Here is a 144,179-nt window from a genome sequence, read left to right on the forward strand (position 1 = left end):
TTAAAACAATGTAAGTAAAATTCACAAAACTTAATGATGGACTAAGGGCTGAAGAAAAAAAAAGAATGAGAATAATCTTTTTGTTTGTTGAATTTTAACACTGATTGTCTTTTACTGCAATGTGGAAAAGTGAAAGAGTAGAATGTGGGTGAGAAATCAGGGACTTAATTCTGAATACCTTATGGTCACATAACCATTGGTTTTGTCAAGTTGAGAGTGAGAAAGAAGATTCCAAATTTCAAAAGAAAAAAACAGGAACTACAAATCTGAAAATTTTTGGTATATAGATAACAGAAAATAATAAAATATTGCAAAAATTTCTGGAATACTAAAGCATTGTGCTAAGTACTTTACATGTGTTTTCTAAATTAATATTCAAAACACAGTTTTACCTAAATATTATCAACTCCATTTTACTGATGATAAATCTGAGACTCAGGAAAGTTAAGCAGCTTGCCAACTAGAGTCCATAAAGCCTGTGACTGTCAGAATTCAAAACCTTAAATTCTGCCTAAAGGCTGCACTAGATTGTACCCATGATGGACCATGAGAGGGGAAAATTATAGCAAAAGTCTTGATGCTAAGTAACTTGGCACCTAGAAGATAGGTAAATGAAAATAATGAGTAAAGACAATGAAGAATTCCTGAAGAGAACTGGAAACAGAACCCCAGACTAATACATCATGTAAATAAAGAAAAAGAAGCTTCAGGATGGAGGAAATTATTAACCTGTTTCAAGTAGTGCTGAGGTGTGGTAAGATTAGGAATGAAAATGAACATGGGACCTGTAATATCAAAGAAATTTATAATATCTGTAATGTCTTTAGTAAGAAGAGTTTTGCTGTGCATACAAAAGCCAGAATGAAATGGACATATGTTCACATGCTACACGTCTCTTGTGCTCCAAACAGTAGCAGCAGTAATAACAATTGAACCAAAAAGGCATATTTTCATGCTCAGTAACAGGAACAGAACAAAAATGCAAACTTCAAAGCTAATGCTGTGAGCCTTCTGATCTCTGAGCCTAGGAGACCTGTGATAAAGAAAAAGTAGGAGCAAGACCTGTAACCAAGGGGTGAAGTGTGCCACTTGACTGTCCACCTACTTGGTTTCAAAGAGAGAGGACACATTCTTCTATCCGACCTGGATAGAAGGTATGAAAGGTTTTAGAAAGTGAGCATAGGACCAAGAGCTAAAGATTTTAGAAAGTGAACCTAAGAAAAAGAATAGTCTCCTCACCAGGAACTCGGTGGAGCTCCCAGCTGGATCTATGACTGGCTCTGCCTGGCATGCCTCCTGAAGACATGGTTAGAGCGGGACCTTGCACACCAGGTGGTGAAGGCTGTGCCAACACAGCTTGGAAGAGATATGTGTGGGGTGGGGTAACCAAAAGTGAGAGAAAAAATTAAAGACATTTTTATTTCTATTCATTCATTCATTCATTGTCTTTAGTTAACATACAGTGTAGACTTGGCTTTAGGAGTAGAATCCCATGATTTATCACTTATATACAACACTCAGTGTTTATTCCAACAAGTGCCCTCCTCAATGATGATCACCCACTTTTCCCACCACTCCTAACCCTCCACCCCCATCAACCCTTGGTGTGTTCTATATTTAAAAGTCTTGGGGTGACTGGGTGGCTCAGTCAGTTGAGCATCCATATTGGCTCAGGTCATGATCTCACAGTTCACGCATTCAAGCCCCACGTTGGGCTCTGTGCTGACAGCGCAGAACCTGGAACCTGCTTCAGATTCTGTGTCTCACTCTCTCTCTGCTCCTCCTCTGTTCTCTCTCTCTCCCTCAAGAATAAAATAAACATTAAAAATTAAAAAAAAATAAAAGAGTCTCTTTTGGTTTGCCATATACATACATACACACACACATATATACATTCCACATCTTCTTTTTCTATTTATCAGTTGATGAACACTTTGGATCTTTCCATAATTTTGTTATTATTGATAGTGCTGTTATAAACATTGGAGTACATGTGCCCCTTCAAGTCAGCACTCCTGTATCCTTTGGATAAATTCTTAGTAGTGCCATTGCTGAGTCATAGGGTAATTCTATTCTTAATATTTTGAGGAACTTCCACACTGTTTTCCAGAGTGGCTGCACCAATTTGAATTCCCCCCAACAGTGCAAGAGGGTTCTCCTTCCTCACATCCTTGCCAACATCTGTTGTTTCCTGAGTTGTTAATTTTAGCCTCTTACCAGTGTGTGGTGGTATCTCAGCGTAGTTTTGATTTGTATTTCCATGAAGATGAGTGACATTCAGCATCTTTTCATGGGTCTGTTTGCCATCTGGACGTCTTCTTTGGAAAAGTGTCTATTCATGTGTTCTGCTCATTTCTTCCCTGGATTATTTGTTTTTTTGGGTATTGAGTTTGGTAAGCTTTTTATAGATATTGACTGACACTTTATCCAATATGTCATTTGCAAGTATCTTCTTGTCTTTTAGTTTTGTTGATTGTTTCCTTTGCTTTGCAGAAGGTTTTTATCTTGATAAGGTCATTTTTGTTTTTATTTCCCTTGCCTTCAAAGACATGTCAAGTTGCTATGGCTGAGGTCAAAAGGTTGCTGCCTGTTTTCTCCTATAGGATTTTGATGATTTCTGGTCACATATTTAGGTCTTTCATTCATTTTGAATTTATTTTAGTGTATAGTGTAAAAAGTGGTCCAGTTTCATTCTTATGCATGCTGCTGTCCAGCTCTTCAAGCATCACTTCCCACTTTATTAAAGATTAGTTGGCCATATATTTGTGGGTCCATTTGTAGGACTGGGTTCTCTGTTCTATTTCATTAGTCTATGGGTCCGTTTTTGTGCCAGTACCATATTATCTTAATGATTACAGCTTTGCAATACAGGCTAAAGTCCAAGACTGTGATGCCTCCTGTTTTTGTTTTTGTTTTTTTTTTAAGATTACATTGGCTATTCAAGTTCTTTTGTGGTTCTATACAAATTTTAGGATCCTTTGTTCTAGCTCTATGAACAATGTTGGTGCTATTTTGATTGGGATTGTGTTGAATGTGTAGATTGCTTTGGGTAGTATTGACATTTTAACAATACTTATTCTTCCAATCCATGAATATGGAATGCATTTCCATTTCTTTGTGTCTTTTTCAATTTCTTTCATAAGCTCTCTATAGTTTTCAGTGTAAAGATTTTTCACCTCTTTGATACAGTTTATTCCCAGGTATTTTATGGTTCTCAGTGCAATTGTAAACGGGATCAATTTCTTGGTCTCTCTGTTGCTTCATTATTGGAGTATAGAAATGCAACTTATTTCTGTACATTGATTTTATATCCTGAGACTTTGCTGAACTCATGTATCAGTTCTAGCAGTAGCATTTTTTGGGTGGAGGCTTTCAGGTTTTCCATGTATACTATCATGTCATCTGCATAGAGTGAAAGCTTGACTTCTTCTTTGCCAATTTGGATGCCTTTTATTTCATTTGTTGTCTGATTGCTGAGGCTAGGATTTCCAACACTATGTTAATCAACAGTGGTGAGAGTGGACATCCCTGTCACATCCCTGATCTCAGGGGAAAGCTCTCAATTTTTCCCTGTTAAGGATATTAGATGTGGGCCTTTTATATATGTCTTTTATGATGTTAAGTATGTTCCTTCTATCTTGACTTTCTTGAAGGTTTTTATTAAGAAAGGATATTGTATTTTGTCAAATGGTTCTTCTGCATCGGTTGACAGGATCATATGGTTCTTCTCCTTTCTTCTATTAATGTAATGTATCACATTGATTGATTTGCAAACATTGAACAAGCCCTGCAGCCCAGAAATGAATCCCACTTGATCATGGTGAATAATTCCTTAAATATAATGTTGAATTCAATTCTCTGGATTCTTATAGAGAATTATTGCATCTATGTTCATCAGGGATATTGGCCTATAATTCTCCTTTTTAGTAGGGTCTTTGTCTGGTTTGGGAATCAAGGTAGTGCTGGCTTTATAGAATGAGTTTGGAAGCTCTCCTTTCATTTCTATTTTTTTCTGTTTGTTGTTTGTTGTTTTTTGGTTTTGTTTTTGTGAACAGCTTGAGAAGAATAAGTATTAACTCTGCTTAAATGTCTAATAGAATTCCTCTGGGAAACCGTCTGCTCCAGGGCTCTTACATGTTGGGATATTTTTGATAACTGATTCAATTTTTTTGCTAGTTATGGATATATTCAAATGTTTTATTTCTTCCTTTTTGAGTTTTGGTAGTGTGTGGGTGTCTAGGAACTTGTCTATTTCTTCCAGATTGTCCAGTTTATTGACACATAATTTTTATAGCATTCTCTAATAATATTTTCTATTTCTTTTTGTTGGTTGTGATCTCTCCTCTTTCACTCATAATTTTATCTATTTTGGTCCTCTCTCTTTTCTTTTTGACAAGTCTGGCTAGACGTTTATCAATTTTATTTATTCTTTCAAAAAACCACCTCATAATTTTATTGATCTGTTCTACTGTTTTGTTTTGTTTGATTGTATATGGTTTATTTCTGCTCTATTATTTCTCTTCTTCTACTGGCTTTGGGCTTTCTTTGCTGCTGTCTTTCTATTTCCTTTTGATGTGAGGTTAAGTTATGTATTTGGAAACTCTCTTGCTTCTTGAGATAGGCCTGAACTGCATTGTATTTTCCTCTTAGGACTGCTTTTGCTGCACCTAAAAGGATTCAGATGGTCATGTTTTCATTTTCATTTGTTTCCACATATTTTTAAAGTTCTTTTTTAATTTTATAGTTGACCCATTCATTCTTTAGTGGGATGCTTTTCAACCTCCATGTATTTGGGGGTCTTTTCAAATTTTTTCTTGTGGTTAATTTCAAGTTTCATAGTGTTGTGATCTGAAAATATACATGGTATGATCTCAATCCTTTTATATTTGTTATGTGCTATTTTGTGACCCAGTATGTGATCTATTTTGGAGAATACTCCATGTGCACTGGAGAAGAATGTGTATTCTGCTGCTTTTGGATGAAAAGTTATGAATATACCTGTTAAGTTTGTCTGATCCAGCATATCATTCAGAGCTGTTGTTTCTTTATTGAATTTGCCTACATCTGTCCATTCCTGTAAGTGGAGTATTAAACCCCTCCATAATCACGGTATTATGAGCTATACATTTATTTATGTTTGTGATTAATTGATTAATATATTTGGATTCTTTCATGTGGGGGCATAAACATTGAGAATTGTTAGCTTTTCTTTATGAATAGACTCCTTAAATATGATAGAAAGACCTTCATCTCTTGTTACAGTGTTTGTTTTAAAATCTAGTTTGTCTGATATAAGTATGGTTACCCTGGCTTTCTTTTGATGTCCATTAGTATGATAGACAGTTCTCCATCCCTTTGCTTGCAATCTGCAGGTGTCCTCAGGTCTAAAATGTCCTGTAGACAGCATAAAGATTAATTTTTTTCCATTCTGATACTCTGTGTCTTTTGATTGGGGCATTTAATCAATTTACATTTAGAATGATTATTGAAGATATGATTTAGTGTCAATGTGGTATATGTAGATTTTGTGCTTGTGGTGATGTCTCCAGCCCTTTGTAGCCTTTGTTGCTTTAACTCAGAGAGTCCCCCTTAGGATCGCCTGCAGGGCTAGTTTAGTGGTCAGGAAGTCTTTTAGTTTTTGTTTGTCTGGGAAAGCCTTTATCTCTCCTTCCATTCTGAATGACACTCTTGCTGGATAAAGGATTCTTGGCTGCATATTTTTCCTAATTCAGCACATTGACTATTTCCTGCCACTCCCTTCTGGCCTAAGTTTCAGTGGACAGGGCTGCTACTACCCTTATTTGTCAACCTTTGTACGTTAAGAGCTGTTTGTCTTTAGCTGCTTTCAGAATTCTCTATCTTTGTATTTTGTCAGTTTCACCATGTCATGATGTTGACCTCTTTTTGTTGATTTTGAAGAGAATTCTCTTGGACTTGGATGACTGTTTCTGTCCCCGGATTAGGAAAGTTCTCAGCTATAATTTGTTCAAATAAATCTGTCCCTTTCTCTCTCATATTCTTCTTGAATTCCTATGATATGTATATTATTTCATTTCATTGAATTGTTTAGGTCTCTATTTCTACCCTTGTGGTTGAGTAATTTCCTTTCCCTCTTTATTTCCATTTCACTATTTTCCATAATTTTATCTTCCATTTTACCTATTCTCTCCTCTGCTTCTTCCATAATTGCCATCACTGCATCGAGTTTATTTTGCATCTTATTTATAGCATTTCTTTTTTAAGTATTTTAACGTTTTTATGATTGAACGACAGAGAGAGACAGAGCATGAGGCTGGTAAGGGCAGAAAGAGGGGGAGACTTAGAATCTGAAGATAGCTCCAGGTTCTGAGCTGTCAGCACAGAGCCCAACACAGGATTTGAACTCACAAACTGTGAGATCATGACTTGAGCTGAAGTCTGACACTTAAATGACTGAGCCACCCAGGCACCCCTCATTTACAGCATTTCTGAATTCATCACAACTATTTCTTTGGTCTTTGATCTCTGCAGCAATAGATTCTCTGCTGTCTTCTTTACTTTTTTCAAGCCCAGCTATTAGTCGAGCTATATTGTTTATACCTGTTTTGAGCAATTCTCTGGTTGCGATTTCTTCCTGGAGTTTCTTTTGAGGAAAATTCTTCTGTTTCCTCAGTTTGGCTAGGTTTCTGTCTTTAACATGTTTTAATAGCTTGTCCTGTGTCCTGCACCTGCAAGTACTACTATATTACAAAGGGCCATACACTGTCCAGGGCCTGGCACCTCAGGAAGAGTTTTTGGGGTATATTGTGTGCACTCTGTTGTTGCATATTTGGCTGCTCTATCCCACTGCTCATAGTGGTGGGTTGTTTGGACCTTCCACTAGATGTGTTTTGGTTTGTTTGCTGAAGTCACTTTGGATAAAAAGGAAATTTGGAGGAAACTTATCCCATATAAAAAGAAAAATGAAAGATGAAAACAAAAAAAGACTAGGCAGAGAATCTATAAGGCTTAATCCAGAGAGAAAGAGAGAGAGAAAGAGAGAGAGAGAGAGGGAAAGAGAGAGTGAGAGAAATAAGGAAGAAGGGGATACTGAAAAGGTGTAAAAAGAATAGAGTAAAAATGCTTGATTAAACAAACAATCAGAACAGAGAAAGAAAGAATAAAAAGAGATGTATATGTACAGCAAGAATTGACCAAAAATCAATAAAAAACTATGAGCCTGATTCCAAAGAAAAAAAGAAAAAGGGAAAGTAGAAAGAAAAATAAGGGAAAAGAAAAGAGAAGGAAAGAAAAGAAAAATGAATTTAAAAAAAAAACAGACTAACAGACAACATTGCAGGACAGTTGCCTGTTGGTGCCTGGGACTGGTGGCTGTGACCATCTGGAGGAGAGGCCATCTGGTTCTTTGTTCAGTCAATGTTAATCTTACTCTGGTTCAAAATCAGTTACCAAGCATGGAGGGTCTGGGTGTGGTGGGTTCCACCCCCACTGGGAGCCATTGTCCTGTTTCCTGAAGCCCCACCATGTTGATGAGGAGCAGAAAAATGATGACACCCCAGTCTCTCCTCCCAGGACCAGATGTCCCACGTTGTTCAGTCAGCCCTCACAGAGCAGCCCTGGTAGCTAGCTTGTCCTGCCCCATAGTCTCCCAGGTCTCCAAGGATCTCAGCCGGGATTCAAACCTCATGTCTTAAGGGATCCCACACCTTTAAACACAGACTTGGTTTTGTAGCAGCAGCACTCTGCCCAGCTGACAAAGCTTCTGGATGGTACCCTAAGAGTCTTTTGTCCTTGGAGTGGCAATATACCCTCTTTCCCACAGCCCTGGGGCTGGCCTCTCCTCCTCCCCAGGTGCGAGCACATGGGCAGGGCTCCAATCGAAGAAGTCATCCACTTTTCAAAGTTCCAATCTTCAGCACCTAAGGCAGTTTGCAAAGTAGAAACTGACACTCTGTATTTCTTGTTCCCCAGTCCCTGGTCTGGAGAAGTTTTTCTCTTGTCCTAACGCAATACCGCAATTCCACAGCCTCTCTTTCTCTCCCTTTTGTCTCGCCACAGGTTGGGTTTCTCCACTCCATGCCTACACCACCGTTTTATCTCTCCCAAATTCACACACATGCACCTCAATGCTGCCAAGCTGTCTCCATCCATCTGTGGAGAATTTTCTGTCACTCTGCAGGGTGATTTTGTCGGTGTTCTAAGTGTTCTGACCTTAATACACCTGTGTTTGAGGGACAAGGGAAATCCCAGTCCCCCTATTTCTCCACCATCTTAACTCCTCCCTAAAGCCATTTTTAAAGGACACTCAAAATAAGTCTGTACACCACAGCAACAAAAAGTTTGATGCATTCTAATGCTAAGAAAGGAAACCAACAGTTCAAATGTATCATTGAAACATGATTCATTTCACATGAAAATAATTTTATGAATACTATGACTTTAGAATAGGTATATCCTGAATGAGATAAGGGAAGGTATAATGTCCATTATGACAACACATATTTGTAGGGGTGCCTGGGTGGCTCAGTCAGTTAAGTGTCCAACTTCAGCTCAGGACATGATCTCTGGGTTCCGTTCATGAGTTCGAGCAGCACGTTGGGCTGTCTGGTGTCAGCAAAGAGCCCACTTCTGATCCTTTGCCTCTCTCTGTGTGTCTCTCCTCAAGTTGTGCTCTCCCTTTCTCTCAGATATAAAGAATCTTAAAAAAAAGACAATGCAAATTTGTAAATCAAAAATAGACATAAGTGAAACTACATCAAGTTAATAAACAGAAAACTTGTTAGGTTCTTTACGGTATGTATAGAATATATAATATTAATATATAAAGTATACAGTATAGACTTACTCTTTTCCAGATAAAGAACACTTTATGATTTAATTTATTTTATCTTCTTAACAATCCATAAGGCAGCTACTTTTTATCATTTCCATATAAAAGACCAGGACACAGAGGAATGAGTATGGTCAATGACTTGCCCAAGGTTACTCAGCTGGTGATAAGGTGGCATTTGTTACCCAAACAGTCTGACTGCATAAGCCATGCTCTTTATAGTCACTGTTTTCTCTTTTCTCCTGCTTCTCTGTGCTTTCCTTCTGATTTTCACCATGTGTTCTTTCCTCCTATTTATTAATTATATTATTCATTCATGTTTGCTTGTATATCATTGCCTATTTAATTTGTCAAGTAATAAAAGTAAAGTTAGGGAATTTCAACCACATATATTTTTCCCTTAATTTTTTTGTATATTTCACTTTTCAACTTACCCATTTTGTAATGTTACTTTTGTGCATCATTATTCATGATTTTGTAGAAGTTAAAAATATGAAAAAGCATATGGAGAAAAATGGAAAGATACTCTCTAAATACCCCAAAATTATTTCTTTCATTAATCAATCACCATTGGGAAGTTTTGGGTTTTACCTCCAAATTTTTTTTTACTATTTATTTCTTCATTATATATTTACATATATAAAAGATTTATATGCCTACAATATAAATGTATTTATTTTTCTGTAACATTTTCTAATTAAGAGTATATATAGGAATTTTTTCATGTTATCCCTGCTGAATATGTCACTCATTTAAACTGTTGTATCCCCAGTATTAAATACCAAAACTTGACAGTTTTCCTATTGATATTTATAAAGGTTATTCAAATTTTTCATGCTAACAATGAATCTTGAAAGAAATTTCCAATTCTTGCCTCTTCTCAACTATCTGTATATCATATTATTTCTATAAATTAGAAACCAAGAAGTAGAAGTCTTATTATTAAGACGATAAAGCATTTATTCATGTAAATATTGCCGCTTATACATCTAATTCTATGGATTTGCAGTTTAGTTTTATACCAACAACGTGGCTTCTTTTTTTTTCTGTCATACTGACCCAGAAGCTTTTAATATATTTTGAATGTTAACCTTGTCTAAAATAAGCTGCAAACAATTTCTTTTATTCTGTAACAACCTTTTGATTGGTCAATGTATCTTTTTCCTATCAAAATATTAATTTTTTTATGACTTCGAAGCTATGTCGTGTTTAAAATAAGCATTTCATTCCCGAGGCTGAATCCATATTATCCCGCATTTTCTTATAATATTGAATCATTTCCTCTTTGTTATGCTTACTGAGGTGTTGGGACACCCAGGTTGTTATTCACTTCTTACCCTCACTGCACCTTATTTTTGTTGGTTGCTTATTTCTCAACTTTGACTTATATCTGATTCATTAAGGTTCTCATCAAATCTGCAGTTATTCTTTGCTGAGTTTGAATAAGCAATTGTACCATTGTATCACACACTAGCTACCGCTGTGACTCCAATGGTGATTTTATCTGCCATTTTTGTGCCACATATCCGTATCTGGAAGATCTGGATTTAGGTCTAGTTTCCCCAGGTTACTCTTCCCAGTACTGCAGCTTTATTAATCTGAATGAGATCTGTGTGTGGTATTCTCTGAATCTTAATCTATATATTAAGGGATGGTGTGAAATTTGCCTTTACTCCCTTACCACAGATGCCCATCTCCTCAGGAGGAGAATTTTGCCGGCCACAGTCTCATGGCCACCTTCTTTTTCTGTGATGGTGGCATTGTATTCCTCAAAAGTTTATCAAAATGGTTGATGATAAGCCTCCCTAGTTACTAGAGATAATAAGAGTTCTTTTCCTTTATGCTCTATGAAAATAGTAATTGGTTCTTTTAATCTGCAACATCTACCCTTACACTGTTACTTACTTCAAAAATTTTGACTGTAATTTATATTTAATATAGATGATAACCATCATACAAATATACCTTTTGTCTTTTGTGGCATATTTATGCATAAGTTAATCTCAATATTTCACTAGTGCATTTACCCTGGTGAACATCAATGCAATCATTAACACATTTAATTGTTTGACCACTCATTTCATTTCTCTATAAAGTGGGAAGTTGGACTACACGTAAGAATGACAGTATAATATTAAAACATTAATCCATCAACAAAAAAAGGATATGGAAATATTCTCTTTTAAGTCAGCTCCAGTAGCCATCAATTTCTTAATGTGGCAAAGGAAACAGTAACAGGAAGTATTGTTGAAAAATAGACATTGCTGGAGGTTTTACTTAACTCTGTTGTGTGTTTGTTTGATTATTTGTTGTTTTTAATTCCAGTTGTCTTTCAAATGGTGTACCAAATGTTAGAAAACAGCTTTAGATAAATAAGGATCCAGGCACACAGCTGATGATGTGATAAAGTGAAAAAGAAAGGACTAGAAGTGCAATACTAGCTAAATGAGCAAACAAGAAGCTGAGAGCACATGTTCTAACATGTTGGAAGTCAGGCAGATGAAACAGCCTCTGAAAAATAGACTCAGGGAGCACGGGGGTGGCTCAGTGGGTTAAACATCTGACTCTTGATTTCAGCTCAGGTCGCGATCTCATGGTTCCTAATATCAAACCCCATGTAGGGCTCTGCGCTGAGAGTGCAGAGCCTGCTTGGGATTCTCTCTCTCTCTCTCTCTCTCTCTCTCTCTCTCTCTCTCTCTCTCTCTCTCTCTCTCCCTCACCCTCTCTGTCCCTCGTCTTCTCTCTTTCTCTCTCTCTCTCAAAATAAGTAAATAAACTTTAGAAAAAAATAGATTTGGTACTTGGAAAGTCTGAGAAGTGATGGATATGTAAAATATTGGGATTTTCCTTGCTTGCTTTATAATTCCCACATGGACTGTGGAATTTAACACGCTACTGAAGTTTTAATGACTAGATAGTATTTTTATTCTTTATGCATCCTTCTGTAATTTGGTTCTAAGATGGCACTAACAAGAGACATGTGTGATTTTCAATATAGTGGATATTCCCAGTTGTAGAGTGTTTATCTATGCCAAGATGTGAAGGTCGATCTTATATAAGTCACCTGGAGTCATGGCAGTGCATTATTACCGTAAGAGCCTCGTCTGGCTTCAAATGTTCACATTTGTTATTTTTCTACACCTGCTACATAAGTTGATTTCTCTTCAGTATTTAATAGTAGAGTCACACTGATTCTTCCCCTACATCACTTAGTTGAGGAAAGTCAAATAATTAGGGAAAAATAAGATTCCCTATGAGGGAATCAAATAAAAATTAAGGAGATAATGTCATGCAAAATAGCTTACCTATATAAAATGGGTAGTAGAACCCACAAAATTGACTTTAAAAATGCCTACTGGGAGAAGGACAAAATGAATTGCTCTTAGCTGGTATCCAGGAGTGTTGTTGTTAGTGGTAATATAAAATTAGTTATTTTTAAATCATTGAATATGTATGTGGAATCAATAAGAGGTGTTTTAATATCATTAGGAACAAAAAATTTTTAAAGGGAAGAGAATAGAGATTAAAAATATAAATTCAAAGATATTAAGTAAATTTCTGGGAATTTTACATTTGAATCAAAATATTGATATAAAAACTCAAATTTATTTTTTCCAAAATAATACATTTATCTAGTTCAAGGTCCTGAAAAGACCCAGAAGATATGACAAACCTGTAAAAATAAACACACTTAATACTTAAGTGTGGTCTGCAAATACCAACCCTAGCAAAAAGAAATCTTGAGGACATCTGGCTGGCTCAGTCAGAAAAGCATGCAGCTCTTGATCTCGAGGCTGTGAGTTCAAGCCCTGCTGTTGGGTGTAGAGATTACATACATACATACATACATACATACATACATACATACATACATAAGTAAATAAATAGATAAATACATAAACTTTAAAAGTAAATAAATGAAAAAGATACCATGGGGTGATGTAAGCCTTATAGTGGTGACCTCAGTCATTTCTTCTTTCTCTTCCCTGTGATTAACTGAAAAACATTGCCTTTGCACAGCATATCAGGTCATCCAAGATAACCATAAATCTATGTAACCAAAAGTGAGTGAATTGGACCATGGAAGAGGCAGTGGTGTCAGCAAAGATGACAGGTCCATCAGTGGATCAGTGGGACCTTTCTGGAAGAGGAGGAAGAGGGGGAAGGCAATGAATGGGAGTTTTCCCAGATTTGCAGTCTGCACATAGTGAGACACCTTGCTGTCTGAGCAGAGACCAGAGTGACTGAGGGAAGGAAAAGGAAAAGAAAGTTGGCAAACAAAGAGGTTTGGAAGAAAGTGTCCCCAAGTGTTAAGTGTACAACTACCTCTTCTTTGTTAACATTCTATTATTCTTATTGTTTTTGCTTGTTTTAAAGTTGCTGGGTTTTTTTTTTTTTTTTTTTTTTTTGAGAGAGAGAGAGAAAGAGAGAAAGAGAGAAGAGAAAGAGAGCATGCAGGTGCACGTGTGCATGCACACGTCGGGAAGCGGGAGAGACAGAGAGAAAATCCCAAGCAGGCTCCAACCTATAAGCAAGCAGCCCAGGGCTCAGTGGGTGGGCTTGAGTCCCGAACCCTGAGATCATGTCCTGAGCCAAAACCAAGAGTCGGATGCTTAACTGACTGAGCCTCCTAGGCTTCCCTGTTTGTTTCTTGACACACTCCAGCTCCCAACCTTAGCTTCCAGTCACCCTGGTGAGAAATGCCAAAAACTTTAACTATAAAACCACATTCTAGAAAACAAAAAAAAAAAGGTTTCTAATCATCAACTTATTAAACTGTTAGAATCAAAATAAGCAAAGCCTTGACTAAGAAAGAAGGGTGCTGCTACTTCAAATGTGATGGCTGAGGCACTTTTCATCAAATGCCATGAAAAATCATGGCAATATGTTATCACAGAATGAAAACAATTACTTTTTAGCAACCAAACCCAAGGATATGGAATATTGTGATCTGATAAAGAATTCAAAATAGCTCTCCTGAAGAAATTCAACAAACTACAAGAAAAATCAGAAAGGCAATGCAGTGACTTCAGGATCCAAATTAATGAACAGAAGTAGTATTTTACTTAGTAGATTAAATTCTAAAAAAGAACCAAGTAAAAATTCTGGAACTGAAGGACTCCATAAATGATAAAGAATGAAATGGCATGCGTTAGAAATATAGCAATTCAGATGGAAGAATTAGTGAGCTGGAAGATAGGATTCTAGAAATGATTTAGGTGGAAAAGTAGAGAAAATTAAGATTTAGAAGAAGTGAAGAAACCTTACGAGAGCTATCAGACTCCTTTCAAAAAGCCAGTATAAAAATGAGTATTCAAGAAGAAATGGAGAAGGCACAGTTGAAAGAAATAATAGTTGAGAATGTCCCAAACCTGGAGAAGGAATTGAATATACAAGTCCATGAAGCTAATAGAACACCTTATTATCTCAATGCAAAATGACCTACTCCAAGACATAGTAAAGCTATCAAAAGTCAATGGTACAGAAAGAATTTTAAAGGCAGAGGGGGGAAAAAAGAGGACTAATCTGCTAATAACCCTCATTAGGCTATCAGCAGATTTCTCAGAAAAAACTCTACAAGCCAGGAGAAACTGAAATCACACATCTGAAATATGAAAGATAGACTGCCAGGCAATAATACTCTAACCAGCAAAGTTATCTTTTATATATTAAAAAGAAGTAAAGGCTCTCCCAGACAAACAAAAACTAAAGAAGTTCACCACCATGAGATCTGCCTTATGAGAAATGTTGAAAGAAGTCCCTCAAGCTAACACAAAAAGGTGAAAATGCACAAAACTCTGATTAAGGTGAGAAGTAGTCATAATCAGAAAACTATGACTTATTTTTAGCATAGTATATTAAGCTCTTAATTACAGCATAAAGATTAAAGGAGAAAAGCCTTAAAATAACTATAGTTATACAGTTGGGTAACAAAATCAGCATACAAAGAGATAATTTGTGACATCAAAAGTACAAAAGGAGAAAAATAAAATGATGAAAACTTTATAAACAAATGAAAATAAATTACTATCAGCAGTAAAACGACAATTTTATCTGTGAATTTTATTTTTCACAGGGGGGACTTCATGGTAATGACAAAGCACACACCTCTAGCAGAAACGTGGAACATAAAAACGGGGAGATTGAACATTGAGCAAATCACCATGGAAAAATCACCAAATTACAGAGGTGGATAGAAACGAAGTTAAGACAAACAATGGAGAGACAAAATAAATGAAAGGCAAAAGATAAAAAAGCAACAGTAAGAGGAAAGTTTATAGCAATAAATGCATATATTAAGAAATAGAGGGGCGCCTGGGTGGCTCAGTCAGTTAAGAGTCTGACTTTAGCTCATATCATGATATTGCAGTCTGTGAGTTCAAGCCCCACATCAGGCTCTGTGCTGAAAGTTCAGAGCCCAGAGTCTGCTTCAGATTCTGTGTCTTCCTCTCCCTGCCCCTCCTCCTGCTCATGCTCTGTCTCTCTCACTCTCAAAAATGAATAAATGTTTTAAAAAATAAAAATAAATAAATCTTCTCTTAAAAACAATAGCAACAACAACAACAACAAAAAAAAAAAAAGGAAAGAAAAGAAATAACAGGATTCCTGAAAGCTCAATCTTTAAGCATCTGACTTCAACTCAGTTTATGATCTCACGGTTCTTGAGCTCAAGTTTCACATTGGGTGAGCCTGAGGCTCTCTTTGGGTGAGCTCCAGCCCCACTGTAGGTGAACAATAGCCCTGCATTGGGTGAGCCCCACTTCTCACCCTCTCTGTCTCCCCCCACTCTCTGTCTCTCTTTTTTTATCCCTCTGCCCCTACTGGGAATCTCTCTCTATTTGCCCCTTGTTGACTTGTGCCCTCTCTGTCTCAAAAAATAAATAAATAAATAAATAAATAAATAAATAAATATTTCAAATAAACAACCTAACTTTACATTTCAAAGACCTAGTAAAATTAGTATAAGGAAGAAAATAATATAAATCAGAACAGAAGTAAATAAAAATAGAGGTCATAAAATAATAGAAAGAGGCAACAAAGGGCCCTTACTCCAAAAAGATTCACAAAATTGATAAACCTTTAGGTAAACTAATGAAGAATAAGAGAGAAGTCTCAAATAATAAAATTAGAAGTGACAGAGGAAACATTACAACTGATAACTACATAAATACATAGCATCATAAGAGACTACTATGAATACATTTCTAGAAACATACAACGTACTAAAACTGAATCACAAAGAAATAAAAAAATCTAATAGATAATGAGTAAAGAAGTTTAATCAGTAGTCAAAAAACTCCCAATAGAGAAAATTCTAGGACCAGATATCTTCACTGAAGAATTCTACCTAATGCTTAAACAAGAATTAACACTAATTTTCCTAAAACTCGTTCAAAATAATGAGGAAGAGGCACACTTCTAAACTCATGCTAAAAATCAAGCATTCCTTGGGGCCAAAACTACATAAAAATAAAAATATCACAAGAAAACTATAGAACAATATCTTTAAGAATGTAGATGGAAAAATTCCTAACAAAATATTAGTACATCAAATTCAACAACACATTAAAATTATTATACACCACAACCAAATAAGATTTATCCCTGAGATGCAAGAATGGTTCATTACACACAAGTCAATAAATGTAATGCATCACAATATAATGAAAAAATTAAAATCATATGACCATCTCAATAGTTGTTTCCACATCAAAGGAAACAACTAACAAAATCAAATGGTAGCATACAGAATGGGAGAGAAATTTTGTAAACAATAAATTGAGTAAAAATTAATATCCAAAATATACAAGAACTAATAGTTAACAACAACAGTGACAAAACCAACAATCTGATTTAGAAAAAAAAAGTAGAAGAATTAAATAGACATTTTTGGAAAGAGGATATCAAAATAGCCAACATCACTAATCATCAGGAAATTACAAATTGATTTGCCCACGCAAACAATCCAACATTTTCTCCAGGTCTTAATTTAATCACAGCTACAAATTCCCTTTTGTCTTGTAAACTGACATATTCACAGGGTCCATGCATTAAAATGTGGATATTTTGGGGGCCATTCCTCTATTCTGCCTACTATGATTGTATTGGGCAATTTATAAGAGAAAATGCATGTAAAATGTTTAAAATCATGTCACCACAAACTGATTCCATGTTTTTCTTAATCTCTCCTCCCCCTCCTCTCCCCTTTTATGGCACTATGTATTTTTAATTGATTTTTGCATCTTTCATTTGAGGGTCGAATCTCATTTTTATTTATAGCATTTTTCCTCCCTGTCATATTATTTTCTACCCTCTCCCTTTCAACATTTATTTTAGCATCCTTGAGTTTTACAAAAAGTAATCCTGTTTGACAGTCAATTTCTGCCTGCTATTCCCCCATGGTTGACTATTTATATCTTCTTGCCATATTCTCACATCATCCACATGCTTTCTATTTGCCTTTGCTCTGTCACCTCTTAGGAAGCATCATTTATGAACCATTTTCTTGAGTGTTTTGACAATTATGTTCCCTCTAGATGAGCAGTTTTCCTCTTGAGATACTAAATACGTTGACACTTCACACTTGTGCAAAACTCAAGATACCTCCTTGTTGCTCTGTTTTAAGGGCAATGTTTCATGGTAGGTTTTCACATTCTAAAGTTTTTCTCACACGTTGGAAGATCTATTAATGGGAAAGAACTTCATTACTTTGTATCTTAGTAGTACATCAAAGCGGAACTTTGCCAAATGTGTCGTGAGCGGGATCAAAACAGACAACTAGTATCTATAACCTGGTACACAAAATGACATTAATGTGAAACTGAATTCTAGAGGTACATCACTTAATTTAATATTGTTTTCATGGACAAGGGGTGCCTGAGTGGCTTCGTTGTTCAAGCGTCTGTCCTTTGGTTCTGTCTCAGGTCATGATTTCATGGCCTGTGAGCTCCAGCCCCACAGTAAGCATAGAGCCTGTTTGGGATTCTCTCTCTCCCTCTCCTTCTGCCCCTGTCTCATTCACACACACAAACTCTCTCTCTCTAAAAGCAGACAACAAGCAAACAACAAACAGAAACAACTTTAAATATTGCTTTTGTGGATGAGAAGTGTGAGGGTTCTGTGCAACCAAACTGGCTGTGTTTCATCTAATTATTAACCGTAAATTGTAATAATTGAGACTTGCTGAGATAAATATATTCAAGATAAATGTATTATTGCTAAAAATGCTTAAAATGATTAATAATATAACATTCTGTTGTAATGTGAACAAAATCAAGGTCTAAATAATTCCAAGAATCCAGAAGAAACCAGAAAATGTCCAACACATATTCAACAATTGGTCAAATAAATGTGTGGAACTATCTAGTTCATATGCTATTTTTTAAATTTTATCTCAATATTAATCATTATAGAGATACATTTTACAAAAAAATTAATTGCATTTGTCACTTTATATTTGTCACTTGCTGCCTAGATGATATTCCATCCAGAAAGAATATTATAGTTACCCTATGATAATGCATATTTTCTTGGTAAAGACAAAGGTCATCAGCCCTCCATTCATAATATAGAAAAATCAGCAGTAGTCAAAATTTTATATGTGCTTTGCATAATATTATAAATAAATAAAATTAGATGAGACTGATCTTGTTTGACCAAACTCAAAAGAATCACTGTAACTTTTTGTAAGGCCCTGAGTTATTTTGTAGTGCCCTGGACCAAACACCATTTTAGTATCATGGTACCAAGGTTCAGATTGTTGAAACTTGATTCTCATTAAGTGGACCTTCTTCCCCTTGGTCCAAGTCAAGGTACTCAAGACTTGGCATACAAAATATATTTACAACAGTAATCTTTAGTTCTAATATCTAATGTCAAATATAATGAGAAAGAGAAATTTAAATCTAAGACTGACTTAGATTAGCACATCCAACGTAGGACATATGGTTTGTAAAAATATGAAAAACATATTGGTTTAGGAGATTTTGAGGTCTGATAGGAGGCAATAGAAAATGTGAACAAAATTGGGGTATTCTGAAGTCACCCAAGAGTGACAGGTAAAATGGGGCCAGAGTAAAGAACTGACTCCTTTAGCTAAGGTGAGGTTTGTAGGAAGGATAGATATGAGAATGCCTGGAAGCTGCTTTTCCTGGTGCCTGGACCAAATAGTTGACATCTGAAGGGTTTTGGCAATTTGAAGAGAAACCAGAGAGGATATGTCAACCATACTCATCCCTGGACTTAGATGATGGTGTTCAAGTATCAAGATACTGATGCTTTGGACTAATGGGCAATTACCTTAACACTATCCGGGTTTGAATGCATAACACTGACTCATGAATAGATAATAGACCAAAGCTCTACAGAAAGTGATGATGGGGCTGGTGGCCTCAGTGGCCTCTGAGACCAGGAAGTCAAGTATATATTCCTTTGACCTTGAAGAGACAACAGGTACAGACAACTATTTCAGTGAATCTTGTTGTGAGACTGATTATGGGATGTTATAGATCTGTTTATTCTCTGAGAGCAGTATTGGCTAGTATGTCCTGGACAATTGCATTTGCAAACGTAGTAAGCACTATTCAAAATACATTATATCTTTTGTATGGCGCAAATGACTTGACATTGTCTAATTTAATGAAGCAATCATTCAAAAAGAATACACTTATCTCTACAGATAAGAAAAGTGAGGCATGGAAAGGTCACATCTTTTGTACAAAGTTACTAAACTAAAAGCTAAGTAGGCATTCAAGTCAAATATATCTCATTTCATCACTGTATTGTTAAACATACCAATTCAAAAAACAGTTAGGTTAACCTGAGAGATAAATATACAGCAACACTCTTTATTTTTTTAGGGTTTTTTTTTCGTTATTTATTTTAAGACAAAGAGGGAGTATGAGCAGGTAAGTGGCAGAAGGAGAGGGAGAACCAGATTCGGAAGCAGGCTCCAGGCTCTGAGCTGTAAACACAGAGCCTCATGCGGTGCTTGAACCCACAAACAGTGAGATCATGACCTGAGCCAAAGATGGAAGCTTAACTGACTGAGCCATCCAAGTGCCCCATCTCTTTATTTTTTTAAATGTTTATTTATTTTTGAGTGAGTGAGAGAGAGAGAGAGAGAGAGAGAGAGAGAGAGAGAGAGAGCAAGCAGGGGAGGGACAGAGAAAGGGAGACACAGAATCCGAAGCATGGTCCATGCTCTGAGCTGTCAGTACAGAGCTCAACATGGGGCTCGAACCCATGAGCTGTGAGATCATGACCTCAACTGAAGTCAGCTGCCCAACTGACTGAGCCACCCACATACCCCAGCAATAGCACTTCTTTAAAAAGTCCTCCAGCCTTTGAGAACATATGTCACAATAAATAAATGTATGAGAAATCTTAGTTTCAATATTAACCACATGAAAGTAACAGACTATCATTTTTATCTTTAAACTTTATCTTTAATGTTTTCTAAAGCTCATGTGCAAATGAAGAGACTATAAAGGGTTCTGTTTGTTTCATATCACCTCGGCAAAACTTAATCTACAATAAAATGTAAGATGACATGCTACATCGGTATGAATTTTCACATGAATTCTATTATGTGTGCAAAATCATGCAAAAAAGGACTTGAGTCATAAAGAGGACACCAGCACTAGCTGAAGGCTGAAGAGAGAGACAGTACCTCAGGATCAGAGTATTTTATCCTTTCTCCCTTTGTATGTGAAACTATCCTTCTACTTCTGATTGGACAGGAGTCAATCTTAAAATTTCTTCCATTTTGTCTCCCATTATTCACTTTTCCCCCAATTTCCTTAAATTTGACTTCTCAGTTTTGTGTCCCCTCCCTTCCTTCCTCATGAGAGGGAGGACATAGGAGAATGTATATATTGCAATTCTTTATATTTCCTCTTTAAGTCTTGATGGAAACAAATAGTGATTTATTTGTAGTCCTCATTACCACATGTCCACATGTACTGTTACATAAAACTTTAAAGTAGTGAGACTTATTGCTATAATTTCTTTTTTTCACATTACTCTATTATATAGTCTTAGATGAGAGAATACTGAATGAGAGGCCCACTAAAATATGTAAAAGTTCTAATGTTTGGCAACTTTATATTTTACATAAAGAATCTTTATTGTAGCAAATTTAATTGACTTAATTGTTTTAATTTCATTACAGTAGCAGTCTCAGGAGATCCAAATAAATGTGTTGACTTAAAGGAGTTTTATAAATTAAAGGACAATTGTCAATTGATGTAAAATTGAGGAAGTGGTTAATTTGTGGAAATTAACTATTTAAGCTAATGAACTGTAAAACTGTATTAGTGCTGTCTTGCTCATCATAAATGAATTATTCTGTTATCTGTTCAGCTTCTAAGCTGAAAGCCATTATAAAACTGTTTCCAATCCTATTAAGTAAACCAAGGACACTTTTTTTTTGTAGTCCACTTAATTTGTATGTTTAAGGAAACTATTTATAGGGAGGCTGCAGCGCATTGGGAAGATCAATACTCTCCTAAGGTTGGTATTTTTCAGCATTTTCTTTAGTTGATGATTTATAAGCTGCCAGAAGTACTAATGGAATCTTTAACTCTTTGTCAGGTCTCCATTTTCTCTAATTATCTGTATTTTAATTATGGGCAAATCTCATACAAATTAAGTCGTACTTGTGGAAATTTTATAGGAGTACTGTTAATTGAATTGTGGTGTCAGGGAGTTCATTCCAGACAGCCTAGAATGGAGTAGAGATTATGAAAAAATAATTACTCAAATTAATGGCTATTCACATTTAAATCACTATCTGCATAATATCAGCAGAACTTATTGAAAATATGAAATAAAATTGAATTTCAAATTTGAAATATACTAAACAATGTTAAAGAATTCAAACACAACACTTAAATTAATTGACATATAATTAAGAAAAATGCTAGAACAGTATAAAACCATCATTTATCACATGTGCTCAAGTAAAGTAGTACTAGATAATGTCAATATTTAAACTAAGTATTTCAAACACATTTTTCATGAACTATAACAAGTTATCCTAAAATTTGAACCACAAAAGACCCTAAATAACCAAAAAAAATTTTTTTTAAAAGAATAGCAAAGGTGGAGGCATCACAGTTCAAGATTTCAACCTTTACTACAAAGTTGTAGTAATCAGAACAGTATGGTATTGACACAAAAATATGCATATAGATCAATAGAACAGGATAGAAACCCAGAAACAAACCCCTGATAATATGGTCAATCTTTGACAGAATAGGCAAGAATATGCAATAGGAAAAAAGTCTCTTCAACAAATGGTGATGGCAAAACTGGTCAGCTACATGCAAACAAATTAAACTGGACCACTTTCTTACACCATACACAAGAATAAACTCCAAGTGGATTAAAGACCTAAATGTGAGACCCAAAACCATAAAAATCCCAGAAGAGGACACAAGCAGTAACTTCTTTGACACTGATGATAGCAACTTTTTTTTTTTAGCTAGGTCTCCAGAGGCAAAGAAAATTAAAAGCAAAAATAAACTATCAGGACTACATCAAAATAAAAAGTTTCAGCAGAGTGAAGGAAGCAATCAACAAAACTAAAAGACAACCTATTGAATGGGAGAGATTTGCAAATGACACATCTGATAAAGGGTTATTATCCAAAACATAGAAAGAATGGATAAAACTCAACACCCAAACAACAAATAATCCAATAAAAAATAGGAAGAAGACTTGAACAGATATTTCTCCAAAGAAGATATCCAGATGGTCAATAGGCACATGAAAAGATGCTCAAAATCATTCATCATCAGGGAAATGCAAATCAAAACTACAGTGAGATTTCACCTCACACCTGTCAGAATGACTAAAATGAAACACACAAGAAACAAGTGTGGGCAAGGATGTGGAGAATAAAGAATTCTCATGTATTGTTGACGGGCATGCAAACTTGTTGTGGTCACTGTGGAAGACAAATGGAGGTTCCTCAAAAAGGTAAAAACGGTACTACCCTATGATCCAGTAATCACACTACTGGGCATTTATCCTAAAATACACAAACACTAGTACAAAATGATACATGCAAAAGAGAAATAAACCAAGAAATAGACTCTTAACTATAGAGAATAAACTGATGGGTACCAGAGGGGAGGTGGGTGGATGATGGATGATATAAAGGAAAAGGATCAAGAGTAAACTTATTGTGATGAGCAATAAATAAGGAATAAAATTGCTGAATCATCATATCATACACCTGAGACTAACGTAACACTGTATGTTAATTATACTGAAATTATAATAAAAACCTTAATAAAATTTTTTGAAAAGACAATAAAAAATCAGGTATCTGATATAAAATTATATTAATTAATTAATTAAAATAAAATAAGTAATAGGATACATTATTCAAAAAACAAGCAGTGTCAAAGTGGGCATAATAGTGGGTCAAATTGCACAACTACACAAATAAAATGTGACCTCATACTTACATGTTTTATAATTATTAGGATAAATTCATAGTTAAAATATTCTCATAGGGAATTTGATATCCTAGTAGGTAGTTCTAGTGGTGCTTTGGTTAAATAGAGGAAAGACAAAACCACAGGGATATCTAGCCATGGCTCTGGTCTCAAGTCTGAATATCTCTATTTTATTAGGGAAAACATTAGGAAAAGCTGTATGACATCTTTGTAGAATATCTTCTGATAACTTTCATTCTATGCCTTTATTTTTCCAGTGTGACCAAAAAGTTCCAAAATGGCAATGAGAAATTCTGGATCATAATGGTGATTATGGTAATAACTATATAAAATCGCCTAAACATTGTCCTTAAAGTAGAGGAGACTCAATTTTTAAAATAGTCATATTGGGGGCACCTGGGTGGCTCAGTCAGTTAAGCCCCTGACTCTTGATTTTGGCTCAGGTCATGATCTCATGGTTCATGGGTTCCAGCTCTGTGTTGGGCTCTGTGCTGCTTGGGATTCTTTCTCTCTCTCTCTCTCTCTCTCTCTCTCTCTCTCTCTCTCTCTCTCAGTTTGATTCTTTCTCTCTCAATTTGATTCTTTTTCTCCTTCTTTCTTTGCCTCTTCTCTTCTCTCTCTGTCAAAATAAATAAATAAAATTTTAAAAAATAAAGGATGTCTGGGTGGCTCAGTCAGGTGAGCATCCAACTCTTGATTTTGGCTCAGATCACAATCTCAGGGTTCATGAGTTTGAGCTCCCCATCAGGCTCTGTGCTGTCAGCCTGCTTGAGATTCTCTCTCTTTCTCTCTATCTGTCCCTCTCCCATTCGCATGTGCATGCTCTTTCTCTCTCTCTCAAAATAAATAAGTAAATAAACTTTAAAAAATAAATAAAATAAAAATACAAAAATACTGATATATGATTACAAGATTGGTTATGTCCCCATTTAGCCTATGCATATAGAGTACATATAGGCTCAATAAGGTTAATAATTTATCCAAAGGCACCCTGCCAAGAGGTATAAGAACTTGGTAATGTTCAATCATCAGATGCCAATGCCAATACAAGTGTCATTATCTCAAAGCTGCCTTCAGTTCTAGTTCTGTTTCTATCACTAATTAACTTCCTGATCAATAATCAGCTGGCAAACACACGGAAGCCATTATACTGCCCTGGGTATCAGGTCATATGGTAAGCATGCAACTACCTTGAGAAACTACCAACTCACTTCCACAGAGTCTGTGGCCGTTTTGTATCCCTGCAAGCAATGGACAGGAGTGTTTCCATCTTCACTACCAGTTGATACTGTCATTGCCTTTTGAAAATTTTAACCAGGCTCATAGGCTTGTAGTGTATCACATTATACTTTCATTTGCATTCCTTGAAGAATAATGATGTTGAACATCTTTTAATATACTAAATTTACATTTGTATATCTCTGGGAAATTATTTTTTAGATATTTTGTGCAGTTTAAAAATTGGGTTATTTTAGGGGCTTCCCTAAAGAAAGCTTCCTCTCCCCCAACATCAGGTGAGAATTTGAAAAAACCATGATTAATATGTTAAAGGCCCCAATAGCTAAAGTAGACAGTGTGCATGGACACCTGCGTGGCTCAGTTGGTTAAGCATCTGACTTCAATTCAGGTCATGATCTCACAGTCTGTGAGTTCGAGCCCTGTGAGTTCGGGCTCTGTGCTGACAACTCAGAGCCTGGAGTCTGCTTTGGATTCTGTGTCTCCCTCTCTGCACCTCCCCTGCTCGTACTCTATCTCTTTTTCAAAAATTTTAAAATGTTTTTTTAAAAAAGTAGACAATGTGCAAAAAAAGGATATGTCATGTAAGCAGAATGATGAAAATCCTAAGAAAGACAACAAAGGTACAGTGAAGCAAATGAAAACTGCATTTGATGGGCTTATTAGTATATTATGAGGGCAACTGAGGTAAGATTCTGAACTTGGAGAATATCTCAAAATGAATGATCCAGTGAAGAAATGGACAGAAGACCTGAATAGACACTTCTCCAAAGAGAACATCCAGATGGCCAACAGGCACATGAAACGATGCTCAGTGTCACTCATCATCAGGGAAATTCAAATCAAATCCACACTGAGATACCACCTCACACCAGTCAGAGTCGCTAAAATGAACAAATCAAAAGACTATAGATTCCGGCGAGGGTGTGGAGAGAGGGGCACCCTCCTACACTGTTGGTGGGAATGTCAACTGGTGCGGCCACTCTGGAAAACAGTGTGGAGACTCCTCAAAAAACTATCGATAGAACTACCCTATGACCCAGCAATAGCACTGCTAAAGATTTACACAAGGGAAAAAAAAGTGCTGATGCATAGGAGCACATGTACCCCAATGTTCATAACGGCACTTTCTACAATAGCCAAATCATGGAAAGAGCCTAAATGTCCATCACCAGATGAATGGATCAAGAAAATGCAGTATATATATATATATACAATATATATATACAATAGAGTACTATATGGCAATGAGGAAGAATGAAATATGGCCATTTGTAGGAAAGTGGATGGACCTTGAGGGTGTCATGCTAAGCGAAAGAAGTCAGGCAGAGAAGGATAGATACCATATGTTTGCATTCATAGGTCTAACAGGAGAGACCTGGCAGGGGACCATGGGGAGAGGAAGGGGGAAAGAGAGCGGGAAAGAGTGAGGGACACAGATCAAGGGAGACTACTGAATACTGAAGAGGAACCATGGACTGAAAGGGGAAGGGGAGGGAGGGAGGGGGTGATGGTCATGGTGGGGGGCACTTGTGGGGAGAAGCACTGGGTGTTATATGGAAACCAATTTGACAATAAACTATTATAAAAAATAAAAAATAAAAATAAAATAAAATAAATAAAAGAAACTTCCAAAATAGAAATGGAAAAAAAATAAAGACTGAAGAAAAAAAACTGAACAGAATATCCAAGAACTATGGGACAAATACAGAAAAAGGTTTAACATACAAATAATGGGAACACCAGAAGAAAAAAGAAAAGAAGAAATATCTGAAACAATATTGACTGAGAATTTCTCACAAATTAATATCAGCCCCCAAACCACAGATCTACAAAGCTCAAAAAATACCAAGCAAAATATATGCTCAAAAAGTACACCTCAGCATATCATCTTCAAACAACAGAAAATCAAAGATGAAGAAAAAAATTCTGAAAGAAGTCAGAGGATTAAAACTACCTATAGATGAGCAAAGATGGAGAATTGTTTATGACTTGCCTTAGAAACTATGCAAGTAAGAATAGACAGAAATACTTCAAGTGTTAAGAGATGGGGGAGGAAAACAAAAACAAAAAACCACATCAATTGAGATTTGTGTATCCTCTGAAATAATGGTTAAAAATTGAAGGAAAAATAGACTTTCTCAGACAAAAATTAAGAGAATTTGGGGGTGCTCAGGGGCCAATAAACTGCCTTGACTGCTCTCCCAACCATGAGAGAATTGTTTTCAGTAGAACTGCCTTCCAAGAAATGTTAAAAGAAGTTCTTTGGGGGTTCCTGGATGGCTCAGGCGGTTAAGCGTCCAACTGTTATTTAGGCTCAGGTCACCATCTCACAGTTCCTGACTAAGCCTTGGATTAGGCTCTGTGCTGACAGCTTGAGATTCTCTCTCCCTCTCTCTCTGCCCTTCCCCTTCTTTTTTTTTTAATTTTTTAAAATGTTTTATTTATTTTTGAGAGAGAGAGAGAGAGAGAGAGAGAGAGAGACAGCATAAGCAGGGAGGGTCAGAGAGAGGGAGACACAGAATCTGAAGACAGGCTCCAGGCTCTGAGCTAGTGGTCAGCACAGAGCCCGACGTGGGGCTGGAACCCACAAACCGGGAGATCATGACCTGAGCCGAAGGCTGGATGCTCAATGGACTGAGCCACCCAGGTTCCCCTGCCCTTCTCCTTCTTGCACTGTCTCTATCTCTCTCAAAATAAATAAATAAACATTTTTTTAAAAAAGAAGTTCTTTAGGGAGAAGGAAAATGATATAGGTCAGAAACTCAGATCTACAAAAAGAAAGGGAAAGGAAGGGGACAGAAAGGGAGAGAAAAGAGAAGAGAATGAACAAAATAGCAATGTCAACAGTATATTAGATTGTGTATGCTTATGTATGCATCATATGTATATGAATGCTTTCCTACAACTGAAATGAATAAAAGCAATGACATGAGCAACAAGAAGGAGGAATTAGGATTATTTGTTACGAGTAGGAATTTACATTACCCATTAAACAGTATGATATTATTCAAAAGTGAATTTTGATCCATTTTAAATGTATAATGCAAACTCTAGGGTAATCACTAAAAAAGGGAAAAAAGTATAACTCATATATTAAGAAAAGAGAGAAAATAAAGTCAATATAAAATACTCACTTAAAACCACAAAAGGCAAAAGAAGAATGGAAGACAAAAATAGAAACAATAAGTAAAATAAAAAAGTATAACAGTAACAAATATAGAAGATATTATTCAAACTATATTGATTATCACTTTGAAAGCCAATGGTCTTGGTTTTGCACCAATCAAAAGACAGAGAAGATCAAAATATAAGACCTAACTCTACGATGTCTGTAAGAAACTCACTTTAAATATAAAGGTGCATATAGATTAAAGGTAGATAAATGGAGAAAGTTATACCATGCTAATCAAAAGAAAATAGAAGTAGCTACATTATTTTCAGGTACAGCAGACTTCAAAACAAAGGAAGTTTAAAGGATAAAGAGGAGTATAATGCATAATGCATAATGTACATAATGATAAAATGTCCAATTCTCCAAGAAGACATGCAGTCCTTTATGTGTAAGTATCTAACACAGAGCATCAAAACACATGAAGTAAAATCTGATTCAACTTCTAAGGAGAAATAGATGAATCCATTATTACAGTTGGAGACTTCAATACCCTCCTATCAGAAAATAGACATATCCACTGGGCAGAAAATCAGTAAGAACATAGTTTAACTCCACAGCTCCATCAATCAACTATATATAAGTGACCTCTATAGATAACTTCACCCAGCAAGAGCAGAATATGCATTCTTTCCCTGCTCACATGGAGTATTCCCTAACATAGACCATATTCTGAGCTGTAAACATGTCTTAACTAATTATAAAGGAAAAAAAAAAGGTACTATCCTCCCAAACCCACCCATTCTCTAAATTATTGTGTGTGTTTATAAATATATATACACACATATATACATTAAAATTTTTTAATGTTTATTTATTTTTGAGAGAGAGAGAGAGAGAGAGAGAGAGAGATAATACAAGCAGAGGAAGGCCAGAGAGAAAGGGAGACACAGAATCCCAAGCAGGCTCCAGGCTCTGAGCTGTCGGCATAGAGCCCAATGTGGGCTTGAACAGCAAGATCATGACCTGAGCCAACTTCAGTTGCTTAACTGACTGAGCCACCCAGACACCTCATGCTTTTTTTTTTTTTTTAATCAGTAATCTGACTCCACCACATGGTTCTGCTTCCCATTTTTTGAGAACCTTTACAGACTTTTCCTTCTTAGTGTCAGTGTGGTGAGAGAATCAGATTCAGGTGCATTTATTTTTAAATAGTTTTAAAGTGGGGTAAGGGCAGAGACAGAGGGAAACTGAGGATCTGAAGTAGGCTCCTTACTGACAGTAGAGAGCCTGATGCAGGGCTCAAACTCACAAACTGTGAGACCTGAGCTGACCTTGGATGCTTATCCAACTCAGCCACCCAGGAGCCCCCAGGCACATTTTGAAAGCCAAGTGAAAAGAGTTTCAGGAAAGATGTGTCCGACTGTGTCCACTGGAGACATGACCTTTGGATTTGGCACTGGAGGAGGGGCCTCTCCTCACCTTAGCTGCAGCAGTGCAGCTATGGAGAACCAGCTATGGTTCAAGAGAGAGAATAGGCAAGTGGATTGAAAGCAAGTACATGCAACTCATTCTAGCTCTTTGCAAAGAGAACAGAAGTAACGAGGCTATGTCTGCGGTGGTATTTAGGTGGATGTTTTCATATTAAATGGGGGGTTCAATTTAGATAAGCACTAGCCACCCATTGACACAAGACAAAACTCTAGGAGCTCTATCCTTGATTTCTCTCTTCTTTTCATGATCCGCTTGGTCAACAAGATCTGTTGACCCTCAAAATACATCACTTCTTAATCTCTCCTACAACTCTGAAAGGAATCTGCATACGGCTTTGAAGTCCAAGTGACAAATCCTGGAACATCTCATCCGTGGGTTTTTATCTGCAGATCCCTCTGAGTCCCCCAGCTGAAAGCCACCCCAGTTTCTAGCACCTCATGGAATGGTAGTGCCTGGAGTTGCACTTTACCATGTCTGATTACTTTCTTGCCTGTTTTCTAGCTTATTTTTTCACTGTTGATGTTTTGGTTGTCTTAGAGGAAAACTATCATATAAAAGCAAGAACATTTCCTCTCATTAACAGTGTCCTTGGCTAGGGCACTTGGGTGGCTCAGTTGGTTAAGCATCTGACTTTGGCTTAGGTCATGATCTCATCTTTTGTGGCTTTCAGTCCACACGTCAGGCTCTGTGCTGACAGCTCAAAGCCTGGAGCCTACTTCAGATTCTGTGTCTCCTTGTCTCTCTGCTTTTCCCCTGCTTGCACTCTGTCTCTCTCTGTCTCTTTCTCCCTCAAAAACAAATAAACATTAAAAACAAAACAATGTCCTTGACATGCAGAGGAGTGACTAACACTAAATATGTTTTGGTAGGGGAGAGGGTGCTGTTAATTAGTGAATAAAAACAATATAACTGTGCAAGCATAAGCAATAAACAATATCAGAACTAGAATTTTCACTGGACTAGTCACTTAATTTAAAGATTTATTGGGGGTCGGGGCCCCTGGGTGGCTCAGTTGGTTGAGCATCTGACTCCATCTCAGGTGATGAACTCACAGGTTGTGAGTCTGAGCTCTGAGTCAGGCTCTGTGCTGACAGTTGCAGGTCTGGAGCTGGCTTTGGATTCTGTGTCTCTCTTGCTCTGCCCCTCCCCCACTCACAGTTTGTCTCTCTCTCTCTCTCTCTCTCTCTCAAAATAAGTGACATTTAATAAAAATAAAAGGTTTATCTGGGTAATGTTGACTTTTTGTTATAGCGTTTTCCTATATAGAAAAATAGCTGATCTCATTTTTAAAGATATTCTTATGTGTCCTTCATGTATATGCATAATTTATTGCCAATATTTAATTATTTCTACTTTATCATTTTTATTATTGAGCATTTTAGTCTGCCACTTATTGGCAATGATATATATATGAAATATAATCTAGTAATAGAAATAAATTTTATTGTGTGTTGACCTATTATCCATCCAAGCTGCTAAAGCATTATGATGAGTCTTAGTGTACTTTGCTTATTCACTTTTAGGATTTTTCTTTGTGGAAAAATTATATTATTTTGTGAATAGTTGCCTTATTTCTTAATTTGTAAATATTTATTTATCTATATGAGTAAATATAGTTGAGATAGGTTTTTTTCCACTTAATTTGATTAGCTAATGATTTTTATTTATTTCATGAATTGGTTTCTGTATGATGACATATAAGTAACTGCTGGTGTACATTTATTGTAAATAAATACTATTTACTTTTTACATTTATTTGACTGTTTTTGGTCATATGTAATTGTATTTGTCATTAAGTCTAATGTTAGACTCTCTAATCCAATTCATATAGAAGACAGGTTTGCACATATTGGGGTAAATAGATTCATGGCTTCTCTATACAGAGAAAAGAATATTAAAAAGATGAGCCTTTCAATTACACGTGGAAGGCATAATGAACTGTGCTAATAAAGTGTGGCAGAGCAGAGGACCTAATGGATATTTAATAATGTACAGATAAAAATCTTTCTGAATTAACTCAGCAAATTGATGTTGTTAATGTGACTCAGAAGTCCTTCTCTTAGAATGGTAAATAGTCCCTATAAAATCTTTATACTTAACTTTACTTGGGAAAATTATTTATCCATAAATTGCATAAATAGCACCCTTGTTTTTCAAATGATCTCAAATACTGTATTAAAGAACTCTAAATTAATAAGGCTTTGCTATATTTCAGCTATTTCATAATTAAACTCACAATTTTTATCAGCTTAAAATTAAAGTCTTTAAATCTTGAAAGAACCAAAAATAGCAAACATTAATATAATTTAACTATGTGATGGCATGACTTTCCTGATTTTGTAGGCACCATAATAGAAACTGATCTACAAAGGTTTATATCTTTTTGTTATATGTATAAATTTTTTTATTTTAAGTTGTTCCTCAGCAGGGAAACATTTTCAAATGAATGGGCAAGATAATGAAATAAAGGTGATACTTGAAATCATTTTTTTAAGAGTTTCCAATATTAGATAAATATAAACACTCATCATATAAGGTGGTATGGAATAGTGGAGATGTGTGACCATACATAAAGAGAAAAAGAACCTTAGTTTTTAATAAAATATAAATAAAAATAAACTAAATATTTTTAAAATTACACACACATATTTAATAAACTTTAAGTTTTAAATATGTGTATAATTTTTAAAATATTTATTACTACTAATAATGTTACAATAAAAATAGATATGCTTAAGTATTTGTTTTGTCCATATATATGTCTTATTTTGCTGGTTTGTTTTTATGAAAGTGAGTTTTTGAATAGTTCATTTTCAGACTATTTGACTGGACTTAGATCAGCAAGGTAAAAGAAATTCAAGAATGTTTCTCAATATATGAACACGTAAGGCTTATGTGTATGCATTCACAGTTGGATTCTTCCAATTAGCCAAATAAAAATATGTTTAAAATTTTGATGGAAAAGGAATTTTTCTCAGTCAATTCAAACCAGATTGGGAATTTTTAACCTGGGGTCCATGAAGAGGCCTTATCCTCTGATTCCCTGAAGGTATACTTATATTTTGGGTTGTAAGCATCTCCTTTGTTCATTTCTTTGTTGTTTTTGTTTTTGTTTTTTCTTTTCCTTTTTGTTCTATCTTTTCTTTTTACTTATTTACTTATTTATTTATTATTTACTTATTTATTTTAGAAAGAGATTCAAAGCTTACATCATAAACTGAGTGGCATCTACAACAAGGAAGTGAAAGCACTCCTTCTAGACAAAGGTAAAACTATCCTCACAACCTCTGACCAAGTCTACCTGACTGCAAGGGGAAAATATGTGGAAGTTTTATTCAAACAGAAACAGTAGGCACCAGGCATCTCTCCATATCTTCTCAAACTCTGTGCCATCTTTAAAATTTAACATTCAAGAATATTTTGCTTGCTTTTTCTGTATTTTTGGCAGATTGCAAAAATTGCCCAATGGAGAAAATTAAATCATCTTTACATACTGACAAATGTAACCACAGAAATGATGTGCATCCTTCATTACACAAATATCCATAATGAAAATTCTCTATTAAAAAGCTCTGCATATTTTAAGTGTCTAAATAAAACATTTTTAAATAATCACCATTTTACTTTCTGAATACTCTTGTTTTAAACAGCAAAAATGAAATGGAGGGAGACCTACCATCAATATCATCAGAGCAGGGAATTTGAACTACTAGAAAAAGAACAACTAGATAAGCTAGAGAATATAATTAAACATACATAAAGCAGGTAGAATTAAGATACAGTGAGGATTTATGTAGTTGAGACCCAAGAAGAATATCCAGGGAGATAAAACTTTTTGTGTTTTCATAGGAGAATCTGCTCATTGTAATGGAGGCTCTCATAGAGAAGTAAGAAAGTGAACAGTGTGTTCTAAGGACTCATGGGGCTGAGAAGAAAAACAAATAGGATTCAAAGCCCATTAAGAAGGGAGAGCTGTTCATTTTCGAGGGCAGCACCACAGGAGAGCAGTTTTCAAAGTGTGGTCCATAGACCCTGGATAATTACTCCTCATTTAAGTTCCAGAATAAAGCACAGGGAAACAAGTGATGAAAAATATAGAAAAGATCTAATATACATAAATTGGAGTCTTGGAGCCAGAAGAGTAAGATAGGAGCAGAGGCAATATTTGAAAAGATAGCAAAGGATATTATACCATATATTTAACAAAATAAAAAGAAAAGCACATCTAATGTTGAAAAAACAGTCGAAAGAACACTCTGAAAACAGATGGAGATAAAGATGTGTCATTCACTTCAAAGGAGCAACTAAGACTGACAGCATAACTACTAAGCTGGTTAAGGGAGGAGACAGCATGATGGAAAGGTACTTAAAAATACAAATGAAGACAAGAAAGGAAAGAAATGGGAAGATAGATCAGGTAATAGAATAGCAAACCAATAATAACAGGGTAAATTGAAACCCAAATTCTGAGTAAATATATTGGCCTTAAATGATTTCTGCACTCCAGTTAAAAGCCAAAGATTTGTCAGATGGAAGGCAAAACTGTCAGAAAGCAAAGCTTTAGTTTATAAAAACACACCTAAAATAAAATCATAGAAAAATTAAAAGGACAAAAGAAGATAAATCGAAAGGCATTTAAGGAAAAAAATATTAACAGCAGATGGAAAGAGGAGCAAGAGAACATTATAATGATGACCTTTCAATTTGCTGGAAGACAAGACTGGGACAAGGGGCTGCGAGTGAGATACCTAGACACATCACTTAAAGGAGAACTCACTTCCAGTTACCGATCCTGAACTTGCATGACTTTGAGCATGAGGACATCCTTAAATTTTGTACGCTTGGTACTTCAATTGATTCATCCTACTCCTGGTCCTGTCAGAAGAACCAATTATAAATGCCTATGCATGTAATAACTTAGCCTTAAAACAGTAAAGTAAAACTTGATAACAATACAGGAGAAAATAACATATCTATATTCATAATTGGAAATAATAATATGAATCTTTCTTTAATCAGGTGAACAAGCAAAACTAATCAACAATAAAATAAAACATTTAGAAAAACATGATCCACAAGCTTAACCTAACAGGCATGTATAGAAACCACGAGTGTATATCTAATACACTAATTTATACATATTTATTCAAATATGTGTGGAACATTTAAAAGTTCATGATATACCAAGCTATTAAACAATTCCTAGCACTTTAAAGAATTTAAAACACACAAAGGTTGTTCTCTGACTACACTGTAATAAAGCTAAGAATCATTATCTGGGGGCAGCTGGTTGGTTCAGATGTTTGTCTGACTCTTGGCTCACGTCATGATCTCAATTTGTGGGTCTAAGCCCTGCTTGAGTTTGTCCTTGTTACCAGAGAACCTGCTTGGGGATTCTCTCTCTCCACCTCCCCTGCTCACTCTCTCTCTCAAAACAAACACTTAAACTTAAAAAAAAAAGAGTCAGTATCTAAAATGTTTACTAAAAATCCTCATGTGTTCAAAAATAAAGAATTGTACTACAAAGAGCACATTAGTAAAATAAGAAATCACAAGGGAAATTAGAGAATATTTTGACTCAATGGTCATAAAAGTAGTTCATATTTAAACATGTGGGATGCAACTAAAACAGTGATTAGATGAAATTTTTGAAGCACATTGCAAATGTCAAAAGTGTATTAGAAATTATTGTAGAGTTATTTTGAGGAATCCACCCTAAGGAAACAAATAGTCAAAGATTCAGGTAATAAAATTGTAATAATAGTTCTCTAAGGTAGAGGAATATTTAAAATATTATACTGAATCCATTGTTTTCCATACTATTCAGCCACCAAAAATGTTATTTTTTTCTCAGATCAGAGTGTATGCCTGATCTGATATAAAATTAATCGAAAGAACAGACTGCAAAATTGTGTATGACAGTATAATCTCACTATCTTGTGTGTGTCACCAAATGTTAATCAGGTTTTCTCTCAAATGGGGACCTCCTCCAACTTTACGTTCCAGGAGTACAGAGGCTGTGTCTTATGGAACATGGTGGGCTTTCCTTTGGGGTATCCTCTATCATTCCTGGGTCTTCCCTGGGACATCAGAATTGAGAACTGAGTAAACACATAACTCAGGGTTACCTTTTGCACCGCAAAACCACTGCTTTGGTGTTTCCCAAGTGAGCAATCAGCTTCCAGGATTTGGCAGCCTGAGTACTAAAATCAAAGCAACACGCTGGGCTTTACTGGTCTGTGGCCCTAGAAACTGTTGGTTCCCGTGACCACCTTTTACTGAACACTGACTGACACTGATTTGGTCACTGGGAAACAAAAAGACTGCCTCATGGAGCTTACACTTATTGGGAAAGACAGAGAATCAACAATAAGCATAAAGCAGGTAGATTATACAAATGTTATAGGAGATGAGAGATGTGGGGGAAATCAGTGTAGGAGGGATGGGATGAGCCAGTGGGAGGAAGAGGAGGTGAAACAGAAACCATTCCAATGGGACCATCAGAACAGAAGATGATTAGAACCACTTGACTTTTCAGAGTTCTGAACATGTTAAATGCCTGCTTGATTTAAAGTGCCCTCCCTGATTCTTCCAGAAGGATATAAGAGCTTATCCAAGTCACATTCCCCAAGAACTTGAAATCCCAGATTTGTCTACGCTGTTATCTCTGGATTTTAGTACAGCTGTCAGTGCCTGGCAAGTAAACTCCCTTCATGGGTTCTGTTCTTTGCACGTCATTTGAAACGTGAGTTAGGCCACTCAGAAATATTTCACATTAGTCAAACAAACCACCTTCTTTATTTGCCATCTTTTGACAACTTTGTGTTGACATCTGTAAAAGATTCATGCAAACTGCAATTTCCTCCAGCCCATAGTACCTACCAGAAGCCCTTGAGTATTCCATGCATTGACAAGTCTTCACAAATAAAGTTTCTGGATCTGGAAATAAATTGAGGTGAGTGGAAAATTGCTTATCAGAAAATCTAGCACACATTTTACTCCATCAGGGAAATTGTTCTAAAACTTAACAAAAACAAAATGCTATCAGCTTTTAGCATCTCTAATACGTTCCTTTATTGCAGACAGCTTTTTGAATCACATTAAAACCACAGGATTGGAGTTGCCATGAGTTGCATTTTATCAGCACAAATAAGGGTGCTTTTTTTGCCATACAAATTAGAGCGATTATTTCAACTCAAGCTGTGATAGTTCTGGGGAGAATGATTGCACATATATTATTCAAAAAAAAAAGGAGGAAAAAGAAAGGAAAGGAAAAAAAGAAAAAAAATCGCAGTTGGATTCTGCAATGCAGGGCTTAGTTTTGTTTCTGTGTGTGCTTTTTTTTTTTAAGCCAGCTACTTAGTAGCAATTTATTGCCCTATTACTTCCACACTTTGCTGAATTCAGAAAGTCTATACTTGTCATGTTTACAACTAAAGATACTCATAATCCTTTTTCTGTACTGAAACTTTAAAAATGCCACAATCCAAGCTAGACATCATTTAAAAGCTGCTGATTACAAATTTGGAAGATGAAATGATAAAGAAAGAAACTGTTTTTGAAATTTCCACACAGTCTGGCATCACACATTTAATAAATTCTTCAGTTGGTGCTTGTCAAAAGTGTATAGCTCTGAACCGCCTGGGTGGCTCAATTAGTTGAGTGTCCAACTTCAGCTCAGGTCATGATCTTGGGGTTCATGAGTTAGAGCCCCTTATTTTGCAGAGCCTGCTTTGGATCCTCTGTCTCCCACCCTCACCCCTACCCCTACTCATGCTCTCTTTCTCACTTTCTTTCTCAAAAATAAACATTTAAAGAAAAGTGCATAGATTTATGTTCTGTACCAAGCAGTGTCCAAAAGAAATAGATGCAGAGCTCCTGGTAAAATGCCTTTCCTTACCAACTCCCCTTGAATATTTTTCAATACAAGACCAGATGAAAAGGAAATTCAGGAACACCTGAAGCCTGCATTGAAATATTTGAGTGCAGAACAGAATACATAAAATATAAAGTAAAACATTTCAATATTTATTTATTTATTTATTTATTTATTTTACATTTATTTATTTTTGAGAGACAGAGCACAAATGGGGGAGAAAAGATACACACACACACACACACACACACACACAGAATCCAAAGCAGGCTCCAGGTTCTGGGCTGTCAGCAAAGAGCCCGATGCGGGGCTCAGACTCACAAACTTTGATATCCCGATGTGAGCTGAAGTCAGATGCCCAACCAACTAAGCCACTCACGTGCCCCACATTTCAATATTTTATACACCTCATAATTAGAAACAATTTTGCGTTCAAATTTTTGAAATTTACCTTCTTTATATTAAATTTAAACATTTGAATTTATCTTGAAATGAAAATTATAACCACTTATACTTTTGCTTCAGATCCCGTCACAAAATTGAGGCTGGATCAAACCCAGAAAATGAAAGAATTAGTGCAAAGCCTTGGGTGAGTTCACCAGGGGCTGCTGGCTGGCTCAGTGAACCAAAAAGCTAGATCAAGAAAAACAAGATGGCAGCCTCCAAGGGGAAGGGTTCTACTCCTCTCTTTCTGGTTTCAATCAGCAGCAGAAGCGTGGAAATTTGACAGTTAACTGGGTCAAAGCTGCAAGAGAATTCTTAATTCTTCCCAAAACAATATTTTTGGGTCCCTGCTGGAGGTTTATTTAAGAAGTAAACTCACAGTTTTACGTATCAAGCAGAAAAAATAGGAAGAACACATTCTGTTTGCTGGCGAAATGAATAGAATTTGTATATAAAAGTCATTTAGAAATTATTAATTTAGGCAGATTATCCATTCATTGTTTGATATGTTTGGATAGATTCTTGTTGCCAATTGGTATAACTTAGTGGAAGGTCCATTGTGTATTAACGGCACAATCAGTAGTGATTAGAAAAGAAACATGCAACCAATCAGCATCCCTTGGAAATAATTTCTACAAGGAATTAGTATAAAAGTTGCATGAATAAATTTCCCCAAGTGTGATTCTATTGAAATCCGGAGTCATTTTTCCAGGGCTCATGGTTTTTCATTCGCAGTTTTAAAAGCCACACTGCATATTGCTGCCTTGTGGATGAATTCCTTGAGCCTGGTAGAACTATAAATCAAGTCTAGCAAGCATTAATAATAAAAAAAATTCTTTCAAACTCCTATGAGATTTTCTCACATTTGAGAAGTATGTCAGAGGTATAAATACTAGACATTTTACTTCTCCTTCTCACCTTCCAATTTGCTTCCTTTGATTTGGGTTCATTGATGCTTTTTCAGGAAATAAAAAGGAGACACCCTCAAAAAGAGCAGTAAGAATTAGTGACATTCTAAAGAAGCAGAAAGATATAGCAAAATTATTAAAGATATATCTTGTTGATATCCTTTATATGCTACACCAAACAGATTTTTTTTTTAAAAGTCAGATATTTGAAATCAGACCTTTCTATTTAAGTATCAGGAGGTATTTCAACTCAAAGGCAAAGTAGCATCTAGGTTATTTCACCTGCAGTATGACTATTAGAAGGTGCCCTTCAATCAGCTGCCATAAATTATATCTTGAGGATCAGAAGAAAATTGCAATATGCATATACATAAATCATTAAAAATACAATCTGCTTTTCAAGTTCCATATGAAATGGAATGAGATAAGCTAGGTGGCCGTATTTCAAGACAAGAAGGGAACCCAGGGTAATTTCCACGGGATGAAGGACAGTGACATATTATTATGACACACATTTCCCCAAACCACCATAACTGTCTAGAACAGAGAAAGACAGCAATTATTATTATTAGATTAAATAGCAGAAATAACAATAACTGAATGTGTGGTAGAGAAAGGGTAGATTGAGTATAAGGAACTATATTTAAATTTAAGACAAGCTAAATAATGCAACAGTTGGCAAGGGAAATTCGCTTTCGTTCTGTCAAAATTGGCTTTGGCTCTGGGAGGATGTTCTTTCAGAAAGAATTTTTTAATGATGCTGTTTACTAATTTGATGATTTTTCTGTACCAAACAGTTTCTGAGGGCTCCTCATGTTGTAACAAAAGATATAATCTAATTAAATATGATTTGATTTTTAAATGAGCTAATCTCAAGATTTTTTTTAACTTAGTTTCAAATGTTTAACCATAGCTCTAAAAACCGAGAGTAATGAGGAAAAAATAACTATTTAAAATAATACTTTTGGGGGCATCTGGGTGGCTCAGTCAGTTAAGCGTCCGACTTTGGGTCAGGTCATGATCTCACAATTCATGGGTTTGAGCCCCGTGTCTGGCTCTGTGCTGACAGCTAGCTCAAGAGCCTGGAGCCTGTCATCAGGTTCTGTGCCTCCTCTCTCTCTGACCCTCCCTTGCTCGCTCTCTCTCTCTCTCTCTCTCTCTCTCAAAAATAAATAAAAACATTAAAAAGCTTTTAAATAAAAAATAAATAAAACAATACCTTTGGCTCTTATCCATAGAGAACAAACTGATGGTTACCAGAGGGGAGGTGGCGGAGGGAGGAAGGATGAAAGAGGAGATGGGGGTTAAGGAGTACACTTGTTACGATGAGCACTGGGTGTCGTATGAAAGTGTTTAATCACTGTATTGTACACCTGAGACTAATATTCACTGTATGTTAACTAGCTGGTATCTAAATGAAAACTTTTAAACAATAAAATAACACTTTTGATATAGAGAAAACATATTACACATGTAAGATATTATAGTAGATAGTAGAAAAGTCCATTTCTATTAACCCAAAGCTAATTATGTAAGGACAACATTGCCTACATAGAACGAATTAAGAGATGTGCTCATTTCAATTTATTCCTGAAAAGCAAGATTTCTTTTGTGTAAAAGAGTCATTTGTGGAGGGAATAAAACTATATCTATTCATTAGGTAAATACAGAGATGAAAATAATTACTACCAAAGCAAAGAGTGACTTAAGCGTGTTTTAAACCTATATAAGTTGGGTCATTCCCCACACAGCTTTCAAAGATGTTTTGCCTCAATTTCAATTTTCTTCTATCATTTCAATTTATAATTATAGAGAGCATTGCTTAGTGGTTAGCATAATAGGATATCATGATGCGATAGTTAACAGAGAAATTTGAAGCCTTGAGATGAAAAGGCATCTAAGGCAAATCTCTTAGGAGTAAGTCTCATACTTAGATTGGACTCACACCAGCTTTAAGTTTCAGGGACACAAAATGAAGATATATGACTTCCATCTATTGAATGCTTCTAGGTACCAGGTACTTGCCTAATTGTTGGAAATAAAAGACTAAGATAAACACCATGTCTATTTTTATCAAAAGGATGAGGAGAGCAATAAAATCAAATACTTTATGGATGACAATTAGAATCAGTGCCTCCAAAGAGAAGTATGGGGTGCAGAAAGAGAATGTACCTAAAACATCTGATGTTGGAACCATAATGGCAGGCTTTCATCAGAAAACTGAAAGGTAGAGAAGAAAACTAGGAAAACTAACTGCATGTGTGAAGGCCCTGACTTCAGGGTTCTTAGCACTTGAGAAGAAAACAAAGAGGGTCAGTGTGGTTGGTACATAAAAGTCCACAAAGAAAGATGAAGTTGAAAAGCCAGGCAGGACTTAGATTATTCAAGCTTTTAAGAATTTTTTCAGTTTTAGGAACACCTGGGTGTCTCAGTCAGTTAAGTGGCTAAGCGTCTGATTTTGGCTCAAGTCATGATCTCACAGCTTGTGAGTTTGAGCCTGTGTTGGGCTCATTCTGACAGCTCAGGACCTGGAGCCTGCTTTGGATTCGGTGTGTGTCTCTCCCTCTGCTCCTCCCCTGCTTGCTCGCTCGCTCTCTCTCTCTCTCTCTCTCTCAAAAATAAATAAACATTAAAAAAAAGAATTTTTCAGTTTCTCCTAGATAAGTGCAAAGATTCAAGTGTGAAGCAGGAAAATGACACAAGGATTTCATATGTTAATATCATGAGTTGTTCACTACCAAAGCCACTAGTGAGTTGACAATCTGATTTCCATTGGCAAGAGAGGTAAGACAAAGTCAGACTTAACTTTATTACAAAGTAAATTTCAGGGTGACTTGATCCCACAGATAAGTTATGATGACAAGAATATTTATTTACTTTGGTGATATTCAAAATAAATCTGTAATACACATAGGATCCTGGGCCTTGTTCACTGTATATCAGGACCCAAGTCGGTGAAACGGAAAGTGAAGAACACAATCTGCCAAATCCTGGGTATCAGGGCTTGCAAAGGACAGACTAGATTGGAAAAACCTTGGTCAAAAGGATGAAGGCTTGGACTGAGGTTTGGTGTGGTGCTCTCGGCCTGATAGATAACCAGGCACAGATCAGGGTGGGTAGGTGTGCAGCACTGTTACACACACTTGAGGTATTTCTCCTCCCTTCCTGAAAGAAGCTGTTGACAGTTTGTGTTTGTTAATCTTCTGGTATTATGCTAGATGACTATGTCAGGTTTATATTGCTGCTGTAACAAATTATTACAAATTTTGTGGCTTAAGACCACACAGATGCATTGTCTTACAGTTCTGGAGATCAGAAATCTGAAATGGTTCCAGTGGGTTAAAATCAAGTATTGCAGTCCCTGGAAGTCTCTTGAAGAAAATGCTCACCCTCATCATTTTGGCTTCTAGATGCTACCTGCATTCCTCAGCTCATGGTTTCTTTCTCACATGTGTCCAACCTCTGCTTCTTTGACTCCTTGGTTCACTGGTAAGAACCCTTATAATTTCTCTGGGCCCACCCAGATAATCCAGAATAATTTCCCCTGTCTCGAGATCCTTCACTTGTTCACATCTACAAATTCTCCTGTGTTATGTTTGTGAAAATAAAATAAATAAATAAATATTTAGTCTTTGATCTCAGTTCTTAGCATATAGTTCCTCAAAGCCATGGAATCCTTAGAGTTATAAGATTGTGGTTTACTGCTAATGAGATGACTGGTAGCCAGGGGCCCCTAGAGACAGTCAGGCTGGAGGCTGGTGCCCAGAAAGACCAAGGTATGTGTATATGTCAGAGTTCTCCAGAAACACAGAACCAATAGGATATATAAAGATAAGCAAACAGCTCCTGACTTAAAAATTTTTTCACATTAGGATGATGCAAAACTGATACATATCATGTAGAAACTGTACTCCAAATTCTGAATTTTGACTTTTTCCCAGACTAGCAATTTGTGGTACAATACTCTCTCCTGCTGTTGGGTAGTGGCCGCAAGCCACAGCTCATGGTTAGCCAAACAATCATGAAGGTAAACAACCAATATACTGGCAGACATTCAGTTCTTTACTTGCAGTACAGTGTTTGATAAATTACACAAGATACTCAACACTTTGTTTTAAAATAGGCATGGTATAGATAAACTGCTATATAATGATCGCCACTTCAGATAGCTGTGAAATTAGGTGATTAACTAGTTGTTACTTAACCTTCTAATTTCTGTATAAGTCTAATTACATGAAATAGAAGTTGGGGTTCCGATTTTTTACTTTGCTTATCCATTTGGAGTGTCATTGTAACTACTGTATTGTAAATGATGGAAAATAATTGCATATGTTAAAAAAATAGTGTTATATTCTAAAAAAAATAAAAAATAAAGTTACAAAAAATAAAATAAAATAAAATAGGCATTGTATTGGAGGCTTTGGGCCAACTGTAGGCTAATGTAAGTATTCTGAGCACATTTAAAGTAGGCTAGGGGCACCTGGGTGGCTCAGTTGGTTGAGTGTCTGACTTCAGCTCAGGTCATGATCTCATAGTTCATGGGTTCAAGCCCCACATCGGGCTCTGTGCTGACAGCTCAGTGCCTGGAGTTTGCTTCAGATTCCGTGTCTTCCTCTCTCTCTGACCCTCTCCCACTCACTCTCTCTCTCTCAAAATAAATAAACACTAAGAAAATAAATAAATGTTTAGTGGGTTAAATATGTCAAATTCATTTTTGACTTACTATATTCTCAACTTATGATGAATTATCAGGACATAACCCCATATAAATGAAGTGTTATTATAGGAATTGGCTCACACAGTTACAGAGCTGAAAAGTTCCACAATTTGCAATCTGTACCAGAAAAGCTGACGGGACAATTTAGATTGAGTATAAAGGCATGAAAACCAGGATCTTTAGTGTCCCAGTTCAGTAAAAGATGGATCTTCCAGCTGGATAAAGAGGGAATTCACCCTTCCTTAATCTTTTTGTTGTATTTTGGCTCTCAGTGGATTGGGTGAGCCCCACTCACACTGGCAAGGGTAGATCCATACTCACTACTGAATTAAAAGCTAATCTCTCTCAGAAACACCCAGAAATGTTTTACCAGCTATGTGGGCATTCCATTAAGCAATCAAGCTGACCGTCATGAACCATCATAGCCGGTGAGAAGGTGGAAACTTTTAGCCCCACCCCCAAAACTTCAAGGAGAAATGAAGAGCTGGATATCAGGTTAATCACAAATGGTCAATGATTTAATCACATGTGCCTGTGTAATGGAACCTCCCTTAAACCCCCAAAAAACACAGTTTAGAGAGCTTCCAAATTGAACGTCTTGAGGTCATGAGAGGGTGACATGCCCAGAGAGAGCCTTGGAAATCTGTGTTCCTTCTTGCATATTTTGCATGAAGCATTTCTTTCATTTGGCTGCTCTTGAGTATATTTTATAATAAACTTATAAACATGGATGAAGAGGGTCCCTGAGTCTGATGAGCCATCCTAACAGATTATCAAATCTGAAGAAAAGAGGGGTGTTGTGAGAACCCCTGACACCAGCAACATCAAACAAGAGTTGTACTGGATACTCATGACTGGTGTCTGAAGTGAAGGCCGTCTTGTGAGACTGAGTCCTTAAACTTGTGGGATCTGACATTGAGACCAGGTATCTAGTGTCAGAATTGAATTGAATTGTAGGACACCTGGTTGTTATCTTGAGAGTTTGGGAATTGGTTACTGATGTGGAGAAAACACACAAACACACACGCCTACACACATTTGATGTCAGAAGTGTTGTGAGTAAAAACAATTTGCATGTAGAGTCCAATATTCACAGGTTCTGGAAATCAGAACATAAACGTCTTTGGGAGCTTCTTATTCCGCCTAACATGGTCCTCCCTCTGTTCCTCCCAAATTTATACACATCCCATGTGCGAGATACATTCATCCCATTTCAGCATCCCCAAACATTTCAACCCCATCTCCCTGCTCCTAGTACCATACAGATCTCAACAGCTCAGAAGTCTCCAGTCTCATGACATAAATTGTTTAAATCAAGGATGGGCAAGGCTCTGGGTAAAAATCCATCCTGAGACATATTCTTTGCCATCTAAGACCCTATATAATTCAAAAAATAAGTCGTATGTTCCCAAGACAAATACCTGAGACAAACCTGGGATAACAGTTATAGACATTCTCGTTCAAAAAACAACACTGAAGGGGAAAAAAAAGTATGACCAGTCCCAAGTAATTTTTAAATCCAGCTAGGGAAACAACAGTCATTTTCCAGACCTGGGACGAAGTCTTTATAATCTGTGGTGTCACATGTTTGCAGCTCACTAGTTCCATCATCCCTATTTCTGTCTATGGAGATTGGGGAGCCAGACAGTCCTCTTTCTTTTTATCTTCTCTGCTATCTCTTTCAGACCAAAAGGCAGTGTTTCTACTGGGATAAAATTCTCAAAACCTTGTGGATCTCCTGTGTGTGAAGTGAGGATTCACTTTATTAGATAAGAGGCTCTACCTCAGATCTTTCTAGGTAATCACATCCCTATTTTTGGTTTCTCCAGAGCGACTAAAGAGATCCATGACCACGTGGCTAATCTCTTCAAGGAGCCCTCTGTGACTGAATGCTACAGCACCCTTTTGTTCTTTCTGAGGCATTAGCAGAAGAAAATACACCAGACACACCCTTGGCTTTCTCTCCACGGCATGCTTCCCTGATAGCAAATTTTCCAATTTTAGCATCTTTGGCAATCCAGAGAGGCTGAGAATTTCCAAAATCAAGTCTTGGTTTCTTTTTGCTTAACAGTTGTTCTCTCAGTTTGTCTCTTTCTTCTCAGGTTTTATCATCAGCAGTAAGAAAGAAAATAGGTCATACTTTCAACACTTTGCTTGGAAATCTTCTGAGCTAAATCTCAAAGTTCATGGTTTACAAGTTCTGCTTTCTACATAGCTAGAGAGCACTATTCAACTAAGCTTTCTGCCCCTATATGGCAATGATCCTCTTTCTTCTACTTTCCAATATGATGTTTTTCATTGCTTTCTGACATCTCATCAACAGCACGATACTGAATGTCCATATATCTACCAACAGTCTATTCATGATAATTTAAGTATTCTCTAAGACAATATAGGTTTTCTCCACAATACTCCTTATGAGTCTTTACTAACAGGGGAGTTGTTAGTATTTATAATTCTACCAATAGTCTATTATAGGTAATCTAGGTTCTTTCTATCATGCTGCTCACACTTCTGTCAGCCTCTACCCACCACCTTGTTCCCAAGCTTCTTCACATTTTTAGGTATTTATTGTGCCCATACCCCATTCCTGGTACCAAAATGTATATTGATTTCCAAGTGGGGTTATAAGAGATGATCACAAACTTAGTGGCTTAAAGGAATAAAAATTTAGTATCTTAAAGTTCTGGAGGCCAGAGGTTCAAAACGGGTTTCATCGGACTAAAATAAAGGTAAGACAGGACTGTTTACCTTCAAAAGGCCTAGAATCCATTGTCTTGCCTTGTTCAGCTTCTCCTAGAGGTTGCCTGTAATCCTAGGATTGTGGTCCTCTCCTTTTACTGTCATATCGCTTTTTCTGATTATCATTGTCCTGATTCCCTTTATTTTATGAAGACTTTTGTGACTATGTTAGTCCTAGCAGATAATACAGGATAGTTTGCCTACCTCAAGATCCATAGTCACATCTACAAAATCATGTTTGCCATATCAGGTTCTGGGGATTAGGACATGGACATCTTCAAAGATTATGATTCTGCCTACCACAATAACATAGGCACATTTCTGAGAATAATATTTTCCTAAGCATCTGAAATTCCCCTCCCAGAATCTAACAAATTAAAAACACCTTTGGCAATAATAGAAATCAGGAGTATTTATGGGTTGTACTTTCTTTCAAATAGGACAGAAAATTTGCCATCAGGAAAGTGTGCCTTGGAGAGAAAGCCAAGGGTATGGCTGGTGCTTATTTTGTTTTTTGTTGTTTTTTGCTAGTGCCTCAGAAAGAACAAAAGGGTGTTGTAACTTTCAGTCACATAGGGGGCTCCTTGAAGAGATTAGGCATGTGGTCATGGATCTCTCTAGCCTCACTACAGAAGCCCAAAATAAGGATGTGTTTACCTAGAAAGAGTTGAGATGGAGCCTTGTATCTAATAGGACAGAAAAGAAGGACTGAAAGAGTCAGCTGAGACTTTCTCAGATTTCATCCTCTAGATAAAAAGCATAGATTTATTTTAGGGCATCAATAGAAAAATCTAGGTAGAACACCCCTAATACAGCCTGAATTAGATGAGCAAAGATGGCAGGAAAAGGTTTACCCTCGGAACAAATTCATATGGAATCTCCTGTGCTGTCATAGGTCAACATGTAGGCAGGTGTGCTAGGCTTCCTGAAGGAAACAGTCACACCAATCTAAAGGTTTCTCCCTAATTTACAATCAACCTAATGCACTGAAATTCTTTTTCCACTATTCGTTCATCCATTCATTCATACACTTACTCAACAGATATTTAATGAGTACTCCCACACCTAACACAGGTTCCTGGGATTCAGCAGTGAATAAAACAAAGTCTCTTCTCTCAAAAAACTCACATTCTAGTTAGGAAGGAAAGATAATAGGAAGCATGTAAGCTGTGACAGTATTGGTTAGCACAAAGATTATAAAGGAAAATAATCAAAATAAGGTAGGAGGGAAGGGGAAATGGGAATTAGAGACATTTGAGCAAGAATATTTGAGCAGGGGCCTATAAGAGAAACAAGGAGTTATCTGAATGGATATATTAGGGGGTATAAGAGCAGAATCAAAGCATCTCCATGTTCTAAAGACAGCGAGGAGCCAGTGTGGTTGAAGAGGAGAAAGCAGGGGCCATTTAGAAGGTAATAAGATTAGAAATGCAGTATAGGGTCTGACCAAGTAGGTCAAACCTTTGGATTTTATTCTAAGGCTATTGGAACAGGGGAGTGCAGAGATTTAATTTACATTTTAAAAGGAAGGCAGCAGCTGACCAGCTACCAGGGAGGCATAAGAGCCAGTAAAAGTAACACAGATAGTAGTTTGTTGTTGCGGTGAGGAAGTAGGGCAGCTTTAATTAGAACTCCACTTGTACACTGTAATATGGAAAGGGAAAAGAAGAACGTGATTGTGAGCTGCTGGAGGGAGGGTGGCATTCTTCTCTCACTCTGTCTACAGCTTGGAGAACTCTGTCAGCTTTCCTGAACAAATTCAAAAGCATCCATGATCACACTTACAGAGAATTGGGCTTCTCCATGGCAATAGAGAAGCTATAAGGGGGAGAGGCTCTTCCCCGAAAGAGAGAGAGTTACACTAAAATGCAACTATGTATATAGTAGAAGTGGAAGTATGAGTGGAGGCCAGGTCCCAGAAAATGGCTGGGTAAAGAAAGCTAGTCAAAAAGAAGGTGACCACAGGAAAATACCTGTTTCAAAAAATGCCTAGAGTTAAGATTCCCTTGCTGGAGAGATCTTGACTTACACCTTTCCTCACCTTCCTGGGGAATCTGGATAAACAAATTAGTAAAAGTAACTTGACCCCATCAACAGTCACGCTGGAGCTGTGCCTGGGTGGCTGAGTCAGTTAAGCATCCCATTCTTGATTTCAGCTCAAGTCATATCTCACAGTTGTGAGATGGAGCCCAGCGTCAGGCTCCATGCTGAGCCTGGAACCTGCTTAAAATTCCCTGGCCCTCCCCAGCTCACGTGTGTGCTCTCTTTAAGCAAACAAACAAACTAACAAAAAACAGAGATGTAGGAAAATGCAAAACACTAACAAGTACACAACTGTAATCCGCAGATCCCTTGAGAAGAAAAGGAAAGAACACTGCAAAAGAAATAATGGAACAAATAAGGGCTGAAAACTTGGCAAAAGTAACAGACATTAAACTATAGATCCAAGCTCATAGAACACCAAACAGGGTAGATTGAAAACTCCTACCCACATCACATTGTCATCTCAATAGATGCAGAAAAAGCTAATATCCATTTATTATAAAAACTAGAAGAAAGAAACATGCTGATAATGGGTAACTTTCAACATCTTACAGCTGCCATCAAATTAACTGTAAAAGATCAAATGCTTTCTTCCTGAGATCAGGAGTTAGGCAAAGGTATCTGTTCTTCTCACTGCTACTCAGCATAGTACTGGAGGTTCAAGAAAAGGTAATAAGGCAAAACATAAAAGGTGTACAGAATGGGGAAAAAAGATAAAACTATTCTTTCCCCCCCACATAATGATGGTTAACAAACAAAATTCCAAAGCAGCTAAAAAAATAGTAATAATATAATAAAATTTTTTAAAGACTAGAACAAATCTGCGAATTTAGCAAGCCACAAGATAAAAATCAATATACAAATATCACCTGTATTTCTACATACTATAGATGAAAAGTTGGAAATTGTGATTTGAAAATGTACCACTTATAACATCAATAAAAACATAAAATGCTTAGCTATCACTATTATAAAAGATTTGTACACCTATAGGCTGAAAAATGCAAAATCTTGATTAAAAAAATTCATGGAGATATATACTATCTTCATGGACTGGAAAAGTCAATATTGTTTAGATGTTAATTCATCTAAAACTGCTCCAAATATTCACAAAATTGCAATAAAGGTTCTAGCGGTATTTTTAGAAAATAAAAGAATTTACTTAAAAATTATAAGAAAAGAAAAAGGCATTACTATAGCTGTGAATAAATAATTAAGAAATAAGAACAACATTGGAACACTCACACTATCTGATTTCTAGCCCTATTTAAACTATAGTAGTCAAGACAGTATTGGAATAGACAATTAATAACCGTGTAGATAAATGGAACAGAAGAGAGACCCAGAAATATACCCACATATATATGGTCAATGATTTTCAACAAAAATGCAAAGACAATAAATATTTTGAGGTTTTTATTTAAATTCCAATTGTTAGCATACAGTGTAATATTTGTTTCAGGTATACAATATAATGATTCAACACTTCCATGCAACATCCGTACTCAACACAGCAAGTCCTCTCCCTAATCCCCAGCACCTATTTAACCCGTCCCCCTACCCACCTCCCCTCTGGTAACCATCAGTTAGTTTTCCATAGTTAAGACTCTGTTTCTTGGTTTGCCTCTCTCTCTTTTGACCCGCTCCTTTGTTCATTTCTTTTGTATTTTAAGTTACATATATGAGTGAAATCATACACTATTTCTTTCTCCTGCTGACTTATTTCTCTTAGGATTATACTCTCTAGTTCCATCCACTTCATTGCAAATGAAAGATTTCATTCTTTTGTATGGCTGAGTAGTATTCTGTAATATGTACATATATAGGAATATATATAATGTACACTCATACACACCCCCTTCTTTTCTTTTTTAATGTTTATTTACTTTTGAGAGAGAATGAGAGAGACAAAGTGTGAGCAGAGGAGGGCAGAGAGAAAGGGAGACACTGAATCCCAAGTAAGCTCTGGGCTCTGAGCTGTCAGCAGAGAGCCCCATCCATGCAGGGCTCAAATTCATGAACCATGAGATCATGACCTGAACCAAGGTCAGATGCTCAGCCAACTGGCCACCCCTCCTCATCTTCTTTATCCATTCATCAGCTGATGGACACTTGAGCTCTTTACATAATTTGGCTATTGTAGATAATGTTGCTATAAACATCAGGGTGCATCTAACCCTTTGAATTAGTAGTTTTGTATTCTTTAGGTAAATACCTAGTAGTGCAGTTGCTGGATCATAGAGTAGTTCTCTTTTTTTTTTTTTTTTTTAGGAACCTTCAAACAGTTTTCTACAGTGGCTCCACAGTTTGCATTCCCACCAACAATGCAAGGGGTTCCCTTTCTCCACATTCTTGTCAACACCCATTGTTTCTCGGGTTGTTAATTTTAGTCATTCTCACAGGTGTGAGGTGATATCTCATTGTTTTGATTTGTGTTTTCCTAATAATCAGCAATGTTAAAGATGTTTTCATGTTGGCCATCTGGATTTCTTCTTTGGAAAAATATCTCTTCGTGTTTTATGTCCATTTTTAATTGGATCATTCATTTTATGGGTGTTGAGTTTTGTAAGTTTTATATATTTTTTGGACACTCAATCTCTATTATAAATGCCATTTGCAAATATCTTCTCCCATTCAGTAGGTTGCCTTTACTTATGTTGGCTGTTTACTTCACTGTGCAGAAGGTTTTTATTTTGAGGAGGTCCCAATACTTTATTTTTGCTTTTGTTTCCCTTCACTCAGGAGACATATTTAGAAAGAAGTTACTACTGCTGCCGTCAAAGAGGTTACTCCCTGTGTTCTATTGTAGGATTTCATGGTTTCAGGTCTCACATTTAGGTTTTTAATTCATTTTGAATTTATTTTTGTGAATGGTATGAGAAAGTAGTCCTGTTTCATTCTTTTTCATGTAGCTGTCCAGTTTTCCCAACACCATTTGATGAAGAGATCATCTTTTTCCCATTTGATATTGTTTCCTTGATTGTCAAAGACTAATTGACCATGTAGATGTGGTTTAATTTCTAGATTTTCTATTCTATTTCATTGGCCTATGTGTCTATTTTTGTGCCCATAACATATTATTTTGATCATTACAACCCTGTAATATAATTTGAAGTCCAGAATTATGATGCCTCCAACTTTGCTTTTCTTTTTCAAGGTTGCTTTGGCTATTCAGAGTATTTTGTGGTTACATGCAAATTCTTAAGATCCTTTCACTTCCAACTCTGTGAAAAATGCTGCTGGTATTTTGATAAGGGTTGCATGAAATGTACATTACTTTGAGTACAATTGACATTTTAGCAATATTTTTTCATCCAGTCTATGAGCATGAAATATCTCTCCTTGCCTTTGTGTCATCTTCAGTTTCTTCAATCAATGTTTTATACTTTTCAGAGTATGGGTCTTTCACATGTTTGGTTAGGTTTATTTCTAAGTACCGAATTGTTTTTGCTGCAATTGTTAATGAGACTGATTCCTTAATTTCTCTTTCTGCTGCTTTATTATTGATACATAGAAATGCAACAGATTTCTGCACACTGATTTTGAATCCTGTGATGTTACTGAATTCATATATCAGTTCTAGCATTTTTTTTAATTTTTAAAACATTTACTCATTTTTGAAAGACAGAGTGTAAGTGGGGAAGGAGCAGAGAGAGAGGGAGACCCAGAATCTGAAGCAAGCTCCAGGCTCTGAGCTGTCAGCACAGAGCCTGATGCAGTTCTCGAACCCATGAACCGTGAGATCATGACCTGAACCAAAGTTGGACACTTAATTGACCGAGTCACCCAGGCACTAATTTTTAGTGGAGTCTTTCATGTTTCCCGATTGAGTATCATGTCGTCTGAGAATAGTCAAAGTTTCATGTCTTTCTTGCTGATTTGGATGCTTTTGACGTATTTTATTTTTATTGTCTGATTGCTGTGGCTAGGACTTCCAGCACTATGCCAGGTAATAGTATTTGAGTGGACATCCCTGTCTTGTTACTGATTATAGGAGAAAAGTTCCCAGTTTTTCCCCACCGAAGATGATGCTAGCTGTGGGTTTTCCACAGATGGCCTTTATTATATTGAGGTATGTTCCCTTTAAAGCTACTGCATTGAGGGGTTTTGTCATGAATGAATGTAGTACTTTATCAAATGCTTTTGATACTTTTATTAAGAGGATCCTATGGTTCTTATCCTTTCTTTTGTTAATGTGGTGTATTATATTAATTGTTTTAAAGCATTTAAATTGTAAAAAGGATAGTCTATTCAACATTCCAATCCATACCTCACACCTTATACTAAAATTAGCTCGAAATAAATTATAATCTGATTATAAAACCTAAAATTCTAAAACTGCTAGAAGAAAACATTAGTGAAAATATTTGTAATTTTGACTTTGGCAAAGATTGTTTAGATACAGCATCAAAACTAGAATCCATAAAAGGAAAAAAAGATAAATTGGACATTATTGAAATTAAGAATTCCTGATCTGTTGAAGTTGGTGTTTTCAGAATGAAAAGACAATAAAAGCGATAGATAAGGAAAACAAATTTGCAAATCATATATCTGATAAAAGACATGTAATCATAGTAAAGACTTTTTGTTTTCTTTTTTTAAGTTTATTTATTTATTTTGAGAGATAGGGGGCATGAATAGAGTGGAGGAGGGACAGAGAGAGAGGGAGAGAGAGAATCTCAAGGAGGCCCCTCATTGCCAGAACAGAACTTGTCACAGGGCTCAAACTCAGGAGCTGTGAGATCATGAACTGAGCCAAAATCAAGAGTTGGATGCTCAACCCACTGAGCCTATCAGGAGCCCCAAAACTCTTAAAATTCAGGAATAGGAAACCAACATTTTTTTTAACAATAGACAAAATATCTGAACTGATGATTCACACAGAATACATATGAATAGCAAACGAATCTATGAAAGGTTACTCAACATCATTAGTCATTAGAAAAAGGCAAATTAAAACTATAATGAGATATGTGATACAGCTACGTTAATGAATAAAATTTTTAAACAAGCAATTGTAAGCACTGGCTAGGATGGTGACTAATTGGCCTGTCATACATTTCTGAGGGCAAAGCAAAATGCTAGAGTCACTTCGTAAAACAGTTTACAGGATCTTATAAAATTGAAAACATACTTATCAAATTTACCAGTTTTAGATATGTATCCAAGCAAACACTCATGTTCACACACACATACACACACACACACACACACACACACACGTATGCAAATGATTCTATTCATGAATTGAAAACAGTCCGTATGTTCCTCAGGCACCATCTGAAACAGGCATATACAATGAAATATGCCTCAGCAATAACGAAAAATGAAGTACTGATACATGCCACAGCATGAATCGATCTCAAATGGATTGTGCTAAGTAAAAGAATCTAGGTACAAAGGTTACATACTACATCTTTCCACTTGCATATCATTCTTTCCAAAGCAAAACTATAAGGCAAAAAGTAGATTAGCGTGTGTCAGAGCTGGGAGCAGGGAGTGAGGGGTTAAGGTTCCCTATGAAGAGTTTGGTGGGGTTACGGAACAATTCTAAATCATAATTACTGTGGTGGTTAACAGACTATATATGTATGCCAAAACTCTCAGAATTTTACATTTAAAAAACCTGGATTTACTCTATGTAAATATATCTTAATTAACAATAGGACAAACTAAATACTAAAACAACCTACTTATTTATCTCAGTAATAAAGTCAGACATGTGAATAAAAATGCATGAGGAAGAGGTTTAAATCATTTCATTTTTTCTAATAAAATTTAATAATAATCTAAATTTTAAGCAGCCAGGAAATCAAAAGGTAACAAACACAAAGGCACAAAATATAGTTGTTAAAAAAATAAAATAACAGTTGCAAAAAAATTTCTAAAAGTCATTATATTGAGAAAGTCACATATGTTGTCAGTGGTTTATCAAAATACTTGACTATTTTGTACTATCAGCCTAATATCTTTATATACTAACTCCTAAGGGTCTATAACAACCTAAATGTTTTTGTTGTAGTATTATGCAAAGATATTTAGAAGGTTCTAAGAAAGAAAGTTTAAAATGCATTTGCAGTGTAATATCAAAGGAACATCCCTGTGTTTGTGTTGAGAGATGGGGTAGGTCATTGTAACTTTACTATAGCATACTCCGAAGGGTACACTGTAACCGTTGGGAAATACAATTTCAACTGAGCAGAGTCTTTACTCAAAAGACCCACTCTGATTCAGAGAATACTTCTCAGTTTGTTTCACCGAGACTAATTTGCTATAAGCAGCAACATTTGGGTTGGTTTTAACCAAAATTAAATCAGACATGTAGGCTTTAAGGTAGTGGATACAGAATGGGGGCTGGCAGGTTGAACTCAATCCCATCACTGTCTCTACCACACATTAACCACACAATCACAAAGAGATTATTTGGCTTCTTTAAGTTTTTATTCCTGATTTAAGAAATGGAGATTAGGAAAAGCACAGAATAGAAAGCCTTTATTTCTTTGTTGTCAAATTGTATCTAATGTGTCTACATCATATCTACGGTGACATCCACTGAGCTAGAGCAATCAGCAAGGGAATTCTCTGAATCGTTCCACAGCTGGGCAGAAAGCACATTCATAAAATGATAAAATTAATAAGCATGCAAATACTCTATCGAAGCTCAAAATATCAGAGAAAACATCATAGAAAAGAGGCTCCTGGACTAGACTGGGCTGAAAATTGTAGAATGAGAGGCAGGGAAGTTTTTCTCTGAAGAAATGGTGTTGGAGCTGAAATGGCAAACAAGGGAAAAGCCTGTAAATGCCGTGTTATATGCCATTAGTTAAGTGCTCAATAGAAATGTCTTATTTTGTGCAAGAAAAAGAAACAATGAGCCTACCGCATTAATGAATCACCTGTGAAGTTCAGGTCAACATGAGGTAACCCTGGAGGAGCTGACTTGGAAATGCCAACAGCTCCACTTGTAAATATTGGATACAGTTGGAAAGCTAGGCTCTAACGAACAATGGCCAGCACTCATTGGAAATGCCTTTTCCTGAATACTGAGGCTGATGGCTTGCCTGAATCTCTCCTCTTTCAAGCCATGCAAAGCTTTTAGTGAAGGAAATTTCTCTCAACACCTAACTGGCTACAATCAATATGATCCACATCACTCTCTACTGTGAAGACTATAAAAATAGAATCTGAAATTCAGGCTTAGGACTCCAGGGACCAAAAACACACACAAGTAAGGGAAAGTGTTTCACTTTGAATTCTGATACCTGACATTTGGACCTGAAACGTCAGTGGAAATGACAGAAAAGTAAAGTAATGCAAGAAATGAGAGCCACATAGGGAAATTATGTCACAAGATTTTTCCTATTTATTTCCCTTCTTTTTAAACTTTGACCTGAAGGTTATAAAAAGACTTCCCGGAGCTTTTTAATACCATTTTCTGTAGGTGGAGAACTTACAGGAAATGCTCAGCTTTTGAACTGTTCATCCCTAGAACACTTTAAACAAACCAGGATGGGAAGAATTATCCCTTCTCTTCATCTGCCAGCATCCGTGTTCTCCGTGGAAAAAGTCCCTTCTTCCAGAATCAGAATCAGGGCAGAAGGAATGAACAGAAAGCCAATACTGAAGAGTTTGGTATATTTGTTTCATTTCTCCAGGGTTTCCACCAAAATGAGTAAAAGTGCTGGGTAACCTTCACTATCACCTTCTAAATGACCCTAATCCTTAGGTGCTTTTCATCTTTACATAAAGGAGAAATTTGTCTCCTGATAAGTTAGCTATAAAAATATATAGCTTTAGATGAGTTGGAATATACCTTATAGAGAATCTAGTTCACTACCCACTTTTTAAAAAAAATTTTTTAATGTCTTTATTTTATTTTGAGAGACAGAGCAGAGAGTGAGCAGGGGAGGGGCAGAGAGAGAGGGAGACACAGAATCTGAGCAGGCTCCAGGCTCTGAGCTGTCAGCACAGAGCCCGACGTGGGGCTCGAACCCACAAACTGTGAGATCATGACCTGAGCCAAAGTCGGATGCTTAACCGGCTGAGCCACCCAGGTGCCCCACTATCGACTTTTTAAGGATGAGATAATGGAGACCTACATAGATTACATGACTTTCTCAATACCTCACTTTTAGAGTCATGGACTTGAAACCTAACCAAATGCTGAGGTTGGCGGAGGGGGAGCGGTGTATGAGAACAAACTGGTCTATTACACTAGCCTCTGGTTAATAGCCAGTGTTTTAAATGGTGATCTGTCAAATAACCCAGATTATGTTAATTGCTTCTTCAGAAGATATTCTTTCAAATACACTTAGTCCTCTCTACACTTTGACTTGGTTCCTCTAAGCATTCTTCACATGCCCTGTTCCACCTCATCTGAGACAGATTGCCTTTGGCAGATTGTATTTCCTAAAGAGGTCTGCAGGAGTGGGTCACGTTCCCTCCCCTTCAATTTAGTCAGGCTTTGACAGCTTCATCACAGATTTGACACCGTGACTTCCAAAGCTGGGTCATAAAGAACATTCAGCCTCCCCAAAGAAGATGCACAGATAGCAAATAAGCATATGAAAAGATGCTCCGCATCGTGTCATTAAGAAAATGCTAATTAAAACAACAATGACCTACCACCACACGTTTATTAGATTGGCCGATAATCAGAATTCTAACAACACCAAGGGAGGACAAGGATGTGGAGCAACGGGAACTTATTCATCGCTGACGGGAACGCAAAAAGGTTGATCTACTTTTTAAGACAGTTTGGAAGCTTCTCACAAAACTACACATACTGTATCATGTGACCCCACCTTTACACTCCTTCATACTTACTCAAAGGAGTTGAAAATTTACGTCCACACAAAAACCCACACAGGGATACATTTAGCTGCTTTATTCACAACTGCCAAAGCTTGGAAGCAACCAAGACGCCTTTCTGGATGCCTGTGGTGCATCTGGACAATGGAATATCATTGAGAGCTACAAAGTAATGCTCCATCAAGTCGTGAAAACGCTGTGGAAGAATCTTAAGTGCACATTGTTCAGGGAAAGAAACCACTCTGAAAAGGGTGCATACTGCATAATCCCAACTTTATGATATCCTAGAAAAGGCAAAACTATGGAAACAATTTAGATAATTTGTGGTTACTGGGGGTGTAGAGAAGAAAATGAATAGGCCAAGCATGGATGGTCTTCAGGGTGATAAAACTATTCCACATGATACCACAGTGGTGAGTATTTGTCAAATCCCATGGACTGTATTACACTGAGAGTTGACCGTACTGCAAACTATGAACTTTGGGTAACAATTACATGTCAATATAGGCTCATCAATGGTAACAAACGCACCGCTTTGGTGAGGAATGGTAGTACCGTGGTTGGGAAAGGTCATGGTATGTAAGGGCAGGGGTACAGGCAAACTCTGTCATTTCTGCTAAATTTTGCTGTGAACCTAAAACTGCTCAAAAAAGTAAGTGTGTGTGTGTGTGTATATATATATATATATATATACACACATATATATAATTTTTATATAAATACATATAATTATTATATAATTATGATAAGTTTGTGGACAAAACACTAGTATATATATTTATATAAAATAAATTCTATATATAGATATATAGAATTTCTTAAAGCACTACATCTTCCACCTGAGTGCCTCTTTCTGAATGATTGTTTTTGGAGCTTTGAGCCACAATGTAAGACATATTAAAAGGAAGCTTTCAGTGTTTCCATTCAGGGAAAGACCATTTCCTACTGTGGACAAACTCTGGTTCCTGTTATCAATGTTCATCTGCACTAGGATTCAGCTACACGCTCCGTTTTTCTACTCTTGTTTCCCAGGTCTGCTGTACCTTCAGTTTTATGTAAATAAGGCTTGTTTCATTGCCCTTCTGGTTCTCCATGACCATCAGCTCTGGATGCTTTTATTTACCCTCCCTGCTGATTTTTATAAACTTTTCCAGGATCTATGAAGAGATCTTACCCTTATACACAAACAAGATATCTTACTTCTCTTCAGTTTAATTCCTTCATGTAACTAAAAATGCATCTGGGGGCACCTGGGTGGCTCAGTCGGTTAAGCATCCGGCTTCGGCTCAGGTCATGATCTCATGGTTCATGAGTTTGAGCCCCATGTCTAGCTCTGTGCTGACAGCTAGCTCAGAGCCTAGGGCCTGCTTTGGATTCTGTGTGTGTCTCTCTCTCTGACCCTGCCCTGCTAGCACTGTCTCTCTCTGTCTCTCAAAAATAAACTAAAAAAAATTTTTAAATTTTTTTAAAGAGTGCATCTGATGTCATCTGCTCTAGCAATTTTATTTCTATGAAATGAAACTAAAGAAAAGTATGGGATTCAAATAAAAGTTTGTGTAAAGACACTAATGAGATAATTATAGCAGCAAACTTAGAAATGAAACTGCGCAAATAAATGAAAATAACTTAGTCAGAGACATAGTCTAGAATCTGTTTCAGCTTTTACAAATTATGTTTCTGAAGAATAATTAATAATGTGGGAAGATATTCTTAGTTGGAAAACTATGACACAAAATTGTATATCCTGTGTAACTTTGCTGTTGGTATATATGCATAAATATATATAGGAAAGGGCAAGAGGGTAATACTTAGTGCACAAACAATGGTGTGTGATTATGTTTGTTTATGTATTTATAAATTTGGAAAAAAAGTGCCCTCAATGAGCATATATTTTTTTCTATACTTATTTTTGTACTTCAAAAAATATATGTTAGATTTTTTTTAGAAAAGTTAGAAAAATTCAGAAAGTCAAAAATAACAAAAAATGGGAGCCCCAACAAGAAGGAATTTTTTGAGACCAAACATAATATATTAGAATGCAATGGAGGAATAAACCTAGGTCATAGCAGCAAGTAAAAATCTTCCTAAAATCAAGTAATAAAGTTAACTGGACTTGTCTGTTACCAACAATTACAAAAATTTACAGTGGAACATAAATAAATAATTTTTTAAATAACTGGAGTTATCTACTACATTTATAGCTAAAATTTCAAAATTACTTCTTCCCAAATTCATCCACAAATATTACAAAATCACATCTATATGTGTGTTTATATCCATAAAGTTGAAGTCACAAATAGAAGATTTTGTACAAGTGTAAGATTCAAAAAACACTGAAAAATTCACCCATTTCTGATAGTTAAATATATTCAGTAGATTCAATAATTAAATGTGCTGCTGACATAAATAAACATTAATGAAAATAAGGTTGAATAAATAGGGAAAGAATAAATATAAAAATTTTATAATTGCAAAAATAGTATGTTAAGTCAGTGAGGAAAGTGTGCAGTAGCATGGACTGTATAAATAAACATTTATTCAGAAAAGTAAAAAGTAAAGGTGGGTTACAGGACATTTGATTTGAAGGAGTGGGGGAAAGCTGGTGTTTCCCCTTCTTTTCTTAGAAATTTCCACCTGGGGGGGAAAAAAGGAGAATGAAATAAAGAAACAAGACTCGATTTTCAATGATACAGGCTGTGTCTTTAATAATGCCAATTCTAGAACATGAGGGTGTGCTGCCAGATGCAGTTAAGATCAAGGGAAAGTGTGGCAAGATTTTGAGAGCAAAGACTTTTAACACAGATCTCAGAAGGAGTTGGCCAGGTCAATAAACTCATGTCTAGATTAATGGGAATAGAGATGAAGGGTAAAATGGCGGCAGGATATTACCTGAGAGCCCTAGAATCATCAACATTATCATAGTTATTAAGAAAGTTTTACTGCTGAAGGCAAGTGGGTATCCACTAACTGGCACCAAGCCATGGTGTACATTGGTGGGACCTACCATTGGCCCCAACCTTTGATTACTCCCAATCGAGTCACAACATTGCCAGCTGCCCCAACACAGGAAAGTTGGGTAGGGAGGTATCTCTTGAAGGAAGACTGAAACAGAATACTCAAGAAGTCCACAGGCAATGTCTTTTATCTCTAACAGAGAATATAGAACCCAGGTTACATAAATCCTATGGCCTTCTGAGATTACACCGCAACACTAACTGCCCATCCCAATCACCAGTGTCCTGACTTCACCTGCACATGACAAGTCACCTTTAGCTTCCTCCTTTGGCAAGTGGCTCTCCCTCTCCCTCTCCAGTGGAGGAATGCCACCCAAATCTTCCTTGGGTGTTTTTGTTATCAATCCCATCCAAGTGGAGAGAGAGGAGTTAAATCTATTAAGTTAAAAAGAAATATTTTTTAAATAAATGTCATAAACATTTTATCCTAAATTCAATTATATTAAAATTTTTAAAACTAATTTGGAAATGTAAAAGGATATGACATAAATTATTAAACCATAACACTTGTTAAAATATGTCTTTAGGGGCGCCTGGTTGGCTCAGTCGGTTAAGCCTCTGACTCTTGATTTCAACTCAGGGTTGATTTCAACTCAACTCTTGATTTTTATCTTGTCTCACAGTTCATGGTATTGAGCCCCACTTCAGGCTCTGCACTGACAGCACAGAGCCTGCTTGGGATTCTCCCTCCCTTCTCTTTCTCTCTGCCCCACCCCTGCTCATGCATGCTTGCTCTCTCTCTCTCTCTCTCTCTCTCTCTCTCTCTCTCTCTCTCTCTCTCCCTGTCAAAATAAATTTAAAATCTTTTTAAAATGTATGTCCTTAGACATTCTTTCTTTCTGGGGTGGCTGGGTGGCTCAGTCCTCAAGCATCTGACGTCTGCTAAGGTCATGATCTCATGGTTCTTAAGCTCCAGCCCTGCTTCAAGTGAGCTCAAGCCCTGCATTGGGTAAGCCCCGCTTCTCTCTCTTTCCTGCTCTTTCTCTCTGCCGCTCATGGGATTCTCTCTCTCTGCCCTTCACTCACTTGTGCCCTCTCTCTCTAAAAAAGAAATAAAAGTTGCAATACTAAACAAAGAATTGCCATATACCTTAAAAAGAAAAATGCTTTCTCTCTGAAACAGGGCCAGCCAGCTTTCCCGGTGCTATGGTAGCCAGCAGTGCAAAGAGACTAGATCACTAGAGCTAATTTTCACTTGCAAACCCCTTCTTGTTGGCAAGTCAGAGCATTACGGTCCTAACTCGTCCAGCTGGGGTGTTCCTGAATGTGATTCAGCTGAATGTGGCATGCTGTTATCAAAATCATTTGATAATTTATTAGGAGGAAAGTGCTCTCTTGGGATATCTGCCCAGTAAGTACCATCTCTAACTTCAAAGCAACAGGACAGTTCCCAGCATTTTGCATAATTTCAAGTTAGTCATTTTATACATTCAATGATGCAAAAGCAGCTCAAAGGCACCCTGAGGCAGGAGATACCAGATCTTCCTGGTAAATGTCAGGGATGTGGTACGTTGAGTATATACAATAATATATAATCTAATAAGATGATTTTAAATGTATGAACCATAAAAATACAACTTATGAAAAAATTAAAGATAAGACATTATATACATGTAAGCGCAAAAAATTCAAGTAACATGGCATTAGACAAATGTGACTAAGAGGTTAAAGAATGTGAATATATATATACAATGAATATCCTCTATATGATATTTTAAATATTCAGTAAATTAATATAGAGACGACTATCATTTCACTTAACTAAAGAGGAATATATGCTATTTTTGTAAAATTATTTTTAAAAATTTGTAAATTAGCAATATAATAAAACTGTCCATTACTCAATATATACATATAATAAAAATGTTATGATTTTAAAGCCATTTCTCACTCAAAATATTTCTATTTTGGACAATAAATTATAATCACCTTATACATATACTTTCTAATAAATATTTGACAAATAATAATATATATAAGGTGAATTATAGATCAATAATATGTTCCCCATCACCAACTATACTAAAATTTTGTATTTCCTGCCTATTCAGCTTAGGTTTTCTTTTAGTAGATGGTTTTGGTCCTTTCTAGAAGTAAGTCTGGGTAAAATTACTTTCTTCTAGACAGATACTGTATTTGTTTTCTTATAAAGTCAAGTCATCATGTTTAGAATAAGACTGCTATGAGGTGCCTGGGTGACTCAGTCAAAACATCCGACTTCAGCTCAGGTCACGGTTTCATGGCTCATGAGTTTGAGTCCCATGTCAGGCTCTGTGCTGACAGCTCAGAGCCTGGAGCCTGCTTCAGATTCTGTCTCCCTCTCTCTCTGCCCCTCCCCCACTCACACTTGGTCTCTCTCTTTCTCAAAAAGTAAATAAACATTAAAAAATAAAACTAAAATAAAGGGAATAAGACTACTATTTCTCTACAGTTATGTCTTATGAACTTCAGGCATTCAGAAGAGACCTACCTCTTGGAAGTAGAACAGATGACTTGCCTATGTAAAGGCAGTGAAGTACAATGGTAAAACATGAACTCTGGGTCTGAGATCCTTCTAAGTGTATATCTTGAGCTGGGTACTTGCTAACTGAGTGGTATTAGGATGCTATTTAAATCACTAAACCTGAGTTTCTTCATCTCTGATGGAGATAATAATAATGCATGCTTCTTTTTTTTAATTTTTTTAATGTTTTATTTTATTTTTAATACAGAGAGAGACAGAGCATGAGAGGGGGAGGGGCAGAGAGACACAGAACTGGAAGCAGGCTCCAGGCTCTGAGCTAGCTGTCGGCACAGAGCCTGACGCAGGGCTGGAACCCACGAACGTGAGATCTGACCTGAGCCGAAGCCAGAGGCTTAACCGACTGAGACACCCAGGTGCCCCTAATGCATGCTTCTAACTGTTGTTGAAGGATTAAAGGAGATATTTGAGATATTGTATGCACAGTATCTTACAAGAATATTTCACAAATATAAGTATTTAATATTGCATATGTGACCAAAAATACAATCTACCTACCAAAAAAGAACATTTTGATCTGCAATTAAGGAAAAGAGAATAAAATGTTAAGAAGATATCCTTGAAAAATATAATAAATTCATTTAAATTTACTCAAAATTATAAATTGTTTATTGGAAGAAAGACTTGGTAGGGAGGGAAAATGGCATTAGGAAGGTATTAGACTCTTGAGGGCTCACCAAGAGAATCACTTTCTTAGTCTGCTCGGGTTTTTATAACAAATACCATAGACTGGAAGAAATGGGGGGGGGGGGCCTGGTTTGCTCAGCCGGTTGAGGGTCCAACTTCAGCTCAGGACAGGATCTCATGATTTATGGGCTCCAGCCCCCCATCCGGGCTCTGTGCTGACAACTCAGAGCCTGGAGCCTGCTTCAGATTCTGTGTCTCCCTTTCTCTCTGCCCCTCCCCTGCTCACACTCTGTCTCTCAGAAAATAAATAAACATTAAAAAATATTTAAAAAAATAAAATGTAACATTTATTTATGTATTGCTGAGAAACAGAAAACTACTGGTTAAATGATGTCTCTGAATTTTTATTTTATATTTACTGTCAAACCTCTTTTACATAGTATTTATCATAAAGCAATCTTGTACATATATAAGAAGAAAAATATAAGCAAATTAAATTGGTTAATAAATCCTAAACGTCTTCATCTTTAGAAATTAATTCTTCCGAATAATTTCATGCATGATATTGTTGATAGCCTCATGATTTTCCATAGCATTTTCCTTTGTGTTACCGAGAGTATTTATCAAGGGGCATTTCATAAAACTGCTTCACTGTCATCTCTGGGTCGTTTTTCAAGCCATGGACCCCCTTCGGCAAGTTTCGATGCTCTCACCTTGTTTGTTCTCACAAATAATAACCGGGACTCACATTCCCACAGTTTTACTGACTGAACTCCATAGCTGACGTGTCCTGTCTCCAAGAAAAAGAAAAAGCTGCATGTATGACAGATCAATGGTTCTTTCTAGCAAACAGACATTATACACCCCATATTACAAAGTGCATGCTATCTTCAGAGGTGCAAAAATATTTAAAAACTGAAGATCTCTATAGCATATTTATGTCATCCTTTTGTTCTCTCTTTTTCTTCCTTCCTAACCTTCCTTCCTCCCCCACTTCATTCTTTCCTTTGAAAAACATTTATTATTGCAGTCTAAGTCCTTTCTCCCTCACACCTTAACTTTACATGAAAACCAGCTTAATGCGAATAAAACAGAAGAAGTGGTTTCAGGGAGAAACAGGCACAGACTTTTTAAATTTTCTTTACATTTTCATAGAATGGTAGCTTTGGGGGTTCAGTAATACAGAAAACACAGCAAGCTGCCCATTCCAGAAGAATATTGCTGCACTTGGAAGTCTTTTAGAACACGAGTAAATTACATTATTGAGAATCTGTAGGGACTCACGAACACACGAAAGGAGATAGAAATGTTATCCAAATTGCCATTATCTCAAATAGGAAGAACCTAGGTTTATTTCCTCATTTTTATGGTTTTAGGAAGTCGCACATAGTGGGCATATTATTGGACAAAACTTGAGAGATTATTTCTGCATATACATTTTGACATAATGAGAGATTAGAGAATTTTTAAATTTTCACAATACACAAAAAAAAAGAAAGAAAAAGACTAAAAACAATTTTTTATGTCCTTGTGGCATAGCCCAGCTTCATATCCTTTGGGTACTTTAAAAGTCCCTGTCCTGGTAAATTTTCTGCATACACGAATGGAATCATTATACAACTAAATACACAACAAGGAGCCTAACTTTGACTTAAGACACAATTTGGTTGGTTTATGTTTTAAAAAGATATGTTAGTAACAGAAATTACAAAAGCTATAGTTATTATAAGTTGGGCAATGATTAAGGTAAGATTTCTAATTTGACTTTTTAAACACTTAATGCACAAATTAAAATTTAAATATTCAAATTTTCAACATTCAAATTTGAATTTAAATTAAATTGAATATTCAATTAAAGAGGTCCCATCCTTGTTATTTGTGGAATAAAAGCATATAATATGCAAAGTAAATTTTACTTGTTTTTATTTAGGGATGTAAGTTTATGTGTGTGCATTCTAATGGCTGAATGTTTGTGACTTTATGTGGCTGTGAAAATGACACCGGCTCTGTGTTCTGTCCTGTGACAGAACTTTCAGTCAACAGAGAATTGGGGCTTTAGTGGTCATATTGACTCTCACTCAATAAAGAAGTGTGCTGCAAATTAAATAATGAAAATAACTTACTTCTTATGGACATGAAATGTTCTCAGTTACAAGAAAAAGCTGATCGGAAAATAATGCCTAATAACCAAGTTCACACATAATGAGTCTGGAGATCCAATGAAGAAGTAACTTTCAATCTAGCCATGTTGCTACTATCTGTTACCACAAAAGATGTGTACCATAAGCTGTGTGTGTGTGTGTGTGTGTGTGTGTGTGTGTTTTAAATGACCTAGATGTGAGTGCAAGAAGAAAAAAAAAAAAGAATTAAAGACAAAAATTGGGGGATAGAATAATGGTAGACCACAAAGTATAATTTTTTTTCTAAAATTGTTTTGTAGACTTCTACATGCCTTGCAACATGCATTACAAGTAATTGTGTGTAAGAGCACAGGCAGACCTGTGTTCAAAGCCTGGTTACTGCCTTAATAAGAGGGTTGCTTAGTCCCTTTAACCTCAGTTTTCTTGTCTATAAAATGGAAATATTAGTGCCTTTTTTAAAATTTATTTTTGTTTTTTTTAATGTTTTTTTATTTATTTTTGAGAGAGAGTGAGTGTGTGTGAGCAGGGGAGGGCCAGAGAGAGAGGGAGACATAGAATCAGAAGCAGGCTCCAGGCTCTGAGCTGTCAGCACAGAGTCCTATGCGGGGCTCGAACTCACAAACTGTGAGACCATAACCTGAGCTGAAGCCAGACACTTAACCAACTGAGCCACCCAAGCACCCCCACATTCAGTCTTATAATTCTGCTGTATCATGGACACAGGGGCCAGTTCAATTCAAGACATCAAAAAGATTTTCCACAGTTTTTACTTTGAAATGTTAAAATATGGTCTTCGATGTTCGTATCACCACCAAAGCTCATATTGCATAATGAAGGAAGAAAAATGAAGGAACATATGAAAAGATGCTCAACATCACTCATCATCAATGATTACAAATCAAAACCACAATGAGATGTCCCCTCACACCTGTCAGAATGACTAAAATTAATAACTCAGGAAACAACAGATGTTGGTGAGAATGCAGAGAAAGGGGAACCCACTTGCACTGTTGGTGGGAATGAACACTGGTGCAGCCACTCTGGAGAACAGCATGGAGGTTCCTCAAAAAGTTAAAAATAGGAATACCCTATGACCCAGCAATTGCACTGCTAGGTATTTATCTAAAGGATACAAAAATGCTGATTCGAAGGGGGCACATGCACCCCAATGTGTATAGCAGCATTATTAACAATAGCCAAACTATGGGAAAGAGCTTAATGTTCATCGACTGATGAATGGATAAAGAAGATGTGGTATATATAGATACAATGAAATATTACTCAAGGCGGACAAAAAAAAATGAGAACCAAAAAAAAGAAAGAAACCTTGCCATTTGCAACAACAGGTGGAACTAAAATGTATTATGCTAAGCAAAATAAGTCAGAGAAAGACAAATACCATATGATTTCACTCATATGTGGAATTTAAGTAACAAAACAGATAAACATAGTGGAAGGGAAGGGAAAATAAGATAAAAACAGAGGGACGAGGGACGCAGAACATAATAGACTCTTAAATACAGAGAACAAACAGGCTTACTGGTGTTGGGTGAGCGGATAGGCTAAATGGGCAGGGGGTAATTAAGGAGGACGCTTGTGATGAGCACTGGGTGTTACATGTAAGTGATGAATCACTAAATTCTATTGCTGAAACCATTTTTACACTATGTTAACTAACTCAGATTTAAGTTAAAAATTAAATTAAATTATAAACAAACAAATAAAAGAAGAATGGGGAAGATGGCGGTTGTATTTTCTTTTCTAAGGTACACAGTCCGCAACACTGATAATTTATCATCATGTGAGACTCTTCGTATTGTACAATGTTTAAGGCCCTCAAAATCATCTCTGATCATTGTAAAGAGTGGACCAGGCATGTTCGGATTCCTCAGAGGAGAACCATAATGATGGCAGAATTGTGAAGAAGGTATACAAAAGTAATTAGCTGGGAATACAAAAGGAACACAAAGAAAGCCATTATGCAAATAGGTAGTCATTCAGAACTAGTCTTGTGGAAAAAGTGCAAGATCTTTGGTTTGCATTCCAAAGAGGGCACTCTTCTGAAAATCCTCTACCTTTCAAACTGACTCTTCATTTTAGTGCACCCCATTTTTTAAATACTCTCTTTAAGATACAACACAAAAATGACATCTAGGTGCAAAAATATGTTTCTGCTCTGAAGGACCAGATAGTACCTGAGTTAGTCAGTTTTTGCTTCAGTAACAAACAATCCCCAAATCTAGGTCCTCTGCACAAACATGAATTACTTGCTCATGTTACATGAAAGCAGAGAATTGGTCTTAGAGATCACACACGTTTCTTTTTCTTTCGGCACCCACGGTGAACAAACGCCCTACCTGGAATATGTTGTTTTCCCAGTAGAGGGCAAAGACACAGAAATGCTTTAGCTGAGCCCTACAATGGCATTTAAAGCTTCTAGGTACATGAGGCATATATCATATCCATTCACACTCCACTTACAAAGAGTTCCAGATGAATAACCCCAGCATGGATTGGTAGGAAAATATACTCCTTTTGTTGAAGGAAGTGAAAACAAGTATTTATAACAAATAAAACAATACACTGTGGCCCCATTGGTGATATTTTATATATAAGAATAAAACAATGTAAGCCAAATAGCTAAAATTACTAGGAAAAAATAAATACAAAGAAACATGTAATTAGTTCAAAGTAAGGATTTAGTAATGCAGGCTGAAATAATCTAGGAAGATTACACACCAAAATATCTCCCTCAGTATTTTGGAAATGAGTGAATCATTTTAGTCTCCAATTCTATCAACCCCTAAATTATGTCAATTCAATGTATGTAAAATCTTGTAATTCTCCCATTCTTTCTGACCCATATTGTCACTCTCCTGGCTTAGGATCACAGCATCTCTTGCCTATTAGGATATGTATATTTTAAAAATATTTCTATACAGGCCTCTTTCCAATTCTTCCTTCTATTGTTGCCCTCTTATCTCTCCATTTAAAAACATGAAAATGTCACTCGCCTACCAAAACTTCTTCAAAATATCTCCATTGCTTACTGGACAACATCTAAAATCTTTTGCATCAAGGTGCTTCCTGCATTGGGCCCTGCCTAGCAATGTGGCTTTCCTTTCCTCCTATGCTTCCACTCACATTTGCCACTCTAGTGTGTCCTGAACTATTAGTTCTTAACTACTTTTTGTTTTTCTCACCTTCTAAACCCTGCCCAAGATCGGCATCATGTTTTATTGGAATAACCTATTCCTACTTTGATAGATAAAGCTCATGTTCGTTTTTCAAGTCTCAATTCAAATAATAACTCCCCTCTGGAGTTTGTCTTGATTCTCTGAGACAAACCAGGTGCTTCTTTTTCTATGTTCCCACTGAATTCTGTGCATACCAATTTACTATATTATCATAATGCACTGTTACTGTTTATTGGTATGTATTCAATTCACTGCCCATTGGGTTTCCTCCCTATTTCTTTCATTTTTACTGATATAACCATATATTTTTCTAATAGTCTTGTGTCAGCATGACGACACACTTTCTCTGAGAACTCTAATTTTAATATTCCTGTAAAAGAACACATACACACGAAAAGTGGTTCCAGGGGCTCCTGGTTGGCTCAGTCAGAAGAGCATGCAACTCTTGATCGTGGGGTTGTGAGTTCAAGCCCCATGTTGGGTGTATTCATTATTTTCGTTAAAAATAAAATCTTTTAAAAAATGTAGTTCTGGTTCTTCTTAACCCAAATATTTGTGTGAAATATAATTGATAACCACCTTTTGCAAAGAAATTTGCTTTTCTAATTAAATGTTCAAGCATTTTTTAAAATTTTTTATGTTTATTTATTATTCAGACAGAGAGAAACAGAGCATGAGTAGGGGAGGGGCAGAGAGAGAGGGAGACACAGAATCAGAAGCAGGCTCCAGGCTCTGAACTGTCAGCACAGAGCTCGACGCGGGGCTGGAACCCATGAACTGTGAGATCGTGACCTGAGCCGAAGTCAGATGTTTGACTGAGCCACCCACGTGCCCCTCATGCAATTTTTAACATTGCTATTATTGTGAAGGAGTAAGAATTTTTGTTCCCTTCAAGTGTCCTTCTAGCTGGGCTAAGAGTCAAATTAGTAGGAGAAAATCAAATTTAATAGCATACGTATAGGGAATCCACACAGACACGGAAATTCCAAAGAGCGGCAAAATGAGGTATTTATGTCCTCCTGAACTAAGAAGAATTGGGCAGGGGTCTGGGACTTCAGAGAAAAAGGTGGGTACTTTACAGGATGATAGGAAGAAGAGCAGTGTGGATAGGAAGAAGGAAGTGTGGTAATTAGATATTCGCCCTCCCATACAGATGGGTCACTCAGATAAAATTTATCTTTGATAATAACCCTTAATCTGAGAAAGGTTCCCAATTTAGATTCTTCTATGTAGGTAAGAGAGAGACAAAAGTTCCTCTTGAGCCCAAACGGTCTTCATGGTCTTCAGCCCAGAATAACCTTCATCCCACAATGGCCCACCTTGGAATGGGCTCCCCTCGGGACATAAAGTTACACAAATTAAAAGTTGAACCGGTAGATTGTTTCATTTATCTCGCTGAACCAGCCTTAGTCCTGAAAATAGGCCATTTTAGTCAAACTCATTTCAGGAGATGGTGATGCATATATATTCTCAAAGTTAGGCCTGCGGTTCAAGTAATCAGGTATTAAATAAGAGGTATTTCTATGAAAACAAAAGAAGAACAATGTTAATGATTGGATCAAGTGTTAAGCCAGTTTCTGAATTCTGAGGATAGCCAGTCAAGACTTCTACATGTCAGACTTGGAGCATGCTTAGATAGAAGGGGGGCAGCTAGTGACAATCTGATGGATCTTCCTACTCTGTAGTTCAGATGTCTTTGATGGTCTTGAGTGGTCCATTGAGCAACAAGCATGGAGATTCTCCACATTATGACACATTGCATCAATTTCCCTGAAGTTCACATCAGTTTATATTTGTTTTACAGACCTTCAGGCACAAAGCACAGTTTTAGTTGTCAAATGATTCCAAGTCAGAAAAAAATTGGGGAAAAATCAATATATTACTTTGGCAAGTTGTGGTCAGGCATTGGAAGACACCAGAAGAAAGCAGGATCCAGGCCAGTTTATAATGGATTTTAATAATAGTATTAAAATCTAATATCTACACAGATGCATCATTGAAACATATTTTCTCTCTATGATCACCCTCATTTTTTACCAAAGATGGGCAAGTTACCGTTAATTTGTTTGTAAAATAAGCCTAGTTTCAAAAAAACGTGGTCTCATTATTTACATAAGAGCAGCAAGAATAGTTGATTAATAGACTCTTCAAAACCTGCTTTTCTGGAACTTCTCATCAGGAATCTCTAGATTGAACTTTTAATAGTCTCTGAAGGCCAGAAGTAAAGCCAAACACTTGCTTGCCATTAGGTTTCACCTGTAATACCTATAGATTTGGGTGAACTCCTCTCTTCTTTATGTCCCCAAAATATCCTGTGGTTCATGTACCTGCCAGGAAGTGACCATCTTTACTCACCTGGCACAACTCCTGGAAACTCTGTAAAAAAGGTATCAGGTTGATACATCCAAGGGGCTTTAATGGCTACGTAAAGTCAACCTGAGTTCCTGAAAGCTATCTGGTCGTATCTGAGTCTATGCATGTCTCTCTCAAACATATCATTGCAGTCAAAACTTTAGCAATACAATCATTCAAGGTTTTTGGTTGTGTCCTGTCATAAGAAGAACAGATTGTTACTGAAATTATGCAAATAAATATATTGGCATAAACATATAAGAATGCTCACTGAAAGTCTGGAGGGTTCAGGTCAGGAGAAAAATGTTTCAATTTGTTCAATTTGTTCACACAGGTCCATTTTATCAAATTGCCACTTCTGCTTAAGAAAAAAAAGGATTTTTAAATCTGGACAAATAAAACATTTTCTCAAAGTCAGCATTGTTTCAAACAAAGAGCAATAAAAACTATAATATCTTCTTCCATTTCGTCTTCTTGGTATTAATTCTTGTTCTGCTTGAATCTAATTTTGTCACTACTTCTGGAAATTTTTACCTAGTTCCGCTTTATAACCTTAAGGTTATCTATCACGTTACAGCAAATACTCGGAGCCTGGGAAGAGACAAGCCACAGGCACTTGTGGGGATTCAGAAAAGACTCTTTATAGCGCAGGGGTGCTGGCCCAGCAGAGTCCCCTCCAGAGGCTGAGCCCCAATCTTGGCATTGGCCTCCTTTTATGGCTGGATGGCAGGGGGTTGAGAAACAAAAGTAAAAGGGGAGGGGGCTCTTATCAGTCCTGCTTCAGGGTAGGTGGTGGAGGCAGGAGGCAAACAAGATTATGGAAGCCAAAGTATGCAAGGGGATTTTCCAGCCTTGGACATCTGGCTGGCCCCTTTAATCCTGCTTTTACTTTTCTTCTCAATCAGAAACCAGTACTCAGAGTTTTTTCCATGAGTTTCACTAAAAATGAAGCATATTCGGAGGAAACTTTGATAGAGGCATCTGAGCAAAAACATTACTGTCTGTGAGGAAAGACTTAAAATTGGCCATGGTTAAAGATCTGATTACAGTTCATTATAAGGCAATTGACAAGGAGATTTGGTTATTTTTGTGACATGCAAGGTTTCAAGATAATAACATATCTGGACATCAGATTCCTAGGAGCTTTGTATAATTTTCAGAACGCTTACTTTACTAACAGATCTACATAAATATAATCTAAGAGGTTTGATATCACTTATTTGGCAATGCTTCCCATGGAATTTTAAACACCAAATAAGACTCATTAGTTTAACTTTTCAAAAAAAAATTTTTTTAAACATACCAAGGGTTGGTTGGAAAATTTTAGTTAGATTGAGGTCAAAAGACTATTTCAGAATTTGATTTTGAGAAGTATGTAAAAAGATATCAAAAAGTTTGAACATTTGATTAAATAGGATCCTAAGTCATTATGAAACGATATCTAAATATCCATTTAACCAAAGGGACAATAAAAGATAGCAAAGGCAAATACAGAAGGTTACATGGTTTTGAGTAAATTTAGCAAAGGTAAGATTAAGGTTTCTTAAGTAATCAAAGACTTCATAAATATAGAAATTATTTTGGAAAGCAGAATCTTGTTTTCTAGGCGGATAACTTAAAAAGTAAGGTTGTTGGTTTAATTGAAGTAGACATGTCTTTAGAAAAGTTCATACTTTTAGAAAACAAAAACTTTGTATTGGCATACTTTTGATATTAAAACTCATTTACTTATCTAAATGTATCCTAATCCGAGCCTAATCTGGCTTAAAGTCAACCATTTTTCCAAGGTTTTTTTTTTTTTTCTCCCTTTCTGACAAACTTTTGCAAAAGAAATGCCATGAATTTATTTGGCTTTTAGTTAAACACAAGCAGAGTAAAAGATTTACATTTAATGCTGATAACTCTAAAGACATGTCTACTTCAATGAAACCAATAACCTTAAATGAGCTTTAATACTGTGTATTTTCCCAGATCACAAGAACTTGAAAAATATTTGGGTTAGTTCTTATTTTTCTGAGTTTTAGAAGGTCCAATCTATACAGGTGCTTCCTTTCATACCAATTAAATAGAGCTCTTTTACAAATTAATCTTATCAATATCATTCAGAGGTAGAGAAAATATTTCATAGTTACAACAGAGATGGAGATACACACACACACACACACACACACACACACATTCACAATACACAGGCAAGATGTAAACTAATATTTGTGGAACAGATACTATTAGCCCTATTTCTAAACACATATTTAATTATTTAATATATAAGAATATAAAAATGTAAGAATATATACATGAATAGATATGTATATATATGAATATATAAGAAGATGGATAGTTGGATGACAAAAAAAGACTCTATGGAGGTAGAAAATTTATATCATAAAGGCACAGAGAGAATAAGAATTTTTTTTTCAAAATGAATGCATATTGAGCATATCATCATGTTATCAGAAGTGCTAGAATCTGGGCATGAGAGGATTTTTAGAAGTTTGCATTTTTTAAAAGGTCTTGTTCTCACGCTCTCTCTCTCTCTCTTTTCTGCCTCTCTGTGTCTCTCTCTCCCCTCCTCTCTCTCTGTCTCCTCTTCCTCCCTTCTCTCTCTCTTCTTGCTCTCTCCCTCTCTCTGGCTCTCTGTCTCTTTCTATCTCTTTCTCTCTCTCCTTCCCCTCCTCTCTCTCTGTCTCCTCTTCCTCCCTTCTCTCTCTCTTCTTGCTCTCTCCCTCTCTCTGGCTCTCTGTCTCTTTCTATCTCTTTCTCTCTCTCCTTCTCTCCTCTTCTTTCTCATCTCTCTGTTCTTCTTCTCTCTCTCTCTAAATATATATATGTGTAAAATATATATATGTATTTTGTCAGTCTCATGAGACTGTGGGCTATGTTTATATTTCAAAAACATCATAAGATTTATCATTTCAAGGGAAAGAGAAATAGTGTAAGTTTTTTCCCTAAAGTTTTAAAGTGATTGCTATTTAAAATTTACTTTTTATTTAAAGTACAAAACAATTTTGTTCCAACATCCTATTATTTATTTTTAATTTTTAATTATTATTTTTTTTGGTAACATCCACATTTTCAGAGGAATAGGCAAGTTTGGAGAATCAGTCAAGGTAAGTGGATTTTAAATTGTTTCTAGAGTTATATTTTTGGTTTTGTAGACATTTGTAAGAAAAGGATATTTGTTCCTAATTCCCCAAAAACCTGGATTACAGCTTACATTTCAATGGATTGACTCATCTTAACTAAATTTACTTTTTTGTATCAGGGAGAACTTTAACCAAAGTGGGAACAGAATGATTTATGCCTTTATAAAGTACTCATTCCGCACTTTAACAAAAACCTTCTTCACGGGTACACAATTCAAAGTTGGCTTCTATTAGCACCTGGATATTGGCCATTTATAAATCATGTGTAGGAGGACCTAGGAGACATTTTGGTCATCTATTCCCTCAGCAGGGGGTTGTGAAAATAGTGAGATCATATTTCTAATTACCCTCTATATTCAGTAGGATCTTTTGAAAGTGGAGATGGAAGAGCTTTATAATTTAAAAGATCTGCTGCTGGGGCACCTGGGTGCTTCAGTTGGTTAAGCATCTGGCTCATGATCTCACTATTGGGGGATTTGAGCCCCCCATCGGGCTCTGTGCTGACAGCTCAGAGTCTGGATCTTGCTTGCGATTTAGTGTTTCCCTTTCTCTGCCCCTCCCCAGCTCATGCTCTGTCTCTCTCTGTCTCTCAAAAATAAATTAACGTTAAAAAAAAAAAGAAAAAAAAATAAAGAAGTGGAAAAAAGGTCTGCTACTGTCCAGGGAGAACAGATTTGTTTCCTGTTGGGGGTAGGGTCTAAGGTACACCTACAAAGGACATTGTATAAGAATGCCTGAGCTTGGCAGAGCCTGATTATAAAGCCCTGGGAAGGTAGGAGTATTACAGGGAACAAAGATAGAAGGGAAAAATTGAACTTCCTTCTAACTTACAACCCACTGACAAGTCTTTGAGAAAGCCAGAGTGACCTTCCTCTAGGAACTCAACTGCCTCAGTGTTAATACTTTGCTAAGGGCAAAAGACAACTTTAGCTTAGCATTATCCTGACCTCCAGAATCCTGTGAGTCAACCTTAAACATATAGAATTTCCTTTGGAAACTTCTTTTATCTCTACCCCCGAAGATATGTGTTAACAATCATCCTCCAAGCACATAGCCCACTGATATACATCTAAAGAGTCTCATGACTGAGGTTTTACTATACAGTAATAAATGACACCTTCTCTTTATTCCTGCTCTTATACAAAGCTGTCTGTCTTGGGCCCGAGATAGCTACCTACATTACCAGGATGGCTGTTGATCTTTAAGACTCCAGTAGGAGTTTCCCTCATTGGTCAATTGTTATCCTTTCACATCTCTGGTCTATCCACTTCTGGAAACAAGACTCCACTCAGAGTTGGCTGAAATCAGTACCCAATTGAATTAAAAGCCAAGTGGGGACAATTTCATAGGGAAGTTGACTGTAAAGACTACATGTGTTGGAATGTCTCTTAGACCATAATGGATTTCTATCTATGCTGTTTTCCTTCAATGCCTTCTCTTAGCTACTTAAATTACAAAATTGGGTAATTTCTCCTTATAAAGCTTTTCTAGTGTTTTCAATGTGTTAAAAGAAAGCATGGCTTTCACAGCATGGCAGCATGTTTTGGTCCATTCACCAGGCACCCATCTGTCATCCAGGATGCAATGGGGAAGGGCAGGGGAACCTAGCATTCCTCCTGTGAGGCCTTTTAGGGCAGGATGGTGGTCAACAGTGATTTTGTTTGAAGGATGCCTCCAGCTGCTTTTGACACCCAGAACCTTTAACATATCCTATGTGGGATGCCACCCAGGAGTCAGGGGGAATTTTTGGCAATGGATGGTCTCTCTTCAGTTCCCAAGGACTTTCTCTTGGAATGCCTTTTAATACACTAGAAACAATTCCGATTGCAAAATTTTGGAAAGGACTGCGCTCCAGTAGCACTGCATGGTGTCAGTATGATCTATCAGTTAGATCTCTTTTGCAGGAAACAGGACAAATGAGCAGAGTACTCTAGGTCCAGGCCTTCAGGGCTCTAAATTAGGACCTGGATCTAAAAGTTCCTTACATCATGTGTTTGGTCACTTAAGCAGGCCAGTAAACCCCCTCCTGATATACTGGACAATAATTATCTAAATAGGGTCCTTCCTGATAGAACCAAGTTGTCAGAAGAATCATGGGCCATCCCTAATAAAAGGGACACTGACCCTCTCTCACTGTTCCTCCTCCTAATAGATGTGGGGGCTTCTCCCTCATTTATTCTCCTGGGCTAATGGCTATCATTGGAGCCAACTGTGGTTAGCTTACCTCGGGATGGAAACTTTAAGGAATATTGCCAAGCAGCTGCCAAAACTCCCTTTCTTTCGGAAAGCTTCCTGTCTTCTCTGGCCTAACATGGATTCCATTTTTCCATTTTGGTAGAACAAAAACAAAAACATAGGTAAAAACATGGTGTCTGCTCATCTGTTTGAGCTGATGAGATTTAGAACTGAGACCGTTTGTTCTCTGCCTTCTCATGGCACATTGCCTTTTCCACACCCCTCCACCTGTTTCTGCATCATGTTGGCTGCCGCCTGCATAGCTGGCTTCTATACCATCCCCTGTGCCTTTGGCACCATTAGCTCCTCCTACTACCCTCACTGTCAAGCAGTGAAGAGCACCCAAGATCCCTGTTTTCATAGTGGGGCTTAACAGTGCCCACTTCAGATTTCCCCACCGGTGTGCCAGGTAAAAACTGACAATGGGGAGCAAATGCATTTACTTGTAAGTGGAACCAGTAGAATTCGGTATTTAAACTAGTTTAGTTTGTTGGTTTAATTAAAATAGACATGTCATTAGATTTATCAGCACTAAATATGAGACTTTTATAACCAAGGCTTACTAAAATTCAGATAAGCTTATGTTACCTCTGATGTAATTTGTTACCAAAAAGGTGACTTGAAATGATGGTTAATTTTGTCTGTCTCAAAGTTTTCCTAAGAAATTGTTAGATAGCTTTCATAGCCTTTGGTAACCTGAAACTTTAAAATTAGTTTTGCTTGTATGATAAGTTAAGATTAATTTCGTTAGACATCTAGGTCTTTTCCAAAAGCGTAACATGCTGCAGCACTTATTACTAATCATAAGGTCTGTGCCTTTGACTTCTAATTGCAGAGAAACAGGATATTTGGGTCTGTTGAAAAACATGCTTTGTGCTTAACTGATTCATAAATTTGCCATTTAAATAATTCTGGTGTAACAGTTCACAATTGGTCACTACTTAGTTTTCACTGGAAACTAAGGTTTCTAGGAGTTAAAATTCTGCTAAATGTAATTAAGACTGCTGGAAATAAGTTTAAGAAATCTGTATGTGTAAGAAAGATACAAGAAATGGAAATACCTTTTTGTTGAAGGTAACAAAAAGTAACTTTGTCCTAAATGAGACTGGCTATTTGGAGAGAAATGGCTTGGAACAAAATCTGAACACAAAAGAAAGTTGTAGAAGGTTTGTGAAGGGAAATCTTTGGAAAGGAATTTTTTGTGTGGTCAAGATAAACTAAGGTTGATATGAATGGATTTTAAAAGTACACAGGTAAAAGACTGAAATTCTGCTTTCTCTCATTAAAAAGATAAATTTTCTTGAATTGCTGGTCTACTTTTGATAAGAAAGTGTAAACAAATCTGTTTTCTCTTTTCCTTGTCTGTCCAGAAAAACAAGTTTTGTTTTGCCTTTAGCAGGTCTTTGATCATCTATAATCCTATTTAGGCATGTGCTTTAACTTTCTAAGGTTCTAACAAACTTCCCCAAGATTTAAATCATAAATGAAGTCTCTTTGACTAATTAGGCTTGTTTATTTGATATGTTCCCTTCTTGTATACGGTCATCACTTAATATTCTGATTATTGAAGTATTCTATGTCACAGAAATAACCAAATTTCTTTGTCCATTACATCATAATGAACTTTCATATCAGATCATTAACAATGTCCATTTCTGAATTATTTGGTCATTTATAATTGTTCTGATGCTCTTAGAAAAACATAGTTTACCTACAAGGAGATTCATTAAAAGGACTTTTAGGACAAATACAGGTATTTGATATCTTTAAGATCATAAAACTGAAATGGGTGAATTTCCAGAATTAAAAAGCTTCATTGAAACTGAACAAGAATTAGTAACATGGGACTAAATGACCTGAACATAATTATAATTTTGTGACTCTTGTTTGAAACACTGCTGGTTCTCTAACATCTGCTCTTTCGGATTAAGGAAACTTTCTCTTAAGATATCTATGACTTACAGAAATGTGATAAAATATTCCTTTGTGAACAAATAATGCCATAACTTTACTCTCTACCTGAACTCTCTGAAATTCAAAAGGTTACAGTGAATATTCTTTCTTCCATGGCCATCATAATCATTTGCATAAATCCAATAAGAATCTATTCTTCCTATAACAGGATACCATTGGAGCACTGATTAGTTTACCAAGGCTTTGAGTGGATTGCCTTATTTTGAGAGAGACATGCATAGACTCAGGTATGACCAGACAGCTTTAAGGAATTGAGACTGACTTTATGAAACATGGAGCCATAAATCCCCTTAGAATTGTTGGTCTAATACCCTGCTTACAGAGTCTCTAGTATCCTTACCAAGTGAAGAAAGGATGCCACTTCCTGGCAGGTGCAGGAACCTCTGAGTACTTTTGGGCCTCGTGAGGAGGAATTCTTCCAAATCTGCAGGTATTTCAGGCATATCTGATTGCAAGTATATGGCTTAGTTTCTGGTCTAGAGAGGCTACTGAAAGTTCAATGTAGATTTCTTTTAAAAGTTCCAGCAAAAAAAGTTTTTAAAAGATCTGTATGACCAGTTGCTATTCTTGCTGAGCTTACATAAATAATTAGGCCAAGTTCATTAAAAATGAACTCATTTTGCAAATGAATTAGTCTCATTTGGCTACCTCTGGAAATAAGGATGATTTTAGAGAGAAAAATTGTTTCAATAACACATCTTTGCAGATCTCAGATTCTAGTTCTGATTGTCTTTGAATGTTGCTTGCCTAAGCTAGACAACTGGAGGTAAACATCCGAGAAATTGCCACAAGAGCTCACATATACACAAACTTCTGCTTGTTATTTTGTGGGGATAATAACAGGACCAAATGGGCATATGATTATTTGAACAGCTAGAAAATGGCATGAATTCCTCAACAACTGCATAACTCAACTATCACCTTGACCAATTTGGTGTGCCTGGGTTGACAAAATTGCTCCTTGAAAGCCAGAGTATACCCCAATCCATGGGGTTAACTATGGACTTGCGGAGATAATAGATGATCCCACTTTCTTTATGATTGGATTGGATGACACACTTGGGAATGGCCTTGTCTCATGAGACAAGTCTCCTCCCATTTACCTGTGATTCCTCATAATTAGGGTACTGTTAAGGCTAGACATCAAACAAAGATGGCTTCTTGAATGTTTTATCCATTAGTCACATTTGTCCTTGGAGCCACCTCTACTCATATAAAATTGCAAAGAGAGGTTTTAACCAAGCATAAAACATTCACTCTTAACCAAATCCAACTCAAAGTCACTGACAAATTCAAAAGGTCGGCCTCCAAAACAAAGTGACCCTTAATATCCTGACTGCAGTTCAAGGAGGCTCATAATTAGATGTTTGGCTCCTAATGGGATCCAATGCTATGCAGCTCTAACTTGCGGTTATGGCCTCCTCCAGGCTGGAAGGCCCCTGTGCTCTGGGTTTGGCTTGGGTGCACAGACACATTATTAACACCATTACCAACTTAGCCAAACTTCCAAATTTGAAACAATAGTGTGCATGTTCTGTGTTTCATTTTTATGACCAACTAATATCCTTCTTTGTTCCCCCTTTAGGACCAAAGAATGTTGTCTGGCACATGGAAGCTCTTAATAGTCAAAGCCCTACTGATACTCAAAATAGCATTTCCCTATTAAATACTGAAATAACCCAAATGCATAAAGCAGTTTTACAAATAGAATGACATTATACATTTTAACTGATGCACGAGCTGGAACTTGTGTCCTCACAAAAACAGAATGCTGTTTATACATACCAGATTACTACAAAAATATTTCTGGGTTTCTAACTGACATGAATACTCAAACTAGCTCTTCAAATGACCCTTCTCTTTCCTTTAACAACTGGTTAAAGTCCTGGACTGGATGAGGATTTTTATGAAATATCAAGGGACTGTCATTTGGGCTTCTTTTTATTTTTGTTATTCTAATTATGTTTTGCTGACCTCTCCCATGTCTCTCTATCTGGTGCAGAGACTCCTTCCCTTGCTATAACTTCAAGCCAACAGAAGATCTTTCCATTCCAAAGATTCATGCCTGCTGTCCCCCTTGCATTCAGCTGCCTGAATATATCCTATATATATATAGAATCCACCATTTTACACTGAAGACATCTCAAGAATTCTTTCTTGAACATTTGCTCTGAACCCCAACATTTCAACATCAGGCAATTTATTGTCAGTCTCAGGTGTTTTTGCTAAATACATTTTCTGGTGTTCAGTATTTATTTGAGTAATCTGTATACTTTGAACCTAGAAATAAGGCCAGAGCAATCTCTGTAAATCTTGTTAGAAAATGGAAGTTAAAACAGGCAGATTCATCCAGATTTTAAGAAAGGAAATTCAAAGAAAGAAAGGAAGGAAGAAAGGAAGAGAAAGAAACAAAGAAAGAAAGAAAGAAAGAAAGAAAGAAAGAAAGAAAGAAAGAAAGAAAGAAAGAAAGAAAGAAGAAAGAAATGTGAACATTTATTGTCTTATGTCTAATTTCTGGGTTTTTTATCTTGTTAAAGGAATATCTAAGGCTAGCTGCTATAATAATAATTGTGAACTTTTATATATGTGTTATTACATATCATATATGTATTAAATAGCCAATTTAAATGTTCCATCATCTGGAAATTGATGAGTAGGATCTATTAATAACATCCCAAACCAATAATTATGTTTTAATGATTTAACCAAAGACACAAGAGGCATCTAGAGAGGAAGTAGAGGTTGCAGCACCATGGTCCAAAGTTTGCTCACAGAATTTGTCTAACAAAGCAACAGCCTTCATTGTACAAACAGTAAGGATGGTGTAGTGAAAACAGTGTCTCTGGTCTCCCATGAAAACTAAGGTGTCTCCAGTCACAGATCCATCTGCAACAGTGGGACTTTCCAGCACAAACCAGCAATAAAGGTTGAGATGACAAAGGTTCCAATGGGCTGGGACCTCTAATGACAAACTGGAGGGCTGGCACAGCCAGACAGAGATAGAGTGAGAGACTCAAATCCTCTTGTTTAGCCACCAACCTGCACCCTGGTAAGTTCATCCTCCAGATGGTGGAGACCAAAGAGAATGTTCTTACTAATCACAAAGCCAAGCTGTGAGGACATAGACAATATGAAAGAAAACTCTTATCTAAGCCCCGGGTCTCTCAAAGCTAAACTAATACCTAGGAAGGGTATGCCAGGGGGTTGGGAGTTATGTATTCTTTCACTGTGTATCTCACTGCACGGAAGCTTTCTTGAGGTTGGCAGGTGACCTAGTGTCAATCTCACCAGTTCCAAGACCAACGTATCCTGCCATGGGAGTCTTCTAGAGGTAGTGAGCACTCTAACAGCTTTTAAATGTTTGACCTGTGCCCAGCAGTTTTGTGACTTTGGCCTCCAAGATGTCCCTTAGCAACAGATGACAAATGCCTTGAGAGACACCGACATAAGAAAACAAAAACCATCTCTGGGAGGAAATGAATCAGTTGCCAGGGTACTCTACCAAGTTTAACCAGAGTTGCTTAGCCCAAGGAACTAGATTCACGAATATTTTCTTCTGCTAATCCAAATTTAGAAAGAGAGAAAGAGGACTCTCACTACCCCCCTTCCAGCAGACTCTGCAGAGAGCGATTCTGGGGAGGCTGACATGGTAAGTAACCTCACCTTCTGTGGCTGTACATTAGATGTCTCAAGGAGATCTCAGCTGCAGCAGCGTCCGGGGCAAGCAGTGTAAAAGTGTCCTGCCAACCATGTCAACTGTCAGGGAGCAAGAACACCTGCTCCCTTCAAGGTCCTCCTAGCTGGACTAAGATTCAAATTAAGAGGAGACAGATTAACAGAAGAAAATCAAATTTAGTAGAACATCCACAGGGAATCCACACAGACCTGGAAATTCCAAAGGCAGTCAAGCAAAATGAGATGTGCATGTCATCTTGAACTAAGGAGAAGGGGGCACTGATCTGGGACTTCAGAGGGAAGACATGTACTTCACAGGGTGATAAGAATGAGAGCAGATATTTGGTAACTAAAGTTTGCACTGCCATATCAAAGGGTCACTCAGATGAAATTTATCTCTGCTAGTAACCCATATTCTGGGAAAGGCCCCCAATTCTTCTGTGAAGTAGAAAGAGAGGCAAAAGTTTCTCTTGACCCCATAGGATCTTAGCTGCCTTCAGCTCAGAATAGTCTTCATGGTAAAGTGGCCGATCTTGGGTGCAACCTGCCCTTAGCTCCTACACTCAAAGTTATTTAACTACTTTACATTACAGTACCAGGACTGTGGGAGAACTAGTAAAATAGAGACAGAAAAGTTGTAGCCAGGACTGAGAAGTGCTTGAAGTAGGCAGAAAGAAATTATTCTGGGGGATGATAGGTAGTCAAAAAGCTTGCATATATTTACATATTGCAGGTCTGAGAGTATCATAATAATTTCATAGGGCAAATGGAACTTTTTTTCATATTAAAGGAGTGAGTTTATTCTAAAAAGTATCCTTGTGGAATTTCTCCTAAATTTTTGAGGACATCAATTTTTTTTAAATGTATCCTATGTGATTGCAATTCTTCTTTTGTAAGAAATAATAATACTACACATTTAGGTAAGAAATTCAATGACTTGTTAACTAAGGTACTATGGTTGGGAAAGACTACTCTTGCAAATTGTTTCTTTTTGCTTTGATAAGTGTCCTATTGAAAGCTCTGAGAGCTGAGAGCCCCTCCACCTTTCCTTTGCCATCTTCATTTCTTTATTTTTTAAAATATTTATTTATTTATTTTTGAGAGAGAGAGAGAGCACAAGCAGTGAAGGGGCAGAGAGAGAGAGGGGAAGAGAGAATCCCAAGCAGGCTCCATGGTGTCAGCACAGAACCTGCTGTCAGTCTTGAATCCACCAACCATGGAATCATGGCCTGAGCCAAAACCAAGAGTCAGATGCTTAACCAACTGAGCCACACAGGCACCCTTCCTTTGTCATCTTTATTTATGGGTTATATGGGAACTCTGCAGATTACCTGACATCCATCATGAATGGAGTATAAGGTGGGATATCTCCTTGATGGCACTGTTGACATTTCTCACTTTCCTTTCATTTCCTATTACCTTATTGGTGACACTCAAATGCTTCTCTATGTAAAGGCTGTAAAAAGACAAAAGGGGGGCTTCTAAAGCTGCCTGGCTATCCTTGGTATCATGCCACCACCTTTTTGTGTGTTAAACTTCTACTGTTCATGGTTTTCCTCTTCTCTTTTCTTACTCAGAAAATTAATTTTACTCGTGTCCCAGAATTGATAAGATTCCCAGATGCTTACTCATATTAACCAAGTCATAGGAAACTGATTGACAGAATCAATTTGTAATTTAAAATTCAAATTTTAATAGCAAGGCAAACTAGATATTTGTGTCAATTCAACTAGTACACACTCTCCCCAAAACAAAGTAAATTATAATGAGATTGTACTATAAACAGCCTCGAAAATGAGAGCTAAATTATATGATGATTAAAAGTTAATATTATTAGTCTCTGATAGTTTTGTACACCTCTCTAAATAAAATTCCTACTGCAAGGCTGATTGAATATATTACTTAATCTGGCGGGGGGGGGAGATTTTTTTTCTCCAGTAAAGGGTTTAGAAAAACATGATTAACTTTTGCCTCTGTAATTCTCTCTCTGTCAGTCTTCCGTGATTTAATGACTTTAGTTTTTATTGACATATCCTTTCCTTAGATACATCATTAATGACTTCAGCTGACAGACATATTCTGCTGGCATTACATATGTAACATACATAAAAGTTTTAAAGTCACTATTCAGTGGCTGAGTTAACTACATGCAGGAGAGAGTGGATGACCCACCTTTCTGTAACGTTACCCTATTAGTTCTCTTCAAATCTCTGAAGAAAACCATATACCATTTACTTTGTTATTTTCAGTTGACATCATTGTCAAGCACTTGATGATGGTTCTGCTTCTTTTCTTGGGCCAGTCTAAACACCCCTCAACTCTTCTTTAATTGCAAGAATTGTATGTACTCCACTGTCTTCATCCTCTTTAGAGAATAGCATTAAGAATCAGAAACACCATCAAAGTATGAAAAAAAGACCAGGATTACATATCCTTCCTATAGAAAAGTTAGACTCAGTAAACATGTCTGGGGCATGGGAGGATCAGAAGGTAGAAGAAGAACCTGTAAGAGAAGGTCATGGTTCACTTGTTTATTAAAAGATGAGAAAAAGTTTGCAAATGAGAAAAAGTCATTAAAAATGGACAAGCACTTGCAAACCTTTGAGATGACCAGATATAATTAGGAATAGTAGAGAATCCAAAAGACAGAAAAACAGAATGTAAATCTAGGGAGTCCAGGAGACAACAGAATAGAAAAATAAAATATAAAATAGGACCTAATGACTAAAAAAATCTATATGGCATGCTAAGGCATTTGGTTTATATAATTGGAGGCAATCGAAAGAACTTACTGGAATTTCAGCAGGGCCATATCATGTCCTGTCAGTAGGTAAAAGATATCAGGTGAATAAATACAGTATGTGTGTGAGAAAAAAAGAAAAGACAAAATCCTAATGCCAGGTAGGGACACATCAGAGGGACGCTGGAAAAACTACAATTAGACTTGATGAGGGCACAAAATTCAGGCACGATTTGCAGTTAGCTGGTAGCAGAATTTATTGAACTAGAGATTGGATGATTACAGAGGTAAGATGAAGTGTTCCATGAAACCTTATTTCTGCCTTGAGTGACTGAAAGATTGGAGCACCCACACACAGAGACAGAAAACTGAGTAAGGAAAGCAGGTAAGAACAAGAGAGGAAATTGAGTTTTAGGCAAAAATAGAGAAAGTCTTTAAAAATCAAGTATATTTTAGGAGATAATTTCAAAGTCAGTTTAGTAATTTCTAATATAAAATATATTACTAGAAGTAAAATGTGGGATGTGGGAAGTACACAGTGAATAAAACCAGGTAACTTATGAAGACATACATCTCTTGTTTAGACCTCATAAATATCATATAAGTATCAAGAACTTTTAATATATATAATTAATTTCTATTCCTCAAAGTTAAGAACTTTCTTATAAATGTTTAAGTCTGAATATTTTAAACAAATTTTGCTTTAAGTAGGTTTCCTCTCAATCATGACTAATTTGGGGAAAAATAATATTTGAACATATTAATAATTAAGAGCCCTGTAGGATTTTTTTTTCATATGAAGGAACTGAATTAATGAGGTTCTAACATATTTGATAAGCATCATTGAGTGTCCTGGTTTCAATTACCTCTTCTTAATAAGTGTCGTTTCATTTAGACTCTGCACTCGGTTTCCTGTAATTTCAATTACTAAACTCTAGGAAAGAAAGTTTTATCTTGTCATTTTCAACTCAAGTTATACATGGAGATTGTTAATAGGACTCCTTCAGGAGGATGATCTTGTAAGCTTTTGTTCTCAGAAAGTAATGTAAACAAAATAGTTGATTATTTTATACTCACTATAATCTTGACATTAATGAGAGAGATGACAGCTTCTAAGGATGAGAGAATAACAAAATATGGGATGGAAAATACGACTGAGGCTGCTGGAGAAGCAGCTGGAGCGGGGCCCTGGGGTGTGTGTCTGCAAGTTGGAGTAGAAAGTCATACCCCGTACCAAACTCTCAGCTCCAGATCCCAAGAAGGACAATGGACACCAAGACACTTCTTTGCACAGGAGACCGACATGACTGGTATATTATTAAGGAATGGATGAACAGAGGAGCAAGTGACTCTTACTGTTATTTATTTTTGTATTATTTGTATCAATATTGGGACATATGGTGCACTTCAGGGAACAGGTGAATAGAAGACAAACAGAATATCAAAGAAGCTTTTGAATACTTTCCCCAGCAGAGCTCCTGAGAACAGTGGCCTCCACATGCCCAGAAGATCTAAACTGTGAGGGGCATGCATTCCCCAGGGGCCACAAAAGCTGTCCTCATCTCAGGCAGGTTTCTCATCCTTCTTAAACTGGAATCACTCTACAGTATGGATGTTTATCCAACAAGACAATTCTTTTTTTTTTCCTTGATATGTGGTCTGTGTTCTCCACAACTTCATGGATGGCTTGGCTCCTGGGGCTGGACAGTCAGGGTCCCACCTCCCTTCTCTGATTTACTGCCCACCCTACTTACTTGACCTGCAGGTTTGTAGTTAGCACTTCTCTTTTTGACTCCTGTTGAATTTATTTCCAGTTCCATTTCACTAGCTAAATATCAGAAGAGTATCAGCCTCCTTTTCAAGGCCAGAGTTTACACAGCCTTGCATCTGATGCAACTGTGTCGGACAGCAGTCCATTTCCATCCATAGGAGGCTCAAACAGACCTTGTTTTGGGGCGCCTGTGTGGCTCAGTCGGTTAAGCGTCCGGCTTCAGCTCAGGTCATGATCTCACAGTTCGTGGGTTCGAGCCCCACGTCGAGCTCTGTGCTGACAGCTCAGAGCCTGGAGCCTGCTTCAGATTCTGTGTCTCCCTCTCACTCTGACCCTCCCCTGATCACACTGTCTCTCTGTCTCTCTGTCTCTCTCTCTCTCTCTCTCAAAAATAAATAAAAAGCATTAAAAATTTAAAAAAAAAAAACAGACCTTGTCTGTCAGGGAAATGGATAATTACTCATGGAGAAGGGTGCACAGGATGTCCAGCCTGTGTAACCCTCCATGTCAGGGCCCAGTCCCATGAATGCAAACTTCTTCATTGAAGGAACCACAGATGCTCACCTTCCCTCCCAGATAACCTTAGCTTCTGCCTCAGTGGAGTCAGAGTCTTAGGAGTACTTTTCCCAGGAAGGTGCTGCATACTTCTGTTCTCTTGTGTCCCAAGGCACACAGGAGGAGTGATACCTCGTTAGAGCTAGACACTTTCCTTCCATACTAGAGTGGCCGCTGGCTTTCTGGAACATCATGCCCTACATCCACAGATCCCACCCATCAGCATCCACATCACCTGGGCAACCTCTCACATCCTATCCCACAGAGTGCAGGGAAGCAGGTGCACAGGCTTGCAAGTGATTTTCAGACAAACTTGTGTTTGAAAACAGAGGCTTTCAAAGTTCCAGGAGTCTGTTAGAAATGTGAATTTAAGGACCTTATCCTAACCCACTGAATTGTCATGTTTAGAAACAAAGTCCAAGAAACTGAGTCATCGTGAGCTCTCCAGGTAACTCTTACGTCCATGGCAGTATCAGAACCACTGCTCTATGTGGCTGGTCTCTTGGTGGCAACTCTCTCCACAATTCTATGTATCTGGTCCCCGTCTATTCTATGCAGACAATACAAGCAAATAATATTTCAAGTGGAGACTGTAATTCCATGTGTGACCACCTGCTTTGATATATAAAAATGAGTGTGCCTATCATCCCGCATAGACCCTGAAGCTATCTGAAGGGCCAGCAGACAAGGCTTGGACATTTTTGTATTTCAACCAACTCCCCAGTTAATGCTGGCATATACAGTGTTCTGTGCTATTATCAGTGAAAAAAGTAAATGCTGAAAACTTCCAGAGGGTTTCAGTCTACCCGTGTAGACAGAGTATTTTCATTTGTGTTTGATTTAGTTTCTTTTCCAACCCCGTATCAGTGTAAATAGCCTCTGTAATGCCTTGTCACTACAATTGAGCCAGGTCCCATTTCTCCTTTTGGTAAAGCATTGCTGTACTTCCTTTTGCAAAAGCCCCTGTAACAGCACACTATTAGAATTTTATTGCCTTTTTGTTGTTGTTGTTGTACTGCCTAGGCTAAAATTCTACATGAGTTCTAGCTGTTTTCCATGTTACTGATTTTCCTTGGGCATTGACCTAGGCGTACTGGAAGTTTTCCTGTCCTGAGTAATTCTACCTTTAAGCTTCCCTGCTGGCTCTCTGGCCTGTGATTCCGAACATTCCAGTGATATCTTCCAGCCACATCTCAAAGCTCTTCTCTCCAGTCTCAGGTACTGAAGCTCTGAGTTGATCTCGAGGCTCACTTGCAAGCAGATGTGGGGAGAGCTCCATATCCACAGACAGAGAAGGAAAGGGACTTTTATCCAATCCAAGCTTAGATCTCACGACCCTCATTTCTCCTTGCAAGAAAGGGTTCATGATTTTTAAGACATCAATTGAGCTGGTTCATCCATCCACCATTCCGTCTTTGTATAGCATATCAATATTTGTCACCTTATAGAATGAGAAAAGACTTCAGAAGCAATGAAATCCCACTCACCAGGCACTGAACATGTTTATATATTTTTTTATTACACCAAAGAATACCTTCCAAGCAGCAGTTTGAGCCTTTGCAACAAATCCCAGTCTGTTTTTGAGAAATCCTTGTGATAAAAACAAGTTCTGTCTAAAAATCTGCCTGTTTCTCAGGACTTGGGGCAGGGGGATGTACTAGAAAGTATACCTTTGGTTGATGTGCCTAGAAACTAAAAGAAAAAAAAGGCTATTTCTTCTTTGAAAATTAAGGTTTTAACCATTTCAAATCAATAAGATTTGTGATTTTGCCCATCTGTGACTGACTTTCCCTTTTGAAATTAGCTAAGCATAATCACTCATATCTTCAAGTCTAAAAGTTTTAATTGGACTTCACAACGAGGAAGGAATTTAAAAATAACCAGGAAGAAATATGGTTACTTAATGAAATATAGATGTTGAAAATATTTTCTGCCTAACATGCCTTGTGACTGTTGAGATTCACCCTTTGAGGAAAGTATCAAACAGAGAAGAGTATTTATTGCTCAATATTCACAGTTCTAAGTATTTTTATTATTCTAACTATACTCTGCTCATTTAATGTTTCTTGCAAAATGCTAATTTCCCCTTTTGCAGATGGTATATTATGATTATATTTATCTAAATATAGATGGAACATCCCAAGAAGGAGAGCTAAATAAGTGCAAAGAATAATCAGCATTCCTCAGTAGAACAATATAAGTAGCATACTTCTTATGGGTAAATAAATGTTGATGTCAAAACTCTTCTAGCATATTAGAGGAATAAAAATATCCTTTTTTGATTGACTACTACACAATGGTCTCAAAGTAGTTTGAAAATGAAATATATGATGAAATAAATTTGATGCTGTACCTCATACGTTAAGTATTTCATGAGCACTTGAATAAATAAATGAATGCATCAATTAAAATGTTTAATCAACAGTTCTCCCTTTTATACTTAAAATGGGAGGTGGTTCAGCAATATTAAGATACTAATTTCATTTGACTTTTCCCCTCCATAGCTTTACTCTTGCTTTCTGATTCACTGGTTATTAAGCTAACAATCAGTCTTGGTAAATCAGGTCTAAGTGTCAATCAAAGAACAACTTCTTTATAGAAAAGATGGAAACTGTTTAATAACATGCGTACTTCGGCAATGATTCTAGTTTCAGAGACATTCGATGGCTGAGCTCTTAGTAATCTGAGAATCCAAGAAGGCAAAATTTGTTCAAAATTTGTTCATAAATAAGATAAGGCTTCCACAAAATCAAATTTATCTTTTGTATCACCCTTTTATTTTTTTTTAATATTGGAAACATTGTCTTATCAAACCAAGCACTTTTTTACAATTAATATTACCCCCAAATTTAATTAATTTGGGAGAAAAAGTAAAAGGATTACCTCTAAAAGATATATTAAAGATGGTTAACAATAGGCATGCGGGGAGATAAGTCATGAGAGGAGATAGGCATGAGTGATAGATAAATCACTTCCATCACTAAGATACTCTTCAACCAAGGATATAGTAAGCTAAGCAAACAAACAAACAACAATAATAACAACAACAAAAACCTGCAAACAATTAGAAGCATTATTTGGTCCTGGGTAGAAATCTTAATTAGGAATGAAATTCACTTCCTTTCAATTACATGCTTTAAAACATTTGCATTGAATTGAAAGTAGTCAAAAACTATTAACATACACATAACGAATACATTAAAATATGTACAAACATTTCCATAGTGGCAAAGAAAATATGGAATTAAGTGATTCTTCAGGTGATTAACAATAAAATCTATTTCATATCCCCTTCTCAACACTGTTCAGGGACTTCCCAATACCTAAGAAGTAAAGTCCAAACAATTCTAAACTACCCCCACCAAACTGCAATCATTTTTTTTTCAGTTGAAATAAGATTTTATTTTAGGTATACTGATAAAGCATTACTCTCTGCTCTTATTTTTTATATTACCCCCAAGTAGTTTTGAATACCTTTCCTGGAAACATTAAGAGTAGGCACTTGCACTCTTTCTTATACTGACGTTTAACAAAAAGTGAATTACAACTCCAGAGACTTTCATCTAACTTCTGTCAGAACATCATCACACAGTTGACAGTAATTAGGTGAGCTTTGGTATTCTCTAGAATGATTTACTTATAGCTTAACTGGCCTGCATCTTCATCCATTAACCATGATTAAGTCAAGCATCCTTGACTGGATCTTGCTTTTTGTGAAACTGGATTTCACTCATATTGATGAACTCATGCCTCTCCAACGGTCATCAATCACCAAATGAATAACTTCCCTAAAAATAATTCATGGATTACTTGTTTATTTATTATTTTTTTGTACAAACATTGTATATGCTTATTGTAGTAATATGTATGTGTACATTTAAGTGTATCTTTACCAAGGAAAAATCACTCTAAATAAATGGCTGCATTTCTGCCCAGTGTTCATATCAAGTTGGGATATCAGTGGAACCTACTTTTTGCACATACTAGGCTTACCATACTCTATAACATGCTCCACACAAAATGTAAAAGATATCATTTGTTTTATAACTCAATCACCAAAATAATATTTACTGAGCTGCTCCTATACACCTAACACTGTTTTAGGCTCAAGGATTGTATCTGAGAATAAAAGGACAGATTGTTATGGGTCATATACTCGAAGGGCTGGTGGGAGAATGAAATACATATAGAAATTTAAATATGCAGTATGATAAGTGGGTCGATCAGTGGTACGGAAAGGATACAGCAGAGTAGAGTAGTATTAATGGTGTTGATACAGGTGATTATATTTTATAATGAAATTATAGATGATTGTATCTTTCTTCTTTAGCTTACATATAAGTAGGCTTTTAGTGGGAGGCTGGGAAGACGGCAGAGAAGGATCCTAAGCTCACCTGTCTCATGGATACAATCAGGTAATCACTCAAATCAGTGTAAGTAACCCAGGGAACAATACAAAGACAGGCAGAACAAAGTCCACAACTAAAAGTAGAAAAGAGACCACATCAAAGAAGGTAGGAAGGGTGAAAACACAGGTTAGGAACAAAATGGGCTTTGACTGTCTGCAGTTGAAAGGGAGCTGGTGGTGCAGAGAAGGGTGAAAAACAAGCTTTCACGCTGGAAAGTGCACACAGGGAAGGCAAATCCCCTCATTTGGCACTGAGAGCAAGAGGGGCCAAATTTCATGAGTTCTTACAAGCAGAGGGACTTAAAATCTGGAATTAAAAAATCAGAGGGTTTAGCCCTGGGAGAACTTGAAGGGCTATAGGAAATGGAGTCCCCCTCACCCCCACTTAAAGAGCACAAAAAACAGCCCTTGTAGATATAATAACATTGCTGAAAAATACCAGGGGCAGATCAGAAGGAGAGTTATTTACTCATCTAGAGAGTGACCCAGAGAGGCAGAGATCATGGGGAGACCTCTCCAGAAAGAAAGGAGCTGGCAGATACCATATCCCTCCTCTACCCTTTAGCATAAACACACAGCCACCTTGTGAACAGCATAGGGCCACCTACACTCACTACCTAACTTGCTTGTACAGATCTGCCCTTTCTAGTCACATTGCCTTAGACCTGGCCTATAAGACCCCTCCCCCAGAAGAACAGCATTCACCCCAATAATACCTGGTCTCCTGAACCACAAGTTTTGCAGAACCAGAGTTCCAGCAGTGGTGGCACTAGCAAGTTTCACTTCATGAGCATACCAGCACACACCTTGTTAAATGTGCCCCACCCCTGCTAGGGACCAAACAGCTCACAACAGACGAAGGGAGACTCTGCAGACAACTAGACTTAAGGAAAAAGAGCCCAGGGCTCAACAGAAGAGTACACACAAAACACATAGAAGACAATCCCAGAAGTACCAGGCCAAGGGGAACAGGGAACATTGTGCCGTAAGTCCTCTTCTTCATAAAGTCATTACCCTCAAGAACAAGCAACATAGCTGACTTTCCTAACACAGAAACAGATACAGATAATTAGACAAAATGAGGAGACAGAGGAATATGTCCCAAATAAAAATATATATATAATGAAATCACAGCAAGAGATCTAAGCAAAACAGACATAGGTAAATATGTTTGATAGAGAATTTAAAGTAATGATCATCAAGATACTCACTGCCCTTGAGGAAAGAGTAGGGGACATCAGTGAGACCCTTAAGAGAGATAAAAAAGAATCAATGATAGATCAAGAACATAATAAACAAAATTAAAAATGCTCTTAATAGAATAAATAGCAGGCTAGAGGAAGCAGAGGAATGAATTAATGACCTGGAAGACAGAGTAATGGAAAGCAATCATGCTTAGTGAGTGAGAGAAAAAGTTAAACAAATTGAAAATAGATGTAAGAAACTCATTGACTCCCTCAAGCTTAATAACATTCACATAATAAGGATCCCAGAAGAAGAAGAGAGAGAAAAGGGGGCATAAAATTTTGTTGAAGAAATAGTAGCTAAAAACGTTCCTAATCTGAGGAAGGAAACAGATATCCAGATCTACAATGCATATATTCACTTAAAAATTCAACCTAAGGGGATCAATACCAAGGCACATAGTAGTTAAAATTGCAAACTCTAGTGATAAAGAAAAAATGTTAAGGCAGCAAGAGAAAAGAAGACAGTCACATGCAAGGGAAATCCCATGAGTCTATCAGTAAATTTTTTAGCAGAAATTTTGCAGGCCAGAAGGGAGTGGCAGGATATATTCAAAGTTATGAAAGGAAAAAAATCTGCAACCAATAATACTCTACCCAGCAAGTCTACCATTTAGAATAGAAAGAGAGGTAAAGAGTTTCCCAGACAAAAACTAAAGTTCATGACCATTAAAGTATCCTGCAAGAAATATTAAAGGGGACTCTTTGAGTAGAAATGGAAGAATATAAGTGAGAGTATGAAATGTCAAAAAAAAAGCAGTAAAAATAAGTACTCTAAAAATGAGTCAAGGGATTCATAACATGAAAGGATGTAAAATATGACCCCATACACCTAAAATGTGAGAGGGGAGAGGAGTAAATGAGGGATCAAACATAAGCGACCATCAACTTCATGTACACTGCTATATGCAGAAGATGTTATATACAAACTAAATGGTAGCCACAAATCAAAAACCAGTAATAGATATGCAAAGACTGAGGAGAAAGGAATCTAAGTATATCACTAAGAAAGCCAACAATCATGAAAGACAGAGAGAGAGGGAAGGATCAGAGAAAAACTACAAAAACCACCCAAAACCAGGAATAAAATGGCAGTAAATATATATGTATTGATAATTACTTTGAATACAAACGGACTAAATTATCCAATCAAAAGACATAGGGTGACAGACTGGATAAAAAAAGCAAAACCCAGGGGCTCCTTGCTGGTACAGTTGAAACAGCTTGTGACTCTTAATTGTTTTTAACACTTAATCATTTTTGAAAGACTGAGAGAGAGAGACAGTGTGAGCTCATGGATGGCGAGATCATGACCTGAGCTGAAGTAAGATGTTTGACTGATTCAGCCACCTAGGCACCCCAACAGCTCTTGGTTTTATTGATATGTTCTATTGTCTTGTGGTTGTTGCTGTTGTTTGTTTTAGTTTCTATTTTTTTTATTTCTGCTCTATTATTTTCTTCCTTCTGCTGGCTTTATGCTTTGTTTGCTGTTGTTGTTTTTAGCTCCATTAGTGTCAGGTTAGGTTGTTTTTTGAGATTTTTCTTGGTTCTCGTGAGAGGCCTGTAATGCTATAAATTTCCCTCAGAAAACTACTTTGGTTACATGCCAAAGATTTCAGACCATTGTTTTTTCATTTTCATTTGTTTCCATGGAATTTTAAATTTTCTTCTTTGATTTATTGATTCACCCATTCATTGTTTAGTAGCATGTTGTTTAACCTGGATATATTTGTGCTCTCTCCCGATTTTTTCTTGATTGATTTATAGTTTCATATACTGTGGTCAAGAAAACTTTGATTTTTTTAAATTTGTTAAGACCTATTTTGTGGCCTAATGTGTGATATATTTTGGAGAAAATTCCATGTGCACTTGAGAAGAATGTATATTCTGCTGTTTCAAGATAGAATGTTCTGAACATATCTGTCACATCCCTCTAGTCCAACGTATCATTCAATGCCATTGTTCCAATATTGATTTTCTCATTGGTTTTTCTCTCTTTTGATTAAGTGGGGTGTTTAAGCCTCTTAATAGTATTGTATTACTATCAACCAGTTCCTTTAAGCTCATTATTTTTATGTTATATATTTTTTAATTTTTACATATTTAAGTGTTCCCAAATTGGATGCATAAATATTTACAATTGTTATGAACTCTTGTTGGCTTGTCACATTTATTATTCTATAGTGTCCTTCCTTGTGTCTTGTTACACTCTTTGTTTTAAAGTCTGTTATGTCCTAAATAAGTATTGCTAAGCTGGCTTTCTTTTGACATCCATTTGCATGATAAGTGGTTCTTCATCCCCTTATTTTCAATGTGCAGGCATCTTTAGGTCTGAAATCAGTCTTTTGTAGGCAGTAAAGAGATAGGTCCTTTTCTTAGTTTTAAAAAATTATTTATTTTTTTTAGTAATCTTTACACACAACATGGGTCTAAATTCATGACCTCGAGATCAACAGCCATATGCTCTTTCAGGACACCTGGGAGGCTTAGTTGGTTAAGTATCCGACTTCAGTTCAGGTCATGATCTCACACTCTGTGAGTTCAAGCCCTGCATTGAGCTCTGTGCTGACTGCTCAGAGCCTGAAGTTTGTTCCAGATTCTGTGTCTCCCTCTTTTTCTTCTCCTCCCCTGCTCATGCTCTGTCTCTGTCTCTCTCAAAAGTAAATAAACATTAAAAGAAATTTAAACCAAGAGCTGGTTCTTTGAAAACCTTTAGCCAAACTTTTCAGAAAGAAAAGAGAAAGTAACCAAATAAATGAAATCATGAATGAGAGAGAAGAAATAACAAGCAACACCACTGAAATACAAGCAACTGTAAAAGAATATTATGAAAAACTGTATGCCAACAAATTTGGAAACTTGGAGGAAATGGACAAATTCGTAGAAACATAAACTACCAAAACTGAAATAAGAAGAAATAGAAAACTTGAGCAGACCAATAACCAGAAAAGAAATTGAATTAATAATCAAAAAATCCCAACAAAGTCTAGGGCCAAATAGTTTCCCAAGAAAACATTTAGAGAATAATTGATACTTATTCTTTCAAACTATTCCAAAGAAAATAGACAAAGAAGGAAAACTTCTATATTCATTCTACGAGGCCAGCATTACCATGATACCAAAACCAGATAAAGACTACTAAAAAAAAGAGAACCACGGGCCAATGTCCTTGATGAACATGGATGCAAAACTTCTGAATAAATACTAGCAAACCAAATCCAACAAAACATTTTTTTAAAAATCACTCACCATGATCAAATAGTATTTATTCTTGCAAGGGTGGTACAGTATTTACAAATCAATGTGATACATCGCATCAAGAAGAGAAAGGATAAAACCCTTATGACCATTTCAATATATGCAGGGGGGAAAAAACATTGGACAAAGTACAACATGCACTTATGATAAAAACTCCCAACAAAGTAGGTTTAAAGGGGACATACTTTAACATATTAAAGGCCTTAAACGAAAAACTCACAGCTAACATCATATTTAATGGTGAAAAACTGATAGCTTTTCCTCTAAGATGAGGAGCAATGCACTTTTATTTAAAAGTCCTTGCCACAATAATCAGGGAACAAAAAGAAATAAGTCATTCCAATTGGAAAAAAAGAAGTAAAACTTTCACTATTTTTAGATTACATAAAGTTATATATAGAAAATCCAAAAAACTATACTAAAAAGTTACTAGATCTGATATAGTAAAGTTACAGGATACAAAATCAATAATCAGAAACCTGTTGCATTTTTTTTACACTAATAATGAAGCAGCAGAAAGTGAAATTAAGAAAATAATCCCATTTACAATTGCACCAGAAACAATAAAATATTTAGGAATAAACCTCGCCAAAGAGGAGAAAGACCTGTATTCTAGAAACTATAAAACACTGGTGAAAGGAACTTACAATGACACAAAGAAATGGAAAGATACTCCATGCCCATGGGTTGGAGGAACAAATACTGCTAAAATATTTATACTACCCAAAGCAACCTGCACATTTAATGCACTTATTATCAAAATACCAAACACGTTTTTCACAAAACTAGAACAAACAACTCTAAAATTTGTAAGGAATCACAAAAGAACTTGAATAGCCACAACAATCTTGAAAAAAACAAAACAAAACAAAGTCTAGAATCAAATTCCAGACTTCAAGTCATATTAAACCCACCATTATATGGTCAATTAATCTTCGGCAAAGGAGGAATGAATGGGAAAAGCACGGATTTTCTAACAAATGGTGTTGAGAAAACTGGGCAGCTACATGCAGAAGAATGAAACTGGACCACTTTCCTTCACCGTATACAAAAATAAACTCAAAGTGGATTAAAGACCTAAATGTGAGACCTGAAACCATAAAACTCCTAAAAGATAGCACATGCAGCAATCTCTCTGACACTGGTCATAGCAACATATTTCTAGACATGTCTCTGGAGGCAAGGCAAATAAAAGCTAAAATAAACTATCCTGACTACATCAAAATAAAATGCTTCTGCACAGTTAAGGAAACTTTCAATAAAACTAAAAGGCAACGTACTGAATGGAAGAAGATATTTGCAAATGACACATCCAGTAAAGAATTATTATCCAAAATATATTAAAAACTGATACAAGTCAACACGCTCCCCCAAAAATAATAAAATTCAAAACTGGACAGAAGACATAAATAGACATTTCTCCAAATAAGATACCCAGATGGCCAACAGACCCATAAAAAGATGCTCAACATCACTGATCATCAGGCAAATACAAACCAAAACTACGAAGAGATATCACCTCATACCTTTCAGAATAGCGAAAATAAAAAACATAAGAAACGAAAGGTGTTGTGAGGGTATGGAGAAAAAGAAACTTTTGTGAGCTGTTGGTAGGAATGGAAACTGCTGCAGCCACTGTGGAAAACAGTATGGAGGGGACTGAAAAAGTTAATTAAAAAAATAAAATAGAAAATACAAGTTAAGATGGGAACCTAGTAAGGGAACCTTACCCTTGAAGACAGCTAGATCAGCACCAAAACATTCTGAACACTTAGGAAACGTATCTGAGGATTAATAGAACAGTCCGCATAACTTAAGGAAAAGAACATGGCAAGTACGTGGTGTGGGGAGGGGAATTGTTGGGAGAGAAGAACCGTGGTGCTGCAGCTGGGAAGGAGCCGTTTTTGTGGAGAAGAGAAAGACGGAGGAAGAGAGAGAGAGAGAGCAGCAGCACATTGGGTTTGTGCAAGAAAGCACTCCCCGCTGAAAGCAGCTAGAGAGAAAGAGTGAAAGCACGCACAGGGGACCGCACAAGAAAACTATTCTCCAGAACCGTTGACTAGGGAAAAGGGAGAGAGTTTCAATAATGCAGGTTATATAATCAGAGGAGCAAAGAGTCTAAAGTTTCAAAGGTCAGACCTTGGTGGTGCTCCAGTGAGAAGAAGGGAGGAGGCTTGGGAATGGTCAGTGTAGTCTGAGGATCCCCTGGGTCGCATGTGAAGAGGCAGGTGATACGGCCTCTCTATGGGTGTGAGAGCCCCTTCTTTATTTTACATAGTTTTATCTTCTTTATTGCTAACTTTCTCCTCTGCCTTGTCCATCCCCATTTCTGTGACTTGCATATGGGTCTGCATCTTCGTTGTAGCATTTTTAATTTTGGCCTGATGAGATTTTATTAATTTCTCTCTGCAGAAAGAGATTCTGGTGTCTTCTATGATTTTTTTCAAGTCGGCTAGTATCCTTATAATCATTGTTTTAAGTCCTTGTTCAGACATCTTATATCTGCATTGACCTAATCCCTGGCCATCATTTCTTCCTGTTCTTTATTTTCAGGTAAAGTCCTCCATCTTGCCATTTGGAGGAAAGAAAATTAAAAAATAACAATAGTTGAATGAAATAGAAATTTAAAAATTAAAAAGTCAAATGAAGGAAACTATATCCTAGATGAGTTTGGGTCTCTTTATTAAGAGAATCTTGATAGAAAAAAGGGGAAAGAGAAAAGAAGAGAGAAAAAAATTAAAAAGTAAAAGAATAAAAAATAATAAAAGAGTAATAAGATTAAAAAATTTGCTCTTTTTGAATCCAGGAAACAAAAGAAAAGAAAAACAACAACACAAACAAAACCAGAAGCAACAGCAACAAGAATGCACAAATGAATAAACAAACAAACAAACCAAAAAAACCCAAAAGCAGCTATTTTCAGTTTCCTGTAGAGCTGACACTTTCCAGCAGTCTATGGTCAGTAGACCTAGGTCATGGAAGGCATCTGTGCTGGTCTCTGGGGGAGAGGCCTGCTGTCTGATTCTCAGGTGACTTGCCCTAGTGGCCAGGTACCTGGAGGCCACAGGAGTGCAGGGCTTGGTGTAACGCCTCTGCTCTCCACTTGGTAGCACTGTTTAGCTCACTGGACTTGAACAGAGTTGGTGGGCTCATGGTGAAATGGCTTCATCCCACTATCTGGTCTGCAGAGCAGGAAGTTCAGGCCCTCACAGATGTGTAATCAATCCCCTCCTGTGTTTCCCACCTCCATCATCTCCCTGTCTGTGTCCAAGCTATCTGTCCACCAGTTGGCACCTCACTCCAAGCTTTATCTCAGGCATAGCTGTTTCAAAACCCCACACTTCAGAGACCCCCCCACACACCGATCTTCTGGGGGAGGATCTTGCTGTGTTGTGACCACCTTGTCCCAGGAAAGGGTTGCACCTCCCTGCAGTGGCAGTGGCTCAGAGTTTATGGTAGTTCTCAACACACAGCTGGTACCAGGGTTTGCTCCTTTTAGCTTGAGTATTTATTCTTATACCAGTGAACATGGTGGCCTATAGTTAAAAATCTCCCTAATTTGGGGAAGGACACAGACTTCAAAATATCAGTAGCACGGAAAACTCCCATTAAATCTGACAAAAGTTGGCAATCACCAAGACATATCCTAGTCAACTTCACAAAATGCACAGACAGGAAAAGAATTCTGAAAACAACAAGAGGAAAAAAAGTCCTCAACCTACAAGGGAAGACAGATCAGGTTTGCAACAGATCTGTCCACAGAAACTTGGCAGGCCAGAAAGGAGTGGCAAGACATATTTAAAATGCTGAATGGGGAAAAATGCTGCCAAGAATACTGTATCTGGGAAGGTTGTCATTCAATATAAGAAATACAGAGATACAGAGTTTCTTAGACAAACAAAAACTATAAGAGTTTGGACCACTAAAACCATCTTTTCATGCTAATGGACATCAAAAGAAAGCCATAGTAGCCATACTTAGACAAACTAGATTTTAAAACAAAGACTATAGCAAGAGATGAAGAAGGGCATTATATACTAATTAAGGATTCTATCCATCAGGAAGATCTAACAATTGTAAATATTTATGCCCCCAACATGGAACACTCCAAATATTTAAATCAATTAATCACTGACACAAAGAAACTCACTTTCTAGTATGTAATACTAGTAGGGGACTTTAACAGCCCATTTGCAGCAATGGACAGATCATCTAAGCAGAAAATCAATAAGGAAACAAGGAAATGCTATACTGGAGAGACTTAATAGGTATATTCAGAACATTTTATCCTAAAGCAGCAGAACACACATGCTTTTCAAGTGCACATGGAACATTAAATCATGTTCTGGGTCACAAATCATCCCTCAACAAGTACAAAAAGATTGAGTTCATACCATGAATATTTTCAGAGCACAATACTATGAAACTTGAAGTCTACCACAAGAAAAAAATTTTAAATCCCTCAAGTACATGGAGGTTAAAGAACATGCTACTAAAGAATGAAAGGGTTAATCAGAAAATTAAATAAGGAATTTAAAAAAATACACAGAAGTAAATGGAAATGAAAACATGACAGTCCAACCCCTTTGGGATGCAGCAAAAGCAGTCCTGAGAGGGAAATGCATTGCTTCTCAAGAAGCAAGAAAGGTCCGAAATACATAACTTAACCTTCCACCTAAAGGAACTAGAAAAGGAACAGTAAATAAAGCCTAAAGACAGCAGAGAAGGGGAATAATAAAGATTAGAGCAGAAATCAATGATACAGAAGCAGCAATAACAACAACAATGGAACAGGTCAACGAAATTAAGATCTGGTTCCTGGGAAGTATTAACAAATCTAGAGTTATCAAAAAGAAATAAGAAAGGGCAGAAAATGATAAAACCACAAATTAAAGAGGAGGGATCATAACCAACACCACACAAATACAAATGATTATAAGAGAATACTATGAAAAATTATATGCCAACAAACTGGGCAATCAGGAAGAAATGGACAAATTCCTAGAAACCAATGAACTACCAAAACTGAAACAAGAAGAAAATTTGAACAGACCTATAGCAGCAAAGAAACTGAATCAGTGTAAAAAATCTCCCAAAAAACATGAGTCCTGGACCAGATGGCTTCCCAGGAGTATTCTACCAGACATTTAAAGAAGAGTAAATATCTATTCTTCTCAAGCTGTTCTGAAAAATAGAAATTGAAGGAAAACTTTCATTCCTGAAGCCAGCATTATCTTGATCCCAAAACCAGACAAAGACTGCACTAAAAGAAGAATTACAGGTCAGTATCCCTGATGAACATGGATGCAAAATTCTCAACAAAATATAAGCAAATTGAATTCAATAGTATACTAAGAGAAATATTCACCATAATCAAGTGGGATTTATTCCTGGGCTATACAGGTGATTTAATCAATGCGATACACCACATTAATAAAAGAAAGGATTGGAGCTATACGATTCTCCCAATAGATGAAGAAAAGCATTTGACAAAGTATAGCATCCATTCTTGATAAAACCCTCAACGAAGTATCGATACATAAAACATGCCTAAACATCAGAAAGGTCATATGTGAAAGACCCACAGATTATGTCATCCTCAATCAGGAAAAACTGAGAGCCTTTCCCCTACAGTGAGAAACAAAACAAGGATGTCCACTCTAACCATTACTATTTAATATGTAGTGAAAGTCAGTCTCAGCAATCAGACAACAAAAAGAAATAAAAGACATGCAAATAAGCAAGAAAGAAGTCAAACATTCACGATTTGCAGACATACATTATGATACTCAATGTAGAAAACCCAAAACACTCCACAAAAAATTACTAAAACTATACATAAATTCAGCAAGGTCACAGGATATAAAATTAACATGCAGAAATCTGTTTCATTTCTATACACCAATAACAAAGCAGAAGAAAAAGAAATCAAAGAATCAATCCCATGTGCAGTTGCACAAAAAACAATAAGATACCTAGGAATAAAACTACAAAAAGATTTAAAAGATCTGTACTCTGAAAACTATAGAACACTTACGAAAGAAGTTGAAAAGGACAAAAGAAATAAGAAAGCACTTCATGGGGCACCTGGGTGGCCCAGTCAGCTGAGTGTCTGACATCTGTTCAGATCATGATCTCATGGTTCATGAGTTTGAGCTCCACATTGGGCTTGCTGCTGTTAGTGCAGAGTCCACTTTGGATCCTCTGTCCCCCTTCTCTGCCTCTCCCCTCCCCTCTGCTTGGTCTCTCTCTCTCTCTCTCTCTCTCTCTCTCTCTCCCTCAAAAATGAAAATAAACATTTTAAAAAGAAAAGCATTCTGGGGCACTTGGGTGTCTCAGTCAGTGTCCAACTTCACCTCAGGTCATGATCTCATAGCTCCTGAGTTCAAGCCCTGCATCAGGCTCTATGCTGACAGCTCAGAGTCTGGAGCCTGCTTCAGATTCTTTGTCTCCCTCTCTCTCTGCCCCTGCCCTGCTTGCACTCTATCTCGCTCCCAAAAATAAAATAAACCTTAAAGAAATTTTTAAAAGAAAAGCATTCCATGCTTATGAATTAGGAGAGCAAACATTGTTAAAATGTCTCTACTACCCAGATCAATTGACACATTTAATGCAATCCATATCAAAATGCCACCAGTATTTTTCACAGAGCTAGAACAAATAGTCCTAAGATTTGTTTGGAACCAGAAAAGACCAGGAATATTTAAAGAAATATTGAAAAAGTAGAACAAAACTGGAGGCATCATGATTCCGGATTTCAAGCTATAATACAAAGCTATAGTCATCAAGACAATATGAGACTAGCACAAAAACACATAAATCAATAGAGCAGAATAGGGAACCAAGAAATGGACCCACATCTATGTGGCCAACTAATCTTCAACAAATCAGGAAAGCACATGCAATAAAAAAAAAAAAAGAGTCTCTTCAGCAAATGGTGTTGGAAAAACTGAAAGGCAACATGCAGAAGAATGAATCTGGACCATCTTCTTGCATTATATGCAAAAATAAATTCAAGATGGATGAAAGGCCTACATGTGAGACAGGAAACCATCAAAACCTAGAAAAGAAAATAGGCAAGCAACCTCTTTGACCTTGGCTGGAGAAACATCTTAACACATTTCCCAAGGCAAGAGAAACAAAAGCAAACATGAACTATTGAGACTTCAAGATGAAAAGCTTCTGGACAGTAAAGGAAACAATCAACAAAACCAAAAAGTAACCTAAAGAATGGTAGAAGAGATTTGCAAACAATACATCTGATAAAGGGCTAGTATCCAAAATCTATAAAGAACTTATCAAACTTAAAACCCAAAAAACAAGTAATCCAGTTAAGAAATGGGCAGAAGGCTTGAATAGATATTTTCCAAAGAACATCCAGATGGCTAAACAAATATATGAAAAAATTCTCAACATCATTCATCATTGGGGAAATACAAATCAAAACCACAATTGAGATACCACCTTACACCTGTCAAAATGGCTAAACAACAGTGTTGGTGAGGATGCAGAGCAAAGGGAATCCTCTTACACTGTTGATGGGAATGCAAACTGATGTAGCCACTTAATAATAGTAATCTAAAAATAGAATTCTCCTACATTGTAGCAATTGCACTTTTAGGTATTTACCCAAAGGATATAAAATTACAGATTTGAAGGGACACATACATTCCAAAATTTATAGCAGCATTATCAACAAACCCAGTCTATGAAAAGAGCCTAAATGTACATCAACTGATGAAAGAATATATACAATGAAATATTACTTAGCCATCAAAAAGAATGAAATATTGCTGTTTGCAACAATGTAGATGGAGACAGGATGTATTACGGTAAGCAAAATAAGTCAATTGGAGAAATACAAATAGCTTAATGTGGAATTTAAGAAACAAAACAATGAACATATGGGAAATGGGTGAAAAAAAAGAAAGGAGGGAAACAAACCACAAGAGACTCTAATGATAGAGAGCAAACTATGGGTTGACCAAGGGACTTGGGTGGGACATGGGCTAGATGGGTGATGGGCACTGGGCGGGGTGGGCACTTGTTGTGATGACCACCAGCTGTTGGTATATAAATGATGAATCACTGAATTCCATTCCTGAAACCAATATTGCACTGTATATTAACTAAAATTTAAATTTTGTTTAAAGAAGGAAAAATTTGTTAATAATAGAACTACCATATGATCCAGTAATCCCACTACTGGGCATTTACCCCCAAAATACAAAAACATGAATTCAAAGGGATACAAGCACCCCTAAGTTTATTGCAGAATTATTTACAAAAGTCAAATTATGGAAACAGCTTGAGTGTCTATTGATAGATGAATGGATAAAAAAAAAAGTGGCAAATATATACAATTGAATATTATTCAGCTATAAAAAGGAATAAAATCTTTCCATTTGCAACATTATGTCCAGAGAATATAATGCTAAACAAGTTAAGTCAGTGAGAGAAAGATAAATACCATATGATTTCACTTGTATGTAGAATTTAAGGAACAAAACAAATGAGTAAAGAAAAATAGAAAGAGAGAGAAACCAAGAAACAGATTCTTTACTACAGGAGAGATCAGAGAATAAACTGATCGTTACCAGAGAGAGGAGGTTGATGGGACAGTAACAAAAGAGGTGATGTAGACTACAGAGCGTATTTATCATGATGAGCGCTGAGTGATGTATAGAATTGTTGAATCACCATATTTTATACCCAAAACCAATATAATACTGTTTACAATATATACATGTATGTATATACATTACCTATACACACGTGTGTATATTTATACTATATACTACACATATGTGTGTATATGTACGTGTGTGTGTACATCTTCTCTAGTTTTCTTCTGCCCAAATTAATTTACATTTTATGACCCTACGCTGCTTAGAGATCTATTTGAGATCTATTTCTCACACCCTTCCCCTCAGCCCTGTCATTTTCCCCAGGACTGAAATCACACTCTAGAAACTTAGGTAATCAAAGCTTCATCGTAGGAATTAAATTATTTTCTTTCTGAAATAAATTCATAGGCATACTTTGTCACCATAAAACTGGGGTTTGTTACAGTACTGTTTATCTTAGGGACTTTTACATTAGCAGCTAATAGTGTCTAATTTATTCCCCTGAGTGGTAATTGCATATTTTTGTTGCCCTTGGTATGTCACTCAGCCTTGGTTTTGCACACTGGTGCCTCTTCAATACTGGGTTTCAAGAGAAATTTCTTTCATAGTTCAATACAGTAATGTTTTAGTCAATGTGAGGCATAAAAAGAATGCCAAAGGTGCCTATAGTACAGGTTCTTGGAGTCTGTTTCTCTCTCTCTCTCTCTCTCTCTCTTTCTCTCTCTCTCTCTCTCTCTCATAAGGAAAATCTAATCGAGCACTGATAATGTCCAAGGTATTTAAATAAATATGATATAATAGCTGTAAGCTTAAGAGAATAGCAATTTTCTTTAACCACATTGCACTGCACCCCCATGGCAGGGCTTTCCCCCAGATGTGGCACCAGTAACTGAACTGGTAACATTCCTCTGCATAATGCCTCTGAGCTGGTACTATAGCGATTAATCTGTGCCTACCCCATCACCACCACTGCTTATCTTGGGAAGATATGAACCAGAAGCAGTTGCTTGAAGAGCTCCAATTACCTCTCCAACATTGACCAGCAGGTGGATACATAGCTGACCTTAGATAATGCTCTACATTTACTTTTTACTTATTGTGGCTACCTTTTCATAAGAAATTTCTCTTCTCTTTTGTCTCCAAATCAGAAGGCAGAAGACTAAACTGAAAAGCTCTGTGCTGCCAGGAATCTTTCCAGATACTTGGAAAGGTGACTGATTCATAAAAGATACTTACAAAACATTTGTGGATTGGATGAATAAATGGAAGTTACTATGTTTCAGCATGGACAAATTTATTACACTAGTGTAATACAAAAGTGTTAAGCCTTTGCATTCTAATTGAAGATAGTTTGGGCCTCATCCTATATATGTCAAAATATTATTGCTAAAATTATCTTATAATTTCCATTTTCAGTTATCCAAGTGAAATATTAATTATAGGAAAGCATGGAGAATAATATTTTGATAAATGTTCCATTTTTAATTAAAATTTTTTTTATTATTTATTTTTGAGAAAGAGAGAGAGCGAGCATGAGCAGGGGAGGGGCAGAGAGAGGGGGAGACACAGGATCTGAAGCAGGCTCCAGGCTCTGAGCTAGCTGTCAGCACAGAGCCCAATGCGAAGCTCGAACCCACAAACCGTGAGATCATGACCTGAGCCGAAGTCAGGTGCTCAACTGACTGAGCCATCCAGGGACCCTGATAAATTTTTCTTACATTAATTAATTAATATGACCTTTTCCTCCCACCCTGCATATTTTGAAAATTCTTGCCAGTGGCCGTTTATTCTACGTGATCTTCATCTTCTGAGTGATTTGGAAGTAAGCCTAACCATGAGGGCTATTAACCTACGATGGGGCACTTATGTTGAAATTATTTTTAGAAATGATGGGTAAGGCTTCCTCCCCGGGGAATCCATGTTCAGCTGAGCTTCAAGTAGACCAGTGGTGGTAGCTGTGGTGCCAGAGGTAAAAATGAATAAATGAATGAATGAATGGTGGGTAAAAGCCTTCTACCTTTATTGTAGAATTTTTTTATATTTTAAAATGTATGTAGTCACATTTATCTTTTATTTTAAATATAGATGGTTTTTGCCTTTGGTGCCTCGTTTAAAAAACCCTTGCCTAGCCAACAATGAAGTGAAAATTCAATTATAAATACTTACACTTTCATAATAAAATTGTTAGCTTTTATGTACAGGATTTGAGAATGTAATTTTATCTTTTTACAGTTGATTATTCAGTTATCACAACACCCATTTAGCCTCCCATTCTATCTTCACCCAATTTTATTTTTGCCTAGAATTATATCTGAATGTTCTATTCTTTTAAATTAATCTTTCTGTTTATTTCTGCTAAAGAAGCACATTATTTGAATTATTTCAGTTTTATTACACATTTTAATGTCTGGTTAGACTATAACACCCCCATATTGCTTTTTAAATGTTTTCCTTTTCTTTTGTGTCTATTCATCCAGATGAATTTTAAAATGCTTTTTTTTTTCAATTCCACCATCTATTCTATAATTTTTGTGGCTGTATTTATTATACAATCTTATTTAAGCAAACATATTTTCATATAGAGACTATATGTTCCATTTATCCACATCTTCAATCATATCTCTCAGAAAATTCTGTAGTTTTTTATTTTCCTTGTTTACTTATTATTACATATTTTTGAACAAACATTAAGTACCTACAGTATGTCAGGCACTGAAATAGCCATTGGTATATAGTTTTGGGCTTTGAACAAGAATAACTTGACTTTTGTATTTCAAGTATAGAAATTACTGGGCAATAAAGAGACTAAATAATGTATTATAATAAGATGTCACAACTGTTACAGAAAGTACCCATGAGGATGGCACATGAAAAAGTAACGGGAGGCAGGAATGAACAGTGGTGGGAGAGGGGGGTAAGCAGGCACTGAGCGCGCTCTGACACGTGCTTCCAGAATGCCAGGAGCCTGGAGGAGGAGGCTGGACTGGGGGTGGGGCCAAGTGTTGAGGTCTGCCAGCACCTTGCTGTACTAAGACGGCCAAAATGTATTTAAAGAGCGATGGAGAAGTATCAGGGCTCAGTAAAGAAATAGCATCATTGTATTTGCATATTTGAAAATGTTCTTCAGTTGTGGGATTGGTAATTAGTTGGAATGGAGTAAGAACAGAGATAAAAGACTTTCTAACAGGCTGGTAAAAGATTCATGCCAGACATGATGAACCGCACTGAAGAAGGGCCAGTGGATATGGAGAAAGAGACAGCTCAAACTTGAATCGAATTGATGGAATGGAAGTAAGTGGACACATTAGGACAAACTCAGGTTTGTCCCCACAAGGCACTAACATAGCGGATGACATAACTGTACCAACGCTGCCTGTTCCCTGAACATGATTAGCTAGAAGTGCCGGTCTGCACGTTATCACAAAGGATTCTCGAATAAATTTAGATGGAGTACGCTGTCATCTAATAAGTCTTATTTGTGGGGAGTAGAAAAGGAAAAATAATCTATCCTGACCCCAAAACGGGAGACTGCCTACTAACCTTGTGTACCATGTGAACTTCTTTTTAAAAATTTTTAATGTTTATTTTTGAGAGAGAGAGAGAGCGAGAGAGAGAGAGAGAGAGAGAGAGAACACGAGCAGGGGAAGGGCAGAGAGAGAGGGAGACAGAACCTGAAGCAGGCTCCAGGCTCCGAGCTGTCAGGACAGAGCCAGACACGGGGCTCAAACTCAGAAACCATGAGATCATGACGTGAGCAGGTCAGATACTTAACTGACTGAGCCACCCAGGCGCACCTTGAACAAATTTCTTAATAGTCTAGAATTAGAGCATTATACTTGACTACTTTGTTTAGCGTAAGTATTTGAATTGTCTCAACTTTCATGAGGCAATAAACCAGCAAAGTTTGCCCAAGTAAGAAATAAAAACCTTGGATGAATCAATAACCACCAAACAAACTTAAAGTTTCTAATATTTCTATGGGTTTGTTGCTATGTTTTTCATAAAGCAAAAATAGCTCGCACAATAAAACCCAATAGAGATAGCTTACAAAAAGAAACACGTTAAGTAAGATGCACAAATTCCAAGTAAGGTATTAATAAATTTCCTACAATATTATGTAAAAAACAATTTGCAATGACCAAAAAAATAGTTTTAGGAATGGATTAAAATCATTACTATAATTTTCAATATAAATAAGCAGATAAGATATGCAGTAAAATCTGATATTAATAATCAGCTAATGTTAATAAGTAACATTTTTTTGAGTTGATTTATTTATTAGAGAGATACAGAGACCACGTGAGCAGGAGGGAGGCAGTGACAGAGGGACTGAGAGAGAGAATCCCAAGCAGGCTCTGCACTGTTAGCGCAGAGTCAGATCCAGGGCTTGAACTCAGCAAACTGCAAGATCTTGATCTGAGTCAAAGTGGGTCACTTAACCAACTGAGCCCCCAGGCACCCTAAAACGAGTAACATATTCAGAGATGCAATGCAGGAGTGCTTGGGTGGCTCAGTCAGTTAAACTTCCTACTCTTAATTTCAGTTAGGTCCCCTGTTCGCTCGCTCTCGCTCTCTCTCTCTCTCTCTCTCTCTCTCTCTCTCAAAATAAATAAATAAACAGTAAAAAGACACTTTTTCTTTTGGTGTCTGGATGGCTCAGGTGGTTAAGCCCCTGACTTCAGCTCAGGTCATGACCTTGCAGTTTGTGGGTTCAAGCCCTGTTGCACTCTGTGCTGACAGTTCAGAGCCTGGAGCCTGCTTCAGATTCTCTGTACTCCCTCTCTTTCTGCCCCTCTCCTACTGACACTCTGTGCCTCTCTTTCTCTCAAAAATAAATAAACATTAAAAAGATGCTTTTAACACTTTTCCTCTTAAAAAAAGAGACAATGTAGGCTAATGAAACCTACAAGATCAACATTAGGGACAAACTTTTTTCAAAAGACTTTTGCCAGCTTTATGCTCACATCCCCCCTTCTTTGGACCTGATGCTGCCTGGCCAGACCTGTGTCCTTTCAGTGATTTATGACCAGTTTTCATGCTGTCAGTCTCCCTGCACGAGACCACTTTTCCTGGATAGGTGAGTTAGTAGAGAACGGAACCCTCCAAAACTGCACGCTCAGCACCTGGGCTAAAAGATGTTCTCAATCACTGTCATCATTCTGAGGCTGTTTCAAGGCCATGCAAAAGGGCCCTGCACCCAGCAGTGACAAATGAGTGGACTGTGGGTGACCACACATCAAGTAGTGAAAGGCAAAAGGATCTCTGACTTACAGAAGAAGAGCATCTAGTATCACGTTCGTACAGATCCATCTGCCATGGTTGCAAGATAAGTAATATGCCTTAGAGCAGAGAGAATCCTTCCACATACCACCGACTCCTGAGACAAACCCATCAACCCTCCAGCAGCAGCTTGCTATGGGCTGGACTGAGCCGCATCCACAGCAAGGAGCAGCATTTGAAAATATATTGGAGATTTTCCTTTGGTTTCATTTTGCATTAAAATTAGATTCTACTTTGAAATATGAAGGAGCTGAAGTAACTAATTTTCAATGCTTCGATGAAAAGTTTGCCAACCTTAATTAACTCCTCCAGCCTAGAAAAAATTTTCAGTTGGCTCAGAAATATGTCTATATGAATTGTGAAAAGAAATTAAGCCTTATTAGTATCACATTTGGTAACAAAAAGGCAAGGAGAAATATCAAACCTTTACTAATAGTGAGTGTTAACCAAGAGGCTGAAATAAAGGCTGTGTGCCCAGAAGATTCCTGTCATTTACAATCAATTAGCTAATGCCACATGCACGTATGGTTCTTGGTTTCTGAGTGTTCCAAACAATCTGAAACAGAAGATAATCTAATTTTTTTAAAAAGGCCTTTTAAGATAGTTTCCCAATCAAATATGTAAGCGGCATGGGGTAGGGGTTCGCAATGCTTTCCACCCAAAGGGTACTATGAAAATTTAAAAAAGAAAGAAAAGATTAAGTGACAAAAATAAAATAGTCTTTTTGTCACAAACTAATCCTTTCCCCACCATTCAGTGATACCTCCTCCTCCAAATCAGAAGATGATCCCTATTAGTTTCTTCTACTCATGAGTTAAAGTTAATCATATTTGATTCAATAGTACTGAGAGACACATTGTTCTTTAGAAATCATTATTTCACCCTAATGTTCCTGTCATCACTCATCTTCCACTGTAAACCTCTTTTTTCCTACAATATTTCATATCGTGTGAAATTGCCATTCCTAACAGCAAATAATAATGCTATTAGACATATTTCTATCTGAGGTCTCAATCCTGTTTCTAGCGTTGTTGTCCTGACACCGACAAGCCCCCTGTTTGCACAGGTAGTTGATACTCGTATCCAAGGAGATACAGTATTTGTCCTTAAAGGTCTCTCTACTGTCTTATACTTTCTGAGTTTAGGTTTGCCCTACTTTACATTTTGCTATATGTGCTGCATTTTGTTTGATTTTTGAGTCTGAAATAAGTAGACCAACACAGCTCTCATGTTTTATTGTATAAGTTGTTCCTGGTGGATTTTACAAGAATTTAATATCAAAATTTAAAAATAGCATTTCTTCAATGTCACTCATCATCAGGAAAATACAAATCAAAGCCCATTGAGATATCACCTCACACTGGTGAGAGCGGCTAAAATGAACAAATCAAGAGACTATAGATGCTGGCGAGGGTTTGGAGAAACGGGCACCCTCCTACACTGTTGGTGGGAATGTAAGCTGGTGCAGCCGCTCTGGAAAACAGTGTGGAGACTCCTCAAAAAATTAAAAATAGACCTACCTTATAATCCCACAGTAACACTGCTAGTAATTTACCCAAGAGATAGAAGAGTGCTGATGTATAGGGGCACATGTACCCCAATGTTCATAGCGGCACTATCAACAATAGTCAAATTATGGAAAGAGCCTAAATGTCCACCAACTGATGAATGGATCAAGAAGATGTGGTTTATATATACAGTGGAATACTACATGGCAGTGAGAAAGAAAGAAATCATGCCATTTGCAGCAACATGGATGGAACTGGAAAGTATTATGTTGAGTGAAATGAGTCAGTCGGAAAAAGACAGATATTATATGTTTTCACTCATATATGGATCTTGAGAAAGTGAACAGAAGACCATGGGGAAGGGAAGGGGAAAAAATAGATTCAAACAGAGAGGGAGGGAGGCAAACCACAGGAGACTCTTAATTACAGGGAACAAATTGAGAGTTGATGAGAGGTTGGGGAGAGAGGAAAGTGGGTGATGGGCATTGAGGAGGACTCTTGCTGGGATGAGCACTGGGTGTTCTATGGAAGCCAAGTGAACAATAAATTATATTCATAAAAAATAAAAACAATAAAAATAAATTAATAAACAGATAAATAAAATAAAAATAGCTTGGCTCCCTTCTATAAAATATAAAGACTTTGCTTCCTGCTCACATGCCTCAACCTTGTTTTGGTGTACAATAATTTAATATTCCTGACATTATAAAAATATATTCAGACAAGGACTAGATTTCCACGAATCTCTGCTCCCATGTTCTTGTTGTTGTTGTTTATTTATTTTGAGAGTGACAGCACAAGTGAAGGAGGGACAGAGAGAGAGGGAGACAGAAAACCTCAAGCAGGCTCTGTGCTGCCAGAGCAGAGGCCAATGCTGAGCTTAAACTCATGAAACTGCAAGATCATGACCTGAGCTGAAACCAAGAGTCAGTTCAGTTTAACCAACTGAACCACCCAGTTGCCTCTCTGCTCACATTTTTATGCCATGGATTTCCCCCCATCACTTCTATGTTGGGTCACTCCTAAAGGAATGGCAGCCCATCATAGGTGGTAACTAGCCCATTCAAACATTCCAGCAACACACTAATAATGTGCAAAAATAGTGGAAAGTGTATTACTAAATTAATTAAAGCTAAGTGTTGAATATTCTTTCACTGTTTCATGCACACTATTGGTGTGTGTGGGCAATTGTATGGTCTTGCAGAAAGGTGAAATTAACCCACACACAATAGACAAGGAACGTAGACAGCCAGAGTCAGTGTTCTCATGATCCTCTCTGTGTGGTCCCAGGGGGGAGAGGATGTCTTCAGAAAGACCCAAGACCTTGGGTCCTTATATCAAGCACATTGCTCTGGTAGATCATAAATAGGCCACCTTCTCTTCATTTCTGAATCACAGGCAAATGTACCATGACGGCTTCCATCAAATGGACTTATTTAACGAATGTCCTTAACAGTCCACTCATTCTGTTCTACCTGACAGATACATTTCTTGTCATCAATTCACAAGTTATCATTTTACATATCATACTCTATCAGCTGGTTTAATGTGAGCGAGCTGGCGGAAGATGTGTCTCCCCTTAGCTAACTGACAAAGCCAGAATTCTGAGGACAGAAGGCATGGCCCAGACAGACAACGATGATCCCTCTGAATATTTAAGACCTTGAGGGGCTATACCTGATAGCCAACATCTTTGCTTTTCATCCCATACCTATGGCCTCTTTGCTACCAAATGATGCCAAATGATTTGTAATACAAATCAGAAGCCTGAAGGAATGTTTGCTATATTTAGTGCCAATTGCACACAATTAGGAACATATTTAAGAGTTTAATGATACCAAGTGAAGTCAGAGTTAGATCTTATGCAAGGACCTTCTCCCTGAGCTGTGATAAATGAATTGGGTTCCGCTGCTTTGGAAAACATTTTCATGACAGACGTTTTTGTGTTCCCTTCTCATCAGATATTGTACACGGCCACCCTGGTCCTCTCCAGCGAGTCTCTCTAAATTCAAATATTGGGTCACAGTTTTAATCAGCTCTCTCAGGGGCTCCTGATGCAAACATTCTTTTAAAAAATAAATAGTGGCCAGGCACCTGGGTATCTCAGTGGGTTAGACAGTTGACTTTTGATTTCAGCTCAGGTCATGATCTCATGATCCTGGGATTGAACCCCATGTTGGGCTCTGTGCTGATGGTGTGGAACCTGCTTGGGATTTTCTCTCTCCCTCTATCTCTCTGCTCATTCCTGATCTCTCTCTCTCTCTCTCTCTCTCTCTCTCTCTCAAAATGAATAAATAAGCTTTATATAAATTCATTAAAAATACATTAAAAAATAAATCGTGACACACAACTTTTTTGTAATTTCTTTGACATCTTTAACATCATTTGTGGTAATTTTGGTCCTAAGAATTTTTCAAAATCATCTTTTCAAACATTTATGATATTCCACCCTTCCACAAAGCTGAACTACAAAAATTCCGAGTGCATCAAAATGTTTCACTGCATTTCCCCCTGCCTGCTCTCTTCCTTCTGCATAAATATCTTCCCCTGGCTCCTTGTTCTCTTTCAGACAAATCCTTACCTGCTTCCCAACACTCAGTACAAGACTCATCGCTTTTCTGCTTCCTTTGAAATAGTACTTTTTTTGCACTGATACAGCCATATGTGGCTGCCTATCTATCCCACATTCAGGCTGAAATCCCTGACCCAAAATTTCATCTCTTATTCATCTTGTTTGCCTAGCCCTCATTACAGTGCTTGTATGATAACTCACTTCAGTAAACATTTGTGGAACTGAATTGGAAACCTGAAGTCTGCTTTTCATTAGTTTCCCACTGCCCACAACACCCAGGTGGTGACTTTAAGAACTCTCCTTATTCCCATCTAGACAATTGATGGAAGCCCTTTTTGGGTAATTAACAAAGCAAGTAGATATTGATTTTTTGGCTTTGGGTGCTAACAATTTCAACTGGTGAGATGTTTTTATATGTTATAAAATGAGGCATAAGGAGGCAAGGTTACTGACATCATTCCTCACTCCTACTTCAGAAAATCCTAGGCTTGAAGGCTAACAAGTAAGAAAAGTGGGTTCTAGTCCCCTATCTGCCATGATGGAATTTTATGACCTAAACACTTGTTAATCTTCCTGGGCTTTTTTGAATGTGTTGCAATATGTTGGGGGGAGGGGGTGAAGTCACTGATAATTTATTCCCCTTCCAGCTATGCAACTGTCTGATTTACTAACATTTAATGTAAGAATACCATGTAAAAGATTATCTTCTGTTCAAATTTGAGTTTCTCTTCTGTTACCTGCTGAAAGTGTCACTGTTGTGTCAATGACCTGATTTGCAAATTATCACTACAGCTTTCTTCAGTAAAAAGTAGACCATCTTTCAACATTCATGAACTGAAATAAAGTAGCTTGGAAGCAAAGCCTACTTAAATCATTTATAGGCAATTTTCTATCTTATAATTTCTAGGAAAAGTTTTTTTTTTCAAATTTTAAGTAGAAAACAGTCAAAAGAGAAGCTTCTAAATAGCTTTATCTCTTTGGCTATCATAAAAATTATGGCAGATAGAACAGATGCATTAGTGTTAGATGACTATCCACGATAGGTAATTTTCAACAACAAAAGTGGAAGTCTTAGCAAGGTGGAGATTTTAGTTTTCTTTAATCAAATTAGAACGGTGTTAACACAACATGCACTTTTATAAATCCTAACAAATTGGACTCGTTAATGAGAAACTAGACTATTCTGCTTCCCACACAAGTTAAATCTAAGCAAGATTTTTTAAAAAATCCCTCTTTCATGTAAAGTAATAACACAAAAACCAAGAAGAAACCTCATAACTCTGATCCGTAGGGAGAGATTGACTAAGATAAGTACCAAGATAATTTAAGTGAAAATCTACTTTTACACAGGGCTTACAGGGGAAAAGAAAAAATCTAAGTAGTAATGTCTGAAGGAAATAGACAAAGACAGTAACTTACAGAGTATGAAAAAGTTTCAAAATATAAGTGATAAGAGTCTTAGAGTCTCACAGAAATATTTAACTAAAAGTTTTTAAATAGTAATAACTGTTGAAATACAAAATACTTTGCATCAAATTACTTTGCATGTTGATTTATACTTGGAAGTTTTAATAAAAACTTATGAAAGAAATGGCTTCCACACACAAATCCCTATGTGTCACTCAATCTCCAATAAGAACCTGTTATTTGAGAAGCTTTTTCACAAATATGACTTTGGGCATGCATCATGCCCTGGTTTTGTCTGGTAGGGATTACTGTCTGAACACTCTTCTTCTCAAGGAAAATCTGATATCTGAGAACTAGTCCTTCTCTACATTTCACTGTATTTGAAAGCTCTTGTTTCTGATATGGGTGAATATCAGCATTAAGCAAGGAGAAAACATTATTAAAAACAATGTGGGTTTAAGGAGGTCATCCTTGAAGAGTATCTCCCCATGAGGGATCTAAGGGCTAGCATCAGAACTCATGGGGGACTTGTTAAAAATGTACATTTTAATTGAGATTGCATTAAATATAGCCATTAAAATAGAGAGAACTGACATTTCTAATGTTGAGTTGCCCCACCCATTAGCTTTTATACCCTTTAAAACTCTATGTATATATTATGTTGCTCTAATTCTTAACTATTGATTTTTGGTTTTGTTATAGCAAATATTTCCCTTTTTATATAATTTCTAGGTTCTTACTCAGATCTAGGGAAATGCAACTGGTTTTCAAAAGTGATCAATTATCTACATAAGCTTTCCAAAAACTTGTATTAATTTTATCTACAGAATCTAACCTTTTCTTTCTCGATCTCAGATCTCCTACTCCTCTTTGTTGTTTTATAGAATAGGTTTGGACTTCTGGTGCAACATTGAGCTGCAGAAATAGGGGCATTGCTAGAATAAAAAAAAATGGCTCTAAATTCTCTTGATTGGAGCACCTCGGTGGCTCACTTGGTTAACCTTTTGACTTTGGCTCAGTCCATGATCTCATGGTTTGTAAGTTTGAGCCCCGCATTGGGTTCTGTGCTGGCAGCTCAAAACTTGGAGCCCAATTCAGATTCTGTGTCCCCCTCTCTCACTGCTCCTCCCCCACTCCTGCTCTGTCACTCCTCAAAATTAAACATTAAAAATTTTTTAATTAAAAAAATAAATCCTCATGATTAAATATGATTTCTTTAGGATTTTGGTATATAATCTTCATCTATGGTGTTAGACAGACTTCTAAAATGACCCCCAAGATTTTAGCCCCTGATACATATGTAATTCCCTCCCCTTGTGTGTATGCAAACTTATGAACATGGTGGAATTTCATTACCATAATTAGGTCACCTTACATGGCAAAGATAAAGGAATTTTGCAGGTTAATTGAAATTCCTGATCAGTTCATCAAAAGAAAGGCAATCCTGGCTAGCTCTGAGCCAATCAAGGGAGCCCTCTAAAAGACAGTGTAGACCTTTTCTGAAGGGAGAGTCCTAACAAGAAAGATTGCCTTGCTGGCAAAGAAGCCAATAGTCAAGCTGTTAATTGCCTATGGAGTGAGGCATATGGCAAGGACTTCTTTCTAGAAGCTGACAGGACTCCCTGGCTCTTAGACAACAAGAAAGCACAGACTTCATTCCTACAACCTGAAGGAACTGAATTCTCTGATGAACTGAAATATGTTAGGAAAAGACTTCTCCCCTGGTCAAACCACCAGGGTAGATTTCAGCTGTTGAGACCTTGAGAAGAATGTGAGCTAAGCCATATCCTGCCTCCTGTTCCATGGAAACCACAAGATAATAAATGTATATTTTAAGCCACTAAGTTTGTGATAATTTGTTTGTAGTAAGACAAAACTAATCCATCTCAAACACCACCACCAACAACAACAACAAAACAGGGGCGCTTGGGTGGCTCACTTGGTTAAGCATCTGACTTTGGCTCAGGTCGTGATCTCGTGGTCTGTGAGTTCAAGCCCCACATCAGGCTCTGTGCTGACAGCTCAGAGCCTAGAGCCTGCTTCAGATTCTGTGTTTCCTCTCTCTCTGTCTCTGCCACATTCTTTCTCTCTCCCTCTCTCTCAAAAAGAAGTAAACACTAACAAATTTTTTAAAATGAATCCATCCCACTATCAAAACAACTTTTATCAAAATTATTACAATTTTTTAAAAAAATTGATATTATTGAAAATTATCTAATGCTTTTCCTAAGTCTATTAAGAGATATAAAATTTATTAATTTGGCAAATTATGCTAAGAATTTGATTGATTGATTGATTGATGTACAATTGACATGGACTACTCTATTGGTTTTAGCTGTATAACATAACGATTAGACAATTCTACACATTATGCAATACTCACCATGATAAGTGTAGTTAAAAATCTGTCACCATAAAATGCTATTACAATATTATTTACTACATTCCCAAACTGTACCTTATATCACTGAGACTTAATTATTTTATAACTGGTATTCTCCACCTCTTAATCCCCTTCATCTATTTCATCAATCCCCTCTGAAAACCATCAGTTTGTTCTCTGTATTATAAGTCCGTTTCTGTTATTGTTTGTTTTGTTTCTTAGATTCCACATATAAGTGAAATCCTATGATATTTTTCTTTCTCTACCTGATTTATTCCAATTAGCACAATACCCTCCAGGTCTATCCATGTTATTGTGAATTGCAAGATTTCATTCTTTTTTATAGCTGAGTAATATTCCACCACTGAAATAGCTTTTTCTCTTGTGGGGTCCCTTCAAATTTCCTTGTCTCAAATTTAGAGTTTCATACATTCAAATTTATCTATTTCTCATATTTTTAAAACTTTATTATTGTTTCTTTCACAATACTTTATCTTTAAAAAGTTTTATTTGCTTATTTCCTTTTATTTTTCTTTCTTTTTTTTTCAGTAGGCTCCACACTCAATATGTGGCTTGAACTCACAACCTTAAGATCAAGAGTCACATTTTCTACCTACTAAGACAGCCAGGTGCCCCCTCCTTTTTTTTTTTTTTTTTCATTTTTCCTCCTCTTGTCTCTCCTTTTTTGTGGTCAGTCCTTCAAGAGAACTTTTCTTTCTTTTTTTAAAAATGCCTTTTAATGTTTATTTATTTTTGACAGACAGAGATAGAGAGCAATCAGAGGATGGGCAGAGAGAGAAGGAGGCACAGAATCTGAAGCAGTTCAAGGCTTTGAGCTGTCAGCACAGAGCCCGATGTGGGGCTCAAACCCACAAACCATGAGATTATGTCCTGAACCAAAGTCGGATGCTTAACAGACTGAGCCACGCAGCTGCCCCTAGACAGCAACTTTCCTATCTGGTTATGTATACCCTTAAGAGATTTTGCTATCAAGATTATAAAACCACATGAGAAGTATTCCATTTTTTCTACTGTCTCGAAAAAGTTGTGCAATAAGTGGTATTAATATTATTATTCTAATGTTTAAAAGAATTCATTGGTGATGTTATATGGACCTGTACCTCTATTTCATAAAAGTTTAAAAATTACAGATTCAGTTTGTTTACCAGTTAACAAGATTAGATGGACTATTTCTCTTTGTGTTAGTTTTGCCAAGCTCTGTTTTCTTAAACATCTAAATTTAAAGTTTATTGGAATAATACTTAGAATATCCTCTAATGACTTTTTAATGTTTGTTACCATTTAAAAATATTTTATATCTTTATAATTTTCTACTTCCATAGGGAGATATTCTCGACATGATCTTTAGTTCGCTAAGTTTTTCTTCAATAAAGTACATTCTGCTTTTTTTCCCCAACATATGTGTCCTCTGAATTATTAATTTTTATAACAAATATTTCCACTTGCATCCTCTTTATGATTTTTGTTCTTGCTTCGAAATACAAAAATCTTCCTTTACCTTGAAGGGATATGTATTGTACTTATTTAAGTTCCTAATCCTTTTTTCGTTAGTTTCCCTTATTCTTCCTAACCTGGCATTGGTTATTCAAAACAGCTTTTTCTTTTTATAGTGGTTGCACTTCTTGGGTATGATCGCTCTTCTCTGGGAGATTTAGTAAATGTGTATGAGGAAGAAATGAGTTCTGGGTGGCTCAGTTGTTTGACTTTGGCTCAGGTAATGATCTTATTTGTAGTTTGTGAGTTCAATTCCACCTCAGGCTCGGTGTTCTCAGCTCTGAGCCTGAAGTGCCTCCCTCTCTCTCTGCCCCTCCTCCACTCACGCTCTATCTCCCTCTATCTCTCAAAAATGGATAAACATTTTAAAAAAAGAAGAAGATGAAAAGAAAAGAAAGGAGCTCAAGAGTGGGTAAGGGATGTGCCATACAGGTTAAAACCCGGACTGTGCTGTGATTGTGGCGGCCCCTCCCCCACATCAACAAGCTTTGTGCTGTAAAAGCAACTCTGGGAAGGGGTTCTTTCCTTTTCTTTTAATCTGCAGATATGAAGCTATGAAAAAACATAAAAGAATGGGGCTCCTTGAAGTTGGTTGTGTGTATTCCTTACACAGCAGGTTAACTACTTGCCTCACTTGTCTATAAAGAACTAAGAGTGAGCCCCTGAGGACATGTGGGGCAGGGAGAGCAACAGGAAGATTTCTCCTGTTGAATTCCTGGACGTGGAGAACTGCCCATATTTTCTCAGGCAGCGAGCCCAACTCTCACCCCACAGATTGGATAGGATGATCCTCTGGAACCCCAGAAAGCCATCAGAGTTCCTAATTTAGTTCCTCGGATTCAAACTGTTCATGTGTCAGAGCATCTTGGGGAATGTGTTTGGAGGCAGAGGTGGGGAGGGTGTAAAAACTTTACATTGATTTTTATATTTTCACAAACTACAAGCCATTCCTGATTTATTCCCCCCTCCCTTCCTTTCTCTTTTCCTTTCTCTCTTCCAGCCTTCCTTTCTTTTTCCTTTCTTCCTTTCTTTCTTTCTGTCTGTCTGTCTTTCTGTCTCTTTCTTTCTTTCTTTCTTTCTTTCTTTCTTTCTTTTTTCCTTCTTTCCTTTTTTCCTTCTTTTCCTCTCTCTCTCTCAAGACTAGAGTAAAACTTTAAAGAATATTCAGGAAAAAAAAATTACATACAAAAGAAATGGGAATTTCTACTGTAAGGCAATAGATAATAATATTGACTAAGTATTGAAATGGAAGAATGACTGTGATGTAAAAATCCTACATAACTAAGACGTTCATCACAAAAAGTGGCACAGATGGACATTTTTACAATGTAAGAATTTCCATGTGACATATTTTTTAAAATATCAGAAATTATGAGAGAAAAAAACATTAAACACACCAATAAATAACTTTTTTCCTTGCTAGTATTTTCTTTTCCAGGTTCAACAATGTATCTCATGTTCTGATGGGTTTTTCTTGTTGTTGTTTGGTTTTGTTTTTTGCATCATTAAACAGAGGCTGTACTGTAATGTCTCTGTTTGCTCTTATGTTTCTCAAAGAATGTAGAGACATTTTATTTTTGTATTTCTTTTCATAATTATTTTTAAATTCTGGAGACAGATCATTCCGATATCATAATATTTTTATTTTTTACTATATCTTTGGGTTTTATTTCTATGTCATATTTGAATTTTGCATCTGTGGTCATAATCTGTAGTTTTAGGATCTATAGGGGCACCTGCGTGGCTCAGTCGGTTAAGCATCCAGCTTCAGCTCAGGTCATGATCTCATGGTTTGTGGGTTCAAGCCCCGCGTTGGGCTCTGTGCTGACAGCTAGCTCAGAGTCTGGAGACTCTCTTCAGATTCTGTGTCTCCCTCTCTCTCTGACCCTCCCCTGCTCACACTGTCTCTGTCTCTCAAAAATAAATAAAAACCATAAAAAAAATTAAAAAATCTATATAGTCCAGAGTTTCATTTTCTGTTGTTTGTATTTGGAGCAAAGCAATCATAGTTCTGGTTTTAGGTATGTTCTTTGCGTTGTGTGCTCCAGAATTATTGGCTCTTGCACTGGGTGTTGGTATGTAAGTGATGAATCAGTGATTTTTACTCCTGAAAGCAATATTACATTGTATATTAACTAACTAGAATTTAAATAAAAATTTGAAAACAATATATTGGCTCTGGTATGAGAAATACAACCTGGAACTTCAGATCTGCAGGGCTTAATTCCTAAGTAATTCCTAAAGTTCCACCATATTCCTCAACTGTCTTGTCTCTCCACTCCTGTTCTTGGGACAATTCAAATTCTTATCCCCAAATTTATGAGCTGAATTGCATTCAATATCCTTTTTGTTTTTCTGGGATTTTTTTTTCTAGGTCCTTTTTTCTTTAATATTTTTTGCTTGTTTTAAAAATTGTGTCGAGGCTTACTGAGATACAATTTATGTAAAATAAATGCACAAATTTCAGGTACAGGGTTCACAACTCTGACACATACACCCACCTGTGTAATCAACACTTAATCAAGAAATTTCCATTACCTCAAAACGTTTCCTTGTGACACATTCAGTCAACACTACTGCCACCAGGCAAATACTATTCTAATTTATATCACATACTGTAGACCAGATTCAAATGTGAGCATGCATGTGTTTTTCTCAGTACAATGCTTTTGTGCTTTATCCATGCTGTTACGTGTAATAATAATTAGTTGCTTTAGTTGCTATGATGCCATTGTTTGAATATGCCTCAATGTATTTATCTGTGCTTTTGTTAAGAAGCATTTTAGTTGATCCTGTACATGTCTTGATGAACACATGGGTTCATTTTTCTTGTAAATATGTAGGAGAAGATAAATGTTCAAACACACACACACATACTGAAGGGCAGAAGAGATGAGGAAACTTTGGAAGGTGATGGGGGATATGGAGAAGGCAGAAGAGAAAAAAAAACATTAAATTTCCTTACAACCTACAGCCCATTGACAAGTCCTTGAGACAGGCAGTGACCTTTCTCTAAGAACTCTACTGCCTCCTTACTAATACTCTGCTAAAGACAAAAGGCAGTCTGAGCTTAACATTATCCTGACTTCCACAACCTTATAAATCTACTTTAACAGATAAAAGTTCCTTTGGTGGGGGAGGGGGTGTGCCTAGGCAGTTTAATGGGTTAAGTGTCGGGACTCTTGATTTCTGCTCAGGTCATGATCTCATGGTTGCTGAGATTGAGCACAGCCTGAGGCTCCTCATTTAGCTCAGAGCTCAGATCTTGGGATCTTCTCTCTCTTATCTCTCTCTGTCTCTCCCCTGCTTGCTTACTTGCACTTGTGCTTGCTTGCTCTCTCTCTCTCAAAATAAATAAATAAACTTAAAAAAATTCCTTTGGAAACTTCCTTTATCTCTATGCCCTAAGATACATGTTAGCAATCATCCTCCAAGCATATGGCCCACTCATATACATGTGAAAGGTCTCCTGACTAAGGTTTATTAGATAATAATAAATGACCTTTTCCTAACAATAGCTAGCCCCCTCAAGGTCCTGGAAACCTTGCTTCCTAAACGCCTTAGAAACTTAAGCTATTCCTAACTTCTTCCCAACTTGAAGGTATATAGTCAGTCACCCATGACAACCTGAGTGCAGCTCTTTCTGCCCACAAGTCCTAATCCCGTGCTGTAATAAAACCACCTTTAGATGCCTCCAGAATTTTCTTGACCATTTGCTCCAAACTCCAACATCTCCACATCAGTGGGTTTATCGATTACCACAATTATGGGGAAGGATTCACAAGTGTGTGCATATGTCCAAATATATATTAAATTGTGTATATTAAATATGTGTAACATTTTGCATATCTGTTACACCTCAGTAAAACTATTATTTTTAAAAGTGCCAACCATTTTCCCAAGTGATTTTACCTCTTTCTTAAAAATTTTTCTTATGTTTATTTATTTTTGGTAGTGAGAAAGACAGAGCACAAGTGGGGGAGGAGCACAGAGAGAGGGAGACACAGAATATGAAGCAGGCTCCAGGTTCTGAGCTGTCAGCACAGAGGCCAATGCGGGGCTTGAACTCACCAACTGTGAGATCGCGACCTGAGCCGAAGTCAGATGCTCAACTGACTGAGCCACCCAGGTGCCCCCCACCCCAACTTTTTTATGATTTTACCTTTTTCTTTTCACCAACAATGGAGGAATCTCAGTTGTCCTCCATGTTTTTCAACACTTGGCATTGTCAGTCATGTACATTAGCCATTCTAGGTATTATCAGGTAGCATCTTACTGTGGATTTAGTATGCATTTTTTAATGTCCAATTGCAATATGATCCATTTGATGTACTTACTGAATATATTTTCCTCTTTTTTGAAATGAGTATTCAAGAAATATGCTCATATACTTTTTTACTGGGATTATTTATATTTTCCAACATTCATTTTTAAGATTCTTAATCTTACAGGGATGTTTATTCTTTAATACAGATAAGTATGAATTCTAATAAATTGTTCATCCAAGGGATGAATTTAATAAGAATCATATCACCATTTCATCAACAAATATTTGTCAGGGGCGCCTGGGTGGCTAAGTCGGTTAAGTGTCTGACTTCAGCTCAGGTCATGATCTCACAGCTTGTGTGTTTGAGCCCTGTGTTGGGCTCATTGCTGTCAGTGCAGAGCCCTACTTCAGATCCTCTGTCCCCTCTCTCTGCCCTCCCCTCACTTTTACGTGCTCTATCTCTCTCTCAAAAAATAAATATTTTTTAAAAGTTTAAATATAAATATCTTTTAAACTATTTGCCAAAATATTTATATTTGTAATATTTTTTGTAAAGATATTTGTTAAAATATCTAAACCTGTGTAAAATAACTATAAGAAATCAAGGAATAAATTGTTAACAATATTGACATCAATAAACAACCAGCATCACACTCAAATGTAAAATTCAAGGGGCACCTGGGTGGCTCAGTCAGTTAATCATCTGACTATTGGTTTTAGCTCAGGTCACAACCTCACAGTTTGTGGGTTTGAACCCCACATTGGGCTCTGCACTAATAGTGGAGAGTCTGCTTGGGATTATCTCTGCCCTCCCTCCCTCTCTCTCTCTACTAAATAAATAAACTTAAAATTTTAATGTAAAAGTCAAGAAAATACACACACACACACACACACACACACACACAAATGCTCAAGAAAATCTTGCCATATCATGCACTGCTGATGACAACATGAATTGAGAAGCTTTTAGAGACAATTAGGCCTTTTTTTCATGAACTTTTAAAATGACTATGCCATTGATCCTGAAATTTCACTTCTAGAAATTTATTTCATGAAAGAAGTCATAGATATTCATGCAGAGCTCTATAAAAGAATTTCATTACAGTATTATTTATAATACCGAATGTATTAAAACAACCTAAGTGTCCAGTATAGGAAGGAAGTTAAATGAACCATGCTAACGCAAAGTAGTATTCAGTAAGCTTTAAAAATCACATTTTAATGACATGGGAGAATGTATAAATGCTATGTGTAATGAGAAAGATCATTCTAGAAATGTAAGAAATAAAAAACAATTTCTGAAGAAATTATACCTCATAGTTTTAAATCAAAGATGAGGATCGCTAATAAGATTTCTGCATAAAAAGATAAATTTGGGATATTTGTGGGATATACGTACATATGATGTATATTGCATATGGATGTTTAATATACATATATGCAATGTATGCCATATGCATGATATTGAAAGTCATCAGATTGAGCTGCCAGCATTTTGGGTCCAGATACCTGGATTAGTGCCTTTATCTGGCACTTTGAGAATTACTTTTTCCTTTTGCCACTCAATTAAGAATGGTTATTACCTAAACCAATAGGTATGTAGTAAATATTCAAAGGGATAATGAGTAAAAAGCAAAATGCCTGTCAAAAAGTGAGAGGTATCTTAGTATTAGTGAAAAAGTATTGGCTTTTGTCATGATAAATTATATTATTTTTACCACTATTATTTTAGTTATTACTTTATATTATTACTATTGCTACTTCAGCACTGCATTTTCTTTTGCTACTTAAAAACACATTCATTATCATCGTGGGGCATACAATGTAATTAGGAATCATGCTCTATAGCATGCCTTTTTAATACAGCCTACTATCTATTAGAAATCATTGCAGATATGGCATTTAATAATCCCGTAATGTTTCAACAAAAATTGTGTCACTATTTCTTTAACTCCTAGGCATCAGGGATAATTTCATTCAGTTAGAATTCTAAAGATGACCTTAATGCACCTGCCAGTTAGTCTCAGGTTGAGACACTCCCTTGTCCACTCCGCTCTGTGCACCTGAGGTGGAAACTCAGCCAAGCACGTCTTTGCTGATATTTGCTGAGGCTCTGCCAGTAGAGGTGCTAGAGGGATTCTGGAAGCCTAAGAGGGTGGTAAAGACTTGTTCTGTCCTGTTCGCTCTCTGTTAGAACATGGCTTCATGGTTTCTCCAGCAAGGTTTCTTCCCCAGGCACCGACTCCTCTGCCAGCAGCAGCTGATTATGATTTACTATCTCTAACACTCTGGAACAATCTTCCCAGACCACCATCTGCACAGAGCTCTCCGCTGGCCCCATTGGACCCTCCCCAGAGTTTCTGAGACATCAGCACCAGCCAAGCAGTCCCTCTGTGGAGACCTGAGTCCTGCCTCCTGCTGGTGAGGCCACTCCACCAAGCTTCGAAATTTTCATTATGTCAACTTCTTCCCTCTGGGACCCCAGGCCTGTTGGTGTACCTTCAAAATTCCTTAATGTCCTATTTTTCAGTCTCCATTGCCCAATTCAAATATTTTTATTAAAAAAATTTTACTTAATGTTTATTAATTTTTGAGAGAGAGAGAGAAAGAGAGAGCCTGAGCAGGGGAGAAGAAGAGTGAGAGGGAAAAACATATTCCAAAGCAGGCTCCAGGCTCTGAGCTGTCAGCACAAGGCCCCAAGTGGAGCTTGAACTCACTAACCTCGAGATCATGACCCGAGTTGAAGTCAGATGCCTAACTGAACCACCCAGGCACCCCCAATGCAAATTCTTTGTATTGAATTTTGTCTGTTAAGATAACTGGCATAGTTTCTTCCTCTTGACTGATCCTAACTGTGAAGTGGGTAAAAATGTGTGAATTCTGTAAATCTCTCAATACATATTTTGCTATATATTTTGGAATTGTCACCAGCAGTAGGATCCCCTTCCTCTTTACCCTCCACCAAATTAGACTTATTTTGAGAGAGAGAGAGAGAGAAGAGAGAGAGAGAGAAGAGAGAGAGAGAGAAGATCCCAAGCATGTTCCACACAGACACTGACACAGGTTCTGAAGTCAGCCCGCAGCACCATATGCTAAAAACTGGCAGTTGAGGAAGAAAGCAGACCTGAGTTCTGATCTTGGATTCAACATTCACAAGCTATGTGACTTTGAATAGGTCACATAACCATTTTATATTTTCCCTACATATAATGTGTTTGTGCAAATATTAGTGCTGTGGTGATACATATCAGAAAAGATCCAAAGGGTGCCTGGGTGGCTCAGTTGGTGAAGTGTACGGCTCTTGATTTTTGCTCACATCATGGTCTCAGGGTTGTAGGATCAAGCCCTGTGTCGGGTTCTGCACTGAGCATGGAGCCTGCTTAAGATTTTCTCTCAAGGCAACTGGGTGGCTTAGTCAGTTAAGCATCTGACTTCAGCTCAGGTCATGATCTTGCAGTTCATGAGTTCAAGCCCCATGTCAAGCTCTGTGCTGACGGTTCAAAGCCTAGAGACTGCTTCAGATTCTGTGTCTCCCCCTCTCTCTGGCTCTCTCCCCCACACTCTCTGTCTCTCTCAAGAATAAATAAACATTTTCTTAAAAAAAAGATTTTCTCTCTGCCTCTCCCTCACTTGCTCTCTCTCTCTTGTTCTCAAAAAAACAAACAAACAAACAAACTCAAAAAACAAAACAAAAAAAAACCCCAAAAAACTAATGTTAAACCACATAAAATACAGGAGTCACATGCATAAACAAGAACTATGGTGTGGTATTATAGAAGCCAAATGAAGCAAGTGCTTCCAGAATAGCATTGTGATCAAGACAGAAAAATGGGTAAATAAGTTGTGGTATATTAATGAAATATTAGCAACAGTAAATAACAATAAACTGCAGCTACCCATAATAATATAAAGAAAAATTTCACAAGATAAAAGTGAGTGGGAGAATTAAATCCCAAAAGTATTGCATAGTGTCTGATAGCATTTTTCATGAAGTTAAAATATATTTTTTATTACATAAGGAATACAAGATTAAGTCTGCCTGTTATCTTTGGTGGGGGAGGTGTAGGAGAATAGAAGACAGAAGAATCACATATTTAAATGTAAATTATTGTTAATAATCTATTTATGTGTTAGGTGGTCATTTCACGATACTAAGTAAGGGAGAGGAGAATGAGGAAGAGAAGAGGGAAAAGGAATTAGAGAAGAGAAAAATCTTCCTTTTTTTCCCTGAAAAAAAAAAATCATTCTAAAATTCTATAGGCTGGTCTAGATAAGTGTACACAGAGGAATGGAGTGTGGAGGAGACACAGAGGCCCATAGGGCATTCAGAATGGCATGAGGAGGGTGTATCTATGACACAGAATGTTTGTGTCCCCTGACAAATTCTTATGTTGAGGCCCTAATCCCTAGTGTCCCTGTTTTTGGAGTTGAAACCTCCTAGATCATAAGGGCAGGGCCCCGATTCAACTATAAGAAGACTTGTCAACCTTGTCAACATCATAAAGTCAAGGAAAGAATGAAGAACCATTCCAGATTGAAGTAGACTAAAAACATAGGGCAATTTAATGCAGCTTATTATTCTGGATTTGACCTTTTTGTTGTAAACATCTTTTGGACAATTGAAACCTGGTTGGTATCTGAGGATCAGATAGTTATAGTGCAAGTTTAAAACAGTTTCAAAGTAGGGGCGCCTGACTAAGCATCAGCTTCTTGATATCCACTCAGGTCATGATCTCATGGTTCCTGAGATCAAGCCCTGTGTGGGGCTCAGTGCAGACAGTGCAAACCACTCAGTCAAGATATTTTTCTACAAAAAAGCAGCAAAACAAACAAAATAACCAAAAATACCATAGCTTCAGGGAAACGTGGAATCAGGGGAACATTCTTCTAAGTTGGGTATTGGGTATATCTAATGTGTTTGTAAGCTACTGGGAGTGATGTAGCCGATAATAAAAAATTTTTTATGGAGTCAAGAGGGGTAGAGCTGTGGCAGTAAAGCCTTTGAGTAGATGAGAAGGATGGGAGAGGGAGTTGCCATTATTTAGAAGCACAGAAAATTAATCTGCTGAGAGAAAGAGGAGACAAAATCTATCCGTCTGGAGGCAGGTAAATGTGTAGATTTAATCATAGGAGCATAGGGTGCTTCTTTGTTCTACTTTATCAGTGATGTATCACTTTGTCAAGGCAAGGGAGAAAGGACAGAAGAAGTTGATTATGATATGGATCATGAAATATAGGCTGGATGAAAAGAGAAATAAGGAGATAATTAGGATGGTGGGTCATGAAAAGGTGATGGGGTTAATGGATTGGAGATTTTGATGGGATAAAGTATCTGAGGGATGTGCTAGAGAACAAATGTAGGAAATTAGAGATAAGTATTCAGAGAGTAGGATGTTGAAAATAAGATAGACTATTCAGTTGAGTTTTGTATTAATATCAGAGATAACTTAGTTCAATTATCTTAGGACTGGAGATTTATTGGTGTCACAGATGATGTGGATAGATAAGAATAAAAACAGTCTGGGATGGTATTACACACAGAACTGTAAAGATAGTGATTCTTAGGAACATCATCCAGAAAGATATTGAGATACAAGAGGATCAAATCCCTTTCGTGTTTCTTTTCTTTAGATTTATTTTTTAGTCAAATGTATAGAGAAATGATTTAGAAATCATAAAATGAGTGGTTTAAAAGTACAGCCAGTAAATTTCAAAAGCCTTAAACAATGTGATGGGAATATATTCACCCATTTTACTAACCTTAATTATCTGCCCCTATTAGGAATGGATTTGCATTACTGGCAAAAGTGTATGGCATTTCCTAATGGTTGCTGAAGCAAGAGAAATAGAACTGAAGAAACAAAGTCATTTAGATAATGTCTATTTGGAGCCACCTTAAAGAATATATATATGTTTTCACCTAAGAATATTTTATCATTGCAAAAATACGAGGAAATCTTTATAATAATGTGAGATATAAAAATTAATTTATATTCTACAATAATAATGACAAAGAATATGTTTGGTGGAATAACCTTGGGTCACTTTCTGCCATTATTTTGCCTTCAGTAGAGAGAACAGAGGTCACCAACTGGGTACTTTTCTGGACTATGAAGTAAGTGGAAAGGGAACAATGAATAATTATTTTTGATGACAGCTGAGACTATATGTAAGTGGCTAAAGACATGAGTATTTCATTTATTGTTTCAAAACAATTAAGTCACAGAACATTGATGGTGAAATATGCACATTTTAAATGAGTTTTAGAGTGCTTGTTTACTCCAGAGTCACCTTTAATGGATTCTCAATTCCTCTCTTCCTTTCTTTTGGTCATAGTTCCTTAAATGTACCTCACATTTTCCAAAGAACTGTGCCATTGTTTTTCTTTTATTTTTATAGGGCTTAAATAGATTTTTTGATGATTTTCATTTGTTCTATTATGCTTTAGAATGTCAGCACAAATGGGTGTAAAAGCTAGTCTTATAGATCATTTTTCTAAATTAAATTTACAGCTCTTAAGTCCAGAGTTTATGGAATTATAGGGTAGAACCAACTGTTAAGAAGACAAAGTCCTCTGAACTTAGGAGCTATCAAACTCATCTTAGAGACAAAGACAGAAAATAAGCACCAGGCACTCAATCTCTTTTCCTTAAAATACACAGACTTAATTTAATAAAATTAAAGAATGGCTCAATTCAGTCAATAAGTTACTAACCACCTAAATATAAATATGCTGCTTTATAAAATAACTATTTGATGCATGGTTTACATATGGGAAAATACACAACCTTAATTTACAATTCATAAATTTTGACAAATATAGACATATTTAAGCAATACCCAATGAGGATATAATGCATTTCTTTCACCCCAAAAGATTCCTCATGCTATTTTCTGTCATCCATTTCCCTTACAATAAAGAAAAACGTTATAGACTTCATCATCTTAGATTAGTTTTGCCTGTACCTGAATTTCAAATAAACAGAAGCATTCATTAGTAAGCTATTAGGTCTAATCTCTTTTGCTGAATATTGCAGCAATGCAGTTTATTCATGTAGGTTTTTTGTAGCAGCGGTTTGCTCTTTTTTATGTTGCAGTATTCCATTATACGAATATATCACTATTTATCCCTAACTGTATGCTAAAGGAGTTTTGGATTGTGTCCTATCTGGAGCTATTAGGAATAAGGCTGCTATTAGCATTCTAATGCAAGCCTTTTGACAGACACATGTATTCATTCATATTGGGTCTCTACCAGGAGTTAGATTGCTAGGTCATAGGGTAGGTTTATATTTAGCTTTAGTGATCCCCAAAACAGGATCACTTGGTTGTACCATGTTACATTCCTCCCAACAGTGTGAAGAGTTTCCGTTGCTTCACATCATTGCCAGAACTTGGTTTCGCCTTTGTTTCACTTAATCATCCTGTGAATCCGAAGCAATATCTCATTGTGGTTTTAATTTATTATCTCACTGAGACCAGGGCCAAGACTAGGATAAGGCAAGTGAAATAATAACTTGTGTCTAAAATTTAAGAGGAGGGACACTTAAAAATTCAGTAACCAAGATAAATAATATTTGATGAAATAATTTTTAAAATAAAAGTTAATCCACATAACCCAGGTGAAACAAAATATTAAAAATTTAAGTAAATCTGCACTATGCTTTGGGTAAAGATAAGGTAAAGACCTCATATTTTGCCAGTTAGAGTAATCTTACCTGTAGAGCTTTGGTAGGGAGTCTGATAATCAGATCAGGTTTATTTTCTTGTATTCCTAGTTTTTGTGTATCTATTGAGATGACTATTTGGTTGGTCTTCTTTCTTGATTATTGATTGATATTAAAATTTTAAACCAAACTTACTTTCTATTAATAAAACCAATGCCATTGTGATATGCTCTTTATTCATATAGAATTGATTTTTAAAAGCTTTGTATTAAACTTATGACCCTATGTTTCTAAGAGTGATTACTTAACAATTTTCCTTTTTGGACATGTTTTGGTACCAAGATTATGCTAAATTCATAAGATGAGATGGAACTGTTCCCATTTTTTTCCTAATTTCTGTAGGAATTGTGTATTTTTGGCATTATGTCTTCCTTAAATAATGGAAAATTCACTACTGAAGGTAGTCACTAGCTTTGAAAATGTCTTCAGAATCCATTTATTTATAGAGATGGTATATTCAAATTTTGTAGTTCATATGTGTCAGCTTTGATAAAATGTTTTCAATGAATGTTTCCATTTTATCTTTATTGTCAAATTTATTTGCACATAGTATTTATATTATCTTATTATTGGTTTGATGTCTACAGGATTTATAGTGATATCTCTGCTTTCTGATATTAGTAATTTACATTTATTTTTCTGTTCTTTTCTATATCAGTCTTGCTATGGTTTCATTAATTGTTTTATATTTAAAAAATTGTAGCTTCTTTGTTAAGTTTCTCTATTTTTTGTCTTCTATTTCATTGATTTGTTTCTCATATCTTTATATTTAATTCCATTTGATTATTTTTTAATGTTTATTTATTTATCTTGAGAGATAGCATGAATGGAAGAAGGGCAAAGAGAGAGGGAGAAAGAATCCCAAGCAGACTCCAAGCTGTCAACACAGAGCCCGATGCTCTTACAGAACCAAATCAAGAGTCAGACACTTAATCGACTGAGCAGCCCAAATTCTTCTCCATTTTGATGATTTAATCCGATGCTCCTAATGGGTCATGGGATAAAAGTTTAAGATCATTGCTTTTCAACATTTTTATTTTTTTCTTGTATATGCATCAAACGCCACAAATTTTCTCGTAACCATTGCTTCAGCTGTATCCCTAAAATTCAGTATGCCTTGCTTTTTTAATTTCTTTATTTAAAAATATTTCATACTGTTATTGTGAATACTCCAGTAACCTACAGGTTACTTAAATGCTTAAAGCTGCTTAACTGTCAACCATCTAAGGATTTTCTAATTATTCTTCTGTTTTTGATTTCTAGTTTAATTGTACTATAATTGGAGTTTATAATATATTATTCCATTCCTTTGAAATTTGTTAAGACTTGCTTTATGGTCCTTAACACAGTCTATTTTGGTAAAGGATCCATGTGCCTATGTGTAGTTGAAAAGAATGTGAATCTAGTCGTAGGAGGTGGTATTCAGTATGTGTCAATTAAGTCAAATTGTTTCATCATGCTGTTCTAATCTTCTATATTTTTTATTGATTTTGAAATTGCTTGTTCTGTTACTGAGGCAATGTGTTCAGATCTCTAATAATGATGTGGATTTATCTATTTCTCCTTGCTTTCTCTTTCTTTTGTTTCATATATTTTGATATTATTAAATGATACATATTTATGATTTTATTTCTTTTTGGTAAATTGACACTTTTGTCATCATAAAATTTCCTTCTTTATTTCTAAAAATAACTTAAAGTCTGTGTCTCACTTTAAAGTCTGATTTTTTCTGATAGAAATATAGATACACCATGGTTTTATTCATTACCATTTTCCTGGTACAGTCAATCTTGGTTAGTCTAAGTTGTAATGTTCCATAAAGTCACTGTGACCTTAAATATTAAATATTACATAATTGAATTAAATATTAAATATTAATGTATTGCTTTTATAGCAATACAGAGTTAGGCTCCTGTGAGCCTCTGGTCACAACATATTTATCAACTGATCACTATATAACTGATCACTTCATTGTTTCATGTGCGTTTTTATTTAAAGACAATTTACTTAATACTTAATAGTTTGCCTTTGAACAATATAGGTTTGAACTGAATGGGTTCATTTAGAAACAGGTTTTTGTCAATAAGAATACTGGAAACATTTCTGGAGATTTGCAACTATTTGGAAAAACTCAGAGACAAACCGTGTGGCCTAGAAATATTGAAAAAAACATGAAAAAGTTAGGTATGTCATGAATACATGAAACATATGTGTATACTGGTCTATGTTATTACTTACTACCATATAATATATATAAATCTTTCATAAAACTAAAATTTATACAAATGTATACACACAAACCTTTATATACCTTACATAGTGCCATTTGCAGTTGAGAGGATTGTAAACAAATGTAAAAATGCAGTATTAAATTAGAAATGCATGATATTAATTTGTGGTGCATCTATACTACCATAATAATTTTGTAGCCACCTCCTGTTGCACTGGTGAGTTCATTAGGAGCATTTGCTTAAAAAGCCATGTGACACTAGTCATCTCCAAGCGATCAGTTGATCTCTCCAATAAGTTAAATATCACAGTAAAAAGTAATGTCTCATGGTTCTCAGGCATTCTTTTTTATCGTGTATGATACCATAAACCATAAATAATACCACAGGACCCCTACAAAGTGCCACTCATGATGCTGGAAGTTATCTTGAAAAGCAAAGTGATGAGAGGCTGCGGCTCACATCACAATCTCACAGTTTGTGAGTTTCAGCCCCCCGTCGGGTTCTGTGCTGACAGCTCAGAGTCTTAAGCCTGTTTTGGATTCAGTGTCTCCCTGTCTCTCCCCCTTGCCATCTGTCACTGTCTGTCTCTCAAAAATGAATAAACCCTAAAAATATTTTTTAAAAAATAAGCAAAGTCATGGCATTACAAGAAGAAGTTGAGTTGCTTGATATGGACTATAGATTGAGGTCTGTACCTGCAGTGATAGTGCAGTAATCTGCCGGATCCAGATTAATGAGTTCAGCATCTGAAACATTGAAAGAAAGAAAGAGAGAAAGAAATGAAGGAAGGAAGGAAGATAGGAAGGAAGAAAAAGAAATTTGTGAGGCCATTACTGCAACTACAACAGCAGGCCCCAAAACATTGCACTTTTTGCAAAATACTTTGTTATCTTGTGTTAAAAATGCAGTTTTTATAGAAGCACAGGATTGCTTTAAAAAAAGCATACCTATAAACTCTAATATAACTTGAGAAAAGTGAATTCATTATATGACAACTTAAGCAAAAGGAAGATGAAGGCTCTCTAAGCTGGAGAATTTAATGCTGGCAAAGGATGGCTTGATAATTTTAGGAAGTGTTTGGCTCTAACAAATGTTAAGATAACAGGACCAAGAGGCAGCAGAGGAGTTCCCAGATGCCATTAAGAAGACCATTGGAAGAATATTTGCCTGAAGAGGTTTTTAATGCAGACTAAAGTACCCTATTCTGGAAAGGAATGCCACAAGACACTTATCAGTAAGGAAGCAAATTTAGCACCAGAAATTAAGGCAAGAAGGAATAGACTGAATCTACTGTTTTGTGTAAATGTAATTGGGTTTAAAATCAAAACTGTCCTTATCTATAAAGCTGCTAACACTTGAGTCTTAAAGGGAAAAGATAAATACCAGTTGCCAATCTCTGGCTATACAACAAGAAGGCCCAGATAACAGAAACCTTTTCCTGGATTGTTTCCAGTGATGCATTATTCTTGAAGTCTTGGAAGTCAGAAAGTACTTTGCCAGTAAGAGACTGTTTTTTAAAGTTCTTTTGACACTGGACAATCCTCTTGGCTACCCAGAATGCCATGACTTCAACACCAAAGTGCTGAAGTGGTCTACTTGCCCCCAAATACAAGGTCTCTAACTGAGCTTCTAGATCAGGGAGTCATAAGGAACATTAAGCTCATGACACATGACACCCTATGGAAAGGATTACCAATGCCATGGATGAGAACTCTGATAGAGCGTCATGAAAGTCTGGGAAGGATTTCACCATTGAAGTTGCCATTGTTGTTATTGAAAAGGCGGTGAGAGATGTTAAGCTAGAGACAACTGTCCAGATGTTGTGCATGACTTCACAAGATTGATGACAAGCTAATCAAGGAGACCATGAAACACATGGTGGATATGGCAATAAAGGTGGAGGGTGTGAAGGGTTTCAAGGCACGGATCTTAGAGAAATTCAAGAGCTAATAGACACCACACCAGAAGAATGAACAGAAGATGACAATGCAAATGAGTGCTCCTGAACCAGTGCCAGATGATGAGGAAGAAGACATAGAAGAAACAGTGCCAGAAAACAAACTGACCTTAGACAATCTTGCAGAAGTGTTCCAATTATTCAAGACAGTTTTTGATTTTTTTTATGACATGGATTCTTCGTTGATAGGGGCACTGAAAACAAACAGTGGAAGAAGGATCTCCTGGCTCCTCATCTACCTTCTCTACCTTTTCCACCTCTGCCATCAAAGACAGCAAGATGAACCCATCCTCCTCCACAGCCTACTCAATGTGAAGATGATGCGGATAAAGACCTTTATGATAATTCACTTCCACTTAATGAACAGTACACAGTCATACAGTTAATAACCCTATCTGTTGTGCCTGTGTATGAGTGTCTTCACATAGAAATCTCATAACTATATGAATGACAAGAACAGTATGAAGTGTTTGTCATCATCATCATCATCATTGCCTAAGTATTCACCTTGTAAAACATGGCAGTCAAGACGTGCATGGAAGCAGATAGCCTGCCCTTGCACAGGCATGAGGTGAGAGACATCTAGTATAAAATTAGTAATATGTTAGTTGTCTTACTGTTTTTTAATTTTGTTCTCAAAGAATTAAATTACCATATGGTATGCCTCTTTCTCCCATAATTGGAGAAACTATGTAACAGTGTACCATCACAAGCATTTGAAAGAAAAACAGAACACAGCTTTCAATACTATATTAGGAAGAGAACTATAATACTGTATGCCGTAAAAATTTTATAACGATATGTTCATTTATTCATTAGCATGAAGGCTAGGGTATGGTGAGGCAATCATATCAATTGTACTAAGCTAGCATAGCAATCATTTTGCTGCTTTTTTCTTATCAATACATGAACAATTGTACCTTTAAATAAATATGAACTTCTTTTTCACATCATCTTTTCATATTTGAAGTCTAGTGTTAGTAATACATATAATATCTATAGTATTTTGTATCATATAAGGCAATATTTATGGAGGTATTGACAGATGATTTATCTTGTAAACAGGTAATATAAACTTACAGCGCTGATGCATATAGTACCATACTGTAAAGGTGTTTATTTTTTCCTTATGGTTTTCTTAACAGTATTTTCTTTTCTCTGAGGCACCTGGGTGGCTCAGTCAGTTAAGCATCCAACTCTTGATTTTGGCTCAGGTCATGATCTCAGTTTGTGAGATTGAGCCCCATGTTGGGCTCTGTGCTGACAGCACAGATCCTGATTGGAATTCTCTCTCTCTCCCTTTCTCTCTGCTTCTTCCCTACTTTCTCTCTCTCTCTCAAAATAAATAAACAAAAAATCTGAGTCTTTTATATCTAAAGTATGTCTTTTTAAAAAATTTTTAACAGTTTATTGTCAAATTGGTTTCCATTTAACACCTAGTGCTTCTCCCCACAAGTGTCCCCACCATGACCATCACCCCCCTCTCTCCCTCCCCCTGCCCCTTCAGTCCATGGTTCATTTTCGGTATTCAGTAGTCTCCCTTGATCTGTGTCCCTTACTCTTCCCTGCTCTCTTTCCCTCTTCCTCTCCCCATGGTCCCCTGCCAGGTCTCTCCTATTAGACCTATGAATGCAAACATATGGTATCTATCCTTCTCTGCCTGACTTATTTCACTTAGCATGACACCCTCGAGGTCCATCCACTTTCCTACAAATGGCCATATGTCATTCTTCCTCATTGCCGTGTAGTACTCCATTGTATATATATACCACATCTTCTTGATCCATTCATCAGGTTTTTTTAATCTTTATTTTTGGGAGACAGAGAGACAGACTGCAAGCAGGGGAGGGGCAAAGAGAGAGGGGGGGAGACACAGAATCTGAAGCAGGCTCCAGGCTCTGAACTGTCAGCACAGAGCCCAATGTGGGGCTCAACTCTCCAACTGTGAGATTGTGACCTGAGCTGAAGTAGGACGCTTAACTGACTGAGCCACCCAGGCGCCCCAAGCATGTCGTTTTTTAAAAAACAGCAATGTTTAGATCATTTATTTTTTATGTATGTTCTGATCATTTTTACCTTCATTTTTTTGAAAGACTTTATTTTTAAGTAGTCTCTACATCCAACCTGGGGCTCGAACTCACAGCCCCAAGATCACGAGTCACACACTCTCCTGATTGAGCCAACCAGGCAACCCAATAACTTTTAACTTGTTTGGTCTTTTATCTAACTTTTATGTTGGAAATTGTTGTCACTTAAAATTAATGTAACTACTGATATAATTTGTTTTGAATCTACCATCTTTTCATTCACTTTCTAAATGTTTCATGTGGTCTGTGTTCCCTTATTTTACCTTTCTTGTCTTCTTTTGGATTAATTATTATTTTTTTAATCTTTTTTAATGTTTATTTATTTCTGAGTGACAGAGACAGAGCTTGAGTGAGAGAGGAGCAGAGAGAGAGGGAGACACAGAATCTGAAGCAGGTTCCAGGCTCTGAACCGTCAGCACAGAGCCTGATGCAGGGCTTGAACTCACAAACAGTGAGATCATGACCTGAGCTGAGGCCAGACACTTAACCAACTGAGCCACCCAGGCACTCCTTGGATTAATTATTATTAATATTACCTAATTTCAGTTATTTTTTAAACATTTTTGGGTTCCTGAGTGTGCCCAAAAAAGGAAAAAGAAAAAGAAGGCTTAAAAGAAAAACCCTTTTTATTTACTGGTATCCTCCGGAGTACAATGACTTCTTTCCTTATTACAGTCTATCTCAAATGAGTACTTAGAAAACTTTCCAATACAAGAACATTTCAACCTCTCTTTACAAGATAGTTTCCTGAAACACTTCAATAGTACCAGGCACTCCTGTTCATTTACTGGCATCACCGTGTCCATCAATGACTGGCTTATTCACAGAAAAGCTAAGTTGTAAAGGGATCAACAGAGGATGTGCTATATTTATACTATACTGTTTTATGAGGCTCTACTGCAGGAAACACCACACACACATGCTTTTCTTATTATCCAACATCAACACGTCAAAGATGAGGTAAGCCTTAATATTACATAAAACCCACAAAACAGGCTTGAGCAGAGCTTTAAAAATCTCCCTTTAACCACACCTTAATTGCACAAGTAAATTATAAAATGTTTGTATAATACTGAGCAGCAACTGTAATTAAACTGTAATAATTGTAATGTAATTATGCTGTCAGATTAGATTGATACAAGATTAGTTTCACTTTGAAAAATGATTTGGATGCTTTTCAGCTTTTCTATTCTCTGAAACAGAAACTTTCTGGCCCTTGATACTTTAATAACAGATCTAAAACTACCATGGTGAGATAATACTAAAGAGTTGTGTGGGAGAGAAACCGAAGTGTGTAACTTGTTAATCATTACTGATTTGTAAGCATTGCTTTCGTGGTTATTCACATTTTCTTCTTTGAGTCCATTTTATGATTCATAAACTTTGTAAAAACTGTGTTGTTAGAATTGTCTTTTTCTGTATAGAATTGCACATGTTATTCTCACCAAATGTATATGCCTATGTACTTGAATTGTGAAAGCAATAAATCCTATGACAGTAAATTAAAAAATACATTACAAAAAACTAAATGTCACCATTCACCTCAAACATCCAAAAGGAACCATTGTTAAACCATATCAATCCAGTGATATCAATTTAGTCTAGCCATCTGAAAGAGTTAATATATGTATTGTTTCTTTCTTCACCTTTATATTGTTATGGGTTTGGGTTGGAAAAGCAAGTTTTAATTAGATGCATTCAATATAATAAAGTTTAAGAATTTTTTAAATAAATTATATTCTTGATCTATGTATATGTTCAGAAATGCATTAAAATAAATGAAAATTATAACTTTCAAATAACAGTTAATTAATAAAAGGCAAATATGGTATTGGATTGTGGGGGCTTTTAACTTCTAATTGTAACTTTTTTTCTCTTAGAGAAGAGTTGGAGCTTGGAGCAAATATGGTAAAAAAATGTCACATCTGGTTGAGAAGTACTTTCTTGCTTTTATTATTTTCTGGAATTTTCCCTGATTTTGGAATATAAATTATACCAATTAAAAAAACAAATCTTGAACATATCTTATTCAATGATTTTACTTTCTAATTCAACAATTTCTTCCCTTAAAGTTCCACCCTTTCATCCACATGCATGGAGTTTTATTTTTTATGACTTTTAATTAAGTGAGTAATTATTTTTTCATTTTCTTGCTTGGCCTCTAAGAAGAGTCTTTAAATTGAGAAAGTCTCTCAGCACAACTTTAGAAAATTCCAATTTTATAGCATGTCGCATTCTTCCTATCATATATCTAAATTCATATCTAGATAGAGAGATAGACATGGATATAGGTACATAAAAATTTTTTTTAATTTATTTATTCATTTTTAAATTTTTATTTGATATATTGAAAAATATATTGAAAATGATCATCAAAATGTGTCTAGCTTGTATTCATTAGCAGACATAATTACAATTTTTTCCTTGTGTTGAAAACTTTTAAGATCTACTCTCTTAGTGACATTCAAACATACAACACAGCATTATTAACTATGGTCATTATGCTGTACATTACACACCCAAGACTTACTTATTTTATAACTACACATATATATCTTATCCATTTTATCTACCCTCCAGTCTCCACCTCTGGTAATCAATCTGTTCTCTGTATTTAAGTTTGGGTTTTACAGACACATGGACCAATGGAATAGAATAGAGAACCCAGAACTGGACCCACAAGTATATGGCCAATTAATCTTCGGCAAAGCAGGAAAGAGTATCCAATGGAAAAAAGACATCCTTTTCAACAGGTGGTGGTGGGAGAGCTGGACAGCAACATGTAGAAAAATGAAATTAGACCACTTTCTGACACCATTCATAAAAATAAACTCAAAATGGATAAAGCATCTGAATGTGAGACAGGACACCATAAAAACCCTAGAGGAGAAAACAGGAAATAGCCTCCTAGACCTCAATCGCAGCAATTTCCTCCTCGACACATCCCCAGAGGCAAGGGAATCAAGAACAAAAATGAACTACTGGGACCTCATCAAGATAAAAATCTTCTGCAAGGCAAAGGAAACAAACAAAAGAACTAACATGCAACTGACAGAATGGGAAATGATAGTGGCAAATGGCATATCATTTAAGGGCTAGTATCCAAAATATACAAGGACCTCACTAGACTCCATACACAAAAAATGAATAATCCAGTGAAGAAATGGGCAGAAAACCTGAATAGACACTTCTCCATAGAGGACATCCAGATGGCCAACAGGCACATGAAATGATGCTCAGTATCACTCATTATAAGGGAAATACAAATCAAAACCACACTGAGATACCATGGGTCAGAGTCACTAAAATGAACAAATCAAGAGAATATAGATGCAGGCGAGGATGTAGTGTAATGGGCACCCTCCTACACTGTTGGTGGGAATATAAACTGGTGCAGCTACTCTGGAAAACAGTGTGGAGGCTCCTCAAAAAACTATCAATAGAACTCCCCTACTGCCAGCACTGTATCCAAAGGATACAGAAGTGCTGATGCATAGGAGCACATGTACCCTAATGTTCATAGCGGCACTTTCTACAATAGCCAAATCATGGAAAGATCCTAAATGTCCATCACCTGATGAGTGGATCAAGAAGATGTAGTATATATATACAATGGAGTATTACATGGCAATGAGGAAGAATGAAATATGGCCATTTGTAGGAAAGTGGATGGACCTCGATCAAGGGTGTCATGCTAAGTAAAATAAGTCAGGCAGAGAAGGACAGATACCATATGTTTGCACTCATAGGTCTAACAGGACAAACCTAACAGAGGACCATGGGGAGGGGAAGGGGGAAAGAGAGCTAGGAAGAGTGAGGGACACAAATCATGAGAGTCTATTGAATACTGAAAACAAACCATGGACTGAAGAGGCAGGGGGAGGGAGGGAAGGGGATGATGATCATGGTGGGGGGCACTTGTGGGGATAAGCTCTGGGTGTTATATGGAAACCAATTTGACAATAAACTACTAAATTAAAAAAATTAAAAAAAAAGAAAACACGGAAGAGAAAAAAAAGAGTTTGGGTTTTGTTGGTGGTGGTGGTGGTTTGTTTGTTTTAGATTCAACATATAAGTGAGCTCATAGGGCATTTGTCTTTCTCACCCTGACTTATTTCACTTAATGAAATGCCCTCAAGATCCATTTATACTATTGCAAATAACAGCCTTTTATGGCTGAATAGTATTCCAGTGTGTGTGTGCGTGTGTGTGTGTATGTGTGTGTGTGTGTACATGAATCACATTTTCTCTATTCATCCATCCCTCAGTGGACTCAGGCTGTTTCCATGTCTTTGTTATTATAAATAATGCTGCAAGAAATGTGGAGGGTGGTGTGTGCACATAGCTTTTTGAGTTAGTGTTTTCACTTCCTGCAGATAAATGCCAGAATTACTGGATTATATGACAACTGTATTTTTAATTTTTTTAAAGAACCCTCATAATGTTTCCCATAGTGTCTGTATCAATTTACAGTTTAACTAGTGTGCACAAATGTTCTCTTTTCTCCACATCCTCACCAACACTTTTTTCATCTTTTTTATAATTGGCATTCTATAATAGGTATGAGGTGACATCTCATTGTGGTTTTGGCTTGCATTTCTCTGATGAAGAGTGATGTAGAGTATCTTTTCATGTATCTGTTGGCTATCTGTATGTCTTCTTTTGGAAAAAAAGCAATGTTTATTTAGAGTCTCTGCCCAATATTTAATCGGACTTTTTTTTTGGTATTGAGTTGCATGAGTTTCTTACTATTTTGTACATTAGCCCTTTTATGTGAATTTTTATTTATTTTTTTAATGTTTTATTTTATTACTTTTGAGAGAGAGGGAGTGAGCAGAGGAGGAGCAGAGAGAATGAATCTCAAGCAGGCACTGCATTGTCAGCACAGAGCCCAAATGGGAACTCAAATCCATGAACCATGAGATGATGACATGAGCGAAAATCAAGAGTCAGATGCTTAACTGACTGAGCCACCCAGAAGCCCCTGAATTTGTATTTAAATAAATGCTTTACATATTCTTGGATCATTTAGTAAATGATGATTATTTCCTAATGTCATTCAATTTGTCAGATTCTCTATTATACATTCATATTTTATTTTACTTAGTATTCTTCAAAGTCCTCAACAATATTTTTAATATTTAAAAAAATAACAGAATCCCAAATCTCTGCCAAATAACATGACAACTTAATGGAAAGTTAATGTAAATGTTCAAGTTGTACAGTTTTTGTGACCTCCAGTATTTTTTTTACAGTGTTTACTACATTTAAAAAAATAATCAGAGCAGGGGTACCTGGCTGTCTCAGTCAGTAAAGCATGCGCCTCTTAATCTTGGAGTTGTCAGTTTGAGCCCCAAGTTGGGTATAAAGATTAATTGAAAATAAATTTTTTTAAAAATCAGAGCACAAAATTCATCAAAAGCTTACAAATACAGTAAAAACTCATTTATTCAAAGAATTTTAAAATACAGATGGGAATTTTTGCTTTTAAAAAAATTCTCAACTAAACTACAAATTCTTATTACACCTACACAGTCTTCAACCCAAATACAAGTGCTTTGACAGGGTTCAGAACAAATCCTCCAAAGTGTGCTGTTTTGGTATACGGGTTATTTTGAGTTGAAGGCAATCAAGACCCATCAGACTCTACAAAAACTTTTATCTCAACCTTAAACTACTTAAAATAAGTTAGATAGGGGGTTTAGCCCAGAAAGAAAACTATTACCAAGAGATAACTTTTGGGGCATCTGGGTGGCTCAGTCGGTTAAGCTGCTGACTTTGGCTCAGGTCATAATCTTACAGTTTGTGGGTTTGAGCACCACATTGAGCTCTGTGTTGACAGCTCAGAGCCTGGAGCTGCTTCGAATTCTGTGTCTCCCTCTCTCTCTCTGCCCTTCACCCATTCATGCTTTGTCTCTCTGTCTCTCAAAAATGAATAAATGCTTAAAATTTAAAAAAAGAGAGAAAGATAACTTTTTATCTAAATGACCTAACTGTATAGCAGGACAAGAATCTAATTTACAAACACTTGTTCTTCTCCTGTGAATCATCCTTTTCTCCTTGAAATAAAGTTTCAGACTTCCCTATTCTTTAGCTCAAGATGGCTTATAAGCTTCAAGCATGTCTTGCCTTTGAGCCTCATGTTCTTATGGGGTCCCTGAGCGTATGTAATTCAATTTTTTTCCTGTTAATCTGTTTTATGTTAATTCGATTTTCCGACCAGCTAAAGAATTCAGAAAGTAGAATGAAAATTTTTTCCTCCCCAACATTTAGTGTAGTCAGCAGAATATTTCACTGACTAGACAAACATTGCTCACTTTGAGGCTGGTGAAGCAAAGAGATCCTGGGACCTCTGACAAAGCCAGCAAGAGGTAAGAATTCTTACCATGTCCATCTCCTGGGTCTCTACCTGCAGTGGAAGTGACGGTGGTGAGAACCTTTTTTCTTTTTCTAGATTTAGATTAGCAGGAGAGACTATTTGTGGAATTTGGGTATAATGACTCAGGTAAAATTTTGTTATGAGTACTATTGATTTTTATTGATCCTTTTTCTCCCAGGGATGGTCACTGGTTCGTTTGTTTTGTTTGTTTTTTTTTTTTTGTCTCTGTCTGTCTGTCATAAGGAGGGAAATCCATAAAGAAAAGTACAGACCTTATAACCTTGCTGTTTCATCCAGCCTCACAGACTTACTGTTCTCACCAGAATGGCAAATAGTTTGGAAGCTGATATTCAGAGCTTGATAAGAATTTTTCCTAGGCCTTTTACTCTAAGCTAAAATAAAGCTATATATTCAGAGGAAATGAAACAAATTGTCCTTAGGAAACCAAAGGGTTTTTTTTTTTTTTTAGAGAAACTTGGTTGTTTTCTCTGTGCCTTTGTGATGTAGATTTCCTACCCTCATCTATTCTAGAACATAAGAGTCCTTTTTTGAATGGAAACTCTGGGGAAAGGTTTCTTATCAGAAGGAAAAGAGGGAGAGGGAGAGAGAGAGAGTATTTGGAAATTGGGCAAATGAAAAATCTTCTCAATATTAGTAACTGTAAAGTCTCTTTGCATTTGTCTCTATGTTTATGTATGTCTATGCATGTATGTCATAGTTA

The sequence above is a fragment of the Suricata suricatta genome, chromosome 2 (assembly GCF_006229205.1).
Source record: "Suricata suricatta isolate VVHF042 chromosome 2, meerkat_22Aug2017_6uvM2_HiC, whole genome shotgun sequence".
NCBI lineage: Eukaryota > Metazoa > Chordata > Mammalia > Carnivora > Herpestidae > Suricata > Suricata suricatta.